The sequence below is a fragment of the Phycodurus eques genome, chromosome 4 (genome assembly GCF_024500275.1).
Source record: "Phycodurus eques isolate BA_2022a chromosome 4, UOR_Pequ_1.1, whole genome shotgun sequence".
In the NCBI taxonomy this organism is placed as follows: Eukaryota; Metazoa; Chordata; class Actinopteri; order Syngnathiformes; family Syngnathidae; genus Phycodurus; species Phycodurus eques.
The window spans coordinates 14812360-14926166 of record NC_084528.1 but is presented as its reverse complement, the minus strand read 5'-3'; the positions used below and the strand labels follow the sequence as shown (position 1 = coordinate 14926166).

The 113807-nt window shown below is 42.5% G+C and overlaps 2 protein-coding genes across 5 annotated transcripts in view; both read right to left on the bottom strand.

The window, feature by feature from the left end:
• Positions 1-4971: 4971 nt before the first annotated feature.
• On the bottom strand, positions 4972-97567 carry kcnn3 (potassium intermediate/small conductance calcium-activated channel, subfamily N, member 3). Its single transcript, XM_061674168.1, is given in 11 exon segments — positions 4972-5438; positions 7509-7578; positions 10927-11054; positions 25401-25511; positions 36585-36726; positions 39686-39807; positions 46158-46454; positions 65246-65341; positions 95653-95775; positions 95777-96735; positions 97013-97567. Coding segments are annotated over 10 exon segments (2400 nt in total). The 5' UTR covers positions 96707-96735; positions 97013-97567; the 3' UTR covers positions 4972-5057.
• Positions 97568-113257: 15690 nt separating this feature from the next.
• The window catches only part of adar (adenosine deaminase RNA specific), a 24744-nt gene continuing 24194 nt past the window's right edge, over positions 113258-113807 (bottom strand). For all 4 annotated transcript variants that reach the window (XM_061674163.1, XM_061674165.1, XM_061674164.1 and 1 more), the window contains one exon: positions 113258-113807. This exon is cut by the window's right edge and continues 1126 nt beyond it. The gene's annotated coding sequence lies outside the window, so the exon portion shown is untranslated.

The window sequence follows — 113807 nt, the reverse complement described above, 5'->3', positions numbered from 1 at the left end:
GCTGAGATAGGCTCCAGCGACCCTAACCAGGCTCCAGCGACCCTAACCAGGATAAGCGGTGTTGAAAATGGATGGATGAACGTATATATAGTCTCATCAAATAGCAACAAAATATATCCTTATTCTCATAATGTTGCATTTTTCCTATATTATGACTTTATTCTTGTAATTCTTGTAACGGTAAAACTTTTTTTCTCATAATATTAAAGCTTTATCCTCATAACATTTAATCTTTATTTTCATAAAATTCTTTGCAAATGTTTTCTACGTAGTGTTCCTTTTTTTTTTTTTTCCATTACAAAACGAGCCCTAATATTCCTTAGTAGTGTCCAGATGAATTGAAAGTCTGAAATGTCTGAACTTAACAGCGCTAAAGACACCAAAGATACACAAAAAGATGAGACTGGCCATTAAAGATACTACTGTACATTCTGAAAATATACCACTAAAGCAAAACTGGTCAAAAAATCTGTGGTCTCCCTTAATTCTAAACAGCATTTCTGCTGAAAACCACTGAAGGGAGAAAATAATGAGAAACTTCAATGGGAATATCACCGCAGGGGATAAACAAAAAAAAAAAAAAAAAAAAAATCTAAGTGCAATTGTTTTCCATTAGTGGAAGCGGGACACAAAATGAGCAAATGTTCCTATGGCGAGAAATAAAACAAAAGAGGACAATTAGTGGCTGGAGATGAGTAGAAGATTAACTTGCAGAAACACTATCATTATCCTTGTTATAGTCAGCCATACAGTAATTGGGCTATATTGTAGTGTGTGTAGTGTAAATGAAAAATGATGCGGCATATTGCTCTGTATGTCATCAAATTTGTGATACGTAAACACAACCACACAGAAACCGGTGGAGGGCATCTCTCATGTTACAGATAAATACTTTATTTATTCTCTCTGATAAAATAAAATTACAAAATAATTTCAACCCCAGACGTTCCTTCAACCCATCGTTAATATAGTAATACATTGTCATGACGAATGAGAAGAATACTATAGTAATATTAGATATCAGCTAGGACCGAGTTTAATCATAACGGTAGAAAAGACCAAGCAATACAAAGCTAGAGTTCATTGATTAACAGCAAACTGTACAATTATATTCCAAGTCTATGTAAGTATGTATTCCGGCCACAGCGTGTCGCTATAAGACACTTTTCCACATTGTCTCTGCAATGCCAAGGGTAAGCCTGTCTCTTTTTTTTTTCTATTATAAAGCCCTCCAGTGTACCTTGACTTCTCTTTCTATTTGTTATTAACTAAGTAGAGTATTTCAAGAGTATTTCCTTCATGGCCATGTATCCTTTATAAGGTTTATTTGTGTTCGGCAGAGTCCACCTTGGGTTGTTTTGAAAGTGGGCCCCAGCGCTGTTCAGCACTCTTAACAAGTCCAAAGCCGGATTTTCACAGTTATTCCCTCGGAGAAGTATTGTCAAGGTGTCCGCGATGCCTCGTGCCATCTTTTGTCCCCGGTGACAGCAGCGTTCCCTGCCTTTTATTTGAGTCCATTTAGGAGAAAGAGAGAGAGCACTTTGGTTGTTGAGTTGTGTGTGTAAGTGTGTTTTTATGTGACCAAGCAATTTCAAGCATACATTCATGAGAACAGTGAGGTTTTTTTTTGTCCCCCCCCCACGAAGACTAATGGCAGTCCAGTAGTTCCTGTCATGATTTGGCACTGCAGGGGGCTCCTCGGTTTACGGCAGAGTTGCTTTCCGACAGTAGCGACATAACCCACGTTTATTTCAGCCAGGCCTTTCTCTGCTTGGCCTAAACACGATCAGAAACAACCTAAATTGAACTTGCGTTCATTTATTAGCAACTGGCAACTTGGCTGTTGTACTTCCAATACAGTAGATCGCATTTCAGCCTCTACGTGTTGCCATGTCAATGTGGTCTGCCCAGCGCCTTCAGAATCACTAGTGCTGGCTGATATAACCTAGCCCAGTGATTCTCGAAGTGTGGTACAAGTACCGCGAGTAGTGCACGGGCTTCCTCCAGTGGTACGCAAAAGAAACCTTTTAGAAAAGTTTGTTTTTAAAGATTTATCTCAGTACAACTTTTATTTCACTTATGGCATGTGCAATGCATTTTGATGGAATCAGTATTTCTGTACACTTTTTTTCTTTTCCCATATTTAAGTGCACTGTTAATGTCCAACTGTGCATAATGCTACAGTACCTTACAATGATGAAAATATTTTTTAGAAAACAAAAAAGCATCTGCATTGTTTTTGATGAACCTACTTCGTTGCATATTTTGATGTTGGTCATGACGGTAGTACTTGGAGAGCGAAGTATTTTTTTGAGGTGGTTCTTGGCGTAAAAAGTTTGAGAAGCACTGATGTGCAATGGGACTGTTTCTTTAACAATCAATTTTCCAATTTGTCACACAGAGCCAGTGTGCCAACCTTTGATAGTGGCCGCATTTTTCTGTCCTCTGATTGGTTGGTCAGGGCAAAACGTTACAGGCAACTTCGACGAGCAAGACACGTCTCTAGTGATCTGCACACATGAATGCGTTTAATAATCAGCATCTCTGGTGTGGATGATGTATTCAAATGTTTTATGGTTTTGCCTTGTTATTAAATAAATATTGATCCGAAACTTCTCCATTTGATGTAACTGGCACAACTGCGTGCTGTTATATTATATATGTTTTGTTTTGTTGTATTGATGGGTTCTATAATTGTGATGTCATAGTGTTGGTATTAAGAGGTGGATTAAATCTGCCACCGATTTGTATGTAAATCGGAACGCGCCGTAGTCTGTCATGTAGCTACTGTATGCTAACGCAGTAGTAAAGTCACAATTACAGTAAATATTGGTATGAAAACACTTGTAGGCCATAAATATAAAATAAGCAAATGAAAAAGCCTTCTTCTGACATTCTTCCTATTTAGCTCATTGTACGCCATTCGGGACTGTCGTGAACCGAGGAGCACCTGTAGATATAGGACAGATTTGAAGCCTTTCGGAGAAATAAAACAAAATATTTACCAACTGAATATGGATGTACGACATTGTGATAATACATTACCGTGTGCAAGCTTGTTGCCAAGAATTTTGTAGGATTTTGCACTTAATATACTTTAGTGAGTGGAACACTAACGTTCATTACTGTTCTTCAAAATGTATGGCAAAATATAACTTTAGTGCGTCACTAATATGAATAGAGTACTAAATAGGACAGGCAGAATAATCAATCGATGGATTGTTAAGAATTCAGTCAGTGGAATCAAAGTGAAATCGAGTCAAAATAGACCAGCTGACGATTCAGTCTATAGAAGTCCAACTTCTCCAGGCAACATTATTCTGCTTAATATGACACTGGAATAGAAGCAGGAGCTCAGAACATTCAGAAGAAGATTATTTAAAAAAAACAAAAACAAAAGAATTGTCCCAATAGTCTATCAAGGGACTCAAATGCCCATTTATAGCCATTAACTTTATGTACAAATTCCTGCTAAACTCTCAATACATTGACAAAGCTTGTTAACACTGTTTTGCTTTAATCAGAGGATTGTATGGAAAATGGCTTGGCCATTATAGTAACATGACAGTGTTGGTATTGAGGGCAAATGGCTGTGACATTATTGTCGTAGTTCCCAAACCTAGCAGCAATGCACTTGATGGGAAAATAATATTCATTTAGTTGTCAAAATGTCAGGATTTGGGCTCAAAATGCGGTTTCATCAGGTCACTGATTGTCAGAATAAAATGTATTGGTATAAGTTATTTTATTGATCATCAAGCAGCAAGCAGGCGCACAACTTCTTAGCAAGGGGCCATTTTTATTAATGTTCCTTGTAATAAGTTAGTTTTATTTATGTTCTTCATCAGTAGTTTATGTACAGTGTGTGTGTGTTGATGTTTGGGTCTTAAGCTGAAGAAAAGTCAAATCATGCTTTCATTATTTATAGAAATCTATCAAATTCTGCCGCGAGCTTAGAAGGGACTTTTGGAACGTTGTATCATGACGTAAAAAAACCATTTAAGCATGAAATGATAGCTGTCGCGTCTCCAGAGGATTAAAAAAAGTTGCAATGACTCCCGTTTGTCCCAAAGACGCATACTCGATGCTATCCATATTTGATAAGTGTATGACAACAAATCACTGGATGCCTGACTTGCAGTTTAATTAAAGTCAACGCAGAAATGTGCTACGACCAAATGGTGGGCCTGGATATGGACGTGAACTCGCACTCATGCATTTGCCATCCTTGTGGCGTTATTAGTGTAGTTCGGTGCATTATTAGTGTCACAACTCTGCATTGGGAATCTCAAAGTAGATATAAATTGTTCCATGGTCGGCAGTGGTGTGTGCAGATCGACAGTGCAATGACTACTGGCAGTATAGGCTCTCGGGTTATCTCAAGGACATTGTGAAAGCGTGTGTGTGTCTGTATTGCAGGGGTGACGCTGTGATACGTGTGTGTGTGTGTGTGCGCGGTGCATGCCACTGTTTTTTTTTTTTTTTTTTTAATTATTATTATTATTTTTCTAAAATAAGTCCCAGTCATATTGATCTAACCTTCTGTTAAAGGGATGCTCGTTATCACACAATTCGGATAGAAAATATATCATAAGGATAAAAAGTCATGGTCATTAATTCCTGATGAAAGGGCACGGAAAGCGGGAGAGAGTGAAAGAAAGAGAGCAAGAGAGAGAGAGAGAGAGAGAGAGAAAGAAAGAAAGCAAGATAAAGGCTTTTTCTTTTTTTAGGGAGTTGATTCCACTCAGTGTTCATATAATTAGTCCTCGTTATTTCTCCTCCTCCTCCTTTTATACTTCTCAGCGCCATTTCTCACCCTCTTGACATCTTTTCTCTGCCCCCGCACCTTTTCGAGTCCGTTCTCGCTGAATTTCTCTTGCCCCATCGCTCCAAAAAGGGAAAGCGCACCCCGCAAAAAGTGTCATCACTCATGCCGCCCCTCCCTCTCGTTCCCATTATTTCTCCCCGATGTCCTGTCTTCATCAATTTGAGACGCTCATTTGTCAGCGCTCCCCTTCTCTCTCGGTGAGTCTGGGTTTGTCCTCTCCTGGGCTCTCTCAGCAGGTGGAGGTGTTGCCGTTTGAACTCGCTTCCAAGCCCCCCTCCTCTAGAGGGGCCAGCGGGGGGGCGGGAGGAGGAACAGCTGGAGTTGAAACTGCCGTGGCCGCAGCCGGAGTGGCTGGAGTTAGCGAAGCTGCATGGGAAAGCGGGACCGCAGCTCCTCCTCCTTCTTCCCGAGCATCCCTGGAGTCTCTCTCCCGGAGGAGGTGGACCAGCGCGGCGTGCTGGGCGCTGAGGGTGGCCGACAGGTGCGCCGGCAGGGCGTTGAAGCCGGCCGTCAGCTGCTCCACCCGCTGCTCCAGGGACAACATCTGGCGCTCCAGGTCCTCGCTGCGGTCGTTGAGCTCCGACATGAGCTCGTACATGACGCTCTGCATCTAAAAAGACGAAAAATGAGAAGGAGGCTGACTCATACATAGGGCTCTGTTTTCAAAGTCGGCGCATCTGCGGTGGAGTGCAAAAACTGCCGTATCTTGATTTTCATGCAAGCGCAACGCTCGCTCTGCTAATTTGGCAGACTGGTCCGCCCGTCACATGTGACGATTTGGTGGCAGAAAGTCAGTCTAAACGTATGTCTGCTGGGACCATATCTACATCCGGCGCAGTAGGTAGACCAGAGCGCAGACCGAGGGATTCTGAGCTCCGCGGACACGTGTGGTGGATGTCATGCGTATTCCATTCATAACTATGCGAACAGCGTGCATCAAATCCTCTGGATTATTGTAGAAATCAAGTCACGTTATCATCATTATTACATTTTTTCAGCCATTCCACTGGCTGCACGCAGCACGTAGCTCTGGGGGTGGGGGCATACGAACGATCGGGGGGTGGGCCCGGTCGCTAGCTCATTCAGTATTTAATAAGAGTACCCGCTCACCTTGTCTGCAAAGAGCAGCGGCCTTTTCCGTACAGAGTTGTCTCCACGCGAGACGGTCTTTGCGGCGCATTTAAAGGGAATTTTTGCTGTGGTGGGGTTTTGACTGTCATCACTGTTGGACGGAAACCTCAGATGTCCAAATATAGTCAATTTAATAGTTTTTCACAAAAATCATTACGACTGGTCTGTCCCCACGTCATCTGTTATGTGCACACGTTAACTAATTCTAACAAACCAACCCAAGCATTGAAAAAAAAAAAAACCTCTCTTAAAAGCTTGAATTCTCTGAGAAATGCTGTACAATTCTGCCTTATGTCGCCTCAAGATTGAAGGTCTGGATGTTTTTTTGTTGTTTTTTTTTTAGATAAAAAAAAAAAAAGTAAAGTCGTAGTAAAATAGTTAGGTTAGATACATACATAAGCAATGGATAGCTGTAATGCTTTGGTGCAGAAGGACCTGGTTAGCCACGAAGGTAAGTTTGTGCGGCGATTCATTTACGCCTATTAAACTGCTTAGCTCGTTTATTGTATCACTCCTGGCTCTACGACCTTTGGAAAAAGAGCTAATGAAGATGATGTAACCACAGTTGTTTGCTTTTGTGAAGTATTATAGGCTTTTTGTCTGGTTGGGGGGGATGGGGGGGGGGGGGGTCAGCATGGGTGCAAACTTTGATGTGTTTGTACCATTTTAACAGTCACAGCTTAATCAATTCAATCAACGTTTTACAAAATTACATTAGTGATTAAACGTGATTTTGTGTCGTGTTGATGTTTGTGTGTGACAGTGTATGATATCAATATGAGATATAATACCAACTTTAACAATATAGTGTTTGGTAACTCAAGCAGGATGGCGTTTTTTTTAATTCCTGAAAAGACAGACAGTGACTATATAGTTTGAAGGGCGATTTCTGCAGAATGTTTTCTTTATTGTTCTTAACTTCTTTAACAGTGTGTCAATAGGAAAATGGGTAACAACATTTAAATAAGCACAGTACAGACGCTACTGCAGCGATACCACTGGTTTCACTAGCTGCTAAACGAGGAGAGACCACCCTACCGCTCTCTGGCATTGTTGTTGGGCCTTGGCGGAGGTCCAGTCTTATTACAAAATGTGCCAAGGACAATGCTGTTTTGTGTTTGAATGTAACGAGGAGAGACGTTGGAAGGGGTTGTTGAGTAGGAGCAGAAGTAAAGATAGGTCGCCTGAGAGGGGTGAGTTGGAGGGAGAATAAATATGTCTGAGACGGAGTGGATGCAGGAATAAAGAGGGAGCTGCAGGGAAGTCTGTGGAACATTGTGTGGAAGCAGAGAATGAAAGGAAGGACTACACACACACACACACTTGTGTCGGATCACACTCTCAGACACCCACGCGGCCACAGAGCGAAGAAGAAAAAAGTTCCTCTCTTTCCTCCTCACATTCCCACTCAGTCATCCCCGCTTTCTAACACTTGTTCCGGTTGCTCAGGAGAGACAAACAGGCAGGTCGTCATGGCGACGGCACAATTGCGCGGCAGGAAACATTTTAAACGAGGGCATTAGCCGAGGCTGCGCAGTTTGCGACTCACCTTCGACAGGTCCACGAGCGTGTTGGCCTGATCGCTGAGTTTCCTCTGCTCCATTTTCACGCTGCGCAATCTGTAGCACACGCACACACACAAAGACAGGTCGACACAAACACGTATTAAGATGCAGGCAAAGCCATACAAAGTCGCAACTCAGTGTGTACTGAGTGGCCAGCGTGGAGAGTTAATCCCCGGCGGCCCGTGTGACAACAACACTGTGGCTCGGTCACCTTGGGCTGCTGGACTTTTCATTGCGACCTGCGTTTTGTGTGTCTGGCCGCGTGAGTGTGCAAACATTCACGGACACACCGTGTGCTCGCTCGCTCGCTGCCGGCTTCGTAAATCACAGGACAAAATATTGCAGCTCTGTCGGAAGTAAGAGCTCTGGAGGAATAAATAAGAGTCACATTTAATAAAAAGAGACCTTGGGGATAATGAGGCCTTTGGGGAAATAAACAAAGTGGTATCCAATTATTTTTGTATAAATAATCTTGGAGGCAATTATTAATACGAGCCGTCGAGTTGTCAGAACACAGGCCAACGACTTGAAAGTTCTAATCTCCATTTCTAAAAACCCTTGCTAATCAAGTACTGACTGATTAGATGTCTCAGCACTTCCAGATGACCTTTGGTGATATCACAGTTGGGGGAAGTCCACTTTCTTTTCTTTTATTCTTATTTTTTCTTTGCAAGGCTACAGTGAATCGACAAAGTCTCCATTGTCATGACCCGTGGCCTGCAGTTCCTCTTTTGGAGCTTGAGTGGCGCCTTGCGCCTTGTGTCTCTCCCTCTCCCCCTCGTTCTCCCCAGCAATCAGCAACACCTGGGCCGCACCCCTGTCTTCAAGCATCACTCATGACTGCCTGCATTTAAAGCCTCTGAAGTCCTGCAGCCTTCGCCTGATGATTAACACTTGTCTGTGACTCACTGGCTAACTGGATGACGCAACCTTAAGGGGAATTTTTTTCATGGGTTTTTCCAACTCAAGGACGAGCTCGTGACAAGGGACGAACCCACCTCCCTCGAGAATCTTATCTCAATAGCCATCAACCTCGACAACCGCCTCCGAGAGAGAGAGAGAGAGAGAGAGCTCGGGAGCGAGGAACAAACTCCGCTCCACCCACGGGGGCTGCGCCTCTAACCACTCCGCCGCTCACCGAACCCCCTGCCGCCTCCTCTTCACCCCCTACTGGAGTAGAGGAGCCAATGCAACTAGGCAAGACCCGGTCAGACCCCCTGAAACGTCAGCGCTGCTTCTCTCAGCGATTATGTATTGATTGGGGACAGTTAGTCCTTCCCCGGAAACTCCCTTAGTCCTTGCCATACCTTGGCTCAAAAACACAACCCGGCCATAGATTGGACTCACTGTCTATCACCGGTTGGAGTCACTTTTGCCATTCCCGCTGCCTTCTTTCGCCGTCCCGACGTCCACCACCAGCTACTCTCCCGAGTACCTGAAGAATATCCTGACCTCTCCCCCGTTATCAGTAACGACCTAACCATCTCTCTCCCCATTGCCCCTATGACTGCGCCATTGACCTCTTCCTTCCAGCTGTCTCTTTAATCTTTCCCGTCCCGAAAAAGAGGTGATGGAAAATTATATCCGTGACTCTCTTGCCTCCGGACTCATCTGGCCCTCTTCTTCGCCCCTGGGAGCCGGCTTTTTTTTCGTTGAAAAGACAGATACCACTCTCCGCCCCTGCAACGACTTCCGCAGTCTTAATGACATTACAGTAAAAAAGAAAGCCCTGTTACAACCAGACCCAGCAAAGATCCAAGCAGTCCTCAACTGGCCCATTCCCTCAACCCGCAAAGAGCTACAATGTTTCCTTGGCTTTGCCTATTTTTACCGCCGCTTCTTCTGTGACTACAGCAAGGTTGCCGTACCTCTCACCAGTCTCACCTCCACCAGCTTCCCTTTCCACTGGACGCAAGCATTTAAACGCCTCAAAGAACTGTTCACCACTGCCCCCTTCCTACGACACCTCGACCCCTCTCCCAGGGGGGCCCGGTTCCCCAAAAGCTACATCCCTGTGCCTTTCTCTCCCGTCGCCTTTCCACATTCGAGCGAAATTATGATGTCGGGAACCGTGGGCTACTAGCCATCGTTTGGGCCCTTGAGGGAGTGAAGGCACTGGTAGGAGGAGACCGATGATATGGACTGACCACAAAAACCTGGCTTATCTCCGTGCCACCAAATGGTTTAATCACTCGCACCATCCATTTGATCCAGCAACACTTCTGGTGGCCCGGCCTACTCAAAGACACCCGAGAGTTTGTCCTAGACTGCTCCGTCTGTGCCCGAGGTAAGGCTTCACACCAACCCCCGGCTGGTCTGCTGCGCCTCTTAACATTCCGAGCCGCCCTTGTTCCCCCATCTCCCTGGACTTCGTCACCGGTCTACCTCCATCTGAAGGTAACGCCGCCATCCTCACCATTATTGACCGGTTCTCCAAGTATGTACCTCTTCCCAAATTGTCCTCTGCTTTTGAGACTGCTAACCTTCTTGTCCTCCACGTGTTCAGACTTTATGGTATCCCTGTTGACGTTGTATTGGACCAGGGTCCTCAGTTCTCATCGCAGGTCTGGAAGAGAGTCCTGCAAGGCGGTGGCCGCAGCAGCCAGTTTGTCTTCCAGCTACCACTCCTAAACCAACGACCAGACGGAGCGGGCAAATCAAAACCTGGAATCCACTCGTTGCTGTGTTGGCGATGATGAAGGGTGACTGTTCTGTGACAGTTCTGCGGAAAACCACTCCGCCGGAGGAGTCTACCGGTGGCGCTTCATTTTATTAAAAGGACAGCATCATATCATATCATGTGATAAATGTTGCCTACCCATCATCTGTTGAAACCTTCAGGTTTTCTCCCTTCTCATCCCTTAAATGCGTTTTGTTATTTGAGTTGTATTCATTGCTATTTAGGATTCCTTAACCTTTCAACATTTTAAGCGCAGCTCGGAGTAGGATGCAATGCAATTCTCAACCACTGGAGGTTTCAACACTGATGAATAAATGCCTCTTAAAGACGTTGGAAAATGAATTCAGAGATTTGTTTACGATACATGTTTGAAGATAACTGCTAAAAACACAGGCAAAGACTGCGAACTATGTAGTAGAATTTTTTTTTTCTTTAGCAATTTTCTACCACACAAAAAGATAATCAGCGATTGAGTAAGTGCGTGGAACACACACTTGTATTACTGTTTAATCAGTACATTCGATATGATGATCAAAGTGATTCTAATAGAATGATGCATGTTGATTAGCCACAACTGTATTTGACTGGATGAACTTTTAGCTGATGATGATTCAATGAAGTTGTGGGCGGTTGCAACTGATTTCAAAGGTACCGTCATTGTGTGCATGTGTGTGCGCATGTATCTGCGTGTGTGGGTGTGTGTTAGTTGTGAGTGCGCTCACTGGTGAATCGCCTGCAGGAACTTCCGCTGGTGTTTGCGAACTCTGGAGTGGTCGATCTTCTTCATCAGCTTGGTGTGCTTGTAGATGAGCCAGGTCTCCCTCAGCACGTTGGCCGCCGCGTTCTTTATCTGCTCCCAGACGACACACACACAAAATCATTAGCAACAGGTCACTCTTACCAACGGGTTTGTCTGCCATTCGCTCTCCATTTTCTTGATTTGGAAGAAAAAAGAAACATTTCAGGATGGGTGTACTGATTCGGAGTGTCTCTATAACACACACAACCTCGCCTACTGAAGCTTTTCAAGCGCACAGAAACAGCTCGTTCCTTAGAGACGTTTGGCAATGAGAACCAAGCGGAGTCTCTCTCTGGCACGTTTTGCCACAATACTGCACATCTTAGAGCAGCTCAAATGGGCTGCATCACGACGGCTGGCTGCATGTAATCCAGCGCAGTGGTTTATTAAAAAACAGTCATCTTCCATTGTATGACAACAAGCGAGAGAAAACTAGTAGAAGCTGATACCGTGGAATTGCGGACTAATTCCATAGGGGAGTCATTGCAATGTTCAATGTGGCTCAGTGATGGTTATTTCTCCCTATTTACTGGCTGTAAAAGGCAATTATTTTGTATAATCAGGACGGGTGATTGCTGTGATATAAAAACAAACAAACCTGCAGTGAAATGTCCTGCCAACAAGCTGACAGTTAGCCTTAAACGATTCAGACCAGTTGCAACAGGACCACGGGACCGCTGGCGAGGAACAATGGCAGAGGCGCTTTGTTATGTGTCATCTTTGTCGACAAAATGTTACCGTATTCCTAAAAACAACAACTGGGTAGGTTATGGGATACCAGATGAGACCAGCTAACTCAGTGAAGAGAAAAACATGCGTAATAGTGAGCTGTTTTTTTTTTTTTTTTTTTTCTCAGTATGTATTTCTTTCTATGCCGCTGCATCAAAATATGTCTGCTCGGTGGCGCGAAAAAGGTTGGGGAATTGGAGACCGATGTACTTCTGACTTTCATCACAATACAATTGAGAAACACTGAAATGACTCTCCACCCATCCATTTTCCATACCTCTTATCTTCACTAGGATTAAGGGTGGGCTGGAGCCTAGATTATCCAAACTAAAAACATAAAATATTTAAATAACAAGAAGACAAAACGACTTGTATAAATGAACACATAATTCAAAACGCGTGATAACGAATCACTCTGTACATGTATCCATTACATAAATATTGACCCAAAACCTTTTCATATAACAACACAAATGACGCTGCAAACCATTCCACAAGAAAGGTGGGCATCATGTGCGGATAAGGTTATATTTTACCACATAAATGCTAAATGTTGCCATACTTTCAAACCTTATAATAAACAAGTGATTACGAAAGTTTCACAATTATGTCATAAAACATTCCACAAATGTAGCGGAAATCTAACACTGAAAATGTTCCCCTTTAATGAGAAAATTTAAAATAATGACAAACTATAGAATTTTTGTTTAACAGTCTAACTTATCTGCACAAAATGTCAGCTATATTTGTGGAATGGTTTGCAGCAGCATTTACCTGTTGCTGGAAATGTATCTACAGTTATGAAAGTCATATGACACCTAACTTTTTATAAGATCCCCCCCCCCCCCAAAAAAAAAAACTGAGAACAAATTTGGCTGATTTTTGGGGATTTCTGTGTTTTGTGAAAGACTTTCACCATATTTGTGACTGTACAATGAGTCACATGCATGGGTGATGACTATGCCGCATATTAATAAAAGGTTGCGGTGTGTTTCCAACAAAGGCAAAGTGTAAGGACATACATTGAACGAGAGACTTCAAAGAGATGCTGAGCGCTGAACAAAGAACAATTATACCCCCCACCGTCTGAGGAACACAAAAGACCCCGGCAGCTTGGTTAATCAGTATCCAGCCACTGCGCTCAAGCTCTACACACACACACACACGCAGACTTACACAATGTTGGCCTTTTCAATGACACACAGGAAGTCAAGCTGACAAAGCACAAAACATGCGGGAGGCCTAATCAAGGGTTCAAGTTATGTCTTTTTTCTACAAAACTGTATGTCACAGCTGTAACAGAAGAGCCAACCTCTACTGCGTTCGCTTTTCGATTTGACACCGAACCCGGCATAGCACGATTTTGCTGCTGCTGCTGTGTGTACAATTTATCGTGTTTTTCTTGACTGCACTACACTGTTATATATATATATTTTTTGTCCAGTCAGATTCTAGCCTCTATTCAGGGGTGTCAAACTCATTTTAGTTCAGGGGCCACATTCACCCCAATTAGATCTTAAGTGGGTCGGACTAGTATATTTGGGGCCTAAAAAGCTATAAATAACAACAATTCCAGATGTTTCCCATTTCTTGGGTGCAAATAATTACAAATACATTTGGAAAATGTTCACGTGTATTGATTATTATCTTGTAAATCATATGCGATATCTGAAATTTCTTATAAAAATGATTGCAATTTCAACAAAATTGTAAATCAGTGTTTTCATTTACACGTGCACCTTACAGATCACAGTAAACGTACTGTATGAACTGTATTTTTCCTTTTATAAAACAATTTAAGATTACAAAATATTTTCACACATCCAGCTGGAAATTTTGACAACCTCAACTGACTCATCACACCTTACAAACTTTAATGAAAGAGGGTGCAGTTATCCCCCTGCCTTGAAAATGTGTACATAAAAATACATATAAGTTGTGGCAGTGCATGCAAAAACTTAAACAATTCCACCAAACCAAGCTCTTTTGAACTAAAGCTGTTAACTGATATTAATCAATATTCTTAAAATATTTCTACAGGAGGTATTCATTTTTACAGAACTGTAGTGTAAAGTAGGCTTACTTTGCTTCTGAAACTTGGCATTGTTTAGTTTTCACAAGTGCATCAATATCAGGAGTCGAATCCTGAGTAATTCAGAATGTCATTTAAGTGGTCTTCTGCAACCTCCAGTGGACAAAATTAGCAATAAAAGTTACTTTTACTGAAAAATTGCAGTTAATGTGTTCTCTTCTCACACGGGCTGGATTGGACCCCCCCCCCAACTGGCCAGTTCCGGCCCTCGGGCCATACATTTGACCCCATTGCTTTATGTGCTGCCCATGCCAATCTAATCTGTTTCAGGCTTTCAGAAACTGTAATGCCGGTCGATGTCACTTAAACTAAATTAGCAATAGGACCTTTTTTTTTGTGTAACTAATCAGATTTCAAATTCCTTGATCAGCGCAAAACGTTTTACAGACAAATTCGACGAGCAAAACACATCTGTAGAGATCTACACAAATCCATCCATGCATCCATTTTCTGAGCCGCTTCTCCTCACTAGGGTCGCGGGCGTGCTGGAGCCCATCCCAGCTATCGTCGGGCTAGAGGCGGGGTACACCCTGAACTGGTCGCCAGCCAATCGCAGGGCACATATAAACAAACAACCATTCGCGTACACATTCACACCTACGGGCAATTTAGAGTCGCCAATCAATGCATGTGTTTGGGGGTGTGGAAGGAAACCGGAGTGCCCGGAGAAAACCCACGCAGGCACGGGGGAGAACATGCAAACTCCACACAGGCCGGGCCGGGATTTGAACCCCGGTCCTCAGAGCTGCTAACCGGTCGGCCGCCGTGCCGCCTCTACACAAATCAATACATTTAATAATTAGCACGTCTGATGATGATTTTATTGAAATTGTTTTACATTTTTGTCATGTTATTAGATACAAATTGATTCCAAAACTGCTCCAGATGATGTATGTGTATATTGTATTTTTCCCATAATTGCGATGTGGTAGTATTTCGAGGTGGATTAAGTAGGGAAGTCCCCACTGAAGACCCACGTAGCAAATGCCCTGATCAGGTAATCAGAATTAGATTCATGATGACGTCAGCATAAAATACTTGTCAGACAGGGACAGTTGCTTTCGACACAACAGGGTGGGACTTCACTTCACAACTGTCCTGCCTTTCTGTCATTCCCATACACACAGGTGTGGTGTTTACCTTAAATTTGTCAAAAATTGTTGGGTTGACAATTTCGTGCCAGGATACAGAGCAGAAACCCTCGGAAAATGCTGACATTTACAGGTGGTGTAAAAGGGGCTATTGAGAGACAGCCTATAGGATGTTGTCAAGGGCAACAGCATCTTTGTAGCATATTGCGTGCCTAAGTCAAGGATGTTTTGTTTTAATTTGTATACATTTGTGTGAAACTAACCTCTATAAATGTTGATATCGATCTGAATTTCTATGATGGGGAAGGATTCTGCCAACGGTCTTATCATTGAATTTCGGTGAGAATCCACACAAAACACATACAGAGGAATCGTCGTTGTTTATCCTTTTAAACTTTAATTTTTTTCCCCCATCCATCCATTTTCTATAGCGTCTATCCTTAATAGGGTTACAGGTGAACTGGAACCGATCCCTGCTGACTTTGTGCGAGAGGTGCGCCAATTACAGGACACGCGTAGAAAATCATTCACAACTATGGACAGTTTAGCGTCTTCAATGAGCCTAACGTGTTTTTGGAAGGTTGGACAAAGCCGGAGTACGAGGAAAAAAACTCACATACGCACAGGGAGAACATGAAAGCTCCACAAAGGAAGGTTCCGAGTTACACACAAAAACATATTTTTATTTATTTCTTTATTTCTACTAAGGATTTGCTGTACCATGTGACCAGAGAAGTTTCCTCTCTGTTGGCTGTAAGTACTTTTTGTTTAATTTAATGATACAATACTGCATTTAAAATGTTAGGAGATTCCGATGTATTAAGATTATAGATTCTAGTACATGCCCTGCGATTGGCTGGTGCCCAGTTCAGGGTGTACCCCGCCTCTCGCCCGAAGATAGCTGGGATAGGCTCCAGCATGCCCGCGACCCTAGTGAGGAGAAGTGGGATGGAAGATGAATGGATGGATGGATTGTAGTACAGTGATTAGGTTAGCAGGTGCCAAATGTTTAGAAGTGTACCTTTTAACTTATCTTGTTCATTCTCTTTATCATTGCCTGTTCCACTCTATTTTAATCACCATCAAGTCTCTGAAGAAAGCACATGCACGTCCTTCTGCATTACCATGTTCATTGGTCTCCATTAACATCCCACCATCATTTTTAATCGACAAAGCTCGAACCATCATTGGGATATAAACTGCTAAATTTCGAAGCTCTATGTGGCTCACAATGTTCAATGGGAATATTTAATTCAGCAGAGGAAGAACCCTCACGATTGCTGTACAAATGTAATACCAAAACGGGGGTTTGTCTCGCTGCACTCAAGCTTGCGATTTCCAGCCAGTTCTAATCAGTGTAATACACTGTCGCCTGCAACTGCTTTCGCTTTTCAATCCCTCAAAGGGATTAAAGCAGCTTAGCTCCATTGATAACGTTAAACAACTCAATGAAGATTGCAGCTATGGTGGATATAAAAAGTCTACACACCCCTGTTCAAATGCCAGGTTTAAAACAAAAACAAAACAAAAAAATAACAACAACAAAAATTTAAAAAAATCCACCATTAGTGTGACCTTTAACCATACAACCCAATTGAAATATTTCAAAAAATCTTTTTGGGAGTGATAATGTCGTCGCACAAGTGTGCACACTGGCTTATAACTCTGTTCAAAATAAACCAATCACATTAAAAATCATGGCTAATAGGAGTTAGCACACACCTGCCAAAATTAAAAGGGCCCCTGAAATAAACATCAGCTGTTCTAGTAGTCTTTTTTGTCGCGATATCTTACAGCACAAGCCATGGTCTGCCCAAAGCTTCCACAGCATCAGAAGTATCTCAGAGGTATCAGACAGGAGAAGGGTACAAAAGGATTCCCAAGACATTAACTATACTATGGAGCACAATTAGGACAGTCATCATTATCATATTGATCATTATCATTATGAAAATGTGACACAAAAGTGACTTTACCAAGAACTGGACGTCCATCCAAAATGTATGAAAAGGCGAGAAGACAACTGGTCAGAGGCAGCAACATTGAAGAAGCTGCAGGAATTTCTGGCAAGTACTGGCTGGCTTAGTGCATGTGACAACTATCTCCCGTCTTCGTCATTCAGCATGTCTGGGCATGACGGCAGCGTTATCTTACAAAGATAAACATCCAATCTCAGTTACATTTGACAAAAACACACTTGAAATCTCTGAAATGCATGTGGGAAAATGTGCTATGATCTATGGACTTCTTAGCCATAATTCCAAAAGGTATGCATGGCGCAAACACAACAATGCTCACCATACCTTACAGTGCCGCATTGTGACGGCAGCATCACGCTTTGGGGCTATTTTTCCTCACAAACAAGTGTGGATGAGTAGAGGCGGAGGGAATTGAGCTATGGCGGCATATGTGTTGTTTGCGGGGTATTTGTTGGTGCCATATGGGTCAAAGATGTGTTCCGTTGCACCCCCGCATGGCACACCTTATGTCAGGTACATGGGAAATGTGTTACAACAAGCGGCGTTGAGAGGTTGCCATATTGTGAAGGATTAATCAATCACTCATCACTACGACTATTGCTGCCTGCCCCTTCCTGCCTTAATGACCTGAGTATGCATTTCATTGGTGAGTAGGTGCAGTAGTGGTGGAGAGGACAAAAAAAAAATAAACAAAGAGAACGGTCACCTTGGCGACAAGAACCCACCCTGTTGCTCCACATGCCGAATGGACACGTGGCGTGGCGCCGCTTTGACCCTTTCCAGCCACAGCAACACTGAAGAGGTCAATCTTGATGTCCGCACTAGCTCAGTTTAAAAAAAAAAAAAAAAAAGGTGGAGCGGTGCATTCAGGTAAGATTAAAGGGTTGTGGGGTGGGGTGGGGTGGGCACATATTGAGAGCCGGATTAAAGTATAGGAGTGCAAATCTTTCTGGAAAGTGCGGCGATGCCCTCGCATGTGGGCAAGGAGAGCCACCGTCGTCGGTACACATTCAGCCGTTTATTGACCGGGACAAGCACACAAATATAAAATGACAACACTCACAATGAGCAACTTCGACTCTCACTGGGCCACGCCCCTTCAAGGCACACACCCAACACACAAATAAGGGGGTGCCAAACTTGTTTACATCGTGGGCCACATATCAGTTATGGTTGCCTTAAGGGCGCTAATTACAGTAAAATGGTGCAACGCCATAAATGTATAATTGTTAGAGGGGTGTAATGGCACAGCAAAAAACGCGAGTCAGTACGACCCCTTGGTGTTAAGTTCAAGGTTCCGTTGGGAACACACTGCGTATCTTGTTGAAAGAGGGAAAGCTGTAATGTCATTTAAAATGCAAATTAACTGCTCAATTTTTGTGCGACAGTAACGTTTTGAACATTAATTTCTGACTTTTCATTCAAGCCAGCGGCAATTCCACGGATTCTTCATCCCGTTATCCTTATCAAGCTTCTTTACAATGTCGGTCTCGCCGTCCTCCCTCTGTACTATGTCCCTCTGTGACGCCGACATACCGCATACTTATTAATGTAAAAACTTAATAGCATACAATGAATTTAAATGTGTAGAAAGATTGGACCGATAAAATAGAAATGGAGGAAGATTTGCACTTTGTCCGCCGTAATAGAGTCTTCAATGCTGTAAATATGACAGACCGTCAATGTCGACAGAGTACTACTTAAACCCCCGCCCCAGAATTTTTTTTAGCAAATTTACACGATTTACATAAATCATCTCTACGAGGAAAATCTGCAGAATTCCGCAGATCCGCAGACTTTTCACAGTCCTGATCCATCATCCTTCATCCATCCATTTTCTATAGAGCTTGTCCTACCTTGTCCTACCGAGGGTCAAAGCCAATCGCAGGACACATAAACAACCAACCATTCACACTCATTTGAACCCGAAAAGTTATGTCACTTTGCGGTCCTTTTTGTGTGTTTGGCATGTTGGTAAAGTTCACACGTTGTTTTTGTCTGTGATGGCTATGCTCAGGACTGCCAGCACGGAACAGTATATAGTGCGTTTATGTGGCGCTTATCAGAAGCAGAACACTAATAACGTTGTTTGCTATTCTGTGCATCCAAAAACACTGGAACTCAATGACATGATAGTGATTCTGTTCAATTCACTTAGCTTGCGAAAAAAGAAAATGGCTTCGCCCAGACAGCTGCCAATTCAAGGGTGGACAGCTTGTGTACAGACACATTATCTGACATAGGCAGTTTACAACAAAATTAAAAAAAACTCGGTTGTTTAATTTCACACTTGATTGGTGGGTGGGCACTCCAGAGACACAATTTGTGCGTCCAGGCAATTAAAAAAAAAAAAAAAATCAGTTTTCCCTGATGTGATTATTTAAACGATCATCACCTCCAGGACACGGGTGTTCGGCATTTGCGGACGTCTGCGCTCAATCTTGTTTTCTTTTGGAGTGGAAGCGAGCTGACATCTCCAGGGAATAGGCTGTTCCCATTTGGCTAATGGCGCAAACAGTGAGAGATATTGCAGCATATTCTCTTTGGCTAGACCACTCTCGCCAAAGGAAATGAATTAGCTGTTGCAGCCGAGTGGCGGCCAGATCTGAGAGCAAATTCTGGCCAACAATATATGACATGAAAAAACAACAACATAATGACCTCAGAAAGCGGTGTCATTTTTTTATGTAGACTGTTGTGTCTCGTTTGAATGGTTACAGTGCTTTTATTGGACACTGTGGAGGAGAATGCACTAATTTAGCACCCGCGATGATGTTTTCCACCATCAAGATCATCAAGAGCGAAAGTGTTCAGGCTGGGAGCTGCAGCAACCAGAAGGACTTGTAGCGTAACGCCGAGTGAGGCGCCTGCAGCCATTTAGATAAAACCTTTGAAGCTAGCCCGGACAGAACCTCACATACCATCGACTCTGGGGTTACGTTAAGTATTATCAATTAAGATCTTAAATCCTATTACGGGGAAAGGAACACTCCACTGAACTGAAATGAACTCTGTGCACTGAGTGTGAGCTCATCACCCTCACTGATCAGGCGTAAACATGCAGCCTGTTTCATTTCAACCTTTATTTATTCAGGAAGGGGCAGTTGAGAGGATGCTCTCTTTTCCAATGACACCTTGATTACAAAGAAATCCATGCAATTTTGTATTTTAAGACATGGAAATGCAAGATGTAAACATACAAAAATAAAAGAGTTAAAACATCAACAATTTAAAAGGTACATTCAGAATGCATAGTCCACAACAAAATACCTGAAATAAGGAACGCTTTTAATTTTGATCATTTTGATGATCATTGCTTACAGAGAACAACAACCCAAAATCCACTATCTCAACAAAGTAAGAAAGAAACCTAATTATTTAAAATATTGAAATTAGGTAGGAACTGTCCTTCTGAAAACTAATTTCCTGTGAGTTCACTTTTGAATTAACCTACTGAAATGAGGGCTGCAGCAACAATTATATTAATGATCGATTAATCTATAAATGTTTTTTAATTAATTGTTGAATCGGATAAAAACCCTTTTGATTTCCGTCCCTTATTCGACAACAGGACATTGTTTCAAATTGACAGTGCAGAAATGCACAAACATATATTGGTTGTAATTCAGTTACTGGTTAGGTCCGTAACATGTCAGAAAATCAGAAAATGTTTGCCAATGTCTTACTTTGATTCAACACCGAGCTAATCAGTCTGTTTTCACGGAGGACGACAGAAATCTGAGAATATTTACTGTTGAGAGGCTGAAATCCGAGGATTTGGACAATTTTAAGTTAAACAAGTCTTCTAAACGATGACTCGATTATCAAAAATATCAGAAATCCTCTGATTCTGATTCTGATTCTAAATGAAGGTTTCCACCATACTGTATCTTAAGGCGCCATGGTGTTCGAGCGGTTAGCACATCCGCCTCACAGTTCTGAGGTGGAGTTTGAATCCAGGCTCCGACCTTTCTGTGTGGAGTTTGCATGCTCTCCCCGTGCTCGTGTGGGTTTTCATCATTTTTCATCAGGCTTCCTCCCACATTTCAAAGACATGCTTCATAGATTAATTGAAGACTCTAAATTTTATGTAGATGTAGTAAGCGTGAGTGTAAGTGGTTGTTTGTCTATATGTGCACTGTTACTGGCTGGCGACCAAGCCAGGGTTTACCCTACCAAACAAGGACAAACGCTACAGAAAAAGGATGGATGATATTTGAATTTATTGAGATGCACCTGTAAATTACCTGAAGTGAGTTGCTCTTAGGAAGCAGGATTATGCAAAACAACAGACGTCCATGCAAAACTAGAAGAATGCATTACATTTAGTTGCAGATCAGGGCTTTTCTATTTAATTCATCACAGTGGAAAATATGGACATCTTCATTTGGTCAACAGTCGGCAACCGGTTTGCAATGTGCGACGTCGCCACAGACTGGACAGAAGCAGAACAGTACAGACTGCAAGTGACCACTGTACAAGCTTACTTTACAGTACATATTATTTTACACAAATTTATAAGATGGAAGGGAGGAATCAACCACTATCTGGCATGACAGTTGAAGTCGCACAATTGGAATTGCCGTCATGGTTGACGAGACATCAGCTGTGTCTGAACTGCTGCCTCCATGAGTGAAAATACTTTTCTTGTTCCCCCCCACTTAGGCTGTGCTAGTTCCACCCTTGGTCATCATGGTAACGAAATCAGTCGTCACCATTGGCCCATCCGTACATAGGGCGGGGTGTTCACCCTCGCAAACCGCTAATATCAGCAAGATAAGAAATAGGGTGTGTGAAGTGTCTATAATTCTTGATCCTTGGGGTATTTAGACAAAAGCGAGCCAAAGACATGTTATTGAGACACCTAAGGAAGTGTTTTAAATAGTGTACAAAAAAGCATAAAATATCTCTTTTAATGTTAAGGTACTGTATTGCTCCTTTTAAATCTGAACAGCTGTTAAGAGACTTAAGAATGCTATCAATACTTTTTAATTGGATTGCAAGAGAGGTGCCAGATTGACTCCCAGCAGCAGTGTGAGGCTAAGCAATGTATGGAACTCGCAACTGCTAGGGGCAATCCCCCCCATCACTATGACATCTCCTCAATAATGCGAGCCCATGAGTATTACTGCTGTGTGTATAAGTTCAATGTAGTAATTTCCTTTCCAGCACAGTTATGCACGTCCGGATGAGTGTTAAGATGGATTCCTGCTTTGCTTTGCTGCACTGTCACTGTGAGCACACAGTAAAATTACTGTGTCCAGCACGGACCGTCCTCACCAGGCGCTGCAGCGTAAAACAAAGCTGAGCTCACCAAGGAGACTTTTCACAATACACACATACCCACACTGACTATAAACGTCGCCCCATGGCCCCGATCGCCACTAATTGGCAATCCATTCTTGTTCGTCCATTAAAATGGGACGCGCTTGTATGTCATTCTGTTTCCGTGAGTGCATGCACAATGTCAGCAGGATGGACAGGATTGTTGCATTATTCATCATTATAGCCCTGAGTGATCGTGTTCTCGTGTTGCGCCTATATGACGGCGAAAGGCCCGGCACATGTAAATCCATGTGCACACAACAGCTTCAATCATTAGTCGTTCAGTAATCGAGGGTTGGAGACAATTACCGCCGCGTAAACCCCAGGACCCTTTGAAGGAAATGTCACCATGCATGCACGCCGAACACCCACAACACTCGACACAACACTCCTGGAGTGTGTTAATTGAGATCACATCACTTTTTAAATTGTATGAGATTTCTGCCGGGGGGGAAATAATTTCAATATGCAAAACAAATACTGCCAAAGCGGAAAAGGCAGTCGTTACATCCCAGCCAGAGAAGCACGTGAGCTGTTGCAGAGGAGAGTTGCGGAAAAGGCTCAGCTAATTCAAAACCACAATGAAGTATATATAATTTCTTATAAAGCCCACACACGTGCCTAATGCTGCTATTGGATGACAAATGCCTCTGAGGCTCATCTTTAGTCTGTTTACTGTTGAATTTCCAGCGGCAGATGACAGATGCTGCTGAGAGCTCATTAAAGAAACAAAACAAAATATTGATTCAAGAACTATTAAAAGAAAAATGATATGGCAAAAGACAAGTATTTAGATGAGAATCGAAGCAAATAGTCCCCTTGTGAGCACTGTCCTAATTGTCAAACACGCTGTGAGGCACAAGGATGCCCAGAGGACCACCCGGCGAGCACCTCCTTCTCTTTTGAGTCCATGAAGTCATTGATCTTCCCTCCTCGCTCAGTCTCCCACATACCCTGCTGCCATAATGTACTCTACATATTTGATACGGGGTGCTATTTTTAAAACGTGGGTCTTGCAATTGTATGAAAAATTGAAAGGGGCCAGAAGAGTGAGGGAAGGGAGGCCAAATGGCGAGGGGACACGAGGAAAGAAAAGCAAAGAACAGAAGGTGACAGATTGAAACAGAGGGATGGGAATTTACAGTAAAGGAGACAAATGTCACACTTGTGGAAGCGGGGCGGAGAAATTGGAGGACAGCGGAGGAAAAAGCTCAATGATGGAAAGACAGCGAGACATTTGGCGAGCCAAGTTCGGAGGAGATAACCTTTTATTGCTTCCACTCTTGAAAATAGCATGGCAGTGTGACGGCAACGTCGAAAACGATCCTGTTGTTGTGGAGGGCAAAGGAGGCGCAGTAAAAGGACAAGCTGTCAAACCCTGGCTTTCGTGCAAAACACCCAATGGGATGGATAAGCGATAAATGCACTCCTCTCTCTTTTCAATTGAAAAATAATACAATGTGCATTGTTTTGACAACTGTATCCGGAAAATGCAAATACATGAACGAGGATGTTCAAAGAGGATGTTTTTGTGTTGTGCTTTTTTTCCCCTTAAGTCATCCACTTAAGACAAATAAACACCTCCCCTCAAATAGATGCTGCTTCCCTTTTCCCATTGGGAAAAATGTACTGTGTGTTAGTTCATGTCAGTTCATGGACATTATTGTTCACACACTGATATTGAATTAACTGAAAAGCCCATTTAAATCCACTTGCTAGCCAAAACGGCAGCAGCTACCGTTGTAAACCATCTCTCAGATAGTGATGTGAATGGCAGTTCTTTTGACTGTACTGAATCACTAGAATCATTCATTCATTCATCTTTTGTACCGCTTATGCTCACCAGGGTCGCGGGCGGGCTGGAGCCTATCCCAGCTGACCCTGGGCGAGAGGCAGGGTACAACCTGAACAGGTCGCCAGCCAATCGCAGGGCACATATAAACAAACAACCATTTGCACTCACATTCACACTTATGGGCGATTTCTAGTCTTCAATTGACCTACCATGCATGTTTTTGGGATGTGGGAGGAAACCGGAGTACCCAGAGAAAACCTACGCAGGCACGGGGAGAACATGCAAACTCCACAAAGGCGGGGCCGGGATTTGATCCCTGGTCCTCAGAACTGTGAGGCAGATGTGCTAACCAGTTGTCTACCGTGCCTTCACTAGAATCAGTTAATTCAAATGATTTGTTCAAAGGATGTGATCGCCAAATTGTTCATTGCTTTGCTATTTGGTCGATGATAAGGCCATCAGATTCACATTCATTCTGTTATGCGGTCGCCTACTGAGGGACGGTGCGTTCACATACAATAGCACACTTTCATTTGCGGGAGACACGACTGCACTAAAATTACTGCATGGTGAAGCCGAATGTGCTTTCTTTTATATTGCGGAGTTTACTAAATATTCTCAATGAGGAAAGGCGGAGAGATTTAAAAATAATATTATTGAATCTAATAATAATAATTGCTGTAGAGGCCCAAAGGGGATAATAATAATATTGAATGTATGTCTACATACTGTAGCGAGTATATAGGACATTCCACCAAATCAGTGCCATTTGCGTCCCCAGTAGGTAAAATGTATAAATTAATGATAAAATTAGCTGTAATTTTTTTTATTAAGCAAAATGTCCTACACGCTGATCTGATTGCAAAGTTAATGAATACAATTTAAATGATGAAACTACTTTGAACACTGAGAAAATAGCATTTGTGGCCTCTCCCAGCCTCCTAAAACTAGACTTAAGCAAGAAATATAAAAAATGTTTAGTTTCCATAATTGTGTTGCTCCTTATCCCAAATGTACTTTATTTTGTTGATGTGAAAAAGATGATGAAAATTGATGGATGGATGGATGCATGTTGTGGGTGTTTTTGTCTTGTTCAAGTCCAAGTACATTTGAATTGCTACAATTTTGGTGAAAGCAACTTGAAACGATAAAAGTAGTTTACATTTTACAATTTAGAGACGTAAGAAGTGACACATTTTGGAAGTAACTTGACCAACACTGCAACTACTTGTGTGCCAGCTACATTACTGAGTCATTTTTACGCATTTATGTGAAGGTCTGCAATGTTCAGAAACACAATGAAAGAAATGTTCCCGTTTTTTTTTTTTTTTTTTTAATCGGTGTAAAGGTCATACTCATTGAAACGAGCACAAGGTCGTTACGCACCCTCTTGGTGAGCTGCGTGTCCATCATGAAGTTGTGTACGTGCTTTTCGGCCTTGGTCAGCTCCAGCTTCCTGGCTACCACGGCAACCACCAGAGCCGTGCAACCGGCACCCTGTAACAGAGGAGGAAGGGTAAGGGGGTATTTTGGGGGTATGGGAGGAAACAGACCACTGAGTCAGAAGCTAAGGAGGAGGATTTGGCAAATCTGACTTTGGGAATTAAACCCGAGTGAGTGACGGGAGAACACAAACATGAGGAGGACAGCGCCGAACAGAAGTGATAGGAGAGAGAGAGCGTGAGAGGGAAAAGGATTAGGTTGGAGAGTTCCGTTCCATATCTGCAATTCTTCATGTCGACAATCGAGCCAAGTCTATTTTAATTTCCCATCCATCTGGTGTAAGATCCCTCATTCCATACTTCTCAAATATGCGACTGAGATGTACGCTTGAAAAAGCATCGGAGATTGACACTCCATAATGTCATTTAATGGGACGCCGCCAATATTAATTACATGGTGTCAGTCTTCTGGCGGCCTACAGGAGGCTCGGATTTCGGAAAACGTGCTTTGGCTTTGTCGAGCGGCGGCGCTTGAGTGGTGAAGAGGAACACTGTGAGGATGACAGTCTTGGTTAACTTTCAGATTAGGCAACTGTTTTCAATGCGGACGCTGAGTGCTGGGAAGAGGAGGAGGAAGAGGAGGGTGGGGTATGCATGGAGAGGAAGGAGGAGGGATGGAGGGAGGGAGGCAAAGACAAAGACAAAGAGAGCGGAGCGCTGTGAGTGCATACAAATGGCAAAGGCAGGATGAATCCAGGAGGAAGCGGACGACGGCGGCGAACGAAGGCAATGTTAATGAGGTCACATATCTCCTGATTAGCAATGAATTAAGATTAAGCGCGTTTAATGAAAATGTATGGGTGCCTCTTCCTTCCTCACAACAGCATTGGAAGGGAAAAAGCTATCGAATAAGCACACCAAGAACAAGTTTGCACCCAAAAATAACATTGCCCGGGTTCAGTCAGATGCAACACACAAACAGGCATTAGTGCCCATGTCTATACACTCATGCACAACGATGAATAAAATATGATGCAAGCCCATGGAAACCCACAAAGCGTTCATACAAGTTGACGCTTTAGCGCAGTGGTTTTTCACACCATGTACCACCTCAAAAAATACTAAATGTCAAAATAAAAGTCTAATAGTCATTCACAAACTTTCTTACACCAGGTACCATCTTGACAAAAATAAAAGTCTGCTCTCCATGCACCACCACCATGAGGAACATCATAAAATGAGAATGTTGTTTTAGTCCTAAAAAGTTAATTTAATAGTCCTTTATGGAATTATGCCTGCGTGGGTTTTCTCCGGGTACTCCGGTTTCCTCCCACATCCCAAAAACATGCATGGTAGGTTGACTGAAGACTCTAAAGTTCCCGTAGGTGTGAATGTGAGTGGGAATGGTTGTTTGTTTATATGTGCCCTGCGATTGGCTGGCGACCAGTTCAGGGTGTACCCTGCCTCTCGCCCGAAGATAGCTGGGATAGCCTACAGCACGCACCCGCGACCCGAATGAGAATTAGCGGTGCAGGAAATGGATGGATGGATAATTATTCAATGAAAATGCATTGCACTTAAAGATAAATAAAATGTGGACCTAAATAATTGTTTGAAATCAAACAGTTATCAAGGATTTAGTGCAGAAGTACTGGAGTTCCAATTTAAATACAACTGAACTGATCATTACTTAAGGCACCTGACTTCTGTCTTCGTTTCTCTCTCCCCTTGAGAAACTTTGTTCTGTTTCGACTGATCGTTTCTGATTCTCAATAAACATCAATTATAATACTAAGAAACCACAGCGGAAGCTTAAAAACCCCACTGTCACACAGCAAAACTGTTCCGGCATGAAAGGGATACAGATCCTCCATTCTGCTTGACCTAACAGCCGAACAGGACAAAAATGTGCCGCGATCGTGAGAAGGAAATGACAGTTCATCAAGCCACATTCGAGCCATGCGGTGAGTCACTTACGCATTTCGCGTATGGCACGTTTCTTAGTTTTACATCCAAATAATTTTTTTGGCATTAAATGCCATTAATCAGTCTTGTTTTGTAGTTTGAGATGTCAGAAACAAATATTGGCGTCAAAGGGCTTTCTTTTGGTAGGTTTGGTGCTTTTATTGTCACAGAACACAATATTCTGTGGGTCTTAAAATATTAGTCGAAATGCTCTAAACCGACTGGTAGTAAGGAGAACTTTGAAAATGGCTGCCAGTGAATTAGTCAACAAATGTACTGCACTGTATTAAAAAAACAACAACATTGACTCCACTGTACCATTATAAATTATTTGAACATATAATTCAGTGATTCTTCCACATACCACGAGTGGTATGCACGCCACACTTAGAGAATGACCGCTTTCGAGAAAAAAGAGCCTTGATGAATTGCTTTAGCACAATATGTACAGCACACTGTGTAGCTCTGTGTGTGCAATTGTGCTCTGTGGTCTGAATCAGCATGGTGCTGATTGTTCTATGCAGACATCATGTGTACATGTATGCATCTGTGTGAGTATGTAGGAGTTTTTGTGTGTAAGCCCACGCGTTGGATTCCAACGGGTTTCCCTGTGCAATTTCTGCAGATGGACTGACGCGAGCCTTTGTGATTTGCTTCATACGCCTGAGTGTTTCCCCTCGCTTTCTCTGCCACGGCACAGCCATCCGCCTCGCTGTCAGAAAACGGGGAATTACCATCTGTGCCACTGTGGAACAATATTACATGCCATAATCATTTTAGCATCAAGAAAAAGCTTCTGAAAAGACAAAAACTATACGGACAGGTAATAGTGTAGTCCTCAGCATTTATCCAACAAACATGAAGAAAGTCCTCTCTTACCTACCTACGCACCCATCCCACCTACCTACCTACTTTTACTCTTGAGTTTACCTACTGAACAGTCTCCTACAGTCTGCCTACCGACCTACTTACCAACCTACCTACCTACCTACCTACCTACCTACCTACCTACCTACCTACCTACCGAGTGATTGACCAACCTACCTATATAATGTTCTCCTGCCCATCAACCTCCCTAACCTTCTACTCCCGACTTTACATACCGAACAGTCTCCTACCAGTCCACCTGTCTTCCTACATACATAACCTTCTCATGCCGATCTACCTATAGATGTACATATTTACTAAGCTATTTACCTACCATAAGATTCCTGGGATGTCGGGTGTGAATAGCTCTCTTGACGTCATGCCACAGCATCTCAATCAGTTTGAGGTCAGCACTTTGACTGGGCCACTCCAGAACACATCTTTTCTTTTTCTTTAGCTATTCTGTTGTTGATCTGCTTCTGTATTCTGGATTATTGTCCTGTTGCAACACCCATTCTCTTTTGAGCTTCCACTGTTGGAGAGATGGCCTCAAGTTCTTCTGCAAAATATACTGATAAGCTTGTGAATTCATTTTTCCATTGATGATCGCAAAGTGTCCATGTCCTGAGGAAACAAAGCATGCCCATACCATGATGCTCCCTCCATCATGCTTCACAGCTGGGATAAGGTTTGGATGTTGGTGTGCAGTGCCATTTTCCCTGCCGTTGTGTGTGCCACTCAAAGAACTGAACTTTGGTTTTATCTGCCCACCGGATATTTTGCCTGTAGTGCTGTGGAACTAAAGAGCACTTTCGCAATCTTCAAATGTTCAGAAATGTTTTTTTTAGACGGCAATGGCTTCATTCTTGGTTTTCTCCCATGATCCCCATTCTTTAAGGTTTATGTATGGTAGATTTGTTAACAGAGATGTTGGCACGTGCCAGTGATCTTGTAAGTCTTCAGCTTACACTTTAAGGTTCATTTTAACATCATTGAGCATTCTGCACTGTGCTCTTACATCTTTACAGGACAGCCACTTAATACTCAACATTGCTGAACTTTCTCCATTTATAGACAATTTATCTAACCATGGATTGATGAACAAGACTTATAGAGAGACTTTGGGACTTTCTGGACCTTTTAGCGTTACACATCTTTATTCCTGTTTATGTCCTGACCTCAACCCGATTGAGATGCTGTGGCATGACCTCAAGACTGGTAGTCACACCAGACATCCCAGGAATCTTGCTAAACTCCAACCGTTTTGTAAAGAGGAATGGTGCAAAATGTATTTTGATTGTTGTGGCAGCACATCTGATCTGCAACTACAGGGAATGTTTAAGGGAATTAAAGAAATTCCAAAGGGTTCACATACATTTTCCTCTTACTGTACCTACCTACCCAATTGATGACCTTATTAACAAATTGGCTACCCAACTACTGTACCTAACAACAAAATTCTACTTCCGACTTACTGACCAAACGTTTTCTGACTACCTACATTCTACTAACCAACTTCTACCAAAATTGCTATCTACCAACCTACTAATCTGTACTGCCTACTGACAAATTTCACAAACCTCTTCTGCCTACCTCCTACAAACATCTACCCACCAATCTACCACCTACCTATTTCTGAACATCATCATTTCAGCAGTTACATAGACATAAAAGTAAATGTAAAAGGCAGTCTGTGCAGATCTGCAGTATATGTATGTGTCTATAAATTGTTTCAGTGAAGCCACAAGAAAAATGCATAGGCAAAGTTGCTTGTGTGACATTACTTCCAATGCACTGCAACGTTGGCTGGACTTTGTAAATAGCCTCCACTTGCACATTCCATCATCTTCCCACCTTGTAAACACCTGGTGCACCCTCACACGTTGCCATAGTAATGACCGCGAGACTTCTTTCTGTACACACTCATTACAATAATTCAAAGGAATCCATTTTCTTCCAGTAACCTGTCACCCAAAGTGTAACCTTAATTTCTTCGCAGGGCTTCGCTTCTGAGCAATGTTTTCCCTCATGCACTCAAACACTCATCACTCCTCCTCTGATGAGCAGTGAAAATAAAGCACTTTGGAAACTCTGATAAGAGTGTTTGTGTGTGACAGGGGAGGAGAGCGCGTGTGTGCATGTACGTGTGTGTGTGTGTGGGAGTCCTCTTAAGAGTGTGTGTGGGAGTCCTCTTAAGAGTGTGTGTCAAGCATAGTGTCAGTACTGTGTGGAGGATGCAGCCCGCGGCGGCGAGCATGGGACGATCAGTATCCACCCCCCTTGTTTTGTGACTGTTACATGCCTCGCTCACTCATCGTTAGGAGAGAGCTATCAAACATTTAGCCTTTACCGAGGTAATAACATTCAGTTTTAATTGACAAACGCTCCCGCTGATTCAATTACATTGTTTTAATCAACATCTTCAGATGTGCAAACTAGCAAGGAAAAGAGCCCCATAAAACTATTGTTATTCGCAACACTTTTTTCAGGATCAAGAATGACAACCACAAAAGAAAACAGCAAAATATTATCTTTAGCAAAGGAGATGTGCTCACTAACATAGATTTAGACAGATTTGTGAACAATATTTTGGAAAAATAAGACTTTTTGTGTACATAATGCAGCCCTATGGGGGGCACAAGCCAGTGCAAACTGTAAGCCGGTCCCAAGCCCCGCAGAGGGTTGCGTCAGGAAGGGCATCCGGCTTAAAACTTTGCCAAACAAATACGAGCATTCATTCAAAGAATTCCATACTGGATCGGTCGTGGCCCGGGTTAACAACGTCCGCTACCGGTGCCGTTAACCTGCAGGGAGCTGGTGGAAATTCAGCTACTGCGAGTCGAAGATGAAGGACAGGTTAAAAAAGCGGGTTCTTAGCCAAAAACAGGAAAGCACAGAGTCTAGAAGTGAATGTGGGGACTTTGAATGTTGGGACTATGACAGGAAAAGCTTGGGAGTTGGTTGCCATGATGATTAGGAGAAAGGTTGATATATTGTGTGTCCAGGAGAGCAGGTGGAAAGGCAGTAAGGCTAGAAGTTTAGCGGCAGGGTTCAAATTATTTTACCATGGTGTAGATGGGAAGAGAACTGGAGTAGGGGTTATTTTAAAGGAAGAGTACGCTAAGAATGTCACGGAGGTGAAAAGAATATGAGATCGAGTGACGAGGCTGAAACTTGTAATTGAGGGTGTATAATTTGTGGCTATGCCCCACAGGTAGGATGTGACCTCGAGGTGAAAGAGAAATTCTGGAACGAGCTAGACGAAGTAGTTCTGAGCATCCCAGACAGAGAGAGAGAGTCGCGATTGGTGATTGGACATGTTGGTGAAGGAAACAGGGGTGATGAAGAAGTGAGGGGTAAAAGTTTGGCCTCCAGTAAAGGAACTTGGAGGGACAGAGGGTGGAAGACTTTGCAAAAAGTATGGTAATGACTGTAGTGAACACATTCTTCCAGAAGAGGCAGGAAAATAGAATGACCTACAGGAGCGTAGGTCGAAACACAAAATTGGATTACATTTTGTGCAGACGATGTAATCTGAAGGAGGTTACCGACTGTAAGGTAGTGGTAGGGGAGAGTGTGGCTAGACAGCATAGGATGGTGGTGTATAGGATGACTGGTGGTGGGGAGAAAGATTAAGAAGGCAGAGCAGAGAACCATGTGGTGGAAGCTGAGAAAGGAAGAGGTAGGAAAGAGAAGGAGACTTGGTGGTGGAACCTCAAAGAATAGGAAATGATGCAAGGAAAGCGGTTAGGTTAGAAGAAGTGGGACACTGAGAAGACTGAGGAGAGGAGAAAGGAATACATAGAGATGTGACATAGGGCAAAGGTAGAGGTGGCAAAGGCCAAACAAGAGGCATATGATGGCATGTATGCCAGGTTGGACACTAAAGAAGGAGAAAATGATCTATACAGGCTGGCCAGACAGAGGGATAGAGATGGCAAGGATGTGCAGCAGGTTGGGGTGATTAAGGAGAGAGATGGAAATGTGTTAACTTGTGCCAGTAGTGTGCTGGGTAGATGGAAAGAATACTTGGAGGAGTTCATGAATGAGGAAAATGAGAGCGAAGGAAGAGTAGAAGAGGCAAGTGTGGTGGACCAGGAAGTAGCACTGATTAGTACGGGGGAAGTTAGAAAGGCATTAAAGAGGGTGAAAAATGGAAAGGCAGTTGGGTCCTGATGACATACCTGTGGAGGTATGGAAGCATCCAGGAGAGGTGGCTGACAAGATTGTTTAACAGAATTCTAGTGGGTGAGAAGACGCCTGAGTAATGGATAGAAAATGTGCTGGTGCCATTTTTAAGAACAAGAGTGATGGGCAGAGCTGTGGGAACTATAAAGGAATCAGGTTGATGAGCCGCACAATGAAGTTATGGGAAAGAGTAGTCAAAGCTAGACTCAGGACAGAAGTAAGTATTTGCGAGCAACAGTATGGTTTCATGGCTAGAAAGAGCACCACAGATGCATTATTTGCCTTGAGGTGGTTGATGGAGAAGTACAGAGAAGGTCAGAAGCAGCTACATTGTGTCTTTGTAGATCTAGAGAAAGCCTAATGACAAAGGACCCAGAGAGGAACTGTGGTACTGCATGCGGAAGTCCGGAGTGGCAGAGAAGTATGTTAGAATAGTACAGGACATGTATGAGGGCAGCAGAACAGCGGTGAGGTGTGCTGTAGGTGTGACACAGAGGAGTTTAAGGTGGACGTGGGACTGCATCAGGGATCAGCCGTGAGCCCCTTCCTTTTTCAGAGGTGATGGATAAGCTGACAGATGAGGTTAGACTGGAATCCCCGTGGACCATCATGTTTGCAGATGACAATTTGATCTGCAGTGAAAGCAGGGAGCAGGTGGAGGAACAGTTAGAAAGGTGGAGGCATGCACTGGAAAGGAAAGGAATGAAGATTAGCCAAAGTAAAACAGAATATATATGCAAGAATAAGAGGGGTGGAGGGCGAAGAGTGAGGCTACAGGGAGAAGAGATAGCAAGGGTGGTGGATAGGGTTGGGCATCGACGACCGATTGTAACCGGGACTAACGTTCGGCTTATCCCGGAATCGTTCAAATTTAAAAATTTCGGTTCCCAGTTTCGATCCCTACAGTCCACCTACCCCGAAGAAGCAAGCGGCGAAAACCAACGAAGAACAGTGCGCACGAAGACGTGCTTGTGCCCAGCGGCGGCGGCGAACAAATTGCACAAATAAAAGGGTACAAGCTTAAAAGAGGAAGTCTGGTTAAAACCTGCACATATTAACCATTTGACGTGGTGAAACAGTCCCAAGTAACTATTTTAACAATGCTATATTTAACTTTTTGCTGAAACATTAATTAATTAATATTAAGTCAATTGGGTTAGTTCCACCTACATTGCCTTTTAGTTCATAGGTTTGATATTGAAACTGGTTATAAAGAACCCAGAGTCAAATGTTAATTTTAGTCTAGACTGCGGGCTGCTAAGGAAATGGATGTTCATAATTTGGACACCCTTTATTTACACCATCCAAGGCCCCCTAAAGAATCGGAATCGAGAATCGTTTGGAACTGGAATTGAAATAAGGAAACGGAATCGCTCAAATTCAAACGATGCCCAGCTCTAGTGGAGAACTTCAAATACTTGGGGTGAACAGTCCAGAACAATGGGGACTGTAGTAAGTAAGTCAGGAAATGGCTCCAAGCAGGTTGGAACAGGTGGAGGAAGGTGTCAGTCAGGTGTGTTATGTGACAGAAGAGTCTCTGCTAGGATGAAGGCGAAAGTTTATAAAACAGTCGTGAGGCCAGCCATGATGTACGGATTAGAGACAGTGGCACTGAAAAGACAAGAGGAAGCATAGCTGGAGGTGGCGGAAATGAAGATGGTGAGGTTCGCTCTAGGAGTGACCAGGTTGGATAAAAGTAGAAATGAGCTCATCAGAAGGACACCCAAGGTTAGATGTTTTGGAGACAAAGATACACAGAGGTTGATGCATGAAGTGAGGGAAGACATGAGGGCAGTTGGTGTTAGAGAGGAGGATGCAGGAGATAGGCTTACATGGAAAAGGGTGGCACGCTGTGGCGACCCCTAACGGGACAAGCTGAAAGGTAAAGAAGACTTTTGTGTACACAGAAAAAGTCTGAGATCAGCTTGTGAAAAATGGGAGCAAAACCAAAAGTGTTGCATTTATTTATTTTTTCTTAAATACATCTAAACGTATCATGAAGATAAAATAACCTTTGAAACAGACAACATTTTTGTGATGTTTTTAGAAGCTTTGCAGATGCACACACATTTGACACATTTTTTTCAACATATTTTTATAAACAACTTGCCTGTACTAGTGCCAATTGTCTACTCCATAAATAATAGCGTACACTTAATAATTCCTCTCTGCAAACACATTCAAACTACATCCAAGTGGCTTCAAATACTTGAAAGAAAATGGATTTGGAAGCATCACTGCGATGAATTTGCATTTTTTTTTAAAGCGTTTCTGAGAAAGACAGCTGACGCATTGGGAGAACTAAATCATTCTGTCATTCAGAACATTAATATGATTAGGTAACATTTCAAAAAAGCAACATTCCCAATTGCAGCGCAAACCCACTGTGTGGTGTCTCTCAATTAGTCTACATGTCCTTTGCTGGAAGCAATCATTGGTAACATTTCATTTCAATCCTCTTCCCTTTCCCTGACCTTGAAGAATAATTCAAAGCCGGGAGACTTTTTGGGGCATTTGCAATGACTATAAAAGCCTATCATTGCTTCACATTGGACTAATTGTCTCCCATCACTCCAAAGTAAATGCATAACAGCGAGCGGTGCAAATAGCCACAGTTGGTTTGAAGGGAATCCAAGCAAGTATATGTGGGGAAGTGGAGCGTTGAGAGGGACACTGAGAGACAGACGGTGGGTACAATTAAACATCGGGCCCTGTAGAGGATGAGGAGGAGTAGATGGACAGCAAGGGACGTGAAATGTGATAAACAGGGAGCTAGGATGGGAGAGTGGGCAAGAGAAGCTGAGAGTGGGAGGATGTGACACCATGGAAAGGTGGGACCTTCATTATGCAATTGAGGACGTGCACATGCATCGACATTAATGGGCTTTCCCTTGTTTGTGTACCTACAAACACACATGAGTAGGCTAATTCGGGGGGGTGTTGTGATGAGCTCTTGGGGTGTCCTTTTTACACGAACAGCAGAATTTCTGTGGGGAGGGACAAAGTGTGTTCTAATCGTTGACCTTTTCAGTGATGTGAGGACACCGCTGAGGGGATGGGGAGAGAGAGAGAGGGTGTGAGAGAGAGAGAGAGAGAGAGAGAGAGAGAGAGAGAGAGAGTGTGACAGAGAGAGAGAGAGAAAAAGAGAGAATGAGAGACAAAGAGAGAGAGAGAGAGAGAGAATGAGCGTGACAAAGAGAGAGAGAGAGAGAGAGAATGAGCGTGACAAAGAGAGAGAGCGAGAGAGAGAGACCGGGGCAAGGACCCTAATAACTAGGAACGTACCGTTATCACTTTTTCAAGCCGAATCCGAGTATAAGTACTAACATTTGAGTACTCGCCAGTCCCAATACACATTGGTGATAATCCAATTACGTCCTGCAACTGTGATGAAAATGTGTATTATCCTAATCAAATGTTGTTGAAAAACAATACATAGATTTCACCCAAATATAACACTTCTATATATATATATTTTTTTTTTCCAAATTTTTCCTTGAAATATCGCCACATGGCTGACGCGGCTCCTACGCCGCCTGCCCGAAACGTACACTGCATGTGCCGCTTCTGTTGTGTGCACCTTGGCCTCCAGGGCGCAGAGTTGTGCATGCATGCAGGTAGTACGTCGATTTGGTGAAAATACACAAAAAAGACCGTTGTGACGAAGGTGCAAGTAATATTATTTGTTTTTCACTGAGTGGAAAGAATATATGCCTGTGAGTATTGTTACATCATCTTTCTAGATATGTTGCAGCGCCATTTGTGCTTGATTATTCATTACTTAAAAGGTTCTACCGCGACATCAACGCTAATTTCATTAGCCTGTGTGGTGTTTCGCGTTATGGATTAGATTCATGCTAACGGACTTTTGTAAGACGAAGCTATTCGTTTTGTTAAATATTCAACATTTAATTCTTCTTATTTTGTTTTAGTTTTACAGTATGGCAGTATAAATAAACAACTTGATACAAGCAAACATGGACTCTGATGAACTGTTATCTATCTGTCAAACTGCACACAGAATAGTGTATGTCAGGCTGGTAAAAGTGTTGTAATATTGGAACATTTTTACGTGTACAAGTACATATCATCATTCCTTTGTACCTACCATGATTCCAGTGAGAAGACATACTCCTTTGCCACAGTAGGTATGAGGGACCATGTCTCCATAGCCAATGGACAGGAAAGTGATGGAGATTAGCCACATGGCTCCCAGGAAGTTGCTGGTCACGTCCTGTGCATCGTGATACCTGCACAACACACGCACATCCTTGTTAAAACTGCTCAAAGGATAACATATACCAAGTTCTAAAATAAATACCTGCATCTACAATTTGTCATTCTTCAAGTAAGAGATGATGACTTGAATAAAAAATGCATGTTGCACGAAAATAGGTAAAAGTCCAAATTGGCATGTGAATGCACACATACAAATCATTACCATACTAATAGAACAGAGCAGAAATGTACAAATGAATATATAAGGGAATGAGAATCATGCTTAAAATAAAAATCTACTAATATTTTAAAAAATATTTCTCGATGTTTCTCAAATTTGCAAGTGAAGTCAGAGAGATAAATCAATAAAAATATGATTATAGTATGTTGTAAAGTTTTCATTCTCCAAATGTGCATTTTATCCATGAGATTATATTATAATTGAAAATAATATAAAACTTCAAAATTTTAATAGACTACAGTATTTACATTTTGATGTTTTGCATGAATAGCAGTACAAATGTAAATGTTTCTCTCTGTGAACTCTGACAAAGAGTATCAGATTAAGTCCAGCACGTTTGCCTTAAACAGAATACAATGCATGGCTGCAGCTCATTTAGCGCCAATATGTGTGCTCTACACACAGACAAACACACGCACACAACACTGTTACCGTAGCAACCAAGCCGGAGCAAATCGGACACAATGTTGCCTTCTCCAAAAATATTCCTCAGAAACACAGAATGCTGTTAACGTTGATGAATGAAGAAACCTTGAATTTTTGAAAGATTTCATTCTTTACCATGCCGTGACAATGTTGCCACACTCACAGTCTTGCACCTCATTTGACGCCCTCTTTTGTCCCCTTCATTAGTTTGGCTTGCAGTGGAGAGGAAATGCCAATTAAACTTGGATGCCACCCAAACAAGGGCTTCCCACCAGCAGGGCATTTATGCATTTAAATAAGCTTATTAACCAACTGATAATTGCCCACATTGCCTTGTTTTTGCCCAAGAAGAAGTTAAAATGATACATTAGCAAGGCTGCAAAAGTTAAACAAATGGGCTCATCGATCATTAGAAGTGTCTGGAAATACAGGATCATGGAAAACTTGCTCTTAAGTGTTTGTATACAGATAATTGGGTCTGTGGAGTGCCTGCCCATCCATCAAGTATGTAATTAAACAACAAAGTAAATCTTGAGTTATCTGCCTATTTGTGAAAATAAAATTCATGTGTGCGAGCTGTTATGCACAGCAGGAATAGATTTACAAAACACAAACACAGGCAATTGCCTGGAGCCCCAAGATTTCCAGAGACCGCCAACGTCTCATAAAAACTGATAATCAAATTTTCGGCAATTTAAAGCAATTATTATTGTTTGAGTTTTAATTCATGTTCTTAAAAACAAAATATTTAATCTTTCATTAACGTTTCTAGTGCTCACCCTCCCTTCTCATGCAGTGGACTATTCCATCTTCTTACTGCACATGTGCAGATTTGATCTAGGAAAACCAACTTGATGGCGCGTTGTGAAGAAAATTAAGCAGAGTGATCCCAGCGGAGTAGAGAAGAGGAAAAGGCGAGAGAAAAACAATCGGTTTCGCTGAAAACTACCAAAGGTTTCAACCTTTTTCGTGCTTACCAAACAACACAAAGGGCTCTATTTTCGTGAATGGCGTAAATCCCGTGCGGCGGTCTGGTTACCGCCAATCAAAGCGGCTGCTCTTTCTCTTTAAATGTCGCGAAACTGACAGTCTCGACAGAAATATGGCACCATAGAGGATGATGCATAATCGCAGGGATCGGTGAATGAGTGGCGCATTGTCATTCCTCTGGCTATGGTGTGGATCCAGACAAAGTGAGCAGGTACCCTTATTAAATACAGAATGAGCCGGACACTTAAATATGTCCGCCGGGCTCTGTCTGGCTGCACTAGGGCTGGGCATCGAGGATCGAGAACCGATTGGAACCGGGACGAACATGCCGGTTCTCCCGGAATCGTTCAAATAAAAACATTTCAGTTCCCAGTTTCAATGCCTACAGTCTGCCGCCCACGAAGAAGAAAACGGTGAAAACCAACGAAGAAGTGGCGAAAACCAACAAAGAAGAACACGCACGAAACCGCGCTTCTGCCCAAGGGCGAACAAAAATGTTAACTATGATAAAATAACTCAGTCCCCTCAGTGCAAGACCCAACCCAAGCCGTACCTTGCATCAGGACACGGTATGAGCAGGTGTAAGTTCAGACTGACATTCCACCACTAAAGTGTCACTCCGCCAGGCGCTTCTCCAAGGACACTTTTTCTGCTGCACCGGAACTTCCAGCTTGGCGCAGACTGGTCTGCCAAATTGTCAAACAGGCGCAGTGAGCCTTGCGCTTGCATGAACATCAGGATCCACCGGCATTTGCGCCATGCAGCAGATGTGCTGTCCGGGGAAATTGAAGCCCAAGAGTCAAATGCTCTCGCCAGTGGCACTTCTGTCAGTGCCAGCCGAGGAGGCGGAACTAGAGATGAAGTGGCGCATGACAAGAGTCACGCTTTTTATCACGATGTGAGTATTAAAGCGATCGAAATGGTAAACTCTATCAAGTATTTATTAATGTTCTCATCAACTACAGGAAAAGCATCAAGATGATTCACTTGTTAGATAATAATCCTCGAGAAGGATTTTAAGAACTTTATTTAGCTTAGGAAATAAGAGTAGTCACAAATTCACACTTTTTAGTTAATGATCAACATTATTAAAAATGTTTGCAGCCTCTTGACCATGTGCCCTGGCCCACGAAATGACTGAATACACTAATTTGCATAACAACCACCCCCATACGAAGTTTCTCCGTACATTAAATTGTCATTTAAAAGACGGTTCATTATTAAGTTTCATTTGAGCTAATCGTACTATTGAAACATGCCCAGTAGGATGCTTGGTCAACGACAATGCTTTTTTTTCCCCACACATGCACACAAACACACACTGTACTACTGACCTCTCACACACTCGTACAGTCCAGGCGGCGATGATCCATAGAGAGATGCTGAAGACCAGCAGCACTGTCCCAGGGCAGATCGTCATGAGCGTTTTCATTACAAACCGCGTGTTAAAATGCACCTGCAACACATCCACACACTCTTGTTACGTGATGGCTTATAAAACACAACAATATTGTACAGTATATTGGGTATATGCCAACCATCGACAGCGGTGCTTCTGTACAAAACCTTAGCCAGTCCAACTACTTCCAGTTGCCATCGTCTCTTCAGCTTTCTGTTAGAGTTTTCAAAACGTTTTTGTTAGTCAAAGCTATGCTCCCGAAGGAAAATGAAAAAGTTAAAATTTCAGCGGTCAATAGGCCCTACTGCCATGTGCATTGCCGTGTGCCTTTGTGTCAGGACTCTAGTTACTACAACAGCGTTTTTTGTTTTTTCTCGGTGGATAAGGTCATTCGACATCAACGGATCGTCACTATTCTCAGGGACAACTTTAGCATAACATCTGCCACACGGGTGTGTAGCTGGTAGTTTAAAAAAGTTGACATACACCTCCCAAGACAGAGACAGAAGACAGCACAAACACGTATAACCAAAAAGATTACTTCGTGGATCACGACTATGCTTTCGGTCCCGATTGTTGTCAACTTGGCGCTAGACGAAAATGCAACTCTCAGGAAGGATATCTTCCGGCTAAGACGGCAGGTCAAGAGCCGGACATTGAAGCAAAGGATTAACACCCCAGAAAAGTGCTAATAACCCTGCCAAATTTGGATGATTAAAAAAGTATATAAAATGAGACTTGAAAACCATGAAAAATCTAATTATCATATCAAACGCCGTGGCCGTGTCCGCTGAAAGCGTGAATCCACGCGCCCTCTGAAATATGGGTGCTCGTTTGTCTCCCATCTTTCTTGTGTCTACGCACACCTGCATGTTTGAGCTGTAAAATATATCTGCTTAAAACCTCAAATGGCTGGATTATATCCCAGCGAGTTGACATGGGGCTTTGCACGCACTAGCCACCAGCTACCTCGCGAGGTAACTGGCTTCCAGGGCTACTCTTGACTGGTGGATGGGTGGTAGGTTTGCCCGTGATGCCACCTGCTTGCTTGGGAATTTAAATAATGAAACTCAGCAGTTAATTGCGGCATCCAGGGAAGATGCATCTTGAAGTGTAGGCATAGTTCCTCAGCTAACTGTACGCTGTAGTGCTAGAAAGGAGCTTAGTAATAATAACTAAGAAATTCTTAATGGTGCCGGATAACCACTAACGCGAACGAAGGCGCTCAAGTTCTTATACAGTTGGGGAGAGGCGACTCATGCTGAAATGGTGGAAACCACTTTAATGCTATAGCTCCACAATTCAGTACTATATATTTAACATTCTTTGCATATTTCCAGCAATTCTTTTCAAACATGTATAATGTATTGAGGAAAGAAAACAGAGTTTAGTGTCTACTCATGTAAGTTACTGTGTACATGCAGCATACAGTCATAGTTATGAATACAATTTGAGAGGGACAGCTTGAAGCGTTTGTCCTTCTTGGCAGCTGACGTGGATGAATTTGCTTTAATGATACGACTCGCGTCGTTCAGCGCAATTTTTGTCTTGGAGTGATCTTGTGAACAACGGAGTCATTTTGCATGGAGATAAGACAGAAGAGATAGACAGATCGGAAAAAGGAAAAAAATGGAGCTGGCTGAATCTGTACAACAGAAGCGCATGCATTTGCCCAACACCGTCTTCATCCTGGGTAGACTTTCCCTATAATTACCTTCACCAAGGAGCTTTGCTTTGTATCTCTGTTCGTGTCTTGGTACATAGATTTGCTGCGTCAGAGAAAACCTGGCATTTAGCCCCCTTTTCCGTTTACAAAGATTTCTGACACAGCACAATCAGATCATGAGAGGACTACAGAGCCAGCGCCTGGATGGACATGTAAACTCGTGTCATTTTCAGACAGCTACGACTGCTCTCAAATTAGCAGGGCAGGAAAAGTGAGTGTCAGGTGTTAAAATTCATACGCCTCTCACATCATTGCAGAATACCGGAACACACTGGTGCCATCCTGCCTCTGTTACGGCTCTGGCACTACCTCAGAATGTGGAAAATTGCCAGGTCGACTTTGTCCCACCTTTCCATGTGCCGTTCATACAGAAGAGTGTCACAGACCTTGTAGTGGGGTGGGGCATTATCCCCCAAATATAAGATTCAATTCCAGTGCAATTCTAGATGCTATTATTATATAATTTTTGGGTACTATTTCTTTTGTGCTGTGTTTTTAACATCGCCCTCAATATTGCCACGAAAAATTTTGTGAGTTTTTATTTATTTATTTTTTTTGAAGTTGTTAATCCAGCCATCCATTTTATATACTGGTTATTCTGATTCGAGTTGCAGGTGAGCTGTGGAGCCTATCCCAGGGGACTTTCGGTGAAAGGCGGGGTACACCCTGGACTGGTCGCGAGCCAATCTGAAGACACATACAGAAAAACAACCATCCACACTCACATTCATACCTACAGAATTGACAATTTAGAGTCTTTAATGAACCTAACCTGCACTGAAGTCCAATTACTAAATGTAAGATTATTTGATCCTCAGTGAAAATTAAACTCTAAATATTTTCACATTCACTTTTCTTAATTCACATTGAGTTCGACAAATTCAATATCAAAATGGCTAGATAGACATCTGGGTAATTTAAAAAGAGCAATCGATTGCAGATGCAGAGATCTCCTCTTCTGCCAGTCAGCACCTTCGGTGTCTGTAATGCCAGGGCGTGAAGTTTAATACCTGGTTATGTTGAAGGGGGAAAAGAGAGAAAGAGAGAAGAAAAAAAAAGACGTACTACTCCGTGACGTAGGTTCCTACAATACACTGTCCTTTCCTATGTTCGAAAAGGAAGCACCACTTCATCTCTCCCTGACCTAATGACGTATTCCACAAAGGTTAAGGAAAGGTGGTATAAAGGTTAAAAAGCTGGTTAAGAGATTTGACTTTCCAGAGAGGCCCTATGTTACGAGCTCAAAAACGAAGGTGCTGATTGGCTGAAGCGGAAATGTGTATCTGCTATCAATTGCTATTCCTAAAGCAGCCAGATGTCTCTCCCAGCTAATTTGGAATTGAATTTGTCAAACTGAACATGAACTGAGGAAACTGAATGTGAAATGTATAGAGTTGAATTTAATTTTTTTTTAAATGCAATTATTCAAGTTTCGTAGTTCAAATTAAAATATAAATTATTCAGATTCTGTTTCTGGTGGCACATATTTCATATGTGCCATAGTTGTCACAAAAATGAATTAACGTCATTTCTCAAGGCACCACAGTATTTTTTTTATTTATTTCTTAAATTGTCTTAATGACAAAATTGAGGCATATGCATGAAGTGGGTATCTATGAAGGTGAATCATTTGGTGCTGTTCTAAAGTAGGGTGACATTGTGTTGTCTGGTCAATTTCCACACAGTTTTATTTGTAGATTTAGGCCGGATGATCGAACCTCCTGAAATTGGTTCATCGCATTCGTAAAAGTATTAACTTTGATTGCAGCCTCACCTCTTTTTCACCTCACTGGAGTGAGACAAAAAGACTGATTTTTTTCTCTCAAAAAGCACTGCATCTTTCTATATGTGCATTTCTTCGAAACACAACATCGTTTTCATCATTTAATGTCATTAAAACGCTGGCATTTACCGCATGGCTCCGGCACATCTCTTCACTAGCTCAATCTTTTCTTTTCATGGCCCATTTGAGCCGCATGTAATATCTTGTTCCCATTTCAAGCTCTCATATCACATTGTGTTATGAGGGATTCCAAGTAGCTTATGTCTCTAGTGCAAAGGAAAGATGTGTGATTGGCAGGATGGAGCAAGAACACAGGTCTCATTTGAGCTCAAGAGCTTTTTGACCTTATCGTTTTCGTGCAGGGCAGCACAGTGAAATAGTGGTTAGCATGTCTGAGTTAGACAGTTTTGAGGTTTGGGGCTTTGAATCTACCTGTGTGGAGTTTGCATGTGTTCCCCACGCTTGTGGGGGGTTTCCCTGGGTACTCCAGCTTCCTTGAATATTCCAAAAACATGTCAGGTTCATTGAAGACTAAATTAACCAAAGGTCTGACTGTGAGGGTTGCAAACACAGGATCAGTGATGTCACTCCAATGGTCAACCCATTTTGAGTAACAAGTTATGTAATGTGTTACTGTATCCCATAAAGTAGTCAGATTACAGTTACTTCATCAAACCAATGCCAGTTACAATTGAGTCAACAATGGGTCTTAATAAGTAACTATTTGTGGCTGATGATTTGGAGAAGCAGCAGCCCATCTGTCAAATGACATGTTACCATTTAAACAGACCACTCCCTTTCTAACATACTGAGGAAAATGACTTGGAGTTCATTGTTTATCGTACAATCCACAGTGAAGGTGCAGTAAATATAAAAGTGCAAAGAAATGCACAGCTTCACTGTCGCCACACTATTTCTATTATTTTCCTTGGTAAAAAAAAAAAAAAAAAAGTGTATTTGATTGTTGTTACTTTTTTATTTGCACATTAAGAATAAAGTTTTACCAGCGTGTTAAGCGCGCAATGCATTGTGGGGCCATTATTCACACCGAAGTGCTCTTCGCATCGAAATTACGATGGAGGGAGCAAGTGTGTGTGTGCGTGTGCGTGTTTGTGCACGCACGCGCTCGTGTGTGCTGTTGGGGGACATAATCAGGAAAAGCTACCAACAACTCTACAATGCAAACGAAGTGAGTACTGTTGGCCGCAATCAAGCTTTTAAAACAACATTAAGTGCAGTCATGTCTGCTTCCTCCAAGCCCAACATCTCACCGCCACTCTCTTTCACGTTTGCGTACAAGCATGCACACACACAAGCGGTTGCCTTCATGGAGCCCCAAACAATCAGAAACCACAGAACTTTGACAATATGCAGTGCTGCTGCAGTTTGTCTGTCTGTCTGTTTGTCTACTTAGCTAGCTACCTATCTCGCTATCTACTGTATCTATCTAGCTAGCAAGAGTCTTTCGAGTGTACTTGAGAATATGTTTAGGTACTTACGGTATTGGGCATGTCAAGTCTGCACTAAGTGGCTCATTTAATGTGGCTTCAACTACACTAATATTTAAGTTATTGGTTCATGTTGATGACGTCATTCTGTAACCTGCGTGGCGTATATTACCAAGTCATGGGTACGGTTAAGCTAATGCTCTTTTTGTACTGTGGATAAGTGATATTCCTGCCACTTGGCAGCTGCTGAAAGTAACTAGAAGGTTACTTGTAATCTTAGTTACTTTTAATCATAATCAATTCACACCTACGGGCAATGTAGAGTCTCCAATTCATGCATGTTTTTGGGATGTGGGAGGAAACCGGAGTGCCTGGAGAAAACCCACGCAGGCACGGGGAGAACATGCAAACTCCACACAGGTGGGGCCGGGGATTGAACTCTGCCGCCCACTTCAAATCTATTCTATTTTTTTGCATTATGTGAGGATATTGCCCCCTTCTTTATTATGCGCCCTGTGATTGGCTGGCAATCAATCCAGGATGTAATCCGAAATCAGATGGGATTGGCTCCAGTTCACCTGTGACCCTCGTGAGGGAATAGAAAATGGATGGATGGATATTTGTGCAGCTTAGCCATAACGCATACCGTAAACCAGTGGTTCTCAAACTTTGTTACATCAAGTACCACCTCAAAAAATAAGTACCAAGTCCAAGTAACACTATCATGACCCACATTAAAATACAGTAGTAGTTGGCATGAGTGTTTATTTTACTTTGTTATTTTATTCACTGGCTTTATCCCTAAAAAGTATATGTAAAACTATTGTAGTAAATTATTCTTAGAAATTATTGTGTTGTAACATTATGTACAGCGAACACTAACACAGTAAACATTAACACTGCTGAAAACAACGCTTAAATATAGGACAATAAAACACTAAAATGACTGAAAACACAAGTTTTGTAAAAATTACATCATGCTCCTGTCTCGAAGATCTACAGCACATGTCCAACTTTTAACGAGTCAATGGGTGAACATTTTTGCGCCTCAAACCAGAAGTGTGTCACAAAATAAGGCAACAGAGAAACTATTTTACTCATCACTAACTTGACACTATTTATCCTGCTCATTTAAAAAAATTAAATAATTTTACTGTTAATATTTCATTTTCATAATTATTTTTTTCTTATTCAAGGTGACTCAGCTTCAAATGAAAGTTTTACAAAAATCACATCTAAATAAATGTTTGAAAACAAAGTTCTAAACAATTAAATTAAACTGTCGTTTACTTTAAAGTTAAATACAACCGAACTGCACTTAACAAATGTACTGTACTGGAGGTTTAAGTCACTGTAACATTATGCACAGTTTGAAAATTTGGCGTACAACTGGAGGTACTTTGACTTACTTTCACTCCCCTAAAGGTCTCAGCGACCCCCGGCCTCTGACCTTATTCAGTGCACCTATACTCCTGGACGAGGCATCGGTGAAGAGTTTGCTGTGCAGGAGCATGACCCTGGCGATGAGGTAGAGGCGCAGGAACATGGGCACACTCAGCACCATGTCCAGATCGGCCTCGGCGTGCGACGGCGCGTACGAGAAGGCCAGCCGCGCCCGCCACTGGAACTTGAAGTCACCGGGCACCGGGTGCACGGCCGACACCAGCAGCTCCAGAGCGATGAGCAGAACCCTCTCCATCGTCATGGCGATACGCCAGTCGTCAGCCCCGTTATCGATGACAAACAGCTGCGGAGACGGGAGAGATATGACGAGTCCACTTATCAGTACGCATGCTGGATGTGATGATTCAAGGCAGCGCTTTCTATTTTTAAGGGGGTAAATGGCTCTCGATCAGCATCTATGCAACCTCGGTGCTGCCTCATTAGCACGACACACATCTCTTGTGTCATACATCTCGCGTCGGGGCTCCTTAGTAAAAATAACAACAAGCAATGCTTATCTCTGTTCTCTCAGAGAAGGGAGCACCGTGAACATCTCCACTAATTATACTTCTCCACCCTACTGTATTTGGATGTTTTCGTTGCTAATTGGTGCGTTAATCTTGATGTTGTTATGAAAGGCGTTGTTACAAGGAACGCACCGACGGAAGGTTTCATTACACGGAGAGCTGAGTGGGGGGGGGGGGGGGGGGATGGGGGGGTGCTGATGAGAGGAGAAAGCGGAGGAAAGAGATGGATGAAGTGGAAATGAAAAGATAAATATAGGGGCAGAAGGTGAATCTGTTCTGGGACGCTGGTTGACATCTGATGAACCTGCCAAACTGCCCAACGCAAGCTCAAGGAGCACAGAAAAGGCTGGTATTGGGTGTTGTAGTAGCAGAGTGTTTTTATGTGTCCGATTACGAGTACAGATGTACTGTATCGGCATCTCTAGTTTTCAATTGTGAAAAAACAAAAACATACTGTATAATATTTCATAAATTTAGCATGGCCCTCAGAGGACGTCCCCAGCCGCGCTTTAGATTGTTGGCAACATGAGAACTGCTATAAAAACAAATGCAAACCGAGAGAGAATTGACATCCCTCGGGCTAAACATCTAAGCACATGCTTTTGTTCTTTATTTCAGAGCTTGGCTTATGTCCCCGCAGAGTAAATAAAAGGTTAATGATAAAAAAAGAGAGTGCAAGCTAAAAAGGAACACCTCTGTACTGGTACTAAGAATTAGGGAATCTGCGCCCCTTCGGGAAATGCGTATGGTTTCCTACACGGACTACATGCGTGCACACGCCAATAACGCGCACAAACACACTCAATTGAAGCCAATGGGCGAAGCCATCAAGGCAGCCAAGGGTCAAACGTTGGTCCTTGCTTTTCTTTCAGCAATCGTACGTGCGTGTACTGTACTTGTGTGTATGGCTGAGTAAGAGCGTGTGTGTGTATGTGTGTGCGTGTGTGTGTGCAGACCCAGCCTCGTCATGGTGACTGTTGCCACGGCGACACCATCAAAGAGCAACCAAGCTTAATTAGGATCCCCAGCGAGAGCGAAGTAGCAGCAGGGAGATGACAGAAGAGAGAATCAAAAAAGGAAGATGGGAAAAACCCGTTTAAAGATGAGGTGAGAAGAAAAGGAAAGGAGATGTAGGAAAAATGACAGAGGTGTGTGTGGCTGTGTGTCTGTGTGATACAGAGGTAGGGACTGACTGTCTCACACTGGTGATGTGCATGTGTCAGATTTTAATTTGTTATTTTGGGGCGGGGGGGTCACATCTCTTCCCTTCTGGTTGAAAGTGGACAAATTTGGGACGAAATTGAAGCTGTCCGAGGTGGAGTTTTGACATGTATCTACTTCAGTAAATGATTGCCAACCAAGACAATAACCCAGAAATTTTGACCATTTGAGGCTCAGTGGCGAAAGGCTAAGCTGCCTCACGTCAAAATCTAAAAGGGGCATTAATTCATTCGTTCATCTTCCATATTATGGAAAATTTTACTTCTAATTACTGGTTTACAAATTATACAATGTTGGGTCTCTGGAGTGTCTGCCCACTCATCAAGTGTGAAATTAGCGATTCCGAGGTATCGGTGCCCATACTGTACGTCTGTAACATGCAAAAGTACAGGTGTGTTCTATTATTAAATAAGCAAAATAATTGCAGACAGTAGCCAGAAGAGTAATGTGAATGTTACCCTCATTTAAATCAGTGAAGGAATGCCTAAGGCGACGAAATGCTATTTAATGTTGACTAGTTTATTAATAATTACTCCCAATATTGATGCTTGTTAGTTATCTACAATTTGGCAGCTGCGCTTGTGGAGTTGTTTCATGTGTTCCGACAGTTTAAACACAACCATATCCCATATGTGATACTTGAAATGCAGATGGAAATTGACAAAATTATTCTGATGTAGGCATTAAATCAGAATTGGTCACTTGGACCTGTAGTGTATGAGCTGTGTCAGAAAGGTTCCAGGTCTGGTGTCACTAAAGATATGTTTCAAATCCAAACTACAAAGTTTCACCTTCGAAGTAATCCCCCCTGTAGTCTAACACTTTCCCAGCCTTTTCTGCTATGCCTTCAGGCGCTCATGGAAGGAAGCTTCTGTGATCCTCCGCAGCGCCATCTTCACGGCTGTCTTGATGTCATCTATAATCTTCAAAAGGGACCTTGCAGACCCCCTTGAGCTTGTGAAAAAGGGAAAAAAAAATAAAAAGAAGAAGAATAAATCACATGGAGTCAGGTCGGGTGAGTAGCGAGGTTGCTCCAGTATGGCAATGGTTTTTCTCGGCAAGGAATTGTCGGATACTCAGATGCTAATGGCACTAGTTGTCCTGCCATATCTCTCGTCTCTTCTCATGCACTGAACGAAGTCTTTGTAGATGTGCTGGTTGATCGCCTGGCCCACACTCAAACGACGGGGAAAACCCGTCGTTTGGGCTTGAAATATATATTTTGTGACTCCAGTCCTGGAACCTTTCTTATAATCCAGCCAGTGTCCCCATACTCCACCCACCTGCTATGACAAAAACAAACATTTAACGCAATGAAGCTTTGCCTGTTGTTTGTTCAAATTTGGTAGCAATCTGACCAATCATCATTTCTTTTAGTACAAAGCCAATTGGAAACTTCAATCCAAAATAGCTGACTTCTTGTGCGTTTTCAGGGCATAGGCTCTTTATATGACGCTTTATCACTCGTCCTGTTGTGATGCATACAGTATGCCTGTGGGACTTCGTGTTGCTCAGGCATGCTGGTGCCAAGGGTTACATGTAGTTTTTTCCCTACACTTTCCCAAGGGTCGCTACTGAGTGAGTTTCAACACTTCACTTTTTAAAACAGAGAATTAGACATGATAAGTTCTAAAACCTTATTTGGACAGATTCTATTCATTCATCTTTTTTTTCTCTGCTTGACAAGAGAGGGAAAAATATGAGGTGGTGCAGAGTTTGCCACAAGGAAATGAGTACCCACACCCCCCCCACCTACTCGCTCCTCCTTCCCACCTTCCGGTCTTGTCCTTCCCTGGCTGCCTCCTGCTGCTGTCGGTCTTTTCCTGGCTAAACCGCCACGAGGAAGGGATAAATAATTAAATTCCATTAGGAAAGTAATCTGTCAATGTGAGTGAGTGAGTGAGTGAGTGAGTGCCACTGCCCCTACATGACCAAAATGGGAGGGAAGAGGGCGGATGTGTGTGCATGTGTGGCCAAAACAAACACTAGATAAGCTCGGCCATACTGTATATACACAGAGCCCGAAAGGGAAAACTGAACAAAATCCTATCTTTTGTTGCTTTAACTTTAACATAACATGGCAGCGGAGGGCCGAGGTCGAGCGATATGGGGACACTAAATGAAGAGTGGGCCGGACAGAAGGAGGGCAGAGCAAACACAAAGCAAGGCAAGAAAAAGGAACAGTGTGCAAAGTGTCACACAGTAAGCTGAGGACATACTCCTCTACCTCACTGCGACGACCTTCCACCTTTCCTCCCTCATCCATCCGTCTACTGTATCTCCGCCTGAATTGCATCCAGGCCCCACAGCCATACCAAGCTAATCGGGTTAAATCCCTCATTGCACGTGTCTCATAACGGAAGCAGATGCGGTGCTGGACACAATCTGCCAGGCCGACACACGCGCGCATATACACACACACACAGGGATGCGAACTTTGCATAAACACCCAGATGGTCTCGACAAGTAGCGTTTATAAAAGAACAAGAAGAATATGCGAGCAAATTAGCCACAGGGTGGTGTTTCCCAAAGGTGGGTTGGTGGGGAGTTGGGAAGACGCGTCGAATCAGTGAAGGAGTAAAGCGAGCACACAAGACAGACACACACACACACACACACACACACACACACACCCCTGGGGAGTGTATCTGCGTCCTGCAGCTTGGAAATCCCCCAAACAGGCGTGCGTGATACAAATGGAGCAAGGCAAACACATTCATAAATAGACAGATCTACATAGACGCTATACCACTGAAAGATGAACATAACATCCATCCCTTTTCTATAATGCTTGCGCTCATTCACAGGTGAGCTGGTGTCAGAGGTGTGGACTCGAGTCAGGGATTTGATGACTTCAGACTCGATTTGACAATATGTTAAAAGACTTGCAACTCGACTTGGACTTGAACAGCAATGACTTGTGATTTCTCTTGGACTTGAAAAGACTTGCTATTTTGAACAAAGCACTGAGAAGGCACCACTTTGTAGCTTTCTCTTTCTATAGCTGTATGTTCACCTTGTAGTGTACTGTTGTACTACAGGAAAATATGATAAGTGACAACATAACACTGAAGGTCTTAATTATTATTTATTGGGTTGAAGTGTCCCACGCCGTTATTGCTAATGTGTAGGTAGGGCTTATTATCTTTAAACAGTTAACACTCTATTGGACATTGCTCTGGTAAAGGAATTGACCAATAGGTCATTCTCTCTCACACTACCTAAAGTAATGGTTTCATTTAAAAAAAAATAAAAGTACAACATAAATATACAACAAATGTGACAGCTAAATAAGGTATACATTCCAAGAACCACTGCTAACATACACTGAAATGACAACGACATTGAACGTAACAATAAGGACGTCAATTATTGCAACATAGAAAAAAAAATCTAAATTGCATTGTGGGAATCTAGTGGGCTTGACTGTTTTAATTTGCATTAGCAGCTAGCTTTGTGAGCGATCACGCAACTAGTTACATGGCGGCACATCTCACATTCGATGGTCACGCAAGGGCACAGTTTTTTATGCTACTTATGTGGTCCTTTGGGAGTACCTGGTGCACCATGTTGGCAACGCCTGAATAGAGACAGGAATCAAAACAGATGTATAAACATACTAAATAACTACCAGAAGTGGGCAACTAGGGGCCCAGCCAATTGATTGATTCATCGTTGAAGTGTTAAGTGTCCCAAGACTTTTGCAGAGAGGGCCCCTCCAAGGAAACACACCCAAGGCTTGATTGTTCACAACCAAGAGTGTAAATATGAAGAGGGGGAGTGAGGTGAGGTGACAAAGAAAAATGTTCACACTTTAGCTATGTGCTGAAATTCACAAATAAAAGGTCTAAAAACAGCAAGCAGGTGTAAAGATGATTCCACCAAAGACGTCTTGAGATGGGACATTCCCGTCATTCAATGTTAATTTGCACTGTGCCTAAAAATAGCAACAAGGCAAAAGATGGCATTTATGGGAGACGGCGTGCCGCGCTGCATTATGCTCTTTCATTACAGTTCTCTGGGTGCGCACACGTGGTGAGCGTTCATTAAATACCCATTCAGATATTAAATACCAGCCCAGCAGTAAGAGGATGACCCTTCAAGCTTACTTTACCTTCCTTTTGCCATCTGTCCATCTTCTAGTGCCAAGCTGGTGTCTTGTTGATCAGTGAAATGCAGCAAAAGTAACTGAATCAACACAGTTCACTAATGCTTGAAGCACACTAATGGACTGGAGAAATATCGCTCCTTCTTGCTCTCGAAAGACACACAGACAAACATAAACACACGCACACACACACACACACACACACACACACACACACACGCCTCTTGTTTCTATTGGATTAATTCAAACAGCAATTCCATTTGTTTGCCTTTTAAACACTGCCTTTCTTGCGTAGATTCAAAATTCAACCATCGCTTTCGGGGCAAAAAATGTCCCTCTAAATCATGCACCACCACCACCACCACCACCACCACCACCATACATCCATCAATTTTCACGACCACATGTCCTCTTTATGGTTGCAGGTGAGCTGGAGCCTACCCCACTTGACTTTGGACGTTAGGCTGGCTACAAACTGGACTGGTCGCTTGCCAATTGCAGGCAAATTATAGATAAACTACCATTCATATCTGTGGACAACTTAGAGTTTTGAACCTAACACGCCTGTTTTGAGAATGTAGGAGGAAGCCTGAGTACCCAGAGAAAAGCCACGCAAACACGGGAAGAACATGCAAACTCCACACAGGGAGGCCTGAGCCCAGATACGCACCCGGAACCTGAGAGGTGTGTAGCAGATGTTCTATCCCCTTTGCACTGTGCTACCAACACAAATCCAGATGTCATGATATAGAGTTCCAGCATATCTCATGAATTAACTCCACAAATTTGTGTGATGAAGGTACCAGTTATGGTAAAGAGGAAAAGCAAGACAATAACCATACTTTAGAGAACAGTGTTGGTCCTAGCTTCCTTTTTTTCTATTTCGTTTCAGGTATCATCATATTTCGAACAAACGTGATGGTATCAGCATTTGACATTTTAAGCTTTTGTTGCAAAATTGCTGCCTGGCAAGACGTTTTTCTTTCCACGATTACAGTTCAGGACCAGTTTGAGAAGCTTTCCAACCGTAACACTGCTCTAACGCGCTGTACAATTTACACTAAGTTTCTCAAAACATGATCTGTTCTTGACAAACCGCTCAGCGGAAGGCGTACTACTACTACCACTGATGAAAACACAGAACTCCTGAAAGCGTTGGCACAACGCCAGGGAAAGTCTATCCAGAGGGTTGCAATGGAACTCAGCATCAACAAAAACTGGTTAAAAGTGTTGCTTCAGGGTGATCGAGCTTTACCCATACCAACTTCAGGTTATTCAAAGGCTTCAAGCGGAGGATTACGATGCTTAATAACCTTAAGCGTAAATTGTACTATGCATTGGAGCAGTGTGATGGCTATAAAGCTTCTCAAACTCCCACTGAATTGCAGTCAGGCACAGAAAAACCTCTTGCCAGGTGGCGATTTTGCAACAATGCTCAAATGTCAATTGGTGAGCCACGGGCAAAGGAATTATATGCTTCCAAAAACTTAAAGCCTCAGCTCTCAAATGCTGATGATCTCACGTCTGCCCGAACGATACCTGAAATGACATAGAAAAAAGGAAGAGGAGGGTGACTTTCGGAACACCTTGTATTTTTACAGCTTGTTTTTGTTCCTTTATACGTGTTAAGAATGGTATAACTTGAAATACATGAAGTCTTCACGCAAGCAGTAATCTTTCTCTCCACTCCCCATAGGCATCCATCACTCTGCATCAAAGAGTGAAACAATAGTGCTTTACTTCTTGCGCTACAGTTAAGAATGTTTAAATATTCCTCAAAACATTGCCTGTGCAGTAAACGATAGCGACAGTTTTACCATGCTACAGATTCCCTTTCCATTCACAGAGTTCTTAAGGGGAATAACAGAATTGAATAATAATACAACCCAATTCCAATGAAGTTGGGACGTTGTGATAAACACAAATAAGAACAGAATACAATGATTTGCAAATCATGTTCAACCTATATTTAACTGAATACACTACAAAGACAAGATATTGAATGCTCAAACTGATAAACTTGATTGTTTTTATTTATGTTTAACACAACGTCCCAACTTCATCGGAATTGGGGTTGTAGAATAATCGTTGTCTTGGGGGTGTTTTTCGTGATCCATAACTATTCTATTTCAGGCCCGCTAAATCAGATGAATTGTGGCGTGTTTGTACATAACGGCCAATCAATCACAGCACCTTTACACATCCTGAGGGAGACAGGCGATGTTCACGTTGTAATGAAATCTATTTCACATTCGGCTGTCAGATCAGTCGTGTTTTCTGTTTATTATTGCGTTTCTTTTGGTCTTCGATGGCAAGACTTTTTGTGACATGATTGAATTTGACATGATACAAAACAAGCATACAAACTATAATTATTTACTAAGGTTGACATGGCAGGTGTACAGGGAAAGCTCCGATGTCAAAGGCCTCAAAAGTTTGGAGTACAACCTAAAATTTCAGAAGAAAAATATGCTTCAAAAGTCCAACAGAACCTTCTTGTGAGACTTCAGCTCTGTGAATATGTAAATGATCCACTTTTTCTTTGTTTTTTAAAAAAAAAAAATCTTTGTTTTTATTGCCACTGCAGATGAGCGCCCGACATAGTGACGACGAAATTGTGTCGCTAACCATAGAACCGGAAATGGAACTTATTGTGACAGGAAAGCGCATCTTGTCATATCCAGTTGTACTTCCACTTACGAGTGACCTGATATACGAGTTCTTCGAGAAACGAACCATCGTTCGGACGATTCTTTGTCATGAGTTGCGAGCAAACAATTTCGTTATGACCGTTTGATGGTACAGCAGTTTGGCAGATAATGAACAATCCTTCAAAAAAGAGCACAAGTGCTTGCTTCAAGCTGTCTCTTGCCACTCCCAGTTGAAGTTTACCGTAAAACAAAACAAAGAGAATTTTACATTTTGTAATGCCATAACTTTGCCTTATGAAAGCCTGCTCGCTTAATGCTAACTCACAATCCAAAACACCATAGTTGGGCTAAGAAAACATGAATTATCAACCTTTTAACAACTTATATTTGAACACAAACAGTAGCGAAACATGCAGACAGAGCATACAACGATACTCACAGGCATATATTTTTTATCCTCTGCAGAAAAAAAGACTAACAGCATTGCAGATTAGGTTTCACAGTACTTTTCTGTTACATCATATGTATTATAGTGCCCCCTGGTGGCCCACGCCTGCACACCAGAAGGGGCACAATGTCAATGGGCATTGAAGCGTGCAACCATGATACACAAACTGTTTAATTATTTAAAGTAGAATACAGTAAAGTGATATTTTCATGTTACAAAAACGTTGGTTTTGTTGTTGATGTGTTTTTGGAATTAAACACATAAGTCAAGGCACCACTATAAACGGATACGTGGTCACGTACAGTATACAGTGGAATGTCCATAGTTGAACACCCCAAAAGTCAATCAATTTGGAGTTGAACATAACGTTTTCCAAACAAATGTGCCTCAGAAGACAAACTAAAGTTTGGAGTTCAAACCATCATGACGTGTGACCAGGCTTCGTCAAAACTTTTTGGGGGTATTTCATGGCTAGCTTATATTTTTACACTTAGGTATACAATGGTGAAGAATGTTAAAATGTTACTTCAAACATTCTCTGTACAGTTAATATAAAGGAAATTTATTCATTTCACATCATTTCCCGGTGGGAATTTTTTTTTTTTTTTAAATATTCAAAGAACTTTGAAGTTAACTAATGCCATGGAACAAATAGTGTTCCGCTTTGGAAGTTTCACTTTACTGTATGTTTCAAGTTCAATTAACATGACAAGGTTCTGAAGGGAACATAAGATATAGGGCAGTAATGAGGGTAAATGGAATATGTAAATAGCAATTAGCAATAGAATATTCTATAGGCTGTTAATATAACCTCCATAATGGAAACGTTGTCTTATTTTTAATTCATCTTAATGTTTTATTCATGCTTTTCATATGAACCCAATGGTTTCCCAAACAGAATGGTTGATCACGCCTCAGAAACCTACCAAATGTTCCTTACACAACAACACGCTTCGCAGATCCATTTGCAAATGCGGGAACACACCGTTCTGCTTGGGCAAGGAATAAAATTACGGAGTACTCAAGCACCAAAATGTCATCGTTTTTTTGGTTTTTTTGGTTTTTTTTTACTAAGCCAGAAGCAGCAAGGTCTGATGGTCACTTGCAAAGCAATTAACACAGCCATAAGCACCTTCATAAACACTTTGGAGTATAGCTCTTTGCTAAAGGTCAAGTTGAGGGAAGGCACATTTCTGTCAAATGAGGAATAACAAGAGAGAAAATACTGGGGGAAATACTGTATGTGTGTGTACAGTCCAGCCTCGTTACCCAGACTGGATGTGCAATTGCTGTGATTGCCCCTTTTAACAGTTTATGAAAAACAAAAAGAAGGAATCAATACAATTACTCAAAAGAAGCCAAAAGTCAGAAAAGCTGCTGTCGTGATGCAGTCTTGCATTATGAAGTAATGGCGCATGCAAACGTCCATACACGGAACATGTGTAATCAACGGGATGGCACCTTCTGACATACATGTGATTATGTCATATATGCACAAGTCATAATCTTCAAGTTTCAAGCAAGTCCCAAGTTACTGCGGCAAAAATCAACCAGTCAAGTCGAGACGCAAGGCAATTTCAGGGCAAGTCAAGTCCTTACTTGGATTCAGCAAGTCATAAGTCAAGTCAGACAATTTTGCTAAGTCACAAGATATTGCGGCTGCAACAATGATTATCTTAATAATCGATTAATCTGTCGATTGTTTTCGATTAATCGATGAATCGGATTAAAAAACATTTCCGTCGCAAAAACAGGACATTATTTCAAACTGACAGGGCAGAAAATGCACAAACAAACTGGTTAGGAATCAGTCACTGGATTGTTCCGTAACATGTCAAAGAAATGGGCAAAAACGGTTGTGATGATTCAAAATTCCTTGAATCTCAGATCCGGCACCTGAGTGCATTTTAAAGTGCCGTCAATGCAGGCTGAGGCCAAAAAGAGAAGCCCGTTTTACTTTGGCCCTTGGTCCAAGAACGGCCATCAGAGTCGACTCAAACGAGCCTCATTGGTGTTATGTACTTCTAAATTCAAAGTTGCTACATTTCTTGTTGACAGTTGCTCCTGCTGTGATGTGTATCACATTTCTTAACATGTGGACTTTATCGATCTTCCTCATTGTGTTGTGATATGCTGGACTGCTGTTCTTTTTGTCGCGCTTGCATTTTGCATACTTGAACCGTATTTACTGCTCTCCATTCTAGGTGTATGGTGTAGTCTATTGAAAGTAGGTTTCTATTTGTTATTGTACTGTGTTCTTTTATCTATACAAGACATGACGTATTATGACATGAATTGATTGATTGACTAATTGATTGATTGTAAATCAATGTAATTTCTCCTGAGAGTTATTAATAACCGCACAGCAGGAATAAACAGAACAACTAAAAAGAAAGGCACAAAATGAGGGAAGCTGTGGAATCCTTTGTGACGATACACAGACCACAATAGTTCAACCTCGAGCAAGTTTGTATAATTCCGGTGGAACTTTGCTGGACGGAAAAGCAAATGAACGTGTCAGCCTGGCACTCAAAGTTGCAAAACTCTCACTTCAAAATGAAGCATTTTTCATGTCAGCTACCCATTTTCCCTGCATTTCGTTTCACTTTCCTCTGTAATGTCAAGCGATGCCCTACACTCGACACATACACAAAGCACACCAACGCACACACACACAAAATCCCCCATAGCAAACCAATCTGAAAACTTCAATTCCTTTGCTTGACAAAACGGAATAAAGCAGAGATTTGCAGACTGGGGTGATTACTGATGAATTGCGCTGTAGTGAGGAGCGATTGCCTTTGCCTTGTTTCATGGAGAGCACGACTGGGTCACAGCCTGTCCCACCCCAACAGATTAGCGCAGACACTGAAGAGAGACGACGAGAGCAGAGGGGGGAGATACAGATGCGTTTTGGCAGAAAAGGCGTGTGAAAAGCACTACAAGATGAAAGACAAAAAGTTGCGAGAGGGCTTTTAGAGGGCAATGTTGGCGGTACGCCGGGCACGGGGTGAATTGGTGAGATGCTGGATGCTGAGCCAGAACAGAGGAAGAAAGGATGTGAAGTTGACGGGCAAATCGAATTGAGTCCCAGCAGAGGAGAAGACAGGGAGATGTAATAAAGACAGATAGAGGAAAAAAGAAGGGAAAAACAGAGGAAAGATTCCCTGGGAAGGTGCTCAGACGGCAGCGGAATAATGTCTTTCTAGTGACGTTTTCTATAATGTGTGTGTGGGGGGGGGGGGGGGGGGGGGGCAATATCCTGTTACAACAGTGGGCGACTGACCCTCGCATAGTGTGGTAGTGTGAAAGTCGACTGCAATTTTAACAGCAAAAACAATTGATGTGCAATAAAATCAGACCTCTAGTTTGCGTTTTATTGATATTAGTGTCACGGTTAAAGTTTAGATTATATTTAGTTTTGTTTCATGTCTTCCTGTCCCATGTTGTCTTGTCTTGCTCGTTAGTTGTCGTCAGCTCCCTCCTACGATTTGCGTCTTGTCCAGGTGCTCCTAGTTGTCTCATTAGTAGGGTTGTACATCGTTTGAATTTGAACGATTCCGGTCCCAATTCCGATTCCTCATTTCGATTCCGGTTCCAAACGATTCTCGATTCTGATTCTTTTAAGTGGCTGGGTCAAAAAAGTTTGTAAGGTTGAAATAAAGGGTGTCCAAATTATAAACATAAATTTTCTTAGCAGCCCGCATCATCGATTAAAATGAACATTGGGCTAAGGGTTCTTTATAACCAGTATCAATATCACCCACCCTAGATAACCCAATTGACTTAATATTCATTAATTAACGTTTCAGATAAAAGTTAAATATAGAATTGTTAAAATAGTTATTTGCAACTGTTTTATCACATCAAAGGGTTTATATGTGAATGCAAGTTCAAACTTGACTTCCTGTTTGAAGCTTGTAGACTTTTACTTTGAAGCGTATGCATCCGAATTCAGCATTTTGGCACGAAAAGTAACTTCACATGACACCTGTGATTTTTGATAACGAAAGTAAAACTAGACGGCAGAATTAAGAGTAATGAATGGAACCAAATGCTATAAAATGCTGATTCCTTTACCGGCCCACCGACGAGACACAAGGTTAGTGTTTGTGACACTGTGAGACAACATCTATGTGAATTTTGTCCCAATTCATTGCGATGTAAAGCTGTAAAGGCGACTGGTCGTTTACTGTATTTTCTTAACACATTCAGTGCCACAAGTCAAATATCCATGTTAACTGGGAGGGCTGGCACCGAATGAGTTTTAAATATGAGACACACTTTTGTTTGCCGCCGCCGTTGGGCACAAGCACGTCGTCGTGTACGTTCTTTGTTGGTTTTCACTGCTTCTTCTTTGGGGGTGGCGGACTATAGGCATTGAAACTGGCAACCGAAATGTTTACATCTGAACCAACCCAACTCATCATCCATCCATCCATCCATCCATTTTCTGAGCCGCTTCTCCTCACTAGGGTCGCGGGCGTGCTGGAGCCTATTCCAGCTGTCATCGGGCGGCAGGCGGGGTACACCCTGAACTGGTTGCCAGCCAATCGCAGGGCACATACAAACAAACAACCATACACACTCACATTCACACCTACGGGCAATTTAGAGTCTCCAATTCATGCATGTTTTTGGGATGTGGGAGGAAACCGGAGTGCCCGGAGAAAACCCACGCAGGCACGGGGAGAACATGCAAACTCCACACAGGCGGGACCGGGGATTGAACCCGGGTCCTCAGAACTGTGAGGCTGACGCTCTAACCAGTCGTCCTTTTTTTATATTGCAGCCATTTGCCAAAATCATTTAAGTTAATATTTTTTCACATCTTGACTGGAAAAAAATTGTTGAATTTTTTGCAGATTTATGAAAAAAGAAAAAAAGAAATATCACACAGCCATAAGTATTCAGACCCTTTGCTCAGTATTTAGTAGAAGCACCCATTTGAGCTAATACAACCATGAGTCTTTTTGGGAATGATGCATTTCACACCTGGATTTTTTAACAAACTCCATGCGTGCTTTCATGTGTTTTGCACTGAGGAGAGGCTTCCGTCGTGCCACTCTGCCATAAAGCCCTGACTGGTGGAGGGCTGCAGTGATGGTTGACTTTCTAGAACTTTCTCCCATCTCCGGACTGCATCTCTGGAGCTCAGCCACAGTGATCTTTGGGTTCTTCTTTACCTCTCTCACCAAGGCTCTTCTCCCACAATTGCTCAGTTTGGCCAGACGGCCAGCTCAAGGAAGTGTTCTGATCGTTCCAAACGTCTTTCATTTCAGGATTACGGAGGCCACTGTGCTCTTAGGAACCTTAAGTGCAGCAGAACATGTTTTGTAACCTTGGCCTGGTCTGTGCCAAGGTTACAAAACAATACAAAACAAGGTTACAACCACAATTCTGTCTCTGAGCTCTTCAGACAGTTCCTTTGATCTCATGATTCTCATTTGCTCTGACATGCACTGTGAGCTGCAAGCTGTAAAATACTAGCAATAACTATATTTTTTCGATAGTGTAAAAAAAGTCATTTTTGGTCAAAACTTGTATAAACAGATTCTTAAGTAAATGAACATCTAAAATGTTCAAGAATATCACATAATGAAATGAGCCATAAAACAGCCTGGCTCAGGTGGTCAATTTGTCTGTTGAGGAGTAATGCTGCACCACCTCCAGCTCTCTCACCCTCTTTCATCATGTCCCGGGCGGAGTACCTTTCCTCAGCAAAATATTTGCAGCTTGGAAGCACATACCTTGGGTCAAACATTTCCAACTCCGTCAATGAATCACTAGTTTTACAAGATATAAATAAGCACCATGTCTTTGGAAATGTTCACCGCAAGTGTTTTTGTGATTGAACATCTTGTGGGAAAAGATTTGTGGGAACCTCTTGTGGGAAAATTTTTTATTCTGCTCCTGTCGTGGGACATGAAGTCATGAGTGACCTTAGGGGGGGGGAAAAAATAATCGGTAGAGGGGTGAGAAAAGACTAGCTAGCAAGCTAAATTGGCAACACTGCTTTAATAAAAACGCTCCTCTCAGATACAGTATATCAACTTTTTTTTAAAAATCCTCAGAAGCAATAAACCCCAATTAATCGATTAAATTGATTCATTGTCAAGCCCAAGTTAAGATTTGAAAATATCTGTAGGTGTGTATCCCACTTAGTTATGTTGTATTATATGTGGATTCCTAAAATGAATCATTCATGTCTAGACTGGTATCGTCCCCCAATGCTTCACAGCCACAGTTTCCTGACCTCCCCCCGTGATCAACATCAAACAAAATCATATCACGAAAAGGACAGAATGTTATCTCACTAAACACTGCAGCTTCTTCATCCTCCCGTCACGTGCAGCCTCCAACGCCAGCATCGACAGATGTAACAAAAAAAGCCTTATTTTCGCTTATTATTTTATCAATGAATCTTCAGCCATGTTCTACCTGAATGCATCACATGTACAGTGCACGCACAGCTCTTCAGTAATGGACTGTTCTACACAGGCTACTGTATGATGTAATGTAAGCAAGTTGCGGCATTAAACTAGTATGAGGCTGGATGGATTATTGTGGTTCATCTGACGGGGAGTAATAGCTGGTCTGGGGGGCACTCACGGCTTCCCGCAAGCTCACATAAATAGTAGATGTGCAATGACTGATGAAAACCCAGGCCCATTGAGCACTGTATTAGTCAAAACGACAAGCACAAAATCACATAAGACGAAGCATGAAGGCACACGTGATCGATCGTTGCGGTTTATCTAATGAATGTAAATCCATGTGTTTGGTCGATCCTGCTAAGACAGACATTAAAGGCATTCATTGGTGAGGTGGACACACACTTGCACCACCACCACCCCCCCCCCCCCCCCATTACAGGAAGTAGCCTGACAGTTGGAATTTTAATGTGTGGGAATAGACCTCCAAAGGAACAGCTGCAAGGTGAGGCAACAGTTAACCATATTACTCCACAGCATGGTTACACTCTCTAATATTAAAATACATAATACAAGAAGATGCAATTTGTATCAATCTGACTGTAGCAACAACCACAATTGGCAGATTAAAACCAAAATGAACAACACACAGTATAACCATATGATGCCTCCCAGCCAAAAATAATGATACAGCTATGATTAAATAGATAATAATAGTTTATCAATCAGTAAAAGAAAAAGCTACTGCAATATGGAATTCAAACATACGTTTGCCAATTGGGCCAACCAGTCTGCACCAAGCTGGGCATTCCGGTGCAGCAGAGGGAGTGTCCTGAGAGATGCCCCTGACTGGGTGACAATTTAGTGGCAGAAAGTTGATCTTAACTTGGCTCTGCTTAAACCTTTTCTAAAACCTGGCGCAAGGTAGACCACTGGTCTAACGCGATTTTGGTTGCCAGCGGTTCTCACCAGCTCAATCTGTACACCTGCTTACATTGTTTGTTGTCACACCATGGCCAGAGCAATGACAATGCTCCACTCACGCACGGATCTTCCGCATTCACACTTCTCCGTTAAGACTCTCAGATGCGCCACATCTAAAGGGAACGAGAGGAGCCGCTTTGATTGACAGCGAATGAAGTGGGATGTAAACACTCCCACAGTGTCGCGATCCGCCCACCCTCAGATCCACAGGGCTACCCTCGTCTATGAAATTACCAACACTGGTCTAACCCACCTCTGGCACACAGTTGCGGCGCTAATCGCACAGGATTTACGATATGCTGTTCACAAATATAGGGCCCATAGCGTCAAACTTTTCTCCCCATTTTAGTTTTCCTGATTTTGGGGGAGTGGCTAAGGCCCAGTGGGGTTCCGACATGAGTCCCCCCTAACCCACTATATAAAGACATGAGCGCCTTCGTTCGCATCAGCGGTTAGCTGGTGCAATTGCTATGGGCAGTTAACTAGCTAGGTATGCCTACACACCGAAAATGAACCTTCCCTTTGGATAGTTCGCTGGCGTAGCCACTTTAGAGTGCGTCGTTGTCAATGGTGAGTGCGTGCATGTCACGGAGAGAAAGGCAAAAGAGCGGGGAGGAAAAAAAGTCTGCCATGGACTGTGACTTCGTTTTTGGGGAGTCGTGATCGGTGAGCACATGTATGTCATGAGAGAAAGGCGTAAAGGGTAAGGAGGGCGGAGGTAAAAGTCCGATATGAACTGGGACTTCGCTTTAGCGTGGCGGCTTTAGAGCATCTCGTTGTCGCGGCATGAAAATGCCCTGCGACTACCCAGTGGGATATACTGTATTCCAGGTACTGGAGGCTTGAAGCGGATATATTTTCAAAATTCAGATTCAGAAACAGTCAAAGTCAAGTCGAGTCTCATGATGACCAAATCAAAGTCTAGTGTGCCCCACCCTTTGCTTATTTGGTATTATCATTTGTATATGTATTAATTGGGTCTTGCTTTAAATCTTAATCTATGTTAGTTTTTCAGTTTTAAAAGGTAAACGTAATAAACTGTTTTAATATTCATTCATCTTCTGTACCGCTTATCCTCAGTTTTAATACAATTGGATTATTGAAGGTCTACTTTTTACACATTTTGTGGTGCCCCCACAGCATCCTTAGAATTTGCGAATATTGCCTCATGGATGAGCTGGCCCTGGAAGGTTGGCCGCTATTGGATGAAATCTGGTCAAGTAAGTTAAATGTTCCATGTGGCAAAATAAATATATTTTTAACTCAATCAAAACTGAGATTTATCCTCATGGATTGAGATCGTGTAGAGGTGCTTTCCCACCGCAGGAACCTTTGCAGGAACTTCCCTAGCTACCCTGGTAGCTTCAGTTCCCCCTGTGTCCCCATCCCAAAAAAAAGACTCCGGAAGGTTCGCCCTGGATTATTTTGTTCCTCTTGGTGTGTAGGGTCTTCCTAGAACTACCAGGAACTCTTTTTACGCTGTACTGACGAACATTGATAGGTTGACAGGCCTCTGTGGCCATTTACTTTTTCATTCACAGAACTGCCATTACTCAAAGCTCCAAATAACAGTATTAAAATTAGATTGAAAAGTAAAACTTCCAAACACCGATCCCGTTTCTCCGCGGAGCCACACTTGTTGGACAAGAGCAGGCTAGACAAACGCTGTGCTCGCCTAGGATACTGTACGTCGCCGGGCCGAAGCCGGGCTCGGCGGTCAGATCTGCTGCCAAGGTCCACCGCTGCGGAAAAAAATAAATAAAAAACCTTCCCAGGCAGGAGCTCCTCCAGCCTGCGGAAAAATGCCGCGTTTGCCATAGTGCAAGACAAGGAAATGTGTCTTTGTTTGTACATTCACAAATAAATATTTGCAATGCACAGTCTGTTTTTTTTTTTTTTTTTTTTTTTTAAAAATGCAAACACATTTACAGATACCAAATACTTCACACTGCCGTATTTAAAAACTGACTAAGGCTGTCCATGAAGTCATGTATTTTTTTATTTACAGTATTTATTGAACCTTATCCAGGTAAGGTATTTCCAACACCAACCGGGCTGCAGACAGCAGAGTAAATGAAAGCAAAATAGAAGCAAATACATATACAAACTGTAAAATGTGATATAGTAACAAATTAAATATTACATTACATCATAGGACATGGTGAATAAAAGGTCCATAAAAAGGCATGTAGTGGAACTGTCTGAGGGTTCAGGAAATAGAATGAATATATTCTAATTTATTAAAATGTACCTGTAGATAATAAAACTCTATACCTCCAAGACTGTCTGCAGCCAGGTTGGCATTGCAAATTGGAAACAGTTCTCACTTCCCTCACCTGGATAAAGAGTTAGGTTTTAAAGGTATACAAAATATTTAAAATTTAGATGAATATGAAATTTAAATGAATAAAATAAGACGTTCACTTAAAGGTTTGAAATACCAGCATTGTTTACATCCAGTATCTTTCAGTAACCCTGAACTAATAAGTGCAATGGAAACACAAACCACCTGGGCCACAGGAACTTTTTTGCTACCAGGAACTCCTGCTACGAGGACCTCAAAGTTCCTGGGCCGGTTGGCGGAAAAGCCCCACAGGTGTACCTAATGTTGTGCACAGTGAGTGTTCAAGAGCAAACTATCTTGTTTTTCATTTGGGACAAAAGCAAATGAAGCAGCAAAGGCAAAATCTATCGCTTGACATGAGTGAGTGAGTCATTTTACCTGAACCTCCCGTGCATGATAGGCAATGATGAGGCCCAGCAGGATGACGGTAGAGAGGCTGATCAGACACTTCAGGGCCAGAGAATACATGGAGCTCTGTGGGGAAAGACACAAAGCTTCAGTACAAGTAGAAAACACAATAGAATGCAGGAAAGATGCTCCCTTTTACATATTGGGTCACGCAGTGCATCTTGTGTAGATTCTCAGTCATCCAGGTCACGATAATCCGCAAAGCGGTCCTCCCTAGCCAGAATTTGTACCTTGTTGTCCTCGAAGGAATGTTCATTCTCTTTGAGATGCAAACGACTCAGTGACCAGAATCAGCTGTTCATTTGCGTCGCAAGACAGAGGGACGTTCCTTTGAGGACAACAACGTCCATATTCTGGATCGGAAGAACGGCTGGTTTGAAAGAGGGGTGAAATCTAGGGCGATAAAAGCCGTCTCTAAATAGAGGAGGACGTTTGAGGCATCACCTATCATCTGCATACAACAACGTTTCTGACATCACTCCCCCTAAAGGTCGCCTCGTTCAAATGGGAAGAGTGGCCCAAAACAAGACGTGTGAACGACAGATCAGTGTGCAGGACGACCATTAAACCAACTACACTGGGCAATAACAACAACTTATTGTTGACCACCCCCAGGGAACAAACCCACCAAGGCATAAATAGGGAGACTCCACACCTAGATTTTAGATGTACATAAGGCTTTTGGATTAAAGGTGAAATGTCTTCAACAAGCAAGAACAGCCTACTTTTGCGGATTGGGTCACATTGGGAGGAGCTGCTCCCCTGCTAGAGACTAACATTTACCAAACAGATTTTCAAAGGCTGAGCAGAAGTATTGTGCCTGTCAATATCACTCTGCTGTTGGAGCTTTAAATCTTCTGCTTGTCTGCTTCACAGGGCTTATAATCAATGCGCCGAGGAAACTTTCAATCAATACAACTCATCGCACTTGAGGGGCTTCTTTAACCCCCACCCCCCTCCTCCCACACTCAAAGCTCACTGGATTGGACTCCACACGGAGTTGGCTTTTTCTTTGTCTTTATTTTGGGTCACACCAGAGATGGCAAAGTGGAGAAATCACTTGTATGGCAAGTAATATTGTTAGAATGGCACTTAAAACATTGCATGTACGCTTTTAAAGATTTTAGGAAGACAACCAAATAGTCAAAACGGCTTTCAGTATGATGCAGTGTAGTTCTACACAACACCAAACGCGCTGTCAAATGAAACCTCAGCATTATTATCTTTGTATAGGCAGAATCCTTTTGACACTTATCATTTTGGCTGTCTTCTGTGTGCTTCAGTTATGTTTTCAAGTGTTTAAGCCAAATGTGTTTCCTCGCTCAATAAAGCAGCCTTGGTACAAGCAGGGTGTCATGACTCCAATTCAAGGGGACTATAATTGAAAAACATAAATACGATACGTACATTTTGAAGAAAAAAAAATCTTCAATTACAACAGCAGCAAAAGATAAATCACATTGCATCAAAGTAAGGTTGCCTTGGCAACAGCACAAATGCCACTCACTCCGTCAGGTGGAGTTCAGTAAGGCTCGGCTAACCGTAATAAAACATGCGAACATTAATGCTATAAGGGCAAGCTCTTTTTCCCTTGTAATGAGTGGCCATGGCTTAAGAGCATTAATCCCATCCAAAGTGTCTGGATGCATAAATCTATTCACAGCATGTGTATTCATATTAAAGACTAGGGCAGCATGGTGGGTTAGCACGTTACAATCGAGAAGTCCTCGGTTTGAATGTCGGTTCATTTCGTTATGTGTGGGGTTTCCCCCACACCTGTACACCTGGTTCCTTCCACGTTCCAAAAACATGCATGCTAGTTAAGAAGACCCGAAATTGTCCATAGGAGATGGAAGTGAGTGTCAATTGCTTGCCCTGCCCTGTGAATGACTGGCGACCAGTCTGATCCAGGGTGTATCTGTGTAAGTGTGTTTTCTTTAAAGCTTATTTGTTTTTTAAATAAAGTTTAAAGATGGAATATTTTCCCAAACCAACTTTTTCTAGTATTTTGGAAGTATATAGGCTCTATGGTCCCCCAGTAAACGTGAAATATGAATTCAAATCGTCCACGCATTCCTGACTCCCAGACGTTTTTCTGCCGAGAGGCCTGAACTCAGGTCATTTGAATTTCTTGAGCTCATCTACCTCACTGGCGAAGCCTTCCGCCTACCTCTCTGCTCCCGAGTCAGCGCTGTCAACATAAACACGTGTGCTCCCGCAAGTGGGTCTTCTACACGGAGGCAACCCATCAGAGGAAAGGGGGAAGTCTTAGCCAAATATGGACAAAGCTGATACAAAACTGGGTCAAACAGAAGTAGCTTTCAAGAGGGGCCTTTTCTGGACACTTGTATGACAAAAGCAAGGTGTTTTGTTTTGTTTTTAAATGAAAATGACACTTTTATACTGAGTCCATGTTTGAGTATATAGCTATATTTTACAGTTCCAAATACCTGTGACTTAAAGTTTTGTGCCTTAAAATACAATCACTGTGATCAGTTATTATGCACATATTGTAGCTATGGCCAAACTGATGCAAAATATTCAAGAAATCTGAGGTTGTTTTGTCAAATTATTTAAAATAAATACAGAATTAAATATAAAGATGTTCCTAATGTATTTGATTTGTTGGCATTTAAACAAAAGGAAAACCCTATTGCTGGTAAGATTTTAGCGGTCCTGCCCCTTTGACATCAAATTGGGCTTTATGTGGCCCCTTAACTACAATGAGTTTGACACCCCTGATTTAGAGGGTTCGAATGTACCAACCTACTTGTTTTAGGACTGGTCTTGTCTGGCAAAATGTTCAGTGGTTTGGTGAGATTTTTTCAATTGTAAACGACTCGGCTCAATAGAGCTTGGAGGCTGATGAGGAAACACCCCATCCCATTGGCGTACTACCACCTGCTTCACACGCACCGCAGGATATCACATCTTAGTTTTTTTATTATTTTAATATCCAATTGTTCTTCTAAGCCAGTTGTCCCGACGTCAGCACAGAGTAAGATAATGCTCAAAAAGTCTACTTTGAGCATGCCCTAGCAGATACTGTACATGGAGCACACTCCAGGGTCATATTGTGGATGACTGTTATTTCTCTTCATTAGTGTAACTACTGCACACCACACTAGTACTTGCAGGTTCACAACGGCGTCTAGAGACAATCGAGAGATTGCGCCGATCGTTCATGGCAAGCTGTATGTGTGTGTGTAATTTAAGGTCGGCTAATAGCACAGCTCACATTATCAGGTGAAGGCTAAACGACTTGTAAGAGCGCCAGTAAAATCCGATAATTGATAAAAGTCTTCAACAAAAGCTTCTTCTGCCATGCATAATTAGTGTCGGGGAATTGAAGGCAACAGATTTGTTTTAAAAGCCGACCGCAGCATCATGTCATGCGGCCCACGCTTCTCGACCCAAAAATTTGAGCTGAACGCAGCGCGCAAACAACAGCAGATGTCCTGTGACTGTGCGCTGCGGATGTCAGCACAGCCAGGCTTGCTGTAATATTCGGAGCGCTCTCACTTCACGTATAGTTGCTTTTAACTGAATTGTAATCAGATATCAATGTATTATAAATGTAATATAAGATGACAGCCGATGACGACACTTATGCCTTCTGATATTGTGGTTTGCTTACCCTATTTAGGTACATGAGAAGGTCAAAATATAAAAAAACAAAGGTTAAGAATTGATGAGTGTTTAGCACATCTGCTTCACAGTTCTCAGGTTCTGGGTTTGAATCTCAGCTAAGTCAGGACAGTCTGGTCACCTTACATTCATCCTCTGTGTCTCACAAGTTAGGATTTGTGTTATTGAGTGAGGCCTGACGCATATGGTTTGTGTTATTGACAAAATGTGATATTGTACCAGGTTATAAACGGCTTTTAGTAGCTTCTGTGTTTGTGTGACGCTTTCAATGCCATCTACTACCTCATTATTGTCCGAGCACACGCTGCTTGTTACCGAAACTATTTGCCACAATGCGGTTGTACAAATGAACACAGTGCATGTTTAGAAACGTTTTATTAACAGTTCCACCTTGGTCTCTGATGAGTACCATTTCAGTTATCAGAATTGTTATGCCATTTCTTTTTTTTTTTTTTTTACACAGTGGCAAACACACAAATGACAAATATGTGGGTGAAAATTATGCCAAATGTTCGATATTAGTCATCATATTAGACTGGCTAAATTCTGCTTGTAGTTTCCATGGCCAATATCTTTTTTCAAAGGCTACATAAAACATTTTCTGTACAGTTAATGAAGGTTTTATGATGGTGACATTTTGGGCTGTGAAACAAATTACCGTGCTACAAATGTAATTGACCTCAATATGGAAATCTGTATAATTTATACAATACAATATGACATCTGGCCTGTTTTACTGCCACTTTTGCTCTTTCCTGCCCCTCCTCTCCTGCTCGGAGAGTGTACTAGGCACCAATGAAGGAAGTGAGGTTGTTGCCACCTTCCTCAAAGGTTTCATTTCATTCAATGGACTCTCATGCTGTTTATGCAAACATTATAAAGCATCATATCATGTGATTTATGTTGCCTACTCTGCATTCATTGCAGCCTGGTCATCACTGAAGGGGAATCTCTCCATTTGTGATCCCTTCTCAAAGTTGCTTCTTCTTTTTTTTTTTTAACCCCAAACTGGATTTTCTCTTAGTTTTTCGTTGCCTGAAGATAGAGTCTAGACCAGGGGATGTCGTCGGTTTTTGTGTGAACTGTGAGCCTGTGAGGTCTTTTGGGTGTCTTTTGTGATTAAGGGCTAAATAAATAAACTTGACAACCAAATCAAAATCTGACCAGTCTCACACTACAGACTGTGTTCAATAGACATACTTAGAGGTACCACTCTACAGTATAGATTGTATACTGGATGACATTAGATTATACAGGTGTACCTAATGTCCTGTCCCTCGCACCCCTGAAAAATGTGTCATGTCATACGAAATGTCCCAATGAATGCGTAATGATTGTAGCCTAACCTAATAAAAGCTAATAACATTTTCTCCTGTTTAATGTTATGAGCTCTGAGTTATGCTGTTAAATGTGTGATAGAGCCTAAAGCCTCGTTTGATACTTCAATTGGACTGAGCTTGTACTGATTATTTCATAAAAGTAATAAAAGTCTATCTTAAGTTGATTTCTTCTTTATTTCACGATGCAACCACTTGCTGCCGTGGATACTTCAGGTGTCATGTAGCTCTTGTTGCCCAAGTCGAAGCTTCATGCGAGCGTGCGCTCGGAGTCTTCCTCATGAGGCTGACTACTGAGTCTCCCTCATGAGGTGATTAAGCACAATCTGAATTGGTTCATGAATATATATTGCGAGTCAGTGTCCCAGAAAATAGAGTGTGTCAGTGTGTTATCGTGTCTATTGCGGCTCCCCCAAAATGTGTGTGTTGGTCCAAATAAGTCGAAATGCAGCTGTAAGTAAACACATACAAGCTGCAGAATCGCCACTTTTATGTCACTCGTAATACGGGCATAATATTTTCATTAACTGATTCTACTGATTGTGTGGGATTGATTGTCAATTAATTGAGTCTGGAAGAAATTGAGTGCACGACTTGGCTGCAACCAGCAGAGGTGCTATTCATTCACTCTCAACTAGTTTGCTTTACAATGAAGAACAACTTGTCAACTACGTGAATGTTAAATTGTATCCACATGGACTTGCACTGGCAGATTTATTCTGTGTAATAAGAGACTGAAATGGAAACAGGAATTCAGAACATTCAGAGGATCTCTATCCATCTATCCATTTTCTATTGTTCTCGTCCTCATTAGGGTCGCGGGTGAGCTTGAGGCGGTCATGGACGTTTATACGTGGAATGCAGCTGTTCGCTGCCATCAACAAATTTGTACTGCAACTCAAGTATGTTTTTCAAATGGGTAGCCATGGAGGGTTTCGCCCAGCTTGTTTGTAGTAATCAAGTTTGTAAACCACTGTGTAGCCGAACAGATCCCTGTAAATGCCGACATGTTATCGCATTGGATTATGAGATCAGCACGGCTTTTAAGTCGAAGATAAAGATTAGGGCGTGAATCTGGGCTAGTCCAGTTGATCGTGAGGAAAGGAAATGTCAACACGTTAGAAGTCAGACAAGTTTAGGCAACTCACACTTGAACACAGTATGTATGGTATAAAAAGAGTATGTTGCAGTCGGTAGAAAATCTGTTTTGCGATAGTGAGAAAAGATGTTCATGGAGTGGCGGGAAAACTCCATGTAAAAAAGCCACATTCGAGCCCCGTGGTGCGTCAGCTTCGCTCACGCCGTATTTGTTAGATATATTTCTGTAAATGTATTATTTTGTTTGAAAATTGAAAATGATTATGTTATAGTTTCAAGTGTCACAAAAACAAAAAATATTAGCGCCAAACTTACTGTTCTGCTTGACACGTTTCTTTTCACAAAAAGCTTGTTTCCTCCACTTTTCGGTCAAAAAACGGTGCTTTGGGCCAAAGCAACCCATGGTCTGGCACTCATTACTAAATCACGGAAAAAGGTAGAACCGAACTTTTTTTTTGGGTAAAAGATTAAAGTCACTCTCGGACCCGCATTTTCGTATTGAATATATATATATATATATTTTTTTTTTAAATTTTTTTACTACCTATCCGCTACCCACCGAAAATGCTGCTGTATCCCGGTAGAATACACCCTGCTGTTTCCAGACGGTTAATGAAGTATGTGACTTGTTACGTGTGGCGGCGTTATTATAAATGCCATTAACCCTAAAGCCTGCCGCACACTGCTCAACGTGGTCGAATCCGACTGGGTACCCATCGCATAAAAATAAATAAATAAATAAATAAATAAAAGAGAGAGAGTTGCCGACGCACCCCTGCACATTGAGCGATTGTATATCTCATTACATCTGCGTAACCTACCCACTCCGCGATGCAGGAGCTAATCATGTTGAAGCGGGCCGCGTCTTGCCAATACAGGACGTGGGATTCCTAATAGCGCGTCAATCTGTGATATGGTACATTCCCTTGCTGGTTTGTGTCACTTGTAATTTGCTTTGGCTTTTGTTATTTTGTTTCGTGTTTTGTTCATTTGTTTTCTGAAACGTAGGTTTCGACTTTTGTTGATTTGTTTTCTGAAATGCAAAAGTGTTTCACAATTTGTTATATTGTTTTGCGCTACCCAGTCACCGTATGTCTGTCAGTGAATGAGTTAAAAATTCTGTCCTTGTGTAGAATTGATTTTCCTCTCTAGGTTCTGGTGACTGAAAATACACAAAATTCTTCATAGAGGGATTTTTAACTTGGGGTAGCGAGTGGGGAAAAAGATGGAAAAAGGTTTACAGTTTCTGGTGTGTGTGTCCATGCAGAGCCAGACCCAGACAAACAATACAGATATACAGTACATTTTGTGCTCAGTCATATTAATTTATCTTTCATTCATTTTTCATTCCGGTCACACATCTAGACAATAAAGAACCATTTACATTCACCCCTATGGCCAATTTAGATTTTTTTTTTAAATTTATTTTTTTACGTTTTTGGAATGTGGAAGGAAGCCAGAGTAGCCAGAGAAAACCCACGCCAACACGAGTAAAAATGCAAGCGCCATACAGCAAGCTTTCAAACCAAGAACATCTCCACTGTGGAGAGGTACATCTCAGGTACATCTCAATAAATTATATGCTAGAAAAGCCATTTATTTCAGTACTCATACATTATAGATTCATGACACACAAATCCATGCCTAATTTCTACATTAAAAATCATTTTCATTATTTTGTGATTGTTTTTTTGTTTGTTTGTTTACGTAATTTAGGGGTTTTGTTTGCTATAGGCTATAATCATCAAAATTACACATATACAATATATATTTTTTTTTAAATCATGAAATATTTCACTCTGTGTGTGTGGAGTGCATTTCTATTATACATAACTTTTTTTTTAATTGAACTACCTAACTAAATTAAGCTTTTGATACTATTCTTATTTATTGAGAACTGTATTGGTATTCAGACTCAGATTATGTTCGGTACAGAGGCGTACCAAGTTCCCACATGGGACATATTAGGTAAGGGACAGGAAGTGTTAGTAACTTGTGCTATCGTCACTAGTTTACTCTGTCAAGAAATAGAGTGCAGCTCAGCCCCTGGCTAGTGGACATTGTGGCTAGCAATATGCTTTTGGCAGTATGTCAAATTCATTTGAAAGGATGTTTGAAAACATAGCATACAGTACATGTGTTTTCAGAGGCCATTTTGAAATTAAAAAAAAAAAAAAAGTTTCATTGTTCTTAACTTCTAGAAAAGTGGGTCACGACTTTGCAACAATTGGAAAATGGGGGTACCAGGGTGACAACAGTTTTAGAAGTCTTTAACTTTCATTTGAACACAAACTGTGGAGCAACACTTGGACAGATAATATAACAATATTCACAGGCATAAATTATTTATCCATCCATCCATTTTCCGTAAGGGCTTATCCTCACAAGGGTCACGGGCATGCTAGAGCCTAACCCAGCTAACTTCGGGCGAGAGGCGGGGTACACCCTGAACTGGTCGCCAGGCAATCGCAGGGCACATATAAACGAACAACCATTCACACTCATATTCACACCTACGGGCAATTTAGAGTTGACAATTAACCTACCACGCATGTTTTCTGGATGTGGGAGGAAACCGAAATAGCTGGAGAAAACCCACGCAGGCACGGGAAGATCATGCAAACTCCACACAGGGGATTGAACCCCGGTCCTCAGAACTGATGTGCTAACCAGTTGTCCACCGTGCCGCCATAAATTCTTTAACTTCTACAAAAAAAAAAAGACGAATATCACAGCAACTGAGCGGTGTTACTGTAGAAGAAGAAGTTAATTCTTCTTCGTTTTTGTCTGCATGACTGTATTATACAGACCTGCCTCCCGGTGACCAAGGCGGGCACACCAGAAAGCACAGCACACTGAATTGGATGCAACATTAAATCACGATGCACAAACTGTTTTATGCTTTACTTTGAAGTGTGTTATTACTGTATGTTTTATTAAATGCAATATGATAGGGTGCTATTTTTCCTTATTCAAAAACAAAAACCCCAAAGTAGGGTTTATTTGTGGAGGGCTGGAATGGATTAATGGCCTTTTCATTCATTTCAATGGAGAAAGATGATTTGAGATATGCTTGTTTTGCGTTAAGAGCATAGTCACGGAACAAATTAAACTCGTATCTCAAGGCACCACTGAGAGCATCGACTGGCTCCTCTAAGCCTGGCACACAGGAAGGCTCGAGAGTTCGCACCCAGATCCTCTTGGTTGTGAGGCAGACGTTAACCACTAACCTTACCGCACTGTTGATTCTTCAAGTTGTCGTACAAAATAATGATGAACAAATGAGATTGTTAATCCGATTAATATATCATATCATAATAAAAGACAATTCACATACAATAAAATAATCATCAATTCATTTAATTTTTCCTATTTTCAAGGAAATGTAGTCACAGACTGGATTTCTGGACTGAACGTGGTATATAATCCACATAGTGAAGTGAGTTCTTAGTTAGCGATTGCTGTTATGGGCCACCACACAACACTTTGGCTGATTTTTGGCTCAAAGCTCAAGCTGTCGCCTACTTTTTATTTCCCTGTTTGCCCGTCTCATTCTTCTCACTGCAAACATCTCATTTGTGTTCACTGAAGCAAAGTGGCTGCAAAGGAAGTGCCGCTTGTCTTGTTAATGAGAAAAATACCCAGCTCAGTGGCCTGACCGTAAACACACTGTCACACCAGCAAGTTGCAACTTTATTTGATTTGACCTCTTCTCTCACTCTACCTTTGTTCTATTGAACTGTTTTTGAAGTAAAAATCTGTTTTTGGTCACCCGAGTCTGTAGGAGTCACCTGCATGCGTTTTAAAAATTAAGGAGTGTCGAAAGGAGAATGTGAACGTACGCACAGTCGATATAAAACGTCAACACACATCTGGCTTTTCCCAGAATTAAAAACAAACAAAAAAAAAGTCAGAAAAAAGCCTACTAGAACATTTGAACTTTTGTTGGGGTTAATCACAAGAAGCTTAAATGCTGGATGCAAATGCATAAAAGTTATGAACAGAATCGGTGACAGAGGGCAGCCTTGGCAGAGACTAAACCCTCACTGGAAACAAGTCCGACTTACTGCCGGCAATGCGGACCAAACTCTGATTCCGGTCGTATAGGGACCAAACAGCTCGTATCAGGGGGTTCGGCACCCCATACTCCTGAAGCACCCCCCGAGAGACACGGTCGAACGCCTTCTCCGAGTCCACAAAACATATGCAAACTGGTTGGGCGAACTCCCACGCACCCTCGAGGACCCTGCCGAGGGTGAAGAGCTGGTCCACTGTTCCACGGCCAGGACGAAAACAACACTGCTCCTCCTGAATCTGAGATTCGACTTCCTCTCCAGCACCCCTGAATAGACCTTACCGGGAAGGGTGAGGAGTGTGAGCCCCCTGTAGTTGGAACATACCCTCCGGTAGGGGGACCACCACCCCACTCTTCCAAGCTAGAGGCACTGTCCCTGATGTCCATGCAATGTTGCAGAGGCGTGTCAACCACGACAGCCCTACAACATCCAGAGCCTTTAGGAACTCCGGGCAAATCGCATCTACCCCCGGGGCCTTGCCGAGCTTTTTAACCACCTCGGTGACCTCAGCCCCAGAGATAGGAGAGCCCGCCTCAGAGACCCCAGACTCTGCTTCCTCATGGGAAGGCATGTCGTTGGAATTGAGGAGATCTTCGAAGTATTCTCCCCACCAACTCACAATATCCCGAGTCGAGGTCAGCAGCGCTACATCCCCACTATACACAGTGTTGCTGGTGCACTGCTTCCCCCTCCTGAGACGCCGGATGTTGGATCACAATTTCCGCGAAGCTGTCCTGAAGTTGTTCTCCATGCCCTTACCGAACTCTTCCCATGTCCGAGTTTTTGCCTCAGCGACCACCAAACCTGCATCCCGCTTGGCCATCCTGTACCCATCAGCTGCCTCAGGAGTCCCACAGGCCAAAAAGGCCCAATAGGACTACTCCTTCAGCTCGAAGGAATCCCTCACCGCTGGTGTCCACCAACAGGTTCGGGGATTGCCGCCACGACAGGCACCGACTACCTTACGGCCACAGCTCCGGTCGCCCACCTCGACAATGGAGGCACGGAACATTGTCCACTCGGACTCAATGTCCCCCGCCTCCCCCGAGAAGTGGGTGAAGTTCTGCCAGAGGTGGGAGTTTAAACTCCTTCTGACAGGGGATTCTGCCAGACGTTCCCAGCAGACCCTCACAATATGTTTGGGCATGCCAGGTCTTCCCCCACCATCAGAGCAAACTCACCACTAGGTGGTGATCAGTTGCCAGCTCCACCTCTCCCTTCACCCGAGTGTCCAAGACATGCGGCCGCAAGTCCGATGACACAACCACAAAGTCGATCATCGAACTGCCACCTAGGGTGTCCTGGTGCCAAGGGCACATGTGGACACGCTTATGCTTGGACATGGTGTACGTTATGGACAATAACGTGGTGAGCACAGAAGTCCAACAACAGAACACCACTCGGGTTCTGATCGGGGCGGACCGGAGCCCAAGACATGCGTGGCGGCGAGGCCGACTATATCTAGTCGGAGCTTGGGCTCCTTCCCTGCCAGAGAAGTGGCATTCCACGTCCCTAGGGCCAGTTCCTGTAGCCGGGGATCGGATCGCCAAGGCCCCCGCCTTCGGCTACCGCTCAGCTCACACTGCACCCGACCCCTATGGCCCCTCCAAAAGGTGGTGAGCCCATGGGAAGGGGGACCCATGTTACCCTGTCTGGTTGGGCCCGGCGGGGTCCCATGGGTGCAGGCCAGCCCACCAGGCGCTCGCCGTCGAGCCCCACCCCCAGGCCTGTCTCCAGAGGGGGGCCCCGGTGACCAGCGTCCGGGCAAGGTAAACTGATACCCATTTGTCTTATTCATCATAGAGCTTTTTGGAGCCGTGCTTTGTCTGGTCCCTCACCGAGAATGTTTTTGGGATGTGGGAGTAAATCGGAGTACCTGGAGAAAACCCACGCAGGGACGGGGAGAACATCCAAACTCCACACAGGCGAGCCCGGGATTTGTACCCCGGTCCTCAGAACTGTGAGGCAGATGTGCTAACCAGTCGTCCACCGTCCCGCTCGAATATGGACTAGAATAGATCAAATATAATACAATATATTTGAAGATAATACAGACCATCAAATTTGTAAATGTAGTATATTTTAATTATCATATTAAATTCATATTTATTTGACAGTGTCAACCAAAAGTGTGCATTATTGAATTTTTGCTACACCTCTTGTCCAGAGTCAGCATGGCAACAACAGACACCCTCTTCGCCTACAACGTCCCATCCGAATAACATGGACCATGTCACTTTAAGGTCAAACGAATCACGCACGGTTTGTGTCATCTGTGTGCACAGAACACAAATAACTCGTTTACTCATTACATGAGCGTTCACTGATGGCTGCAAGTGTTCAAACAGTATCGGTGGTGTTGCCAGGCAACCAACTAATACACGTGTAAATAATAAAATGAATCACGGCTGAATTGAGGGGGATTTAAGTTTTTGTTTGAGGATGTCATGACTTAATAGCAATAACAATGTGATGTAAAGTCTATAAAGCTCATGATAGTCCTTTAATCCACAACATGGCACTCATGACACCATATGGGCTGAAGTATTGGGGACACCTAGTCTGACAAATATATGTGTTTAAGGCCACGTCAAACTAAAACACTTTCTTTTACTGTGAAGCCAAGTGTGCGTTAGTGTGTATTGATTGGCATCTTGGTGGACAATGTGATTTTGGTGAATCTGATTGGTTTACATGCAGGCAGACAGACACGCGAGGTCCTCAGACGTGTGGTGGATGACAGATTTATTTCAACTTCCAAACCTCTTCATTATTGTAGAAATCAATTCATTCAATGCAGTATTATCATCATCATCATTATTTTGAGATGACGATGATTTTTTTTAAATCCACATACTGGCCGGCACGCCGCTATGGGGGTCAAGGTGGCGGGTGGAAACAAATGATCGTTGGAGGAGATACACTGTAGATCGATGAGGTCAACAGACATATTTAAGTCACCAGCAATTTTTCACCAACTGAGTCTGTATTGAATAAGGTTTTACCGCTAACATTCGATGCTCCAGTCACGCACGGTCTGCTGAGACCTCTTTAACATATATGATGTCACCATGCAAGACTATTCGCGCCGCTTTTAAAGGGTATGCAATAACCCGCTTCCATTATACAGGATTGAAGAGGACTGTGGTGACGCCCACACCAGCACGGACGGCTCATTTTAAATGCGCTAGGGGTACATGTACAAATGATAGCCCATGGGTGGGGATGAATTCAATGAGGTTCACGGACACAATGTATTTAAGTTGCCCAAGTTTATCATCAGCTCATCCTGTATTTAATCACATTGTCTTTTGCCACACCGGCCAAGTGACAATGCCATCATTCACGGATCGTGAATGCTCCATGCATGCCAGACCGTTATTGTACTTCACTGAAAGGGAATAAATGAAATAAGCTCCTTTGATTGGCAGCAAACAAAGTCGGCTGTGTTTACACCCACCTGCGCAGACAGCCACTTTTTTCGAGATTACGACAACGCGGTCTAAACCGCCCCTTCTCAGAGTTATATCAATTGCTGCACCGGATTTGTGCTAGTCAGGAAAATAGAGCCCTAAATGTTATTGGTTTGTAGAGGCCGCGGGTGAGTGAACGACAAATGATTGACACCTCGTAATTCACGCCTTCTGTCTCTGATTGGTTGTTTTCTTCAGGCACTGTGGTTTGTTGTATAACAAAGTCGAGGCACAAGAAGAGGCCAGAGATGGCTTTTTTCACACATCATATTTATTATGTGCTACTCTCAAGTCATAATGACTTTCTAATGAATATGACAAAAAGCTTTTTTTCTTGCAAAAAAAAAAAAAAAGTAACAAAATAAATAAATAATACTAAAATCCAATGTTCATGCACCATTTAATACAGAATGCATCCATTTTCAAGACAGCTAAAGTGAATGATTGCAGAACTCTCAGTGAGGAAAAAAAAAAACTCACAGCAAACAGAACTCAAACACACACACACACACACACACAGAAGGTCTTGTATTAGAACAAGGGGAAGACAAGGAATAAGATGTGGACCATGATCCAAAGCATACAGTATCATATGTCAAGCACGGTGAAGGCAGTGTTATGACATTCGAAGCCATATGTGCCCACTAATGGAGCATGTTGACTGTTGTTTATTGATGATGTAACAAGATGAATTGTAATCTGTACAGGACTACAGTTTACTCCCTTGCTCACATTCAGTCTAATGCTGCTAACTGATAGGACAGATGGATAATATCTGTGAACACACCACAAAAGCGACTCATTACTTTTTGAACGCAAAGAAATGTAAGTCTTGTAAGTCAATCACTTGATCTGAACCCAACAGAGCACGCTTTGAACTTACTGAAGACAAAAAGTGAAGGCCCAGCAAAGCATCTCCACAGAGGAAAAATTGGTGGCATACAATATCTGTTGTTCCAGACTGGTAAATTATATAATGTTTTAAATTTAAGCAGAAATGGTAGACTTCAATCACATTGTATTTCAAATCCATTACGGTGGTGTATAGACGCAAAACTGTAATAACTCCAAATACTGTCCAAATACTTTTGAACCTAATTGTGCATACAGTGAAACTTTGGAAATAGCTCCCCCTCAAAAAGCTTCACTTTTTTTGGGACATTGATATAGACAAAGGCTTTTGTATGATTGCTTCCATGTGCTGCTGCTGATGAATATGAATGTGTGTACGTGCGATTGCGCCGTTAGCCTTGAGTTAGCCTTGAGGCTATCTTTCTGTCAAATTGGTGCTTTCTTGCAATCGGTCTCCAGGGAAACAGGCGGGAGGCAGAGAGGCCATTGTCAGTTTAGCCAGATGTAATCTCACAAACACACACAGTGCCGCCCACAATTCACTTGATAAACAAAACAAAGATGCCGGCGCAGTGGACGACTGGTTAGCACATCCACCTCAAAGTTCTGAGGAGCCGGGTTCAAATCGGGTCTCGCCTGTGTGGAGTTTGCATGTTGTCCCCGTGCCTGCGTGGGTTTTCTCCGGACACTCCGGTTTCCTCCCACATCCCAAAAACATGCATGGTAGCTTGATTGAAAACTGCCCGCAGGTGTGAATGTGAGTGCAATTGGTTGTTGTTTTTTATATGTGCCCTGTGATTGGCTGGGGACCAGTTCAGGGTGTACTCTGCCTCTCGCCCGGAGACAGCTGGAATAAAATAGTGTGTATTTACCATTATTATGAATAAATAAAGACGAGTATAATGGGTTTAATGAGTAGCTAAGATCATTGATGCGCGTGTATCTGCAGAGTTTGAAGGGCAACGTCATTTGTGCAACGCACATTATTACTTTGAAGCTATTTATGTATTTACCGTTATGCACTTTTGTCTTTACCATATAAAACCGAAGCAGCATAAAAAAATGCTAAATTAGTATAAAAAGCTACATATGTATTTACCATTAGTCATAGAATTATATTAAAATGACCCATATACAGGTGGCAAGAGAGAGCGAAAGAGAGAAAAGCAGTTAGCGAGGGGAACTGAGGGATGCGGTGGCCCTCAGAAGCCTGATGGCGGCTTAGTGGAGGGGAGGAGGACGGCGACGACAACGAGAGGTGGCACACGAGTACAGAGGCGATTGATGACTCCCCCAGAGAATATATACGTCACTGGCCAGCTAGTATAATTCTCTGGCGGTTTTTGGGTGGAGCACCTGGTCAGCTGCTGGAAGAAAGAGTTGAAAAAGGTCCCCTTGGAAATGTCTGCCAGAAATGTCATGGATTCAGGGGCGTGGCTAAGGGAGGTAATGAAGGGAACCTGTTGTGTTCAAAATGCCCCCCCACCCCAAAAAAAAAAAAAAAAAAAACACGCGCACACACACACACAGAACTCACCCCCTCGGGGAGTTGGAGACATTTTTAGGATCACTTGGGGGAGGAGCATCAGGACCCTCTTTAAGAATCGCAGTGAACCGCCATTTCCACACAATGAAAGATCACCTTTAATACTGTGCAGGGAAGTGATAGGTCGTGCAGCTCCCCAGAACACAAGCATGGACGCACATAACATTGTGGAGCGATCACGTCAGAGTCTAATAGGGCACGAAGAGCCAATAAAGATCATCTTCACATAAGATCACAACCTAAACATGGACACACAACATTGTGAAGCGACAACATGTTAGTCTACTCGATATGATCAATATGCCCTCTCCACATAAAAGAAGATCATCTTTAATAATGATTTGGGAACTCATAAGTAGCGTAGCTCCTCCAGATAATAAACATGGATGCACACACCATTCTGGAGCAATCACTTATCAGACACCACTTACAGTATGTTGGGGGGAGGGGGTGGACCTTGTGGCACTTACAGTCTGTATTGGTTGGTGACAAATAGCAAGGTAAGTTACTGTTTGCTAGTTTGCTAGCATTAGAGCGTTTTCCTTTTAGATTTCGCTGGGGAGAATTGAAAATCAATGTTCGCCATTGAAATACCAAACTGTATTGTATTAAAAATATAACAAAAGAGAAAGTAGATAAATAAATGGGTTTTGTAATGTATCATTACTGTATTACTGTAGTATTCGTGTGTTGGATGTGTCCTTTAAAGGGGCATGGCCTAGTGAGTGACGTCAGGAGCGGGAGTCGGCATCGCCGCTTGGGAAGGTTTTCATTTTGTATCTGTGTGTTTGACAGTTTTCCTTCAATAAACGGCTGGAAGTGCATTGCGACAGTGGTATAGCTGCCACCCAAACACTCACACAAATGTGCGCGCACACACAGCAGCAGCCAGCTGTACAGTATGCGTGTAATGACAGGTGATGTTGACAACAGCTGTGCATTCCCACAGAATAGCTGGTAGTTTTCCCATCAGCGGGTCTGAGACACGTCGCGGTGGGTCCGGGGGCCACCGAGGAGCCACGCGGGCCTTCTCCGAATGACGTATTGATCTGACAGGCGTCACGACTGTGCAACCAGCCTCACTTATTCTCACATAGAGGCGTACGCCCTCGCTTTAAGCCGTCGCTGGAAATTCTCATCCTAGAATCTCTGATCGGTGTTTGGCTACATTTGAAGGTGTCAGGGTCGGTGACAGTGAAAAGTGAGCCCGGGACATTTACAGTTACAGACAGCTCCTATAGGGTGGAACTTAATAGAGTTTACACATCTGCCAAGGCTGAACAATCCTAATTTGGACCAACACCAAATTGTATTTTTACATCAGAATTGGACCTAAATTTCTGGGGGGAACATGTCCCCTAAGCGCCTAGTTCACCGATAAATGCTGTATGTTCTGCTTTTTCTCTCTTTTGTGTTTTGCGAGAGAAGAAGAAATGCAAGCAGCAAAGCACTAGCCGTCACTGAATACTTTCGTCACTTGTTTTATGAAGTTAATGTTTTATAGTGCTTTACTTCTTTCAGTTATGAATTTTAAAATATGTTATTATTTGTATAATTTTAGGACAGTATGCAGATATGTTACTGAAAATATTGACAGTATAAAACTGTTTACCAAGTCAATCATAATTAACTAATCAATTATCTAACTTAAAAAAAATTACATTAGTATGCAGTGGTGCCTTGAATTGTGTTTAATTTGTTGCATGACCATGCTCATAATGCAAAACACTCTTTTCTCAAGAAATATTTCCCCATTGAAATTAATAGAAATGCCATTAATCAGGTTAAGCCTCTCCCCAAAAAAAAATCCAACAAAAAAATAATAATTGCAATGTGGTTTTTTTAATAAATAAAATAGCACTCTAAAATATTGTACTTCATAAAGACATATTGGACTATTATAGTTATTAAATAGAACTTAAAGAATTAAACAGTTTGTGCATCATGATTACTAATTAATTGTGGCTTTTTCTGGTGTGCATGACTTTACCAACGGGGGCCAGTATAATACTAATAATCATGCAGACACAAAATAAGAAAAGTTTCACACCTACTGTAAGTAACTAAAGTAAGCCGTAATATGATTAGTCATGTTTCGCAGAGGATGAATATATGCCTGTGAGTATTTTTAAATTGTCTGTCTACATGTGTTGATGCATTGTTGGTCTTCAAATATCCGTGACTTACAATGTTATAACACCATCACATACAGTCGGGCGGAAAAGTATTTAGTCAGCCACCAATTGTTCTCCCACTTAAAAAGATGAGAGAGGCCTGTGATTTTCATCATAGGTATTCTTCACCTATAAGAGACAAAATGAGAAAAAAAAAAAAAAAGCGCTGTCAAAGGACACCAGAAAAAATTTGTAGACCTGCACCAGGCTGGGACGACCGAATCAGAATCAGAATCATCTTTATTTGCCAAGTATGTCCAAAACACACAAGGAATTTGTCTCTGGTAGTTGGAGCCGCTCTAGTACAACAGACAGTCAATTTACAGAACACTTTGGGGACATCAAGACATTGACAAAAAACAATTGTGCAAAAAGATGCAGAGTCCTCTAGCACTTAGAGCAGTTCGAATGACTAATATTGCAATAGTCCGGTGCAATGACCATTGTGCAAAGGGCGCTGAGACTTCAAGGAGTGTATGCGGTTTAAAGTGACGAGTAGTGCGATCATCTGGGACAATGTTGTTTGTGCAAATGTTACAGATACTCCTCAATCAGTGTGCAAATGGAGCAGATGCTACTCTGGCATGAGTGGCCAGTATATGCAAATAGTGCAGCATGGCGAGACAACTACAGTGAGTGCACGAGTAATACATAATTGGCCCCACAGAAATGTGACAACGAACTCAAGTCAAACAATTGCCAGCTTGTTGTAATGGAATTATAGGTTAGGTGTTTAAGAAGTTGATCGCAAGAGGGAAGTAGCTGTTGGAATGTCTACTAGTTCTAGTTTGCGTTGATCGGTAGCGCCTACCTGAGGGAAGGAGCTGGAAGAGCCGGTGACCGGGGTGCGGAGGGTCCGAGAGGATTTTGCACGCCCTTGTCTTAGTTCTGGCAGCGTGCAAGTCCTCAATGGTGGGTAGGGGGGTACCGACAATCCTTTCAGCAGTTTTGATTGTCCGTTGCAGTCGGAGTTTGTCCTTTTTTTGTAGCAGCACCGAACCAGACTGTGATGGAAGAACACAGGACTGATTCGATGACCGCTGTGTAGAACTGTCTCAGCAGCTCCGGTGGCAGGCCGTGCTTTCTCAGAAGCCGCAGGAACTACATCCTCTGCTGGGCCTTTTTGAGGACGGAGTTGATGTTGTTCGCCCACTTCAGGTCCTGAGAGATTGTAATTCCCAGGAACTTGAAGGTCTCGACGGTTGACACAAGGCAGCTGGACAACGTGAGGGGCAGCTGTGGCGAAGGATGCCTCCTGAAGTCCACGATCATCTCTACCGTCTTGAGCGTGTTCAGCTCCAGGTTGTGTCGCCCGCACCACAGCTCCAGCCGCTCCGCTTCCTGTCGATATGCAGACTCGTCACCGTCCTTGATGAGGCCGATGACAGTGGTGTCATCTGCAAACTTCAGGAGCTTGACAGTCGGGTTCGCTGAGGTGCAGTCGTTCGTGTAGAGAGAGAAGAGCAGCGGAGAGAGGACACAACCTTGGGGCGCCCCAGTGCTGATGCTGTGTGTGGATGAGGTGGCCTCCCCCAGCCTGACCTGCTGTGTCCTGCCCGTCAGAAAGCTGTAAATCCACTGGCAGATGGCAGGTGAGACGCTGAGCTGGAGAAGCTTGTTTGAAAGGAGTTCAGGGATGATGGTGTTGAACGCTGAGCTGAAGTCCACGAACAGGATCCTCGCGTAGGTCCCTGCACTGTCGAGGTGTTCTAGGATGAAGTGCAGTCCCATGTTGACTGCATCATCCGCAGACCTGTTCGCTTGGTAGGCAAACTGCAGGGGGTCCAGCAGGGGACCTGTGACACTCTTGAGGTGGTCCAGCACGAGACGTTCAAAGGACTTCATGACCACAGATGTCAAAGCGACAGGCCTGTAGTCATTCAGACCAGAAATTGCAGGTTTCTTGGGGACTGGAATGATGGTGGAGCGTTTGAAACAGGATGGAACTTCGCACATTTCCAAAGATCTGTTAAAGATCTGAGTGAAGACTGGAGCGAGCTGGTCCGCGCAGACTTTGAGGCAGGATGGGGACACATGGTCCGGTCCTGTCGCTTTGTTAATCTTCTGTTGTTTGAAGATGCGTCTCACATCCTGTTCATGGATGGTTAACGCAGAAGTCAGAGGTGCGGTTGTGGTCGCGGGTGCGGCCGGGTTGGTGTGTGGAGTGAAACTGTCCTTTTCAAATCTGCAATATAAGGTATTCAAGTCGTTGGCTAGTGTGCTATTGTTCTCAGCTTGGGGGGATCGTCGCTTGTAATTAGTCAGCGATTGGAATGCACGCCAGACTGATTTTGAGTCGTTCGCGCTAAACTGTTTTTCCAACTTTGCTGCATAGATCCTCTTTGCAATGTTAATTTCTTTAGTAAGCTGGTTTCTAGCTCGATTATACAGGGCCCTGTCCCCGCTCTGATATGCATCTTCCTTAGCTTGGCGAAGCTGCTTAAGTTTAGCAGTGAACCACGGCTTGTTGTTGTTGAATGTCCGAAATGATTTTGTTGGTACACAAACCTCTTCACAGAAACTGATACAGGATGTGACAGTGTCCGTATATTCATCCAGGCTGCCAGCTGAATTTTCAAAGACACTCCAGTCTGTGCAGTCTAAACAGCTTTGAAGTTCCATCTTTGCTTCATTGGTCCAGTTTTTGACTGTTTTCACTGTAGGCTTCGCACATTTAAGTTCTTGCTTGTACGTCGGTATTAAGTGAATTAAGCAGTGATCAGACGAGCCCAGGGCTGCACGAGGTATAGCACGGTATGCGTTTTTTACCGTAGTGTAGCAGTGGTCTAAAGTATTATTTTCCCTGGTAGGACAGTCGATGTGCTGCTTGTATTTAGGGAGTTCGTGGTTGAGTTTAGCTTTGTTAAAGTCCCCGAGAATAATGAGGGGTGAGTCCGGGTGTTTTTTTTCCAATTTCGTTGACTTGTTCGGCGAGCGTTAGCAATGCGGCGTTCGTGTTAGCTTGCGGTGTAATATAGACTCCAGCCAGTATAAACGATGCAAACTCACGTGGCGAGTAAAATGGTTTACAGTTCAAAAACAGCGACTCCAAATGCGCGCTGCAGTGTGTGCTGAGCACCGTGACGTCCGTACACCATTTTTCGTTTATATGGAGGCATATCCCGCCGCCCTTCGTTTTCCCCGATGATTCCATGTTGCGGTCCGCTCGATGAATGTTGAAGCCGGGAAGCATGACGGCGCCATCGGGTACAGCGTCGCAAAGCCAGGTCTCCGTGAAGCACATGGCCGCAGAACGTCCGAAGTCTTTACTGGTCTTTAACAGAAGATGAAGCTCGTCCATTTTGTTGGGTAGGGAGCGTACATTCGCGAGGTGGATCGACGGGAACGCCAATCTGTGTCCTCTCTTGCGGAGTTTCACCTGAATGCCGGCTCGTTTTCCTCTGTGGCGCCGCTTCCGCATCCATGCGCCGAAAACCGCGGACGCCGCTCCGGTGAGTAACTCGGGGGAAAAAACTGAGCGGATTTTCGAAAGTTGGTGACAGAAATCCGGAGTAGCCTCCTTGATGGTTAGCAGGTCTCCCCTTGTGTAAGTGAGTCGTGTAAGGTCTCCAAAGACGGACGACAAACACAAAAACAAAGACAATACTAGAGAGCGCGTTACCGAGGCGACCACACTGGTAGGCGCCATCTTGGATTTTTTCTGCAATAGGTAAGCAGTTCGGTGTGAAGAAATCAACTGTGGGAGCAATTATTAGAAAATGGAAGACATACAATTGCGATTGGCTGGCAACCAGTTCAGGGTGTACCCCGCCTCCTGTCCGAAGTGAGTTGGGATAGGCTCCAGCACACCTGCGACCCTAGTAAGGATAAGCGGTACAGAAAATGGATGGAAGGTAAGTAAGAGATACAAGACCACTGATAATCTCCCTTGATCTGGGGGGGATCTGAGTCAAAACGATCACAAGAACATTCACAAGAACAAAAATCCCAAAACCACATGGGGGGACCTAGTGAATGACCTGCAGAGAGCTGGGACCAAAGTAACAAAGGCTATCATCAGTAACACACTACGTCGCCAGGGACTCAAATCCTGCAGTGCCAGACTTGTCCCCCTGCTTAAGCCACTACATGTCCAGGCCTGTCTGAAGTTTGCTAGAGAGCATTTGGATATCCAGAAGAAGATTGGGAGAATGTCATATGGTCAGATGAAACCAAAATGGAAATTTTTGGGAAAAACTCAACTTTGTCGTGTTTGGAGGAGAAAGAACGCTGAGTTGCATCCAAAGAACACCATACCTACTGTGAAGCATGGGGGTGGAAACATCATGCTTTGGGGCTCTTTTTCTGCAAAGGGACCAGGACGACTGATCCGTGTAAAGGAAAGAATGAATGGGGACATGTATCGTGAGATTTGGAGTGAAAATCGCCTTCCATCAGCAAGGGCATTGGAAGATGAAACGTGGCTGGGTCTTTCAGCATGACAATGATCCCAAACATACCGCCCGGGCAACGAAGGAGTGGCTTCGTAAGAAGCATTTTAAGGTCCTGGAGTGGCCTAGCCAGTCTCCGGATCTCAACCCCAAATCTTTGGAGTGAGTTAAAAGTCTGTGTTGCCCAGCGACAACCCCAAAACATCAGTGCTCTCAAGGAGATCGGCATGGAGCAATGGGCCAAAATACCAGCAACAGTGTGTGAAAACCTTGGGAAGACTTACAGAAAACGTTTGACCTTTGTCATTGCCAACAAAAGGGTATATAACAAAGTATTGATTCTATGGCTTTTTTTTCCTCATTCTGTCTCTGATACGTGAGGTGTAACCTATGATGAAAATTACAGGCCTCATTGTTTTAAGTGGGACAACTTGCACAATTGGTGGCTGACTAAATACTTTTTTGTTTTCTTTTTTTTTAGTCCTTCTATGGCGTTTCCCATTATGTGTTAGCAATAAGCTTGCAGACTTTAGGCAAAACTACAGTATGTGGCAGTTTTAAACAGACAACTAACTCATAATTCTCTTTTTTTTAATGTTTAAATTGAGACCAAACTTCAACTGAAAAAATAAATGACAGATTGTGCAATAATAAACAAAGCAAATCTCTGGAACTTCATAAAAATAAAATGGGCTCTTCCTTGGCATATGCCCTCCACAAACGATGAATGGAAATTAGTTGTGCAGTTTTGGTGAGCGGTAATAAAGCGAGCTGCAAAGACTGCAGGCGTACACCGTACGAACAAATCAAGTTTGAGTATTCAAAGGCTCCTTTTGTCTGAAAAGCCACAATTCTGCCAGAGGGCTCACTTTTTCCCTACTCGTGAATTATTTCATGGTTCAATACTGTGTGAAGGCTCAACAAATGATTGGATAATTAGAACACAATTCATGTATCTGCAATCCAAACTTTCTAATGAGCATCAACTTTTTCAGCTGAAGAAGTGATACGAGATGTACAGTATGAGCACACACTTAAGGTAAACTTGAAAAAGTATTGGAAAAAATATTAGATACAGCTCCAGTATGACATAATTAGATACCACTGCAAACTTCCTCTCTGACAGTGTCAGTCTTAACTGAGCATTAGTCTCTTTATAAAGACATGTATTTGTATTGGATTAGGTTGTGTGCTCGGTTTTTGTTTGTGTACAGTATTTTCCCTCTTCCAGGCACATGCACGGGTACACAAGCAACACACCCTCTTGAGTTCCATTCTTATTCTTCATTTCTATTTTTGGACGCTACACGGAGCAACTGGACCTGCTCAACCACAACAACAAAATAAGACTTCCATTGAAAAAATTAAAAAATAAATTAAAAAAACACACAGTTGTGAAATAAAAACATTGTGATCAAATACATTGTGCTCATAATGGCCTTGACAGTAAACACGGATGAATCCATTCAGTCCAATCCAAGGTCTTCATAAGTTGTCAAGAAACAACATAAAATATAGCACCTCAGAATGGCAGCATCCATTTGTAGTGTGCCATCTTAGGTAGTGTACGGGGACGGGTGGCGCATATGCTTGTGTGATTATCAACAATCAATAGTTAAATCATCACTGAAGACCATCATCGCCTCAAAGAAAAGGCTGCTTGAAGCTGTTCACGACCCATCCGGTTTCCGCATTTACGAGTCATCTGTCACAACAACCTCCAGGCTTGTTTCCTCTCATTTATCCAGGTGAGCACATGCACAAGTCAAATGAGATTAGGGTTGGGCAAACGACAGCCTGTGGGCTGTATAGGAGTCAACAGAGCGAAAAACAAAGGAATTGCGCCAGGAAAAAGAACACAATTTAACCCAAGAATGCTCATAATATGAAACTATAAATAGGGATGTCCCAATCAAGTCACTCGATTTTAAGTATCTGCCAATACCGAGTCCCGATCCAATACCTTTCCACATGCATTACAAAGAAAAAAAATATCAAAATATTCAATTGTCTATTTATTTATTTTTTATTTGAATAAAAAGTACCCCAACACGATACCTTTTTATATGGCTATGAGTCTAGTGCAGCCAGGGGTGTCCAACTGGAAGGAAAAAGGGGACAACCGTCCCAGGGCCCTGGGCATTTGAGGGGCCCCTGGCCAAACTCGTCAAATAATTTTGGGACGAATCCTCCATGAATGTGTTCTATGGGGGCCCAGAATCAGGATCTACGCTCCTCAGTGCAGCAGTGGCTCAAAACAACTAAACCAGGGGTGTGAACCTTATTTTAGTTCAAGAGCCACATTCAGCCCAGCCGGAGCAGTATACCTGTAATAAACTATAAATAATGAAAATGTTTCCCCACAGTAAAAAAAGAAATCTGATTGTTTTGGTGCAAATAATTACAGGTACATTTGGAAAATATTCACATTTATTGATTATTATCTTGCCAATCTTGTTGAAAATCATATGAGCAATCTGAACTTTCGAAACAAAAATGAGTACAATTTCCAAAAATATCAATCAGTGTGCTCATTTACACATTTGCAACTTACAGATCACAACTGATCTATATCCTGGAAGTATCCTACCTTTTATAAAACAATATGTTAAAATCTAGAACTTCTTTTAAAGTGACACAAATTTCCAAATCCTTGTGGAAATCTTGACAAGCTCAACTGACTCATCACACCTCGCACATTCTGAACATTTCAGAAAGAGCGTGCAGTTGTCCCTCTGCCTTGTAAACGTATACAACAAAATACAAACAAGTTATGGAACTTCATGAAAAAAAAAAAACGGTTTCAACCGAACCAACCTCTTTTGAACTGAACCTGTTGACTGATATTTTTGCAATTTTTCTACAGTATTCATTTTCACAGAACTGTAGTGCAAAGGTGGCACAGAATTTCTTTTAGCCTTCACAAGTGCATAAAAATCAGGCATAAAATCTTGAGTAACAGCCAATTTCAGAATGTCATTAGCAACAAAATTAGCAACAAAAAATTGAAAAATTGCAAATCATGTTTTCTCTTTCACCACAGGCTGCTCGGACCCATTTAACATCCCTCAGCTAAACAAATACAATCTTTTAATAAACATTTGTTAGCCATTTGTATTGCATTGTTAAATGTAGTTCTTTATAAAGACAGAAATGGCCCCTGATTGGAAAACTGAACTTCCCAACATGCATTGGGGTATCATGGGGCAGGTGGATGGTTGCCCTGGGTGCAACAATTTGTTTGTGAGGGGTCCAACATTTCAAGAGAGTGAAACATATAGTAATAGTTTAATAGATAATAATTAAACATATAGTAACTGGTAGTAAGGTTGTAGTTGTCTTGAGTGAAAGACTAAAAAAAAACATCACCTATCCCTATCAGTTGGAAGATGGTAATTTGCATATATTGTGTGCACAATCAGATAATTAGATGACTCTAGAATACTCTCTGGAACCAGACTAAACTTTGCTCCGACCCTACATAGCTTTTCTTTCAGTCGAGAAGTATCATTTTGACATACGTCCTTGACATCAATTCCTATTTAAACAGGGCTTTCGCAGCATCTTAGAACATTTCAGAAAAAGTAAAAAAAAAAAAAAAAATCTAAATAAGTCAATTTGTGAATAGTGAACCGCAAATATGCGAGGATTACCTGACTACCCAATGACTGTATACACCATGTGCATGGTTGGGGTTGGAGATACAAATCATTTAGCTCATATTTTACATAGTCTCATTAAAGTTGGTGTCGGCGTCTTGCTGCATGGATATCTAATTAAGAATAGATTTATCAACGGGCAGATAACGCCAGCAAACATGGCACGCTCCACGCTCAAATTCCAAGCTGTCCACCAATTTTAATTGATTGGCCCGAGCTTCCCCGTCCCGATGTGCGCAGCGGCATTGCTCATAGCTTCAGAGCCTAAATCAGGCCTTTTTCATTGTTGCCCGCGAACCTCTACACACACATACATGCAAACGCACGCACGCACACGCACACACACACATAGCCTTTCAATTCTCTTCTCCGATCACACTCCCCCACTTTGACAGCCACTGGATGAGCAGAAAGAAAAAGTGAGCTCAGAAGAAAGAAAGCCAAATGAAGAGCTAGTCAACATAGAAAAGAGACAGAACGATCAAGCAGAGGCCGACGGGGAGAAAGAAAAGAGACAATGATGTATTGAGAGAAACAATTCAGACTGTGAATTTCCCTTAAGGAAAAAGAGTCTGGGACGGTCATCATGTAATGAATGTGAGTAAAAGCTCAAATGTGGTGTGGTTGGGGGAACAAAGGCAGATATTCCTTTCCACTAATCATAATAGTCTTTTTACCGCCAGATTGATGACGACAGACACACCCGCTGGACAAATTCTCAATCGGCTACCTGCCCACATCCTCCGCCGTGTGATCGCTGATCCATACGTGATGTGCCGTGCTGCTGGAAATAATAGTTCCCCTTTACTCGCTGAGTCCCGACTGACCTTTTATGCTATGTCATGCTAAAACAAAGGCCGCGACAAGGACGCGGGGACGAGCCAAGATAAACAGACAATAGCTGCTGGGGGCCGTTTCATCTTATTACACTCACCATTACGAAGACAAATGAGATGCTGGCCTCCTACTGATAATCTACATCACTGTGTGCACACCTCAAGCATCTGACCCCTAGGAACTTCATCATAATTCACTCCATCTTCTTGTCATACCCAAGGAATTGCAGGAGCTCGGGTAAGTCTCGATTAAACGTAAATCACTTAAATGAGAGATTCAAATGGATAATTAATTTAAGGTATTAACATCCGCTCCTGTAATTTCAAGTTGATCACACGTTGGAGATGAAACTCTACAATATTTCATTGGATGTGTCCGGAGCAAACATTTTCCATTAGACCATAGCATCAATTTGTAGTTTCCAAGGTGGGTAAAGCTAGTTGAGAGTCAAAACTCATTGTTTATAGTCTTTACGGCCTGCTAACACTAACTAGGAAGACTAGAGACGACGCTTCCTAGTATGCAACACCAAAGTATTTTATTGGTTCTTTGCTATTACCGTATGGCAAAATGCCAGACCCACTGTTTGTCGTCTTTAAACCAAGTCAGCCCTGCTTACATCAACTCGCCCGTACACCAGAAAATACACGTCTCATGATGAAACGCGACAGTATTTAACCGGATCCTTGCTGTTATTTCAAAATGCCAAACCCCCAGTTTGTAGTTTTTAAGCCAAGGAGCCCCTGTTCACATCAGCCAGCCAGTACACTACAGACTACACTTCATACAATGCAACACTACAGTATTTAATTGGATCGGTGCTATGATTTCAAAATGCCAAATCAGCAGTTTGTATTCTTTAAGCCAAGTCAGCAGGGCTTATGACATCACCTAGACAGCCATGAAAAGAGACTCTGCCTTCCAGCATGAAACTCTACACTATTTACTTGGTTCTTTGCAGTGGCGTGCACTGTGGCCTTCACAACCTTCTCTGATGGCCTAACCCTTATCCAAAGCACTTGACCTGCATTTACAACTAACATAAAATTGTATTCATTTATTTTCAACAGTCTCTTGTATTCATTTCATTTTGTGTGTCTTGCCTGAGCAGCCTCCAGTCGTTTAAGGTTTTTTTGAATTGTTTGGGTTTTTTTCGGTCCAATCAGATTTCAGCTTCTATGTGTGTTGCCATATGAACGTAGGCCTCCCAGGCCCTTCAGACTCAAGATTGCTGGCCGATACCAAATACACAAATGAAATGTCTGGTTCTTTTATTTTTACTCGAAACCACTCAACTTTTGTATTCAAAAAAGATAGCGGGCCCCCGGTGACATTAGAATTTTTCCATCCTCTGATTGGTTTGGAGTTATTCCAGCGTAATATCTCTGCATTACGTGAAGCTGATGGCTGAGCAAGGTGACTAGCATGAAGGAAACGATGGTTAAAAACCCATTTTCAAGCCGGGCGTGTGTCAGGGTGGTGTTCTGATGGAACTTTTTCCCCATTGAAGAACATCCGTATTGCCTGCTGAGTGAAGGCCCACGTCCGAAATGTACCGCTTGCCATTGGTTCTTTGCCATTATTCCAAAATACCACACGCAATTTGTAGTCTTTAAGCCATGGAACCCCTGCTGACATCAATTGCCCAGAATAGTCATCCCATAATGCAACTCCACAGTATCTCAGTTGACTGCGGCTAGATACAGTAAAGAGCAACCTAACACGCATTTTCTAGGGTCTAGCCAAAGTAAATCCCTCAAACGTTGTCAGAGCAGCACGGAGTACACATACCATAATACAATTAACTCTACAGTAGTTTGCTGGAACATTTCCATATGAAAATCAACATCCTTCAAAATGCCATTGTGACAATGCTGTTGTCTCCAAGCTGGGTAAACCCTGCTTGTCTTATTCAGACAGCCTAGACTTGAGCCTACATTTCCCATGATGCAACTCTACAGTAATTTGAGCCATTGCTAAATAGACAGAACCTTAAATTTAGCAAACAGTTTTTGTAGGCTTCAAGCCGAGTAAAGTTTGCTGATATCATCACGACATATAGTTCCCCATTTTATATTTTCAAAATACCCTTGAAACATAAACCCAAAATGACACCCAGCAGTGCGTGGTCTCAAAGCCAGGTAAACACCACTGACATCAGCTAGACAACCATTACACAAGAGCCGACACATAATGCAACACTACGGTATTTCATCCTGACAGGGAGGAACAGAGCCTACACTTCCCCCAATACAACAGCACAGTATTTGATTGATTCTTTGCTCAAGAAAGATCTAAAATGCCAAACCCTCAGATTTTAGCTTCCAAGACACACTGACAATATTAATGACAGCCACAACTACAACCTATCAACCGCAATGCAACGCATTAGTATTGTGGCATCGAGCTATTGAATATACCTGTCTGATGGCATCCCAGTAGCTTGTAACATATTGACAGCGGAAATTGTTACGCCATATGACCTTTCCACCGGAAATACTTCATGCGTTGTTATGCGTAAAGGCCATTTCAGGGAACTGGGCACACATAGAAAAACAACTATTCACACTCATATTCACATCTTTTCTCAAATTTAGAGTCTTCAATGAACCTAACATGCATGCCCTTTTTAATGTGGGAGGAAGCTGGCGTGCCCTATGAAAAACCCACGCGAGCACCAGGAGAACGTGCAAAGTCAGCCAAGACGAGAGCTTGCAATTCCTATAATACAACGGCACGGTCTTTTGTTTCACTTGTGCCTAATAAACTTGTTTCAAAATGTCAATTCCGCAGGTTTAAGTTGTCAAGCGAATTCATCTTTGCTGACATCATCACGATAGAAACAAGCGGCTACAATTTCCCTAATGCAAGCTTATAGGACCCTTGAAAAATAAAGCAAGAAGCTTGCGATCTCCGAGCTGGGTCAATCCTGCTGAGCTCGTACTCTACTGGACCTAATTTTACAATGGTCATTTTTGAACATGCAGTCATCATGATCATCCTTAGTTTTTACTGAATGTAAGGTGCTCCGAAAAGCACTTTGAACGTGCATGCTTAGCTAACCTTTTCAAATATGACATGCATATGTTTTCAAAGGCTATTTTTAGCATTAAAATGTCTTTATTGTTCTTAACGAAAATAAAAGCGGGTCTCGACAATAGGAAAGTCAGCTGACAAATGTTGGATACAATATTTCGTTGGACCCATTAGACTTCAAATTGTTCAACCCACGTGTTCTGGACATCATCAGGACATCATGAGTTTAATGAGAAACGCACGGTCTCACCTTGGTATAGACGCCCCAGGACAGCTCTGTCTCAATCACCATGACGACAATTCCGAACATCCCGAAGATGAGGGCGTAGTCGCTCAATCGCTTCCTCTTTTCGAAGAGCGCCCTGCGATGGCCCTAGTTTGTAGCCAATGTTTTGGTTCTTTCGTTTGGTGGCCTTGGCGGTGCCAGCCCTGGCCCCGGGTCCCACTGCCCCGGAGCCACCCTGACTGCCGCCCCTCCCTGGTTGCGCCCGCCGACTCTCCACCAGCGAGTGGTTTTGGTGGTAGATGGACATCTGGTTGGAGGTGGTGTCGCCGATGTCATATCCTGCCCTGGGGTACGGACAGTCCTCTTTGGATGAAATGACAATCTCAGGGGGGATCTGGAGGGGCGGTTGGCTCGCGGAGGAGTGGGTGACCAAGGAGGTAGGTGGCGTTTCCCGTTGCCGGTCGTGACCCCCGGCCGCCGTACCCCCGGCAACAGCGGAAACGCCGCCCTCTTTGGTTTCGCTGCTGCTGTCCGATTCGATGAGGTTCCGTCGGGAGGCGCTGAGACGGCTCAGGGGCTTCATGACGCCGCCCGTGTACTTGCAGGAGCTCATGGCGATCTCGGTGAATGGGTTGCTGTCCCTGCGGTGGACCAGGGGGCTGGCCTGTCTGTGCTTGCACCCGCGCTCCCGGTCCCTCTCGCGATCCATGGAGGGCGAGTGGGTGGAGTAAAAGAGGGCGTTGTAGATGGGAGAGCTGTCCCCGCTCAGGCTGTGCTGCGATCCCAAGCAGGAGGATAGCGGGGTGGTGGTGGGGTGAAGGGCGTTGGGGATGGGCGGCGGCCCCGCCGACGACAACTTAGGCAGGGACGAGGGCGTAGCGGCGGGGGACGGCGACGGGTTGCTGCCGTTGAGGCGGCCGAGGCTGGACGCCGCCATGTGGTTGGAGTGCTTGGACCCCGGACCTTGGCCGCCGGGGGGCCCCGGGTGGGAGATGCCCGCCAGGGGGAGGAGAAAACGCTGGTCTTCGTCCTCGCCGCCTCCGAGGAGAGCCAGGCTCAGAGAGGGGGGAGGCTCCATGGTCACAGCTGTGACCGTGTACCTCTCGTCTGGTGAAGACAAACAAAAACCATCACGGTAAGACTCGAGGAGCATCAGGTGGAACAGAGTTGAGGAGACTGGATGAAGGAAATTGGCCACAATTAGGGGAGAAGCGCATTAGTCGTGCACGACCAATATTTACCATTACACGTTATGTGCCCGAGATTGTTTTGGTAGCTGGGAGCTCGATGACTGCTGCTGAAGCTTGCATGATATCCAAAAGCATAACCTACTTTTTTAGTGTGACATAACGAGACACCTGCCACATCTATATTCTCCACCTACCTCGTTTCTTCCACTTCCCCAGAGCAGTTGTGTTGGATCACTTGGCTGGATGAAGACACACCACCCCACTTTTTTTTTTTTTCATGTTGTCACAGCCATGCCATCGTCGCTGTCGCTCTCTCTCTCGCTGTCTGTGTCTCTCTCCTCCCCTTTCGCCTCCGTTCATGAGGCTTCCTCCACAGGTCCGCCAACCCGCTTCTCGAGCTTTGAGCCCGGCGTCCCGACGCTCCGACGCCCCCCTCTCCTCCCCTCCTCGTTCGGCGCGCTTCACTCGGCGCGCTCCCCCATCCCGGGCGAGCCGTCCGCGGGGCCCACGTCGACGTCTCCGCCGGGCACGGTGGTCGCTAGCAGACGAGGAGCCATGGCGAGACGGGGCAACCTGTGGCTTGCACGTCTCCCTCCGCGCTCGCCTTCACGGCCGAATTAACGACGACGAAAAAACACCCAAAATGTATGCGCGCGATTCAGCGTGAGCAAAGTGACTGAATACGTGAGCCTCCACTCAATTACGGCTCTGCGTGGACGCGGATGAGCGTCTCTCTCGCGCTCCTCCAACTTCTCTCCCCACCCTCCAAGTCGCCCCCACCCACCCACCTCCGCCCGCCCGCCCGCTCGCTCCCTCCCATTGGATGGAGACACAGACGCGCCGAAAACAGGTGGCCGCGATCTCTAGCCAGTATGTGTCACATGGAATCACACAGGAAGGAATATTATATCAGCATCATATAGTTGCAATCGAATGCATGGCAGATTTGAAACGGCTCACCAACGGATAGTACACAAGTGCATCTATCCGTAAGTCGTTTTCCTACACTACAACTTCGTAAAATAATAAAAGGCACCAAGTAATGCATATGCATCGTATAATAACATCGACATCAAATAAATATCGAAATCAATATTTGTTAATCTTGCAAACAAATAAACAAAGAAATGGCCATCCTAATAGAACTCTATCATTTGGGGCCTATGGGCCAGGGGTTTTCAAACTGGGGTCCGAGGACCGCTGGGAGTCCGCAAAATAATTTAAAAAAAAAATATCATGTATTATTTAAAAAGTGTATAGCTACGTTTGCGGACCGGAATACCGATTAAAACAGACATAATAAACCAATTACTCCTCCCTACCTTAGCTTTAGACCAATTATAAGCTTACATTTCAGCATAAATCAGACATCAGTGCGTGTTTTTGTCGTGGTCTGTGTTTTGGTTTGGGTTGTGGTTAGTTTTGTTTCATGTTTTCCAGTGTTCCATGTTGTACTTGTCGTGTTATTGTGTCGACCAATCGGCTCCCTCCAGCCGCTCTCGTCTTGGCCAGGCGTTCCTCGTTGTCTCGTCAATCTGTTTGTATTTAGTCGCCTGGTTTCTTTCAGTCCATTGTCATTGTAGTATGTCATTGTCTCTGTCTGTGCCACGTCTTAGTTACCCGTCATGTTTTGTTCCAGTTTTAGGTTTATTCAAGTGTTTCATTGTTACTTTGGTTATATGTTGTGGGACTTTGTTTAGTTTGCTTTATCCATGTTCGCCCTTTTTTTGGGAAATGAAATATCATTTTTGAGACTCCTGCTTCCCTGCACTTGGGTCCTCCACGTTTTTGCCTTGCCTTCCTCACCTTCGAAAATCCTAACAGTTTTTTTTTTTTTAAACAAGGTGTATTATTGCAGCAATAAAGTCCCTGTATTTTCAAGAACAAAAAGCAATTTGATTAATTAATCAATTTAAAGACATTTCTAAATGCTACACGCAATTAAACAGTCCACAATCAGCATCATATAATTTCACTAGAAAGACTACAATCATTTAAATGGCAGATGGTAACATGGAGTAAATTGGCTAAAAGTGTAGAAATATCCATTCAATTTCCTTTTAAAAAATAAAATAAAAAATTATATTAGTAAAATTATCACTTGTGCTAAAAAAATGCATATATTTATCCATTTGGAAAATCTAATAAATTCAAACATTTGAACCACCATAATTTAAACAATTTTTCCTTGGCCCATGCCAAACTCTTCCAAAAACATTTTGCAACAATGAATTACATTGGGGTTTTTTTTTGTAGTTAACCTTGCAAACAAACAAACACCCTGCCATGGCAATATACTTTTATTTGGTGCTGAAAGGCTTCAAGAACAAGTGCAAGGCTCCCTTGGGTCCTGTAGGTGGCACCTAAAATGCAAGAAATCCACAACAGGTTCATCTCAAAACTGTATGAGAACTTGGGTTGCAATCATCTCACGTCATCCCAGTGTTTGACATCAGAAAAGGTTCACTGCACACCACCAAACAAAACGTCAAAAAGTCTTTATATTGGATGATATTCAATGATGACTTTGTACCCAATGTTCTATTACTTGCGCCCCTGAAAAATTAGTCATTGCATGCAAAAATGTGTTACTGTATGCATAATGAATGTGGCATACCACAATAAAAGCTAATAACATTTTTCTCCTGTTTAATGTCAAGACGTCTGAGTTGTGTTGTTGGTTAGTTCAGAACCGTTATTGAGTGAAGGCACATATTTAAAATTAGCCTCACAATCAATACCAAACAAAAATGTCAAATAATGATAATCTTGTCTCAGTTTACTCACAAATGTACTAATCCTGTTAAATTGAACACAAAGCTATTATTCTGTTGTATGAATGGCAAGGGGTGGATATACAGGTTAGTAGAAGAGCATTTAATTGTTCTGCCTGTCGCTAAACGTCATTGGCATAGCTACATGAACAAACGTACAATTCTTGTAGAAAATAAATAATCTTTTTCAGACTAATTCAGACCAGAAATTCCCGCAAGCATGCCTGACGATCTCGCACAGCACACGAATGTGCCACAGGACAGTGTTTGGGAATTATTGTGTCAACAAACCAAAAAAGGCATTTCTTTATCAATATGTTTATTAGGGCCCGAACACCAGGCGCTGCAAAGGCCCTCTTCGATTGCTGTGTGTATTATTGTTTCGATGACTGAATCAACTTTTGGGGGGTCTCGACATGACTGAAAACGCATCACGAGAGCTAAAAAAAAAAAAAGAAGTCAGCAGGTGCTAGAGCATTCTCATTTCCGCAACACATACTGTTGAAACAATACGTATACATACTCTGTTAAGAGTGTGAGGTGCCTAATTTCCAACATCTTCACATTTCTCTTCCTCACAATCGAGGTGAAAAGCTGAGCTTCACCGCCTAGTCTTTATCTTCTATTCAAACGCTGTGCTGATTTCAAAACCAAAGTGATGCAACGCCGCCATCAACAGGGGGTTGTTAGTCATTACAATAGTTTACAAACTTGAATTTAAAAGGCAAGCTGGGCAAGACCCTCTTCCACTTCTCCCCATTGACAAACATACTTGCCAAATGCATACATCGGTGGCAGTAAACGGGGGAATTCCATTGGACGAATATAAAGGTCCACGGCAGTGAATGAGTCAAGGGCGACAAAAATAACTTGACCAACTTTTGCAAGCGTTTATATCATGGTGAAAATATATGTACTGCATTTAAAGGGTCGCAAGTGGAAAGACAATCATACCACCATAAAGTTGCCTCGATCAGGTGGTCCTCGCAAGTGTTGTCAAAGGGAAAACTGTGAGTAATGTACTCCGCTGCCATGGCACGCTCACCACGCAAGACAATATTGCTGAAAAAAAGCATGGCAAAGCCCGTTTAAAGTTTGCTGAACAACATTTGGACAAGCCAGTTAAATACTGGGAGAATATAGTCTGGACTGATGAGAGCAAAATTGAACTCTTTGGATGCCATAATGCACACCATGTTTGGAGGAGAATTGGCACTGCACATCACCCTAAAAACACCATGCCAACAGTGAAGTTTGGAGGTGGGGAAATGATGGTGTGGGGCCCACGGAAACCTACAAGATTTGAAGACTGCTTGTGTGGCGAAATGGACCAAAATCACACCAGAGCAATGCATGAGACTAGTTTCTCCATACAGGGAGAGTCTTGAAGCTGTCATTACAAAGTATTAAATAAATACCAATTGGTGTGTTCAATACTTTTTCCCTGTGTCATTTGACATTATTACAGACAACTTAATTTCTGATCTTATTTGTTCTACTTTATTTGTATGTATGGGTTACTTGGGTTGTTGCCAACATCTGGTGAAATCTTCAGATCAACAGCACCTTTTGAAATACGTTTGAGAAAAATGGTGACGTGTTAAATATTTATTTCAGCCACTGTACACGGTGACATTTTAAATTCATCACATCCACAAAAGTGGACATCAAGGGTTTGTGATGCAGTTCTATAATGACTCAATGTGTAATTGTAACTCCACAGAGTCTATTCATCTTAATCCTGGCTAATGAGACAATTCTACCTGGCTTTAATGGTATGAATATATGACGGGTGTTGAGTGCACGCTAATGTGCACCCTAATCGGATGAGCTCAGCTCTCAAACGTGTGGGAGCGGATTAGAGAACATACCGATCACAGATCAGGCCGACGGGCGTCAATAATGCAGATCATCGTGTACAATTTACAACTATTAGTCATGCACACAATTCAAAGACATGGAGCACTTTTGCCATGTTGAGTCACTTTTTTTTTTTCCTTTCCTGGTTTTAATGCCACGCTCGCATCATTTCATGTGTTGTTTTAGGTGGGAGGAATTAGTTTGAGGCTTGTTTCTACAGTGCATGCACGGACTCATAATGGACCAGTAATGGCGAGTGGCTCAGAAAGGTCAAAGTGAGAAGAAAAGGTTTTGTATGTACAATAGGGCACAAATGGGAGAAAATGACTTGATTGCAACCTTCGTTCAGGGCTTTATTTGGGGATTATAATGCATTCATATGACGCTATTTTGAGAATGGCTTTTAGATTCTCAATTCAAGATACGAGTTGTACCCTTTCGGCATTTCGAATCAGAACTTCCAAGTAATGCCTCGTTTATCACGTGGGTTAGGTTCCCGACCACCCTCGCAATAAGGGAAATCTGCAAAGTAGCGACCACAACATGTTTTATGTTTCTACACAGTATTTTAAAGCTGTATGAACCTCCCAGACTCTTATTAATATTCCCATTAACTTCTTATAAACACTTTCTATACTCTTAAACACCTCTTAAACTCTTAAACATACAGTAATGTACAGTAGTACTGTTCACTATGTACATTTTCTTCCTTGTAGTGTTTTAATTTTTTTCTTTTTTTTAAGGCTCGAAAGCATTTATTTTACCACCCAGAAATTACAGCATCCATGCAAAATCCCGCAATATGGCAAATTATGCACGAAATGAATATGAAAAAAAATGCAAAGCACGATATAGCGACGGAACACTGTATTTCAATGAGTACAAATAAATAGTGCCACATTGAAAAGTACAAAAAGCGTACTAATATGAGAAAATTAAATATTTCATGTTAATAAACAATTAATTAAATCCATGAATAAAGTTATCGTTTATGTGAGAATTTTGACAACTTTTATTTCTTTGACTTTATTTTCACTATATCACGACCTTTCTTGTAATAGTACTTTATTCTCAAAGGATATAATTTTATAACATTCAGACATTTTTTCTACCAGTGTTACAACTTTATGCACGCTACACAATTTTCTTCCATTAATATTCTGATTTCGTTTTTTGTAAAATTACAGCTTTATTCCGCAGTAATACTTAGATTCTTTTCTCCGAATATTCTGACTTCAACTACAAAACATACCCTGGAATAAAACCTTGTGACTCAGTTTCTCCCCGATAATATTAACAATATTATAACAACAGAAAATGACAACTTTGATATTTACAACTTTTGTTACAATTGACAATATTGTAATATCACTTAAGACTTTTCGTGTCATTTCACAATATAGTGTTATGTTGCCAAATATGGTATCTTGCCCAACAGAGAAGAAGCTCCTTTACAGTCTCACTGCCATTGCAAAAGTGTAGAAAGGGCGTGAAGCCATGAAAGAACGTTGACAAACATAATGCAACACAATAAGCCAGCGTAAATGGGAAAATGTATGCCAGGGTAGCATTAGGTTTGACAGAAAATTGAAAAGCCACATGATGTATTTTTGCAGCGTGCTAGTAGTACGCACCACTACTGGTACGCTGCGGCTACAAAAAGGCCGAGGTGAGAGGGCAGCACAGACAGATGAGACTACTCAATGAAAGGAGGAAATCCTCAGTCACACGCCCCCAGCGCGTAACCGCTATTTGCCGGCTGCACGGTGTAGGAGAAAATATGTGAACAATATGACAAATGGAGTACAATGAACAGACTGTCAAGTGGGCCAGCTTGTTGCCATGGTGAGTCTGCTGCGTCTACACAAATGAGCCTGCGCCTGATAGATATCCATCGCTCGAAGCATAAAGCCGCGCAATCGCAGAACAGGACATATGGCTGCACAAATCCCACTAAACATCAGTGGGAGAAGTCACTGAACATGAATGAGTCCGATGAGGAAAAGTGAAGGGGTTGAACCATCTGTGCACTTCACTTTATAGCTACATGAAAATATCAAAAGTAAGTGGTGAGATTTTTTTTGTAACCAAAACTGTTTGATTAAAAAACTGGACTTTTTCCTGCAAGCGTAAAGATGAGATTGTGAACAGTAGTAATGGTAAAGTACAGATGGTGAGCGTGGTAGTGTCCCACTAGCTGGCACTTTTTTTTTTTTTTTTCCTCTCTCTTCTCTTCTCTTCCTCCCCCTCTCTCATACAGTGTGTCCCAGGGAGGTATTGGGCCCAAAATTCAGCCGGGGAATTTACATGGAGAGGTCCACGGTGCGCACAATCGAAGACCGATTTTTTTTGTTTTGTTTGTTTGTTCCTCCTGCCTTGCAACGAAGCCCCGAATACTAACCAATGTGTGGTCACCGTGATTTTAGGTCTCATCATTTTTTGCTGTATACAATGTATGCATAATACAATTGCCTACCCAGTACGGCAGCCTTACACACGGCATCTCAACCGCTCTGGTTATTGCTGTTTCTTGTTCTATTGTCTTCCTTCTCCCCCAATAAGACCACCGCATCTTCCTCCTACTCCCCATTCTCCAAGACCAGCACGACCTCCTCACTGCCACCATGAGGTCACCCAGTCCCTCAATAAACCCTCTGCTAGTGACCTTCACCCCTGATACTGCTGCTTAATAATAATAACAATAATAACCATAAGAGTTATGATCTTCATAAACAAAAGACAATCCGTGTAAGAAAATGCCATGAATCACACACGCACGCACACACACCCTATTGGAGGGTTTACACTTGCTTATATCGGAGTAATCCCGCTCATTTGTTCACATATCAAATAACATGTAACTATCCCGTTACTGTTGAAAGTGTAAATCACAAAAGTCAGGTCACAGAGACTTGATCATTTTCCGATGGTGAGCAACAACAAGAATCAATGATGCCTGCAGCAGAGAGGACGGAGCGCTGATGTGACGTCTCGAATTTAGACGTAGAGGACCGAGGATTTAGGACCAAAGTGTGATGTCATTACCTCAAGGAGTATAATGTGGATGAAAATTATGAATAAATAAATGAAAAATCATACAGAATAACACTTTTTTTTTTTCTACAGGTGTAGATGAAGGACAAGATGATTCCTTACTTCTTACCCGTTAACCACATGTACAGTATGTACAGAATGTCAGGGAGGTCACACATACACACATATACATACATACACATTTCTATAAAAAAAAATGTCATCATTGTCGCCTGTGTAGCATATTAAAGGGCTGGCATTGCATTATGAGGCCTAGATGTGCTGACCTGTAATCAACAACTGCCAGACGGATCGCTATGCTTATACGACACATCCGTCCACCATAGTGAAGGGCTTTATTATTGCTTTTCATAAATCTGTACTCGCTATGAATATGAAGTCTCCCTTTTTTTATGAAACCATCAACACCCAAGAAAATGAATAATGGATTATGCTGCTCACAAAAATACTCAACTTTTCCCCTCCACAGACTTCAGTGAAAATGAGGATATACAATATCACTTCCAGGTAGGTAATAATACAGATATCGATATAGACTCATAAGGTAGTCAACATCATATGGTGTTATTAAGGCAAATGTATGCACTGATTATTTTTACATATTTTTCAATCTATATTAAAATCTCACCGCTGTCCCAATGAAAAGTATTGTATTTCCAAATAGACCTTGGTGATATTTGGCTGTTTTTCTAAAAACAAAAAAATATATTTTGATCCTATTTCAGATAAAAGCACCCACCCAAAACAATTAGAAGAAAATAATAATAAAATGTATAAATACCTGCTGCCGGCACGGTGGATGACTGGTTAAGCACATCCGCCTCCCAGTTCTGGGGACAGGGGTCCAAATCCCCGGCCCCGCCTGCGTGGAGTTTGCATGTTCTCCCCGTGCCTGCGTGGGTTTTCTCCGGGCACTCCGGTTTCCTTCCACATCCCAAAAACATGCGTGGTAGGTTGATTGGAGACTCTAAATTGATTGGAGACTCTAAACCGTACACCAGTTGACTAGCATGCATGTGATATGGTGTTCATTCACTAATAAGTTCAATAGACACACTATAGGCTTTAATTACTTGTGCTGGGATCACTAATAACGACACAGGTGATACTAACATATCAACTCACAGGTTCTTAAAGGTGTTTAGACACACACAAAAAAATGTTATTAAATAAAAAAGCATCCCAGCACCACTCGTCAGTAGCACTGCCTCTCTCATTTTCCCACATCCTGTCCTGGCCTTTTCTGTCCTCTCTTTTTTTTGTTCTCTTGGTTAGTTATTGCACGTCCTCACTGGGTGGACGGAAGCCGGAGTACCCGTGGGAAACCCACACAAGCACAGATACAACATGTAAGCTGCACACAGGAAGGCCACCGATGAGCTTCGAACCCTGAAACTCTGACATGTGAGGCAGATGTGCCCACCACGAGTTCACTGTGCTGCCACAATGGTCAAATATTTTTTCAAATAAATTGGATCCCAGACGCGTGGCTTGACTATGATACAAATTAATATAGGACTGAATTTGTCAAGGCTATTCGTCGCGCCACAGATGGCGCGTTCAAGTGCGGAGACACACACAGATTTCCACTCACGCGCTTTCTGTCACTTTAACTTTCCGGTTCGATTTTTTTCAAACCCCCCTCAAGAGATTATTCAGATGTCTTTTTTACAGCCCAACTGTTTGTCTCAACACCTCCTTCACCCCTCTCAATATTAACAACAGCGATAAGAACCCTCACAAGATGCAACGTCTGGTTTGGGCCTCTTTTTATACAGTCAAAGCCTAGTGGAATGCTGTAATAGTGTCATGTGATTGAAGAGGCCAGTGGTCTCACTGCTGCTGCGACGAACGTGTACAACTGTCCCAACGCCAATATTTACAAGTGGCACACAAGCTAGCTGCACTTCCTCCAAAAATGTCAGTGTGATGGTAAAACATTTATGCAGGGTTGGTGTTGAGGGATGACTGCATGCGCGCCCCACGAGTCAGCTGCACCCAAAGCATCAGCAAAGTGCCACCGTTGGTTTGTGTGACTCACACGCTGCAACACAACTACTGTCACGTGACCACGGTTTTACATTGCCCAAATAGGACTAGTGGGGTCAATATCATTATAAAGTGCACTTTGTTTCCTTGTCAGAATCACTCAGTCATCATACAAATTTTGCAAAATAACAAAACTCTGAGGTCTTATTATAAATGGCCAAACATTTGCACAAGTACCAGTACAGTAAGTCTCCAAAAATATATTACCTTCATCTTGTATGTTTTTTTTTTTCCCTAATACGTGATTTAGTCATGTACCACACACTGCTTTGCTAACTACAGTGTGTATAATATGTAGTTAAAGGATACAATTTATTTCTTTTCTTTTTACATGGTTTTATTGTCCACAAGTTATAAGATCAAACAAGTCATTTTGATCAGGGATATTGCATTTTCAAAATCATATTGAGCATTTTTCATTTGTCCCGCAAACTGCTGTCCACATTCTCATTTTGGGGTAACTGCCGCTTGAGAAACCCTCTAATCTTTTCAGTGGCATTACAAACAGCAATATTGTCTTTCTTAAATGTAGGCTGAAATAGTGGATGGTTGCAGAGTAAATATATACACCGTTTTGTTATTTCCACCATATTACTGTATGTGTGTAGTTGGACTTTGACAAGCTTACTTAACATGTCATCTGTCATAATGAAATAATTGATATAAAAACCCTTTTGAAATTTGAAGTATACTTGTTAAACACTAAAGAGTCAACTTGCTTGCTGAATCATATCGCTTAAGTGAAGGTCGAACATGTGCTTACTAAATGCTTACATGAGCCAAAAATGTCCACCCTGTCATCATTGTACACGTCAAGAAGATCACATATTTTGCTGTTTGCATTTATATTGCCTGCTTACAGTTAATTTCCACAAAAAAATGTGGGAGCTGGATCAATATGAATTTCCAACTACATAACATCTACCTATCCCGGCCGCCCCCGCCTGTGTGGAGTTTGCATGTTCTCCCCGTGCCTGTGTGGGTTTCCTCCCACATCCCAAAAACATGCGTGGTAGGTTAATTGAAGACTCTAAATTGCCCGCAGGTGTAAATGTGAGTGCGAATGGTTGTTTGTTTTTATGTGCTCTGCAATTGGCTGGCGACAGTTCAGGGTGTACCCCGCCTCTCGCCCGAAGATGGCTGGGATAGGTTCCAGCAGCCCGCAACCCTAGTGAGGATAAGCGGTAAAGAAAAGGGATGGATGGATAACATCTACCTAATACATAGAATATAAAATTAAATGGAAAATCTCAACATTTAGGGGGTGGAATGGGGAAGTCACAAAGGCATCGTATTGTCATGATCTGTGGTTTTGTTGACTTTCTTTTGATTAGATTTAGGTTTGTCATGTCATGTTTGTCTCTGTGTCCCTTGTCAATGTTCATTTCTCGTCTTGCTCATTAGGTTTTCCGTTTCCACCTGTTCTAAAGTGTATACAGATTTTATTTTGTTAATTTTTGGTGGGGAGGAACCTCTCCTGTCATTTACAGAAATACTCACAAATTCACCGTTTTTGTCCTGTGTAATTTTAAAGCAATTGCTTTGACGCCATCTTAGTGCCAAGGAACTACGTTGAAGTGAATTAATGAGCTCCATTTAGACAAAAGTAGGGCTTTGCCATCATCTTTAGCAGTTACAGGCAATTATGACTCTTTTATGGGGGGGGGGGGGGGGGGGGGGTCATAATTTACAGATTTTCGCTATTTGTAACATGGCTCAGTTCCATCAATGTAATATTGCATCCATAGCCCCAACTCAGAGTCGTCGCATTCAGTGAATGACAGGTCTTAAAGTGGCCTTAAAAAAAGTCGTGAATTTGCTTTCCTTAAACCTGCAGATGCTCCGGTAAAAGAGACAAAGACAGACCCTAATGTTACAATATAGATTTGATTTGCACATACATAGACACACTTAAGACAGAAATGGCAGAAAGACAGGATAAGACACGGCAGTCCATTTGATAGGCAGTGGAAACTGACCTATCCGAAAAGGTGCACATTACTTGCACATCACTACATTCAGAACAATGGCTAAAAAGTGATTAATCCATTCATTTCCTATAGCGATTGCCCTCATCAGGGTCGCAGGTCAGTTTGAGCCCATATCAGCTAAATTTGGGTAAGATGCAGGGTACACCCTGAACTTGGTCACCACCCAATTGCTGGGCACATAAGCATTCACACTCACATGCATACCTATGGACAATTTGGGGTCTTCAATGAACCTAATAGATATGTTTCTGGAATTTAGGATGAAGTCGGAGTAGCCGTAGAACCAACTAGCTAGAACTGGAAGATGAAAATTCCACACAGAAGAACCTGAACTGGGGTTTTAACCTTTGACCTCTCGACTGTGTGGCAGACGTGCTACCCACACAAATATCATATATTAATCAAAATTCATGAACGATACACCTTTGTCGAGATCTGAAGTACAGTTAAAAACGCAGTGTCAACTTTTCCTCTGCACAGTACCAGCTCAACTTTTCATAGTTTAAGGAAGTCAGTTTTTCCAAGAAAAATAGCACAGCTGTGAAAACCCTGGTATTTAAGGAATCAGTGAATACATACATTCTAAAAACAACAACAATGCAAGAACAATTCAGAGTATCCTGTATTCACTTACCAGTAAGAAGATAGACTTTATTTTGAGAGGGCGGGAAGAAAACGGGAGCGGTGCATCTAAGAGGAGATTGTGGAGTATTTCACGGCGACATCCAGCGCTAAGCCACTTGTAGCTAGTTAGCATGCAGTGGGGAAAAGGAGCATAAAAAGTTCCAAATACAACTTGTGACTTGTGGTCTGCAGACAGAAAAATCTCGTCCAAATATTTTGTATCCCGTAGAGATGCAACAACAAAATGCTGAAAGGAGCTATAAGGAGACATCTCACCTTAATGGTGTATAACCTGAAGAGAGTTAAAAAGTTGTATGAATGATGATACATAGACAGACAGACACCTACCGATAAATAGTAGCTGTAAGGAAGTTTTTGTGTCAAAGCGAAAGTGAGGTTTCGACACACAGTTTAGACTGGTTGGGATATACCGTAACATATGGGCACACACAACATTGTGGAGGGATCTGGTCTCAATGTGAGGTAAGATCATCTGAAATACTGTGCAGGAAACTCATTGACAAAATGCAGTAAGACTGTTTTGGTTAGCAACGGAGTTCAAAGGGGCTCAGCAGCTGACTATTCAATGGCCAATTTCAGACAATATCGTCTATGAATTGAGGTGGTAATTGTCCGTCCATCCATTTTCTACACTGCTTGTCCTAATTAAGGTCACTGAGAAGCTGGAGTCTATCCCCGCCGACTTTGGGCGAGAGGTGGGGTACACCTTGGACAGTGGATATAAAAAGTCTACACACCCCTGTTTAATTAAATGCCAGGTTTTTGTGATATAAAAAAATGAGCAAGAAAAGTCGTTTTGTTTTTTCTCCTATTGTGACCTATAACCTCAACACCTCAACTGAATTTAAAAACAAATCTTTTTGAGAGTGCCATTACAAATATCTAAAATAATGTGGTTGCACAAGTGTACACACCCTCTTATAACTGGGATATGGTTGTGTTTAGAATTAACCAGTCACATTCAAACTCATGTTAAATGGGAGTCGGCACACAACTGTTACCATTTAAAGCGCCTCTGATTCTTCGCAAAAGTTCAGATGTTCTAGTAGACTTTTCCTGACATTTGTATCGCTTTCAAGCAGAGGCCTGAGGGATATGCACAAACACTGACTGCTATTTCAAAATGTTCATACTGTAGTTTCCTCCACCTTTTCAAAGGCCCCCAAAGTTCAAGGTTTAGGAAAACAGTCATCAAGCATGATGCTGCCACAATCATGCTTTACTTTTGGAATTATAGCCAAAACGTTTGTTTCATTCATTCAGTTTCATTTGAACATAAAATCTCAAATACATGCAGGAAAATGTGTCGTGTCTATAAGAGGGATTGCTCCTCTTTGTCCAATTTGTAACTGTCAATGCGCTTTTATAAAGCACAGACACAAGTTGTTGTGAGCTTGTGTCTTTTCACACTTGACACCAATAAGGCCTTTGCACACCGGCTCAGCATCTGAAATATTCCCCCTGTGCCTCTTCTCATTTATTTCCTTTGGAGAGCATCGATTGGCTCCTCTAAGGACTCTGCTCTGGACTAATATTTCACTCCAAGTCCCCCACCTCCTCCTCCTACGTGCTTTATGTCTGACTGCTCATCATTAGTCCCACCCTCAAAATACTTGACCTGGAAAAAAGCTGGGGGGGACCAGTGATTCAAACAAGCTATCATTATTGCACACACATGCATGCATAGCTGATGACAAATTAGTTCAGCGCTAATAAGTACACGAGACATTCTTCAAATGTTAACTCCTGCATGCCTTGATTTTGATTGAGAGGTCGTATTACATTTATGAGTCACTTAGACTAACTAGCTGGTAATATTGCTGCCTTGTCTCCTGACAGGAATGACTGCTCAGCCACGCCAAGCTCTAATTGTTACTTCAGTCAAGATCAGTGGCGTATTTAGTCATTTGGGGGCCGAAGGCAAACAGAGTCATGGGGCACTCCACATCCGTGTGCGACATTGACAAAAGCTTTATTTTAACCTCAAAGCAAGGTCTTCAATGACGACGTCCTTAAAATTCCTCCAGGGATACTTTCACTGGAAGCGGCAAATTCACAGGTCGACTACACGGCGTTCTATGCAGAACAGCCGAAATGGAAAGTAACAAGCGACTCCACAGATGAAAAAGATACTAAATACAGACAGTAAAGTCAACTGCAGTTGAGCTATTAGGGTCTCGGAAGGCAGAAAAACAGAGACAGCAGTATCATGGAGGAAGATGGAACAGGGATCACTTACAACGTTGGCAACTGATTCGGAGAAGTAAGATATTACTCATCCGTGGCATTATTTAAAAGAACTGTCTGATGTCATCTGCAACAAGAATGTTTTGCAGCAAATCACCAAACCACTAGCTTCTAGGAATCAAAAATTATTCTTATCTGGGGTTGGAGGGTGAGCGATCAAGATTCAGTTACCTGGCCCTGTGTGGAAAAAGTAATTACCCCCCTTGTTAAATCATGAATTAATTGTGGCTAATCACAATTTCTGGTTAATTTTCACTGATCACACCCAAGCCTGATTACCTTCAGACCTGTCCAATCAAGAAGTCACAAACAGAATCTGTCCCGACAAAATCAAGTTGGATAAAAGATCTAAAAAAGCTCCAACAAAACGCACGATACAAAGTCGAGAAATAAACTGACATCAGTCTGGAAAGGGTTACGAAAGCCATTTCTAAAGTTTTAGCTTTCCAGCAAACCATAGGGAGAGCCATTATCCTCATATGGAGAAAACATGGAACAGTGGTAACACCTTCCCAGGAGTGCTCAGCCTACAAAGATTACCCCAAGAGAACAACAATGACTCATCCAGGAGTCCACAAAGGAACTCAGGACAACTCCTAAAGAATTGCAGGCCTCCCTTGCCTCAGTTAAGGTCAGTGTTCATGACACAACAAGGAAGAGACTTGGCAAAAATGGTATCCAAAGCAGAGCTCTAAGGCGAAAAACCCTGCTGAACAAAAAGAACAGAGGCCTGCCTTACTTTTGGAAAAAAAAAAAAAACCCATCTGAATCATTCCCAAGACTTTTGCGAAAATATATTTACTGACGAGATAAAAGTTGAGTTTTTTGGAAAGTGTGAGTCTCGCTACATCAGGCATAAATGTCGCATAGCATTTCAGAAAAAGAACATCATACCAGCAGTCAAACATGGTGGTGGTAGTGTGATGTCTGGGGCTGACTTGCTTCAGGACCTGGACAACTTGCTGTGATTGACGGAACCTTGAATTCTGCTCTTTAACAGAAAATCCTGAAGGAGAATGTTCAGCCATCAGTTTGTGACCTCAGGCTGAAGCGCACTTGGGTTCTGCAGCACGATAATGATGCAAAACACACCAGCAAGTCAACTTCTGAATGGCTTAAAACAAAATGAAGGTTTTAGTGTGGACCAGACTTGAATCAGATTGAAATGCAGTAGCATGACCTTAAAAAGGCTGTTCGTGCTTGAAAACTCTCCATTTTTTGCGGAACTCAAACAGCTGCTGACGATGGCCCAACCAGTTTTTAGGTTTATAGGCCACTACTTTTTCACACAGGCCAGGTAACTTAGAATACTTTTTTTCCTTAATAATTGAAATCACTATTTTAAAAAAAATATATTTTAAGTTCATTTGGGTTATGTTTGTCTGATATTTACATTTGTTTGATGATATTAATAAAGTAGGTAAAAAAAAAAATAAAAAAAAATTAAGAATTTGAGAAGGGGAGCAATACTTTTTAAAGGCACTGTATAGAGGTTACCCACGTTTACCTCCATTGTTGTTTGTTGGTGTGTCACAACTGCTGCGTTTAGTGGGGCTTGTTTTTGTTTACCGTGGCAATTTAATCTGTGCTACAGTACTAGTAGTATTACTTAAGTCATCTTTCAGCACAGAAGGGATAACACGCAGCTTTGACACAATTAAGACGGGCAACCCCTGAAGGTTACATAGAGCCCCTACACCCCTATAATATTCAACCCTGAGGTAAAGAAAGCACCTCTTGCCTCAGGGCTAAGCAGCAGATGAAGTATGAATTCTGCATGATGGATGAGAGTAAAACTCCAAACCATTCCAATGGAAAATGGTTAATTTATTCTTTGTGAAACTTCCAATTTTTATTTGTTAAAAAAAAAAAATGGTTCTATACAACATTAAACCTACATACACGTACTCGCACACACACACACGTTGAGTGTCTAGTACATATTGCTAACAGGTGTCCAGAGAGCCAATCTTTTAAAAGAGAATGCATAAACTGTATGTTGACTGGAAATGAAAACACCTTGTTCAAACGCATTTCACATTGGCATCAATCAGAAAACTGGAACCTTTAAAACAATACCCTAAACTATTATAATAAAAAAAAAAAAAAAAAAAAAAAAAAAAAGGGAGGATGGGGTTTATTAGGTGCAGTCGAGCTTCAAATCAATTCAGGGAGAAGAAATGCAGTGTGGATTTTTAAGAGCTTTTCCATCGGCGTCAAGTGGCCACATGGGAAATAAAAACAATAAAAAGACAAATTTACTTCTCAGTTGACGTGTGTGTGTGCGGTGAAACAACAGTAGATAGAATCATTGTAGTTTTCCGACAGTAAGGAAATTTATTCCCAGAATATCAGAATATTCAGATATA